This window comes from Pongo pygmaeus, chromosome 2, assembly GCF_028885625.2.
Source record: "Pongo pygmaeus isolate AG05252 chromosome 2, NHGRI_mPonPyg2-v2.0_pri, whole genome shotgun sequence".
Taxonomy (NCBI): Eukaryota; Metazoa; Chordata; class Mammalia; order Primates; family Hominidae; genus Pongo; species Pongo pygmaeus.
Window position 1 is genome coordinate 81634486 of NC_085930.1, and position 144179 is coordinate 81778664.

The 144179-nt window shown below is 41.9% G+C and overlaps 3 protein-coding genes across 4 annotated transcripts; 2 read left to right on the top strand and 1 right to left on the bottom strand.

The window, feature by feature from the left end:
* The first annotated feature begins 1160 nt into the window (after positions 1-1160).
* PROK2 (prokineticin 2) lies at positions 1161-16088 on the top strand. Of its 2 annotated transcripts, XM_054479487.2 has the most exons (4): positions 1161-1775; positions 5140-5265; positions 12180-12242; positions 13859-16088. In XM_054479487.2, the coding sequence occupies exons 1-4, from the start codon at positions 1680-1682 to the stop codon at positions 13961-13963; spliced, it is 390 nt and encodes a 129-aa protein (XP_054335462.1). In that variant the 5' UTR covers positions 1161-1679; the 3' UTR covers positions 13964-16088. The 2 variants fall into 2 exon arrangements, with proteins under 2 accessions (XP_054335462.1, XP_054335464.1); XM_054479489.2 differs by lacking the exon at positions 12180-12242.
* Positions 16089-30188: 14100 nt separating this feature from the next.
* Positions 30189-33018, bottom strand: GPR27 (G protein-coupled receptor 27). The gene has a single exon (XM_054479490.2). The coding sequence runs from the start codon at positions 32650-32652 to the stop codon at positions 31525-31527; it is 1128 nt and encodes a 375-aa protein (XP_054335465.1). The 5' UTR covers positions 32653-33018; the 3' UTR covers positions 30189-31524.
* Positions 33019-59437: 26419 nt separating this feature from the next.
* EIF4E3 (eukaryotic translation initiation factor 4E family member 3) lies at positions 59438-105562 on the top strand. Its single transcript, XM_054479491.2, has 7 exons — positions 59438-59658; positions 74274-74346; positions 85069-85163; positions 88271-88331; positions 90844-90910; positions 94699-94854; positions 100116-105562. Exons 1-7 carry the CDS (start codon positions 59483-59485, stop codon positions 100160-100162), a joined length of 675 nt encoding a protein of 224 aa, XP_054335466.1. The 5' UTR covers positions 59438-59482; the 3' UTR covers positions 100163-105562.
* Positions 105563-144179: the final 38617 nt, after the last annotated feature.

Sequence of the window (144179 nt, forward strand, 5' to 3'; positions counted from 1 at the left end):
ACTCCACTGTGAATCCAATTTTAACATTTTTTGTAAGTTGAAAAAAGGGTTTGACTCCTTTTGTGTTTTCTGTTCAAGGCGTTTTTTAAACATGAGAACACGTGTGAAAAAGGTTTTTAAAAATCAGCCAAAGATTGAGGTTTCCAAATATTCAGCTGTTTAACATTCAGATAATTGCCTGCCTTCCCCCCGCTATCCCCCACATTTCGTCTGAATGCTTTGGCATGGGGGAGCCCCACAGTTTGAAAGTAACTCTGTCCCAACTCTCCTTACTGCACTTATTAAAGAGGCTGAAAGACGCATCTGCTTTTCAATAGTTTGTGGTTCTTAAGAGACCAGGAAAGCCAGAGGTTCTGACTATTCAGGAAGAAAGTTGGGTTTCCCAAAACGGGCAAGCAAGTTTGGTGTGGTCACATCTAGGTATTCTTGACGTCATTTTTGTTGAGGGAAACAGGCTGCAATTTTTGGAGCCAGGCTAGGATGAGAGATGGAGGGCAAATCTGTCTCTTATTCTTTCCTGGTGTGCCTGGAACCCACTAGACACTCAATTCATGTTTACATGAATGAACGAATCACAATAACGCCCTATCGCATCTGTAAAACCGAAGGGTGATTTTCCTGGGCTGGAAAGTTTAAGAAAGAAGAGAGAGCTGCGTACCTAGGGCTTAAGGGGCCTCAGGCTGGCACTCGAAACCAGGCGTTCTCATTTCCCTTTGGCATCACCCTGAACGGCTGTGCCTGGAGCTGGCGCGGGGCTGAAGAGGGGAGGAAATACATGTGAGGAAAATCAGAGGAGAGGAAATACATGTGAGGAAAATCAGAGGAGAGGGTCGGGAACAGATGTGGGCATAAAGGGAAGGCATCTGACTTGAAAGAAACAAATAGGAGTCCCGCAGCTGGAAGAACAAATCCTTCCACGTCGCCGGGGATGTGGGATTGGGGCGATTTTGCTCTCCCTTTGTTCTTTCCCCTGCCTTCCACGTTTCCAGGGTATTTGATTGATGTCTGTCTTCTCTGTTAAGTTATTCCACCGTGAGGAGAGAGCCGGTGGCAGTACCTGGCACGCAGCGGGCGCCCAGTATAGACCTGCTGAGCAAACGAATGGATTCAGGGGCTGCTGTGTCTCCCTCACCCACCCCCCACCCCCTATGTGTCCACAGCGCCCCGCACGAAGTAGGCGCCCCCTAAACATCTGTACAGCAAATGATTTGCAAGTTTTCGCCGCTGAGCACGTGGAGCTTTGGAAACCAGGACAGCAAATGAGTGTCTCGGAGACCACAAAAGCGGTTCCGGCGCGTGCGAAAGGCGGTGGCTGGGCGACGGCGGAGGGAACGGCGCAGAGCGGGGCGCCCCGCCGGGAGCGCTGCCTGCGTGGCGCCCGAGGCGGGGGCGCGGGGGGCCGCGGGGAGCCGCGCGCAGCACGTGCTCGTGTGGGAGCCGGCCGGGCCGGGGCGGGCGCGCGTGTGCGCGTGGGGCGTGGGGTGTGTGCCCGCGCCGTGGCCCCCGCGTGTGCTGCCGGGCGGGCGCCGGCGTGAGTCACGGCGGGGCTAGCCTTTATAACGGCCGGGAGGCTCGCGGGAGCCGCCGCGCCCGCCCGCCCGCCGTTCCGCGCTCCACCCAGCGCGCCACGGCCCCGCGCCCCCAACCGCCTCCGGCGGCCGCCCAGTCCGGAGGGCGCCATGAGGAGCCTGTGCTGCGCCCCACTCCTGCTCCTCCTGCTGCTGCCGCCGCTGCTGCTCACGCCCCGCGCTGGGGACGCCGCCGTGATCACCGGGGTAAGCGGCCCGGGCGCACCTGTCCGCCCCTGATGCGCGCCTGGCATGTGCCCAAGGGGCTTGGGACGGGGACCCTGAAGGGCAGGCTAGAGGCAAAGGGAGGGTCGCCCTGGGCGGGGACACCTGCCCCTGTCGCCCCTTGGCGCACTTGGGAAAATGCCCAGATGCAAAAGCAGCAGACGGCTGGGGACACTGGGAGCGTCCTGGAAGAAAAAGTGACAAGGATGTCGCCCACGACCTTTATTACCACCTTCTTCCGCTTACTTCTCCCTCATCACCCACAGCCTCACTCCTCGCATTTTTCTTCTGTTAGGCTGAAAGAAGTTTCTCTCTGAGTCTTCTCAAGTACTTTTGGAGGCTCTCCAACCTCGAACCTTAAAATTTGACGGCCCCTTCCTGAAATGCAAAGGACCAAGACGAATTCCCCAAGTGCCCAGAGTCTTAATCCTACAGTCAAAGAGTTTGCTCCCCGATGCGTCCTCCGCAGAAACCCTTTGAAATCGCTTGGTCCAGGGCTATGTGAGCGCTTTGAAAAGCAATTGTGGGAGCTTCCTTCTGGGTTCCGGGGCTTTTCCCCCAGCTCAGGGTCTTGAGGTCTCCCCATAAAAGTTTTAAATTTCTAATTCTTGGCAAAGCACCTCCAGTGCTCCGGCATAATGATGGAGTAGGTTGCTGTGTAGATGTTTAAACTTAGAGACGATGTCTTCACCTTTTTTGTAAGTAGGAACTAGTTCAGTTCTCTCCCACTCTCAACAATTTTGTGTGGATCTGAAGAATTGGGTTTGCAGTACAATACTAAATAGTCTAGTTTACATTAACAAGGCAAAACTGCTATCATTTCCTGGTTGTTCAACTTCTTTACTGTTTTTTAAGTGAGGAATTATTTCACACCTTCATTAAATTACTTCAAATATTTAAGTGCACATAATGGGATTTAAATAAAACTTCTGTGTTTGAAATGTTGATACATAGATAATAAAATATCACTTGACTTTAAAGGAAGTATCATTGTCTTGAGAAAATCAAGCTCTATTTTCTCTATATTAGTTATTAGGTTTATAGAATTTTGAAAGTCCTTTTGCTATGACAGCATTTGTATATATCCAACAGATATTTAACTATAAGCTCTGTGATATTTATTAGAAAAGAGATTTTTTCAAAAAATTACTTGCATAGCTTTGCCAGTCCATGTGGTTGAAAAAAAGTTTTTGCAGGTCTTTCTAATACATGAGAATTGAAACATGATTGGATTTTTTTCTCCCTCTTCTCCTGCTGGTTCATTTAAAGTTTCTCCTAATCCTCTGAGCCCAAGATCCCTTTGCAATATAAGTATCTTTTTGTTCCATTCACAGGACAACACTATCTGAATAGATTTGCAATGGGTTAAGGATGAAGGGCATTAGGAAACAGCTGTCTAATTAAAAATATATAAACCTATGCAACTCTTTGTAAATTTTCCAAGAACTGAAGCTTTTGTTACAAATTTTATCACATTGGCTGTCTATCTGTTAGAGAGGCTTAGACTGGGCTTATTATATAGTTAAGTGTGCTGTTTTTGTTGTTGTTATTTTAACTCAGTGTTACAAAAAGAGAATTTTAAAAATGTCTCTAAAGCAACAGGGCAATAAAATGTAGTTATGTCTCCATGACAGGAACCATCTGGATTCAAATGAAAAACTCAGTAACTTATCAAGATATATTGTGTATAGCATGTTAAACATCCAGGTGATTGAATTTTAAAAGATTTTGGCTGGATTTTTGATTGTCTCATAAAAAAAAGCTTATGGGGCCTCAAAATTCGAGGTATTGAGCGTCTGTTGAAATAAAATGCTGACTAAAACTTCCACCTTACATCTACAGTTTTTTGGGTAGCGTATGTAGGTATTTTGAAGTTGATTTATGTGCCCACATAGATTTGTTAAAACTATATTGTAAAAGATCATTGACTAGACATCTTATTTATGGGATGTAATGGCTACATATACATGATTTCTGGCATGCAGATAAAAATTGGAAAATTGAAACATTTATATATTGTCCTATAAAATCCAAACACCTCAAGGTGAAATTTTTAACTTTTATCCAGATACTTGTATTAAATAGACTGAGAAATAAATTCTAATGAGGGAAGTAAATGAACTTCAAAGTAAAATAGTTGGTTACTTTTAATGAGAAATAATGTTAAGAATGTGCCCATATTTTTATGTCTTGAGAAGTTATGACTGTCCTCAAAACTAAGAATTCTGAAGGACTGTTTAGTTGTTTCCACTAATTGTACATTTAAATTTGTGCCTAAATGATAGAGGTTTTAGCTTCTTACATATATAGTACAGGATGTTTTTATCTTATCACTACGAAAACAGATTACTGCCCACGGTTCAAACAAAGCATTCTATTTTTCGTTGGTTCTAGGAAAGAATAATAGTTCTTCAGATCCATTTTCATGCAAATAAATTTAGATTTCATTATTTATTTCTATTTGGTAGAGTATGGAAATTCCTCCATAGTTGATTATTTCATTGTATGTATTTACAACTTTTATATTGAAAGCAGGTGCCTTGAGTAATTACTATGGACAGTTGCACCTGTTGCTTGCATTTCTTAATTTGATGGCTCTTACAGGATTGTTAGCTGATTTTGTAAAGTAGATATATGTTTATGCTAAGCCAGTAATTTGCTCTTTGCAGCTTATTCACCTGAAGGAAGAGTAACATAAGGCAAGCATCTTGGTCTGTCCATTTTCAACCTATGAGACTTCTTTAAAGAGAAAATGGTGAAAAAGCAAGTCAGTGGTGTGAGAAACGTCGTGTCTCATGAAGCAAAATGCAAATATTTGAAAGGGAAAATGAGCACTTCTAAAATTTACATCAGTGACTTTATGGGTCTAGAGTGTTTCATGCCAGATTTAGAGACTATTTAAATCTCTTTTTTTAAATTGGCCCCAATGTATTCTGCAGTTAATAGTCATAAAATCTTGTGATTCTATTTATGTAGTTCCTAATGGCCATGTGTAGTGTAAGACTAATGTAGTCTTGTTCTTCAAGTTCAAAGCCAATTCAGCCATAAAGCGCTGGAAAAAGAGAGCTGATTTCATTTTTTAAGAAAATCTTATGTTTACTTAAGATTTTCTTAATCCAGGGGCTAGAATTTAGCCCAATTTCGAAAAATGAGAAATAGCTATTCTGATCAGATTTTATTGTAGATATATACAAGTAAATGAAGGTTATCATTTAAAAATATATACCTGATTATTAAAATCGAAGTGTTTAGATATTTAAAGGGCATTTTCGCTGCTAATTTTAGATTTCCTTAGCCTGAATCTTTCCCGTTATCTATATTTATCTGTTTGTTTATTACATTTCAGGCTTGTGACAAGGACTCCCAATGTGGTGGAGGCATGTGCTGTGCTGTCAGTATCTGGGTTAAGAGCATAAGGATTTGCACACCTATGGGCAAACTGGGAGACAGCTGCCATCCACTGACTCGTAAAGTTAGTATATATATATATTTGTATTCATGGTGGTTCTACTGTGGTAACTCTGAGCAAGGTCTGTATGACATGAAGGACCGGGTAATGTGCTCGACAAACAAAATGAATACTAGACATTAGCAAGGATAACAGTGTAAAACTACCCCTTCTCCTCTCCCCTTTCATTTCAAAGAATTGTATCCTCTGTCTTTCTTATTCCAGTGATAGTTTTCATGTTACTGCTCTCATGGTGTTAGAAGCATTTTACCAATATAATTTCCAACACATGAATTTGCTTAAAAGTTATTTAGAACAAAAATATATATTATACTCTAGTATGCATCTTTGCAGAAATCTGAGTATAGAAGTTCTTAAAAAGACTGCTTTTAGTATTAGATCTACTGATAAGGCAGAAGTAAATAAGGTCTGTGTTTTGGGTTTTTTTTTTTAGAAAATCAATTATACAATTACTCTTGTATGTTAGTTTAAACATTCTATATTTTGACTCTACCTACAAGACATATTTTTCACAATTTTAGAGATCGATGATATTTAATTTTCCAATTTCCTTTATTATCTGTCAGCTCAATATCACAATGACCTAAACACTTTTGAAAAGTTATTAACAGTAGTGGCATGATCATAGGGTGGCAGGATTGGACAGGGCTTGAGAAGTTGTATCTCCAAGGGTTACAGACCCACCTGTCTACAGGGATCAGGAAGGTTTACATTATATGAGGAAGCTGGTGGGTGGGAGACAGAAGGCATGTGGAGCTGGAGATTCTTGGCCTTCTGATTGAAAACCTTGAAATACAGTGTGGTCTCAACAGAGCACCCCAGGAATGCCAGGTTGCATTGCCTTCCTCTGGTCCCACCTCCGCATTTTTCCCATTAGTAAAGTGCCTCCATTGGCATTGCAACAAGTCCTAGGGCAGGTGGTTTGCGAGAGGCAGAGCTCAGTCTCTTTAAAGTGTTCTTTCTACACATTGTATACTTTCTTTTAAATACAAGTAGAATGTTTTCAAAGCAAACCAAATTCCATTTTCTGTCTAATTTTTTCACATGTGATTTAGGGTTTAAAAATGTAATACAGCCAAACATCATTCCTGTACTCCACAGTTCCAGAGAACAGTTAATATTTTGACCTCCTCGGAGTGAACAGAATGAAATAAATTGTGGCCCCTTGGCTCAGGTTTAACTCTGCAAGCTATAATGTGAATTCCAGTTGTTTTGGGCCTATCTAAAGACTGAATTTGCTTTTGGATTTCCTGTGGTTGCCTTGTGAAATGCTTCCTGTTACATTTAAACCATCCCTCCTGTGGTTTTACCATGCAAGACTGCACTGTCATTTAAAAACATGACATGCATTGTTTTTTCTTGGACAGAAGAGGTTTAAACTGTTACTTGTGTGTCTCAATGCCAAACTTCCCTAGAAGAGGGGCCACTGGCCCAGCTGCCTTTAGCATTGCTCTCGTTATTTTCAACACCCTTATTGAATTATGAGTTATCTTTTGTACACTTAAGTCGTTGTCTCTGAAACATTTACTCTTAACTTTCTCCTTTAAGAATTACGTTGTTTTTGGCTGGGCATAGTGGCTCACACTGTAATCCCAGCAATTTGGGAGTCTGAGGCAGGCAGTTTGCTTGAGCCCAAGAATTTGAGACCAGCCTGGGCAACATAGTGAGACCCCGTCTCTATAGAAAAAATTTTTAAAATTAGCTGGGCATGGTGGCACACATTACCAGGAAGGCTGAGGTGGGGGAGGGGATCAGTTGAGTCCAGGAGTTTCAGGCTGCAGTGAGCGTGATCTTGCCACTACACTCCAGCCTGGGTGACAGAGCAAGACTCTGTCTGGAAAAAGAAAAATTGTGTTGTTTTCATACAGTATTAGTACAGCTTCACATACCCTAGATGCTAGAATCACATAGCCTGTTTACTATAACAAGGGAAAAGTGACATATCCCGTGGAACTATGTTTGTGTTAATAACAATCGTAATTGCACCTTGTTAAATACTGTGATGTACCAGATCCTCTATATTAAATGTTGTATATGTACTTCTTGTTTAATACAACAAGCCTGTATACAACATTAAGCCCCAGAGGGGTTCAGCAACACAGGCTGTGAGTAAACAAGAGACACTCAACTTCATTCTTTGTGACACTGTTGTTTATGTGGTCTTAATCATTACATGCTTCTACCTCTGCGAAAGCAGTCGTTGGGTTTAATTTGCACATTTTTTAGTCCAATTAACCAAAACTGGTTTGTTTGGATAATAGAGACAAAATGATCACTGGAATGAGTGATAACAGTTCAGACTGGGAATTTGTGCCGTCCGATAGTTTTGATGAGTGTTCCAATCCTCTGCAATATTTAAAAGAGAACCGAATTCTATTTCCCCAGTTCCTAGATAACTTCAATTTCAGGTTTAGTCCAAGATTAATTTTGAAAGTAAACAAATGCAGTCTTCTTGCATAAGCCTGGCTACATCTCTTTGGTTCTGTTTTTATCATGGATCCAATAATGAAATCTTTAAATAATAGAGTATGGTTTTCAGATGCTCACTTGAGATGTATTTCTGGAATTTTATTTTCTAACTTTTCATATTGGTTGCTTTTTTATCTTCAAATACATTTTCAAAGGTTATTTTGATGACCTATTTTAAGAGAAGATCCCAGAGTTGTACTTGTTCCAGATGAAATTTACCTATTGTAGAAAAAGATCTAGTTTCTTCCAGAATATCTCTCAGCTGTATAGGCTGTTCAAAACAACTCAAGAAAAAAGTCTTTCCTCAATACATTCTGATGAACATTATGTACAGTATTCAATTATGCTCTGAAGTTTAATGACTCATTAGTAGATAGTAAAAATGTAGACCCTATATAGAATTTTTTTTCATTTTGTTTCAGCTTAGTCATTAGCCACCGAAAATCTGTTTATTTGGGTCAAGTGAACAGTATTTGATGAATGAAACTGAGAACCGTAGGTAGGAGTTGATAGCTACCGAGTTCAGTTTACTGTTTTATTTAACATGTACCAATTAACTTGTAGAGTTTACAGTCCCTGACAGGCTATTGTTTTATGATTGTATAGTTTTGAACTTTATATTTGATAATTTTAAGATAGAATAAAATATATGAGATATATGAGTTCACCTAGTATGCATATTTTCTAAATACATTTTAAAGCAAATAATGGTTTTAACAGGTATTCATTTTTCTCAAATTTTTTATTTTATTTATTTTATTTATTTATTTTTTTGAGACAGAGTCTCGCTTTGTCACCCAGGCTGGAGTGCAGTGGCGTGATCTCGGCTCACTGCAAGCTCCGCCTCCCGGGTTCATGCCATTCTCCTGCCTCAGCCTCCCGAGTAGCTGGGACTACAGGTGCCACCACCACGCCTGGGTAATGTTTTTGGTATTTTTCGTAGAGATGGGGTTTCACCTTGTTAGCCAGGATGGTCTTGATCTCCTGACCTCGTGATCCGCCTGCCTCGGCCTCCCAAAGTGTTGGGATTACAGGCGCATTTTTCACAATTTTTTAACACTTAAGAATGACTTAACTGAATCATGCCTTTAGAAGAAACTTTCTGTTTAAAAAAAAAAAAAAAAGTTTCTATTAATGCCTGTACTTTCCAAAGTTTACATAGAAGATTAGCCATTTCCTTCCCATTTTGACTAATGTTTAGCTTTGAAAGCTTTGAACACTTGTTACTGTTGAATAATTATGTGATTAATACTTTAATTTTTATTGCTTATTCTGAATTTTTTCAGTTTAAACAACTATGTTTCTTTCAAACAATCTTGTTTTTAAATTTTCCTGCGCTTTTTATGTGAACATTTTTAGCACCAGTTTTTTTTAAATCTTCACTTTCCTTCCTTTTCTGAAGGAAAAAAATTCAAATAAAAACCTGGTACTTGGGTTTTTTTTTAACTTAATATTTAAAAAATTATTAGTGGTTTCTATTTTAGAACCAACCTATGAGGAAACATTGTAAACATAATTTCAGAGTATGAAGTCATTAAAATTTTAACATATTTTTTAGAGTAAAAAATTTTAAAATACTAAAATATAACTAATGCAACTAGAAATTTAGCAAAAGATGGGGAAGAAAGCATAATATGCTGATTTTCTCATCTTTCCTATCACAATGTCAAGAGCTACTGTCTATGATTATTTCTTGGGATAGCATCGTAGCAGTGTTTATAGGTTCAATTCAGCAAAAAGACTTACAAGACAGAAATAGGCTTTTGTCTAATACAGGTTTTCTCAACTTTGGTACTATATACCGTTTGCCCAGTTTCTCCCAATGGTGACATCTTGCAAAACTATAGTACAATATTACAAGCAGGATATTGACGTTGATACAGTTAAGGCACAAAACATTTCCATCACTATAAGGATCTCTCATGTTGCCCTTTTATAAGTGCTAATTTCTCTTTAAAAGTGCTGCAAAAGAGTAGAAGTCATGCTTTCTCAAAGTGCTGGATGTTCTGCCTCAGTAACTTCTAGAATTTGCCGTTTGGAATTCTAGGCTATTGGAAACTTTGCATTGAGTGTTGGTTGATTCTAAAGTAAACCATGAAGTTTGGACTAAGTGGTTCCAGTGTGCATCTTCTGTAAGCACTTTCTCTTGCATTTGTGATTATGAGATGCCTGTTAGCTTTGTCACACAGTGTCTGTAGATCTGGAAGTGAGTGGGCCAGTCAAGAAACTGACAAGCATCTACTGAATGTATAATATCAGAAATCATGGTTTTTGGCTGGGCACAGTGGCTCACACCTGTAATCCCAGTACTTTTGGGAGGCCGAGATGGGCAGATCACTCAAGGCCAGGAGTTCAGGACCAGCCTGGGCAACATGGCAAAACCCTATCTCGACTAAAAATACAAAAATTAGCTGGGCATGGTGGCATGTGCCTGTAGTCCCAGCTGCGTGGAAGGCTGAGGTGGGAGAATCACTTGAACCTGGGAGGTGGAGGCTACAGTGAGCTGGGATCACGCCATTGCACTCCAGTCTGGGCACAACAACAGAGCAAGACTCTGTCTCAAAAAAAAAAAAAAAAAAAAAAAAAAAAGAAAAAAGAAAAAAAGAAAAGAAGAGAAGAGAAAAGAAAAGAGAAAAGGAATCATGGTTTTTGTCATTAGGAGCTCACAGATCTGAGTGAACTGGGTTTGAATGAGAAAAAAGCACCTAAGTATTAAGGACCCTGCAGTTCAGTGTAATCATTATGTTAGGGTCAGTCAAGGCAGATCCAGATTGATGTTCATACAGTCTTGGTGTCCTTGATTTAAAGAAATAATACAAAGATTTTTTTTAAGTTTCACAAAAACAGATGACCTTGTGAACACATTACCAGGGTCCCTCCTAGGTCCTGGACTAGAGGCCTATACATGAGAGGGGCTTTGGCCTCTTGGGCTTCATGGTGAGTCCATCTCTGAGTTTGGTGGTATGAGTTACGTTTTGCCTGCTTGGAGCTGGGCAGGGCAGTGACGGGAGCCTTGGGATCTGAGATGGTCATCTTACTTCTGCCCTTCGGGGAGTTCCTAGACTCTGTGGGGCATTGCAGGGCATTTGATTGGCACATAGCAAAAATTTCCTGAGTGTTTTCTGTGTACCAGGCTAAGAGCTATATGCTCATGAGTAAAATGGATATGGTCCCCTCTTTAGAGAATCTGGAGTCTGGGCTTGGTGGTGTTTGAGAAGCGAGCAAAATCTGGAAGAAAGCAGGACCGTGTTTGACTATGAGCACTTTCCCCTCCTAGCTGAGTAACCTCAGTCCAGGACCTTCGCTTCACCTCAAAAGGAAGCCGCTTACCTCTATCTCAGACAAAGCCAAAATCTGGTGCTGAGGTTTGGGATGACATTCATACATGATGCCTTCTGAGACCTGACCCATGGCGCACAATCCATGTGATTTTTCTTTTCTACTGGGCCCAAGGTACTGCCCACCCCATGTGACAGGCCAGAGAGTGATCACAGTGTCATGATACAGAAAGCACAAGGCTGTGAGCACCAGCAGCTGAAACAATTTTACTGGTGTTCTGTCTTGTGTCATCAAGAGGGAAGCTCCACGATGCACAGCCTCGCCTGTTTTGCTCATCATTGTATGCTCGGCACTTAAGATAGGGCCTGGTATGTAGGTGGCTCTCAGTATCTGTTGAATGAGTGAATGAAAGAAACATATTTGGTGATCTCCGTTTATAACAGTTTAACATGCTCATTATAGGTGTGTTTCACTGACACACTTCAGGCTCCTTTTACTTGGATATTGCTATCTGTGTTCGTTTTTCTCAACCTCAGCACTATTGACATCTTGGGCCAGATAATTCTTTGTCGTAGGGGTTGTCCTGTGCATTGTAAAATGTTTAGCAGCATCCCTGGGCTCTACCCACTAGATGCCTAGAGCATCCCCTTCCCAGCCCTTAGTTGTGACAAATGAAAACATTTGCAGACATTGCCAAATGTCCCCTGGGGACACAATCATCCCTAGTTGAGAATCACTGGCCCATGCAGCAGTTTTAGGCTTGGCAGAAAGGAAACTTATGGTCTCAGGGTCAGAATGGGCTATAAAGGTCATTGATGATCACTTTTCATGCTATCCACTTATAATTATCTAAGCCAGTCCAGCTGTACTCACCTCCTCTGATGTGTTCTTGGTGGCAGCAAAAGAGCCAGCCCTCAGTGTTCCCTTTGACACACAGTGACAGAACCATTCTGAGCACAAGTCTGTATTAATCCAGTGGTGAACATGACTGCAAGTAGATGCTGTCATTAGAACCTGGGAAGTCATGACATAGCAAAAGGACAGAGGAACTGGGATGGCTTGGCTGTATCTTGCTCCGCCAGTTCACTACATGCATACCCTGCCCTCCCATTGCCTCTTTTTCTTCCCTTTGTATTTATTGATCTCAATCATCTCCCTGGCCCTTCCAGAACAATTTTGGAAATGGAAGGCAGGAAAGAAGAAAGAGGAAGAGAAGCAAAAGGAAAAAGGAGGTAAGAAGAATGCGAATGTGGTACCACCGAAAGACATGCCCAGAAGAATTAGCCTTTACATTGTTGGACTACCATAGAGTTGGGTCTGTCCTATCAGTTCAGCCCCAACGTAAGACTAGAATGGTTCTGCCACTGTCTGTAGACAGCTTTGATAATCTGTATCGATATCTATATGATATATACAAAGAAATTTATCTGGAAGGCATCTAAAAGATGCATTTCAGATTTTCTCATAAGGACAGATCATGGATGTGGGGTGGCCTCTTTTGGTGGAACAGAATAAGAAATACACTAGAATGATGTTGAATTTGAGTTTGGAAGGAGGAAGAACACATCCTCTGCCATGCTTAAACTCTGGAAACATCTCTGAGACATGAGTCTGTAGCCACTTATCTCTCTCACTTTAGCCTGAGTCAGACTCACTTGCCATCTGATTTCACAGACGCTCCAGGCCTGGGATTAAACTTTCTCCATGTAACTTGTAAGACAGGAAGATTCTCAGGAAGGTGCTGTTGCTTAGGGGAGGGAAAATAACATTTGCTGTCTTTATTCTAGAAAGCATACATATTTGGAGTGTACACCATTTGCCACTGGCACAGACAACCACCATGCTCGCTGTCGGTTGACCCTCCTCAACCCAGCTTGGCTGGTGAAATGGGCTGGGCTCTTAGAGTGACTCTCGAATGAAGCAGACCTTTCACTGCTACTCAATTTCCATTTATGCAAATTGAGCTTGCCTTCTTCTCTGATTTTCCTCTGTTCCTTTTAAAGTTTTTTCCCAGCATTTTGACTCCTGGCATCTGTGTGCAAATGTATGAATTAATATATTGCTCATTGATGGTGAGTTTATATTTGCTCATTGCATAGACATGGTCATGCCCATGATACCAGGTTCAAGCTTAAGGAGCTTCAATGATAGGATACCATGAAAAGAAATAAATGAGAAAAAGTAAAAGGCAGTACAGCTTGAGGACTAAAAGCTTGGTCTCTCGGGCCCACTCACTGCTAGCCAAGCTTCAAGTTTTAGATAAGTGACCTTGGCCAATATACCAGTCTCTCTTTGCCTCATTCTCTCATCTGTAAAATGGGTACAATTAAAGTGCTTGCCGTCTTTACAAGGTGATTGTGAGAATGGGAAAGGATAACATATAAAAAGTACTGAGCAGGCCGGGTATGGTAACTCACATATGTAATCCCAGCAGTTTGAGAGGCTGAGGCAGGCAGATCGCTTGAGGTTGGTAGTTCAAGACCCGCCTGGCCAACAAGGTAAAACCCTGTTTTTACTAAAACTACAAAAGTTAGTTGGGTGTGGTGGCATGCACCTGTAGTCCCAGCTACTCGGGAGCCTGAGGCAGAAGAATCGCTTGAACACCGGAGGTGGAGGTTGCAGTGAGCCAAAACTGTGCCACTGCACTCCAGCCTGGGCGACAGAGCAAGACTCTGTCTCAAAAACAGTAAATAATAAATAAATAAAAAGTACTGAGCACATTGCCTAATGGGTAGTTAACGCTCAGGAAACACTAGTTATTGTTATTTAAAGAGCTATCTCAAGAATGGTTTGGTTTGTTTGTTTTTGAAAGCTTTCCAGCTCTGACTCCGTTTTCTTTTTTATTTAGGTTCCATTTTTTGGGCGGAGGATGCATCACACTTGCCCATGTCTGCCAGGCTTGGCCTGTTTACGGACTTCATTTAACCGATTTATTTGTTTAGCCCAAAAGTAATCGCTCTGGAGTAGAAACCAAATGTGAATAGCCACATCTTATCTGTAAAGTCTTACTTGTGATTGTGCCAAACAAAAAATGTACCAGAAAGAAATGCTCTTGCTTCCTCAACTTCCCAAGTAACACTTTTATCTTTGATTTTAAATGATTTTTTTTTTTTTTTTTTTTATTGAAAGGGAGTTTTCCTTTTGGATAGAAATATAAAGTGTAAGGCATTATGGAACTGGTTCTCATTTCCCTGTTTGCGTTTTGGTTTGATTTGGCTTTTTTCTTAAATGTCAAAAACGTACCCATTTTCACAAAAATGAGGAAAATAAGAATTTGATATTTTGTTAGAGAAACTTTTTGTTTTTTTCTCACCACCCCAAGCCCCATTTGTGCCCTGCCACACAAATACACCTACAACTTTTGGTCTCTTGCCTCTTCCACCTCAAAGAATTTCAAGGCCCTTACCTTACTTTATTTTTCTCCATTTCTCTTCCCTCCTCTTGCATTTTAAAGTGGAGGGTTTGTCTCTTTGAGTTTGATGGCAGAATCACTGATGGGAATCCAGCTTTTTGCCGGTATTTAAATAGCGAAAAGAGTGCATATGTGAACTTGACACTCCAAACTCCTCTCATGGCGCGGACGCTAGGAGTGCTGCCGGACCCTTCCTAAACCTGTCACTCGAGAGGACTTCATCTCTGCTGTTGGGCTGGTGTGTGGACAGAAGGAATGGAAAGCCAAATTAATTTAGTCCAGATTTCTAGATTTGGGTTTTTCTAAAAATAAAAGATTACATTTACTTCTTTTACTTTTTATAAAGTTTTTTTTCCTTAGTCTCCTACTTACAGATATTCTAGAAAATGTCACTTGAAGAGGAAGTATTTATTTTAATCTGGCACAACACTAATTAGCATTTTTAAATCGGTATTAAGTTGTAATTTAAACCTTGTTTGTAACTGAAAGGTCGATTGTAATGGATTGCCGTTTGTACCTGTATCAATATTGCTGTGTAAAAATTCTGCATCAGAATAATGACAGTACTGTATATCATTTGATTTATTTTAATATTATATCCTTATTTTTGTCACGGTTGTTGTCAGTTTTTATTATAAGCAAATTTCTAAATAGGCTACGTCCCAACATGGATAAAGACCCAAGGTTGGTAAAATAGCCCCAAAGATATGTGTATTTTCATTTTACATACAGCAGAGTTCTGTTTGCATAGATTTTAAGGTAGTTCAAAAAATAAACGATGCATAAATCAGTGAGGTTTTGGAGCGTGAAGGAAAATGATGCTGTGCAAAACTGATTGTAATCAGGAATGGACTGATGGGACTTAAGTGTATTGACTTGGCAAAGAGTGATGGGAGCGTGTGGCGCGAGTGGTTAGGCAGGGTGCTGCTAGGTGCTACCACACAGTGATGCCAATGTAGGCTGGCCTCAAAAACCCACCAAGTATTGTAAATGGTTTCAACGGCGCAAATAAACAACTTGTGAAATGTGTTCAATTGACTAAACTTGCCCATGCCAACCCACCAACCATTTCCAAACACAGAAACTGCCTGTCCATTTTGTAGTTATTGACTCAGCCAGGGCTTATGATAGCACATTGTATGTAATTTTACCCCTTGAGCTAATGTGTCCCATAAATGTATGGGATTTTGCTGTGCTAATTACCAAACTTGGTCAGAAAAGTATTATTTTTGGTTGTTTAGTTTGTGTTCAAGAAACATTCCTCTGTGAGTTTGCTGAAGAAAATTCAACTTCAGCAAGGGGAATTGTGAGTAAAGAAATAGGCACTTTGGCAATTTTGTTGTTTGTTTTCATATAATGTTCAAGACTTTTGAGGCTATGTTGGCCAGGTGCGGTGGCTCACACCTGTAATCCCAGCACTTTGGGAGGCCAAGGCGAGAGGATTGTTTGAGCTCAGGAGTTTGAGACCAGCTTGGGCAACATGGAGAAACCCCATCTCTACCAAAAAAAAAAAAAAAAAAAGAAAAAGAAAAATTAGCTGGGCACAGTGGCATGCACCGTTAGTCCCAGCTACCCTGGAGGCTGAGGTGGGAGGATCACCTGAGCCTGGGAGATCAAGGCTGCAGTGAGCCGTGACATTGTGTTACTGCACTCCAGCCTGGGTGACAGAGCAAGACTATGTATATATAAACACACACACACACATATATATATATATATATGTGTATATATGTGTATATATATGTGTATATATATGTGTATATATATATGTGTATATATATATATAAAAGGCTATGATGTTGTTTCTTTCAATTCCTAGGATCATCTCACGCACATGTTGGGACTTCGTAGATCAGAATTTCCACAAAGTAAGGCAAGATGAAAATGTAAATGAGAAAAACTAAATCCACAGTCTACTTTGAAAATATCATGAATGAATTCCCTTCATTCCAAGGTAGAAAATCTTATGCTAGAAGATGATGCCCAAACCCTACTGGACCTTCAGATTTCTTTGCAAACATTGACTTTCATGAAAACTATCATTTCTGACTTTGTTTTGCCTTTTATCAGAAGCAACATTTTTTTTAACCATAGAAAAGTTTATGCCAAAACTATTCCCTATAAACCCTCCTATCTCACTGAGAACCTTTATTCTTCTCAGTATTTCAATGTAATTCTTTTGTTAAAGCCTTTTATAAAGTCAGTTCAGTGATAGATCAAACACATAGCCCGATTTTCCTCTTCATTGGTTTCAATATTAGAAATCTCATCCCACCCTTTTCTAGCTTCATTTTTAGAAGGTTAAAGCTGGGAGCCATTTCAACTTTAAAAACCGGACACTTTTGGTATTCAGTAAGGGTCCCTGTGCAATTCACTAGCAACCATTTATGGTGTTTCCATCTCCATGTTGCTATGTTTTTCTGATAATATCCTCGGAATTAATCTCTGATATCTTCCCCAAAGTTGTTAATTCTCAGTACTCCCTTTTGTGTTAAAGAGAACTCAGTTTCTTCCAGCATTTTCACAAATTTTAATTGACAAAGATTGTATTATGGTATACAACATGATGTTTTGAAATATGGATACATTATGGAATGCTAAATTGAGCTAATTAATGTACGGACTACCTCACACATCATTATTTTGCAATGAGAACAGTTAATATCTCTTAGTGATTTTCAAGTATACAATATTAACTGTAGTCACTGTGTTGTATGATGGATCTTCGTTCCAGGATTTTTTAGTGTATTTCAAAGATGACAGTCTTTAACAACATGATCTTTAAATAAACTTTATTATCCCCTATATATATATATATATATATATATATATATATATGCATATGTGTATATATTTTTAGGGTACTTTCAGAGTACACATTTCCCAAAATTAGAGATGCAATTATGATGCTGTTCTTGAAGTATGGTTCCCATTTTTTCCATCACCCACCACTCTGAAAAATTTTGATTTGATTTTTATAGGATGAGGCCTAAGTGTTAGGATTTTTTTTAAAGCTCCCTGATTAATTGCAAGGTGCATCCATAGTTGAGAGCCACTGAGAACCAATACAGGACTGTGTTCCTATAGAAAGGTTACTGGTACCCAGTGACACTATTTGATGAGACACCTTTCTAGTTGAATTAGAAATGAGGATAGTAGCTGAGTGTCTTTGATTTTCTTACCACCCTCAAAAGTTCCTGTGGTCCTCAGCATCAGTTCCCTTTCATTCTATAGGGAAGCACACAGAGGGGTCCCACTGGAGAATTCCCAGCAGCAATTAGCCCATTTGAAGAATTCATGTGAAGTTCCCTAGAATTAGATTAGGAAGCAGGCCCCAGTCCAACCTGGCTAGCCTCACAGTTCCCTGCGTTTCATGAGTTCTCACATCCTCTAGTGCACCCTCCTGGGTGACCCAGCTTCAAAACTCCCTAGCAGGCACTCCCCTCTGCCAGCCCCTTCCACATACATCTCAGGATTTCATTCTATTTTACTGGGTCCATAAATCATCTAAGTGCTTTAGAAAGCCCAATATTGCACCGCACTGTAACTGAATAAATCAGAATGGTAGGCATTTCAATAAAATAGATATTTGTCACAGAAGATTAAAAGCAAAAAAGTAGGAAATTGTGGTATAGGCAACACGATGGCTGGCAACAAAATGCAGAGGCTAACGCATATTACGTGCATACCGGGTAAGCATTCTTGTGCTCCTGTGGAGATTCCCTCATCATAAAGCCTGGAACACTGACTCATGCAGTTGTGCCAGCTGGGCAAAACGATGGCCTTCTCCGTAGAGTGACAACCATGGCGAATAGTTACAGGCATTCTCACATTACTCCAGAGTTTCTCCATCTCAACGCTAGTGACTTTCTGGGCCACTTTTTTTTTTTTTTTTTGAGACAGAGTTTTGCTCTGTCACCCAGGCTGGAATGCAGTGGCATGATCTCTGCTCACTGCGACCTCTGCCTCCTGAGTTCAAGTTGTTCTCCTGCCTCAGCCTCCCGAGTAGCTGGGACTACAGGTGTGCACCACCATGCATGGCTAATTTTTGTGTTTTTAGTAGAGACAGTGTTTCGCCATATTGGCCATGGCTGGTCTTGAACTCCTGGCCTCAAAGGATCTGCCCACCTCAGTCTCCCAAAGTGCTGGGATTACAGGCATGAGCCACTGCTCCTGGCCCTGGGCCACATAATTTATTGTTGTGGAGGACTTTCCTGTACATTGTAGGATGTTTAGCAGCATCCCTGGCTACTAGTTCCAGTAACACTCCCGAAGTTTCGACAACCAAAAATGTCTCTAGACATTGCCAAGTGTCCTCTGCAGGTTGCAGGTGGGGATAAATTGTCCCCCTTTGGAAACTACTGCTTTAGTCTAAAGCTGTTTTGTGTCTGCTTGACTTCACTTGATAATAATGTGTTTTTATTTCAGTATAAAAAGTTGAAAAGACAGTATTTAAAAAGTTAAACCTCCAAATGTGACACTGCAAAATAAGTATCCTAAAAAACAAGCAAAATATTTTGTATCCAAAATAGTGGATGGGGCTGGGCATGCCAGTGGCTCACACCTGTAATCCCAGCACTTTGGGAGGCTGATCACTTGAGAGCAGGAGTTCAAGACCAGCCTGGCCAACATGGCAAAACAGGTAGCTGGGATTACAGGTGTGCTGGTGCATGCCTATAATCCCAGCTACTGAGGAGGCTGAGGCACAAGAATTGCTTGAACCCAGGAGGTGGAGGTTGCCTCGAGCCAAGATCAAGCCACTGCACTCCAGCTTGGGTGACAGAGCAAGACTGTGTCTCAAAAAAAAAAAAAAAAACAGTGGAATGGTAAAACATTTGATATAATTTACATATTCAATAAAAAAATCAGTTATCAGCTCTATAGTACTGTGTTTCAAGGAAGAAATTTTTATAGTCACTCTTTAAAGTTTAAGATGAAGGGCTCTTTGGGAGGCCGAGGCGGGTGGATCACAAGGTCAGGAGTTCAAGACCAGCCTGGCCAAGACAGTGAAACCCCATCTCTACTAAAAATACAAAAATTAGCCAGGCTTGGTGCTACGCGGGAGGCTGAGGCAGAATTGCTTGAACCCAGGAGGCAGAAGTTGCAGTGAGCAAAGATCGCACCACTGCACTCCAGCCTGGGCGACAGGGTGAGACTCCGTCTCAAAAAAAAAAAAAAAAAGAAAAAAGATGCTATATAATTCATCTAATATTCATCTAATTTATCTATGATTGAATTAATCTGAGCCCTTCATTTTTTTTTTTTTTTTTTTTTTTGAGGAAATATGTCTCCCAGGCTTGTCTGGAACTCCTGGGCTCAAGTGATCCTCCCACCTTAGACTCCCAAAGTGCTGGGATTACAGGTGTGAGCCACTACACCCGGCCAACTTCACATCTTTAGAGTACACTTTTAACACATTTCCACATTGTTTAAATCTAAATTTTAATCATCTTGATTAAAATGTGATATAACTAGTGGAAAATTTTTTTGCAGAAATGTAAAGGCTTTACAAGCAAAATTGGGGGAAATTGTGCTTTATTAAGTTAAACAGTTGAATAATTGCTGAGAAGTTCACATATAGAGTTTCCATACAAACAAGACTGAGGCTGGCAGGAATGCATTTGGTTCATTCTTAAAAACAAACAAGCAAATCAACAAAAACTTTGTATTATTGAAATTTTTAAACATAACAGTAAAGGAAATGTAAAGAAGTCTCATCTATCCATCATTCAGTGTCTCATCAGCATTTATCATCCTGATGCCAAGGGTCTTCTACCTCTACCGCCCCACCTACCTCCACCCCTTCTGTATTGTGTTGAAGTGAATCAATTTTGTCCTTTCTTGACAAGGTCCACTGGTCACTATTTCATATGGAAAAGACAGCCAGCCACATTCTGTGTGTTATCAATACATCTTCAGCCTGTACTCTTAAATGTTTGCTCTTGAAATATATTTTTGAAATCCAAAACAGGCGTTTGAAATGGAGGAGCAAAATATTTCAGGCCCAGAATGTGTATGTGAATGAACGTTTGCTCCTGCATAGAAATTTAAAGGAAAATATTTTGCGACTCAAAACATAGGAGACTTAGAGAAGTATATGTCTAACTGTGGTGCTGTGATTGGTTTATAGGAGCTGAATGGTGTCTGAAATTATTAGCCCTTTAAACAGCAAATGTGAATATTCTGTATTAATTTTTTTGAATGTGGTTAGAAGAGGAAAAATTTCTACATGGAAGATATTTAATAAAACTGGTAGACTCTTAATTGTCTTCCACAGTTCTTTTATTCTCACATTTATTCATTACTTCTCATATTCTCTCTCTCTCTCTCTCTCTCTCTCTCTCTCTCTCTCTCTCTTTCTCTCTCTGTTTTAGCAGGGTACATGACCACCCATCTAGACATCTAGAGACTGGAGACTGCATTTACCAGCTGCCCAGGTGTGGCCATGTGACGTAAATTCTTAGCGATGAAACGTGAACAGAAGTGATCTGCCACATTTACTTAAAAGAAAACCCCACTTCCTCTCCAATAAGGAGATGCAATAATGAATCTGTCTGCTTTGCAGAGAGTGAAGGCAATTGGGGAAGATAGTAGAGCTGACCCACCAATGTGGGTCCCTGGATAACCTCCAAAAGCAGTCACCTCATATTAGAGAGAGACAATCATGCCACGGTTGTAACTTTGTTAAAGCACTCCCACCTCTACTAACCAATAAGTGGAATCATTCTCTTCAAAAGTGCATCATGTTGTTATACTTTATACTTCATTTTGTTATTTTATTTATTTATTTATTTATTTTTGAGACAGAGTCTTGCTCTGTTGCCAGGCTAGAGTGCAGTGGCGCAATCTCGGCTCACTGCAACCTCTGCCACCCGGGTTCCAGCGATTCTCCTGCCTCAGCCTCCCGAGTAGCTGGGACTACAGGCACGCACTGCGGTGCCCAGCCAATTTTTGTATTTTTAGTAGAGACGTTGTTTCACCATGTTGGCTAGGATGGTCTCAATCTGTTGACCTCGTGATCTGCCCTCCTCGGCCTTCCAAAGTGCTGAGATTACAGGCATGACCCACCACGCCCAGCCGATTTTGTTATTTATTTATTTATTTTTTTCGAGACAGAGTGTCGCTCTGTCGCCCAGGCTGGTGTGCAGTGGCACGATCTCGGCTCACTGCAAGCTCCGCCTCCCGGGTTCACGCCATTCTCCTGTCTCAGCCTCCTGAGTAGCTGGGACTACAGGCTCCCGCCAACACGCCTGGCTAATTTTTTGTATTTTTAGTAGAGACGGGGTTTCACCGTGTTAGCCACGATGGTTTCGATCTCCTGACCTCGTGATCTGCCCTCCTCGGCCTCCCAAAGTTCTGAGATTACAGGCGGGACCCACCACGCTCAGCCCATTTTGTTATGGGGTTTTTTTTGTTGTTGTTTTTGTGTGTGTGTGTGACGGAGTCTCGCTCTGTTGCCCAGGCTGGAGTGCAGGGCGTGATCTCGGCTCACTGCAAGCTCCACCTCCTGGGTTCACGCCATTCTCCTGCCTCAGCCCCCCGAGTAGCTGGAACTACAGGCGCCCGCCACCACACCCAGCTAATTTTTTGTGTTTTTAGTAGAGACGAGGTTTCACCGTGTTGGCCAGGATGGTCTCGATCTCTTGACCTCGTGATCCGCCCGCCTCGGCCTCCCAAAGTGCTGGGATTACAGGCATGAGCCACCTCGCCCGGCCTTTATGTTTTAAACATCGTTTTTGTGTTCTTGTTCAGTGGTTGCCATGCAGAGAGTGGGATCAGTCGGCAGACTCACCCATCCAAAACCGGTTTGGATGTTGGGACTGTTGGAGGGTGTGACAACACTTATTACTCACATAATGGAATGTTCTGGTGCGAACAGGGCAAGCACACGTTGGCCCAGGTGGCAAAGGCAAGGCACTGAGGTTGATTTTAAGTTGTATTGTGACCAGGAAGCAGAGCTGGGCTGAGGGTTCTTACCAGGGTGGGCTAGCTCAGGTGTAGGGCAAAGATACAAGGAGAGAGAGAGAAAGAGAGAGAGAATGGTGGGGTTTGAGAGCTATCAGTGTTCCAATGTCAAAATGAAGTTTTCCTCTTAACTATGGTCCCGATACCTTAATGAGAACCTGCTAACTAAATAAAGAATCTTCAAATGAGAAATGATTAAATTACTTAAAAATTTTGGTCGTGAGAGCTTCTAATTCCAAACCCTAAGAAAATGTGTAAATCTATCTTCTTGCAGCCAATGTTTTAATCTCTGAAAGCTGTCACCTGCCCATGGATTAAGACATTTTAGAGACAGGGAAAGTCACTGAGGCCCATTACAACTGTGAATTTTCTTATGATGCTGAAATGAATTTTAATCTGGCCAAAAGATACCAGAAAAAAAAAAAAAGACCAAACTGTAAATGACAAATTTAGAGTGAATAAAGCTGCTATTCAAACTAGCGAAAGCAAATTAATATACAGTTAACAGAAAACTAATTATGTCTTTATATAATTGTGTTTCTTTCAATAGAGGCAGGTCATTAAATGTGTATCCAAAAGTATTAAATTCTAATATATTTATAAAACTTATGAGGTAACTTACAAATTGAGAAAAAAAGCCTTTGTTAGACCACGTGTCACTATACTCATAAAGGATTAGAGCAATTATGCAAATTAAGTTCTAGAAATAGCTCTGGGTATCCCATAATTCCTCCAGACAGATATGCAAATTAAACTCATCGTGACTGTGGGTTAAAAGAATTACACACTGTACATTTACGCTCCTTCTGTCACTTCGCAGAATGAGTTCCTGTGACAGGTTTTTTCCTGTCTCTTCTCTTTCTCTTCTGTGTAGGACATTGCCATACACGTTGGTCAATATTCAGGAAATATATGGAGAATTTATAAGGAATAAAAGGGAGAAATAAATCTGTTAAATTAAAAGACAAGAAAAAGTTTCATCTCATGCACTTTAAGCTTACTGATTCCTACAGAATTTTTTAATAAGACATGTATTAGGTGGCATTGAAATGTAAATACTATTTCAAAGCCCTTCAAAATTACAGTACTTCTGTATCTTCAAGAAAACGAAACCCTTTACAGTTCCCTCCAGGTTCAAATCAAAAAACAATGTATGCTTCTCAGATATCATTTTCTGGCAGAAAATAAGATTTCCATCCCACAAAGCTGGGCAGATTGGGCAGGCAGATTGGCATAGTTCAGATAATATGCATTTATCAGGGAAATGTTTAAATATACACTTTTCCAACAGTTTACATGCTTTCCACCTAGAGTGGGCTGGCCACTTAAAACTTAATTTATAAATGACTAAGTTATTTCTCCTAGAAGCCAAGTAGTGATAGCTTTAATTTATCTGTCTCTTAAATGTAACTGAGAAATACAAATATTGCATTTATGCCTTGACATTGCAACTTAAAATGTTTTTGCATGATTTCTCTGTGTAATTTGAAATGACTTCAAAACTTCAGGCTTTCACATATAAAATTTGAGCTGTTTATTTATCTTATATTCTCCGACTAGGATACAGAGTTGGTTGGGTACCTACTGAGCCTTTTCCCTGCCCTCTTTTCTCCTAAACGAAAGCACAAAATACCCTTTTCTGTAGTGTAAACCTGCCATTTCCCCCATCCCTCCTTTGGGAGGGGATTGGAGTGGCACTTTTTGGGGCTACCTGTTTGATTTCTATTCAGTTTTGACATTTCTGGTCAACGGCGTCTTTGCTGGCTCTCCTCACAGAATGATTTTATGTAACAAACTTCCTCCAATAAAATGGCCACATTCCTTACTGGCACTTGAACATTTGGATAGAATTGGAAGAAAAACCTTTGAAGAGGGAATTATGTGGTTTTATTTCGCTCGGAGAAATGTATTTTGGAAAATGGATTCCAGAGTGTGGAGAGTGCAGAGGGAGTCAGAAAGAAATGTAAGAACCCAGGAGGAGGGAGAAATGGAAACTGGACAATTTCTGTTTCAGTCTTCGGGTGTTTCTTTTTCCCTCCATTGAGTAACCAGAGATAGAACGCCTAGGGCTCTTTCTGGACAATCAACGATGATGTCTGATCTCTTCAGTATTCCCGAGCTCTTTATCTAGATCCCTCTTTTGGCATCTACCATGTTCTGCCTTGCTTTATGGTTTTGGGTACATTTGCCAAGTTTTCCCAATGAGCCTGCTAACTCTTTTTTTTTTTTTTTTTTTTTTTTTTTCCGAGATAGAGTCTCACTCTGTTACCCAGGCTAGAGTACAGTGGTGTGATCGCAGCTCACTACAGCCTCCACCTCCTGGGCTTAATTGATCCTTCCACGTCAGCCTCCCGAGTAGCTGGGACTATAGGCATGCACCACCATGCCCAACTAATTTTTGTATTTCTAGTAGAGATGGGGTTTCGCCATGTTGGCCAGGTTGTCTCAAACTCCTGGCCTCAAGTGATCTGCCTGCCTCGGCCTCCCAAAGTGCTGGGATTATAGGCGTGAGCTGCTACAACTGCTATGTCTTTAGCAAGAGTGCTGCCCCTTCCTTGTCCCTGTGTCCTTCTCCACTGCCCAACACAGAAACTGGCTTCTTATTAGCTTTCAATATCTACTGGTTAGATGGATTTATTCAGGTGGTTTTCCAGATTCCTGTAATTAGATTTATGATGTCAAAAAAGTTTGGGCCAGGTGTGATGACTCACACTTGTAATCCTAGCACTTTGGGAGATCAAAGCAGGAGGATCACTTGAGGCCAGAAGTTAGCCCAGTCTGGGAAACATATATACCATCTCTACAAAAATTTTTTTTTAATTATCCAGGAGTGGTAGCACATGCTTGTGGGCCCAGCTACTCAGGAGGCTGAAGCAGGAGGATCACTTGAGTCCAGGAATTGGAGGCTGCATTGAGCTATGATGGTGCCACTGCACTCCAGCCTCAGAGACAGAGTGAGACCTGGTCTCAAACAAACAAACAAACAAACAAACATGAGTGGATCAAAAAGGTATCATAGACCAGGTATGGTGGCTCGTGCCTGTAATTCCAGCACTTTGGGAAGCTGAGGCAGGCAGATCATTTGAGGCCAGAAATTTAAGACAAGTCTGTCTCTACTAAAAATACAAAAATTAGCCGGGAGTGGTGGCACACACCTGTAGTCCCAGCAACTTTGGAGGCTGAGGTAGGAGGATCAATTAAGCCCAGTGGGTGGAGGTTGCAGTGAGCCAAGATCATGCCGCTGTACTCTAGCCTGGGCGACAGAGCAAGACTCTGTCCTAGAAAAAAAAAAAAAAAGGCCTGGTGCAGTGGCTCACACCTGTAATCCCAGCACTTTGGGAGGCTGAGGAGGGATCACCTGAGGTCAGGAGTTGGAGACCAGCCTGGCCAACATGGTGAAACCGCGTCTCTACTAAAAATACAAAAATTAGCTGGGCATAATGATGGGTGCCTGTGATCCCAGCTACTCGGGAGGCTGAGGCAGGAGAATCGCTTGAACCTGGGAGGCGAAGGTTGTAGTGAGCCAAAATTGCACCATTGCATTCCAGCCTGAGCAACAAGAGTGAGACTCCATCTCAAAAAAAAAAAAATATCATAAAGTGCAATTAAACAGAACTGACCTAATAATAGGCATCTTTTTAATCTTCTGGACTTGTTTCAGTTTAAGAAATCATGCCAAATATATCTCATTTTTCTAGAACCAGGTTAATTTAACAGCAGCAGGCAGAACAATCAGCTGCTGTGATTGTTGAAAATTGTGGATACAGCTCTAGAATATCAGGCATACCTAGCAAAGGGGTCAAGGGGATGCAGTAGTTTCAAGTATTGTTGCAGTTTCTTGTCACTCCAAATAACAAGCTTCCTGACTACTAATGGCTGAAACAAAAGTAGTTTTAATTTCAAAACCAGAAGTCTAGAGATAGGAGGTTGCTAATCTAATTAAGCAACTCAAGAATGTTAAACTGGGTGCCTGCACTTTTTATCTTTCTGTTCTGCTGTCTTCACTGTCTTGACAGTGTCTCCCCTCATGGTTGAAGGATGGCTGTTGTGGCTCCAAGCATTACATCCTATCACCCCAAAAGGAATAAACAGGGAAGGGAAAAGAATTCCCTTTATGGGCTGAGTTAGGCCTCAAAAGTCTTGTCCAAGCTGGGGGAAAAGCATAAAGAACCCCTTGGCATCGGATTAAGTTTGCTTTTACTTATATTTACTCTTGAAGCAGCTTAATAGGACTCGGATGTGTGTCGGTGGAGGTGGTTTCCCATCGCCTCCCTTGCCCCTCAGGGAGAGAGGGTCCTGAAGTTCAGTGGTCTTGACAGCCCACACACGGTGCACATCTGAAGAACAGTATCTTGGGTCAGCTGCATTTTATAACCCCAGCCACCTCGGTGCACACAGAAAACCTAAAATACCAGTAAGACAATAAGTCTGCCACTTAGCCAGCTGTGTGCTCGGATCTAATAACTTAGTTTGGAGCCTTGAAAATCTTGTAGGGCCTGCCCGAAGACCATCACCCTCATTCTGTAGAGGCTAGAAATTCACTCTTTGTGTCTAGTTATCTCTTTATGTCTGAATGTTTAAGAGGCAGTTGAGGAGGGACAAGGAGCGAGGGCTTTGGCCATGAGGAACACCGTATGCAAAAGCATGGTGGTGTGATGCGGTGTGGTCTGTTCAGGCACTGCTGGCAACTAGGAGTGACTGAAGCATGTCACAGGGCCTGAGGAGAGAGCGGGAGGAAGTGAGACTGGAGAGGGAGCAGCAGCTGATGGGGTGCACCAGACGCAGGAGTGCAGACTTCAGGGAGGTAAACCATGCACTCTGGGAGCCCAGAGGAGGCATGACTGAGCCAAGAAGGGTTTCCAAAAGCCTTGGACCTGGATCCAAGATCTGATGTTCAGCCAGGACTTGGAGGTACAGTGGTACAGATTAGTTATGCCTGTGCCATTCCAGTTGTTAAATATTGTGAATTTACACCCCTGCTCTAGAGGAGTTGGTGAGGAATTGTCAGGCAGAAAGGTGGGAATGGGCTTTCCGGGAAGAGTGGAGAGCTGGTATAAGAGTAATCCAAGAAGGGAGCGATGAGAATACAAGGGAAGGATGAGGCCAGGGTGGTAGAGGGCCTGACTGTGAAAGGTCTGTGGCAGACAAAGAGGTTTCTCCTCCATCCTGTAGGCCTTGGGAAAACAGGGTGGACTCTATCCCATCAACCTGCAAAACAATAACCCTGAGTCAGCCCTAGGACCTGGAACCCTGTCACCTGTTAGGGAGCAGGGCATTTGAGAATGTAGAGGGCTGATGGTGAGAACAAAGACTCCGGAGAAATAATTTTGCCGTTTTATTTGTTTTTAAAAAAGAAAGAGAAAAAAGGGAGGGAGGGAAGGAAGGAAGAAGGAAGGAAGGAAGGGAAAAGAGAAAAGGAAGAGTAGAAACCAATATGGCATTTGGTAAGGCTGAATAGTGGACCCAGAGATTATCGTTGTTACTGATTTGTTACATGCTTCCCCACTTTGCTTAAAATATTTCATTTAAAAAACGAACAGGTCACACCTGTAATCTCAGCACTTTGGGAGGCCAAGGCTGGTAAACCACTTGAGGCCAAGAGTTAGAGACCAGCCTGGCCAACATAGCGAAACCCTGTCTCTGCTAAAAATACAAAAATTAGTTGGGCCTGGTGGCAGGCGCCTATAATCCCAGCTACTTGGGAGGCTGAGCTGTAATCCCAGCTACTTGAACCCAAAGGTGGAGGTTGCAGTGAGCTGAGATCACGCCACTGCAATCCAAGCTGGGCGACAGAGCGAGACTCTGTCTCAAAAGAAAAAAAAAGAATATGTCAGGTGTACATTTAAACAGATATATAGACATATGGTCCTTCTACAAAACTATTTGACAAGATATCAAAAGTCCTAAAAATGCTTCTTTTGACCCAGTAATTCCATGCTAGAACATACAGACAAAGATGTATGTACGGGAAGCCTATATTGCTTCAAGTATAGTGACAACTGCGTGGGAGGGTGGGGAAGTTGTGCTAAATTAACTTCCCAAATAAATGAGCAATTTTAATGAAATCTTCCCTAAATACATGGTGCCTGTGCTGGTACAATAAGTAGAGTACTCTGGACACAACTAACCTTTTTTTTTTTTGATAATTTTTGATTAATGTAATTAACAATCAAAGTACATGTTAATAGATTCACCAATCCTAAAAGCTGTTGGGGTGGCCCTTTGCACCTCCCCACTTGCTGCTACATAGCTTGTTTCTCTGGCTCTTTTGGTTCTCGTTTCCTTTAGTTGGCTGTTATTTCTTGCTACTCTCACCTGCACACTCACTAGAAATCTTGCCTTCCCCCATCTAATCAGAACTTTAAAACATAAAAATAAAAAACCCAGGTAGCCAAGTTTGAACGCATCATGTCTGAAGTAAATCATGTCTGAACGAAGTCCTGGAGGTCTGTCTCCAACCACCTGAGGAACTTGTTGAAATGCTTTTCCCCAGGACCCAACTCAACATGTCCTCATAAGACTCTGGATCACACAAACACTTAAGGTAATTTGTATGAATGTTAGAATTTGAGAACCTCTGGCTTATGCATTCTCATATGACAAAATATCCCTTGAATTCAAGGCTATGTCAGGCCAATGCGTCACCTCTGGTGCAGCTGAGCTGCTGCCCAAAGCTGGAGTGGCTCAGGAGTCAGCCATGATGGGCTGGTTCTTGTGCCATGCCAGGTGTGAAAATCACAGAGACTTGGTGATCTCTGTTTTGGGGGCTTTTTTGAGACAGGGTCTCGAGAGCTCTGTCATCCAGGCTAGAGTGCCGTGGCACAGTCATGGCTCACTGCAGCCTTGACCTCATGGGCTTAAGCCATCCTCTCACCTCAGCCTCCTCAGTAGCTGTGACCACAGGTGCACATTACCACACCCAGCTAATTTATTTTTTGTAGAGACATGATCTCGCTATGTTGCTTAGGCTGGCCTCAAACTCCTGGTCTCAAGTAATTCTCCTGCCTCGGCCTCCCAAAGTTCTGGGGTTACAGGCATGAGCCATCGTGGTCTGGTCCGAGCTCTATTTTTGGAACTGAGACCACTTGGGCAGGTGGAGGGTTAGATGAGGAGAAAGGTACTTCTGGGCTCCTCTATCTTGGGGTTGGCTGAGGTTTCTGATCAGTGGCCCTTGGATGATTGAGGCCAACCTGGACTCATGATGTCGGGAGAAATAGGGTAACTGTCTCATATTTTCCAAGTGTGAGACTGTCTTCACAGACTGATTAACTTCCACAACAAAATAAAATCATGCAGCCTATTTACCAGAGATTAATTAAATTGGCCACACTCTCTTTTTGTAACTTATTCCCACTGGACTGAACATTTAATAGTTTATATTATACTCAGCTAAATTTCAATATATCTACCACCCCCACTTTTACCTAGTACTTTTATCAAAATGATTGTTTGTACTTGAATTTGATATGTTTATTTAAAAGCTTTTTAATGTCATTTAACGAATAGTCATTAAAATGTTCTGTCATCCAAATAAAAAAACAGTTTTAAAGCAGTATATATGTCTACTGCTTCTTCCCTTTAAAGAAAAGATTCACAGATTTTATCTTGCATTTTAAATTAAGCCTCCACATGTCTTGGATATGCTGATGGTCAAACTATGAAACCTGTAACTAAAGAACACGTGCTAAAAGGATCATAGAGCATGTTATCCTTACATAACACACTTAGAGGCATGTAACATACTTTGACGCATGTATCATTACAGCCTCAAACACCACCACCACCACAACAAAACAACCACTCCAGAATGAAAATACTGGTATATTTGTATAATGCAAAGAGAAATACAGATATAAATCCTCAAAACGGAAGGTACATTAATAAAAATGTAGCATTATAAGCCAAAAATATTATATAGTACTTGCAGAATTTAGTCTTTCAGTTTAACATTATAATGTCTAACAAAGAAATATTATTATTTAAATTATAGTTCTCATTATTAATTTAAAACAACCATCAGTAGAACAGCACAGCTTAACCTAGCAAACATTTTAAGGAAATGCTTTGTTTCCTAGAAGGAGGATATCATTATAGTCCATTCATTTATACCATGAACAACAGAAGAACAATTTTCAAAGTGGAAATTATTTTCATAAGACAGAATAAAACTGGGCTTCTCAAAGCACAAGCCATTTCCATAAAATTAATTTTTTATTGGCAAAAAATACTTAAAACAACTTTGATGTAGTACTCTGCTTCTCAGAGCCCTCCCAATCCTCGAACCACAATCTGTACACACGAACACATGCAATACTGTATTTTTCTCCACATCATTACTAACCAAAACACTTTACTCTTTCAAAACTTACAACTTGACAGAAATGTTTCCATTCAAGATTGCTATAATACAGAGAGCAGTTGTCACTGACGTGGTTTTTAGCAGCAGAAAGTAAACCGGGAACCAAATCTTACTTGTTACTTACTGCTTTAAAAAAATGACTGCCTTGCTACTGATCTCCATCTCTGCTCTTTAAGTTCAATATCAACACTGACACTTTGAAGAACCGGCGCAGCACAAGGACCCTGCAGCCGGCAATTCAGAGGGCATTTCAGACAACTTCCCCCCCGCCCGCCGCCCACTTTCTCCTGCTTCCAACAGAAGATCCTCAAGAAATCTAACTTGTGAAGAAGTCCCCCTAGGTTCCTCTACTTCACTGCAAAATGTAATGCCACTTGAGGTTGTCAAAAATAGCTTCTGTAGAAAACTGGCCATGGTCTTTAGGAAACGTTGCATGAAGAAAATTAGTACAGCCTTTATAGAAAAAGAAAAAAAGGAACCACACATGGAATAAAAGACGTCAGTACTGGTACAAAAAGACTGCAGGGCCTATTGTCAGGAAGAAAGTCGAGTTAGGAGGACGAATGTGCGGAGCTGGAGTGGGCTGAGCATCCTACTCCTCACCCACCCCACCCCACCCCACCCCCAACGGAGTCAGTACAATCCAAGTGTCTGTCCACTTCGAGTCATTTTGAAGGCAGCTTAGAAAATTAAACAGGGGCCAGAAGGAAAAGATACAACGTCACCGTCCAAGCCAAAGGGAAAGGCTGGGTTGGGGGTCTATGTGGCGGGGCCTCCCTCATAAACCAATGCCTTTCAGGTCGCAGGGATGGGTCGCCTGGGTGGTCCGGGGGCTCTGGCAGCAAGGGAACTGGGCCCTGAAGCAGTCCCTCAGCTCCCTGTTGAAGAGGAAGCACACGACGGGGTTGATGCCGGCCTGCGCGAAGGTCAGCCACACGGAGGCCGTCAGGTAAGCCTGGGGGACGGCGCCGGGCCGCACCAGGACCCGCAGGTAGCTGGCCACGACGTAGGGCCCCCAGAGGAGCAGGAAGAGCAGCGTGACGGCGTAGAACATCTTGCACAGCCTCTTCTCCGTCTTGAATTCTTCCAGCACGAGGAGGCGGCGCGCGCCGCGGCCCGGCCCCGCGGGCCGGATGCCCACAAGCGCGGGCGGCGTGGGCCCGCGGCCGAAGCCCGCCGTCCAGTTGGCGGCCGCCTGGCCGGTGGCGCCCGGGCCGTGGAAGGTCCAGTCGTGGCTGACGGCGGGCACCAGGCGCGCAGGCCGCATCTTGCGGCGGTCGTGGATGAAGAAGAGCAGGCGGAGGTAGACGAGGTGCGTGGCGCCCACCACCACGGCCAGCAGCAGCAGGAAGCCCAGCGCGCCGGGGGCGCCGTCGGGCCGCTGCTCCAGGGCGCACGGCGCGTCCTCGTCGTCGCCGCCGCCGTCCAGCACGGGCGGGAAGGCCGCGGCCAGCGCCAGCGCCCAGGCGGCGCACACCAGCATGGCGGCGCACGGCCAGCCGGCCAGGCGCTCTGCATAGAAGCGGTGGTGAGCGATGGCCAGGTAGCGGGTGACGCCCACGCCCAGCAGCAGGAAGGCGGCGTGGAAGCAGAAGAGCGCGGCCAGGAAGGCGAGCAGCTTGCAGCCCAGCGCGCCCGGCGGCGCCCCCGTCGCGGCCGCCGCACGCCGCGCCGCCAGCATGACGGCCGGGAGGCAGGCGAGCGCGCGCAGCCCGTCGGCCAGGCACAGGTCGAGCAGCAGGTAGTACGGGGCGCGGTGCAGGCTGCGCTCCCGCACGATCAGCAGCGCGAACAGCACGTTGCCCGCTAGGCTCACGCACAGCAGCAGGCTGAGCGTGGCCAGCTTAAGGCCCAGGGCGGCCGCCTCGCCGCCGCCGCTGCCACCCGGCTCGCTCGCGTTCGCCATCGCGGCCTCACCAGGCCGTGCGCTCCGCCCCGGGGCCGTCCCCTGCCTCGCCGCTCCCGCAGGCCGCCCGGCCCGAGCTCCGCCGCCCTGCCGGCCCTGGGCGAGCTCCCCGTCCTGCGGGGCTCAGCCCGCTCCCGGCCGGCCCCTCCTGGGCTCCCCGAGCCGCCGCTGCGCCGCCGCCGCCGCCATCTCAGGAATGGTGCGCGCAGGAGGAGGCGGCCACTCCCTGCGCCCTAGGCGCCGCGGGCTTCACTGCGGACAGGGCCTCGCCACCGCCCGCAGCCCCCCGCATCCTCCTCCGTCTCCTCCTACTCCTCCGCTGCTGCCGCCGCGCCTCTTGGCTCTGCCCCCCGCCGGGCCCGCCGCCGCTGCCGCCGCCGCTGCTGCCGCCGCCGCCGCCGCCGCCGCCGCGGAGCCCCCTCCCCTCCGCCGGAGCGCGCAGCGCGGCCGCCGCCGCCAGCCCCGCCGAGGCATCCCGCACCGCCTGGGCCCGGCTGGGCTGGGGGCACCTCCGCAGCAGCCGCGGGGTCGGGAGGCGGCCGGGAGGGAGGCAGGGCCCAGGACGCAAGGTGGCGACAAGTCGCGTTTGGCCCCAGGTAACGGGGGTCCGGCGGCGGCGCCCGCGCTGGGGTCACGGTGGCCGTGCGCGGGGGAGGTTGCCTGGGCTGGCAGGGTCGGGAGGCCTCAGAGGGGACAGGAATATCTGGAATGAGCCTTCTGCCCGAAAGCTAGGAGTAATTTACGATAGTAATAGTCATCGTAATCCTAAAACCGCTGATACTCAGGTGCGCACTGATGTGGGTGGCAGTGTGCTGGGAGCTTGGCAAGCATTATCTCCCTCAACAGTAATCACGAAGTTGTTTCCATCCTTAATCCCACTTTATACCTCAGGAAGCAGAGGCTTGGAGGTCAAGGGAGTTGAGAGCCAGGAAGTAGCGGAGCTGGGATTCAAATTTCGCTTGGTCTGATTTCCAGTGCTGGACTCACAGCGACTCTGCAGCATCCCCTGCTCGCTAACTCATCAGTGATCCCGGTGAAGGACCTATATCAGGGAAAAGAAATGCAGCATTTCATCTTTAAGTGACTTGGAAGGTGAACCCTATGCCACCTTCCTCCCATGATATCTATTTTCTGGGTAAGCCTGAAAGGGCAGCCCCTGTTGTGATTCTCAGACACACCGCATTTGTCTCGCAGGACCTTGCACGTGCTGGTACCTCTGCCTGGACCAGCTCCACAACAGGCTCCCTCTCCGTAGGGCCTCCTTCTGACCCGTCTGTCTTACTCTGTATCCCTGCCCTCTAGTGATTTCCTTCTTAGCACTTATAATTTATCATTATATACTTTCATTTCTTTTTTAAAAATCATGCTCTTCTAACTAGTCTCTAAGCTCTTTGAAGGCAAGGGATCATGCCTGGTTTTTGGTACCACTGTATCCCCAGTGCTTAGCATGGTAAAGCCAGAATTAAGCAACGCATTGTTTCTCACCCAGACTCATATTTTTTTTCTTCTGTGCAGAAAATTATTTATTGCCTACTGATTACATGCAAGGCAGGCACCTTGATGGGCATTTTCAGGATATTGCAAGATCATAGAGGGCCTTAATGATCAGGCTAAGAAGTCGAAACTTTAGTCTGCAGGCAGTCAGGAGCCCTTGAAAGCTTTTGAGAAGGGGAGCGACATGACTAGGTGTGCTCCAGGAACATTATTCTGGCAGCAGTATTGAGGAGGGATGACAGAGCAGAACGGTAAACCTAGTCCAGAGCCTCAAACTTTACTATGTGCAGAAATCACTGGGGACCCTGTTAAAATGAAGATTCTGATTTAGTAGTTCTGGAATGGGGCCAGAGGTTCTGCATTTCCAACAAGCTCCTGGGTGAGACTAATGCTGTTGGTCTGCTGACCTTCCTTTGAATAGTAAGGCCCTTGGGGACAGTTTGGATATATTTTTTTTAAATCTAAGTGATTTTTCAAGAAAATCAACTATTGAGCACCTGACTTGGGACTCCTAAGTGGCCAGCAGCAAGTGGCTGACCAGGCACATCTGTAAATGTATGTTGATAGAAAATAGATTTTGGAGGGTGTATGGGTTAGGAATTGCAGTTTGATACTAGTAGCAAAAAACGTGTACATGAGTTTATTTTCCTCATGAAAGAAGAAGTCTGGAGGTCAGTAGTTGCTGACATTGATTTATTGGCTCAAGGACTGAATCTCTGGAAGTCTTTTAGCCCTTCCCTCATGATCACAGTAGGCTGCCGACACCCTGACCATCATTTCTTCATTCTAGGCAGAAAGAAGAAAAGGGAAAGAGCAGAAATATTCCAGCCATCTAAGTAGGAAGAGCTTTCTAGAAGCCCTACATTATAAACAAACACTTAAACATATCATTGGCTATCATTTGAGAGTGAGCACTTGAGCAAGGGAGGGTAGGAAATGGTTTCCTATTTCTTTGTTTAAAGTTAGACCCATGGCTGTAGAGAATTCGATCCTGCCTTGCTGTGGCCCTTAGCGCTTGGGCTGCCTCTGCCCAGAGGAGGGAATGCCTTCTTAATAACCCACACAAATTTACCAACTCTGGTTGCTTTATGGTAATACTAATGGCAGCCACCTTTTACTGAGCACTTGCTGTATGCCAAGCATTGTGCTAAATTCTTGACATGTGTTATTTAATGTAATCATTGTAATGGCCAGATGTAGTATGTGCTGTTACTGTCTTCATTTTGCAGAGGAGGCAGAGGGGTTAATTTGTTCACTCTTTCACCACTTACACTTATTTTACACTTACTTTCAAGTAAGTGTAAGAGCTGGAAGTCTGACTTTATTTATTTTGAGACAGGGTCTCACTCTGTCACCTAGGCTGGAGTCAGTGGCATCATCATGGCTCACTGCAGCCTCAACCTCCCAGGCTCAGGCAGTCCTCCTACCTCAGCCTCCTGAGTAGCTGGGACCACAGGCTTATACCACCACACCCCGCTAATTTTTTTAAAATTATTTGTAGAGGCCAGGTGCGGTGGCTCACGCCTGTAATCCCAGCACTTTGGGAGGCCGAGGTGGGTGGATCATGAGGTCAGGAGATCGAGACTATCCTGGCTAACACGGTGAAACCCCATCTCTATTAAAATACAAAAAATTAGCTGGGCATGGTGGCAGGCGCCTGTAGTCCCAGCTACTCAGGAGGCTGAGGCAGGAGAATGGCATGAACCTGGGAGGCGGAGCTTGCAGTGAGCCGAAATCGTGCCACTGCACTTCAGCCTGGGCAACAGAGCGAGACTCCGTCTCAAAAAAAAAAAAAAAAAAAAAACAATTATTTGTAGAGATGGGGTCTCCCTATGTTTCCCAGGCTGGTCTAGAACTCCTGGGCTCAAGTGATCCTCCCACCTCAGCCTTCCAAAGTGCTGGGATTACAGGTGTGAGCCACCACACCCAGCTGAGGAACTCTGTGTTTAGAGTCCATCCTCATAATCTCCACAAACACTGCCTCTTCGTTATAACTGTGAAGAAAGCTTTTGAGTTTATAAAAGCAGTAAACTAACATACACAAACTACTGATGCTCCCGTGCACAGAATTATAACCCCTTTCGAGAGGGAAGGATTTTTCAAAACCATCTAATTCTAACACTTGAATTTTACAAACAGAGAAGCTCATGAATAGCTGAGTGGGAGGGAGAACCCAGATCCTCCCACTCCTAGGTCACTACCTTCCACTTTAAATCTTCGTATTTTTTGTTCTAATGAGCACATGATGTTCGACAAGTCACTTAACCTCTTGGAATCTCAAATGTATCCATTTATGAAATGGGACATTGGACCAAATGATTTCTGAGGGTCCTGGGCTCTGAAGTTGAGTTTAGGTATAAGGAAATGGAAGTTAAGTGATTATGTCTCCCAAATGGGGAGAGATTTATTTTTCAGAAAAGGACACAAAAGAAGAGACATTATTAGTTCCTTATAATTTAAAATTTTCTGTTTTCTGTTTCTATCTACGGCGCAAAATGCTGCTCTTGAGATTTGGTTTAGTCATTTTCCCAGGCTCAAATAGCAGAAGCAGCAGTAGAAAATATATAAATCATGGTTCTCTCACAGCATTTATATGCCTACTTCTTTCATTATCAACATTTGTTCAGTAGATTAATACTTAAGGAAAAACTGTTAACATTTCACTGGCGAGGATCAGCGTATTTTGCTTTTTCTGTTTCTAGGAAGCTGCAGGCAAGAATTTTAAATACTTTCTTAGGCACCAAATTGCATGCCTTCATCTCAAACAGCTCTGACATTTTTTTCCTATAAGAAAAGTTCCATTATTCTTGTATAATCAAATTATTCATTTTGGACATAGAAACAAAAATATTTCCCACCCCCACTCCCCAAATCGTTTATGTCACTTCATTGATGTACGTGTAGATGGTGTGAATGGTACTAGAAATCCTGACTGTTCAGAGGAACTGGTTGGCACCCTTTGGCAGATACAGTCAAGGTCATGGGTTCCCTAATCATGAGGTCCAGTCTGGCCAGTGTATCCTGTTTAACCTCAGGCTTCTGGCCGGTCACCTGCCAGTAGGTACATTAAACACCAAGTTAGAGAAGGTTGGTTTGACTTAACTCCATCCCAACTCTTAGAAAAAGTGAGCCAAAGTCTAGGCCCAGTGGATGTTGGATTATCAAAGGGCAGCACTCAAGTTGACCTCCCCATGGGACGAAGTCATAACTTAGACAATGAAAATGGGCCTTGCGGTGAGGACCACTCTGGTTCATGTCCAGTTTCTGCCACTGACTAGCTGTGCATTAGTGGTAGTTGTACACGAACCAGATTGTACCTACCTGTAAAGAGCCCAGACTTCGGCTCATTGGGCAAGTCTCTTGCCTGCTCTGAACGTCTGAATATCAAAAGCTCATTGTGGGAAGATTCAATTAAATGAGATTCATTTACAAACAGTGTAGCACAAGGTGTGCACACAAGTCGTGTGCAATAAATAGTTAACTACACTTGTGCATATTTGCTCTTACCTGACTATATAAATGTCTTGGCTAACCATGATTTAATTGACTTTTATATTTCCCACCTCAGCTTAATCTAGCAGGATGCCCTGTACACAGTAGGTTCTCACTATGTATGTGGCAAGTATGAGTGTCAGTCTATATAATCAAGAGTGCAAGAAGTGCAGCTGCTTCCTAGAAACCTAATTTCTCACTCTGTGTTGCCATTTTGTCTTGCTGGTGGGGAAAAAAAGGTAGCCTTAGTGAATCTTGGGTTTCATCATGGGTCCTTGCTTTCTCGGAATATACTGTAATTCAGGCAAGTGCCTAAATTGCCTAGTATATGGTCATTCAGGATAGTGCGTGCATGTGTCTGTGGGGTGTCCCTTCTCATGTTTCATCAGTTGTTGGCATATTGTTCCTGTTCTTCCAAGCCATCGTGGTTTGGTGACTCTTGGCTGCCTTGTGCCCGACTTGTGGTGTGAGAATCTGGGCTGAGGATGCATTTGATACTAGATGCATCCACAGGCATTCTTCTTAGCAGTATGTCTGAGAAACTGGGTGCAGCTCCCCTCTCTCAGTACCCTTTTCTTCTCTTCTCCTCCTACCTTCATCTCCAGGGACTCCCTATATACTCTGGAAGAGGGTGAAAACCCAGTTCTTCCTTGTTCTTCTGGACAATGTAATTACAGTCATCCCTCAGTATAAACAGGGAATTCGTTCCAGGGCCTCCGCGTGCACCCGAATCCATGCATACTGAAGTCCCATAGCCAGTCCTGCGGAGCCCATATATATGAGAAGTCAGCTCTTCATATATGCAGGTTTCACATCTCTCAAATACTGTATTTACCATCCTGTTTTGACTGAAAAAAAATTCACGTATAAACCAACCCATGCAGTTCAAACCCATGTTGTTCAACAGTCAACTGGAATCAATTTCCCTGGGAAGCTGTGTTCCCCAAATTCAGGTGTTTGGAAAAAATAAAAGCCAGGAAGCCACCTTGCCATAAACCTCTCCTAGTCAAGGAAGCCCAGAGCCTGCTATCCACTTGAATGTTGGGAAGGAAAGGGAAAAATAGAGGAAGAAAAATTATCACTGCATATCCCAAAATATTGTGCTTGCTGTCTGTATTTGTTGAATGAATAACTGAATATCTTTGTGTGTATATGTATAGCATATTGTCACACTTCATTTAAGCAAAATATCTTTAGTGAAAACTCTTTAACAGTTGGTTTTCTTTCTCCACATGCAAGAGAATGAAGTTGCGCCCCAACCCCACCCCATATATTTAAAAAAATTCGTAATTGATGATAGACCTAAAAGTCAGGGCTAAAACTATAACAACTCTTAGAAGAAAATATAGGAGTAAATTTTCATGACTTTAGATTAGGAAGTGGTTTCTTGGATATGTTCCCAAAAGGACAGGTGACAAAAGAAAAAAACACATAAATTGGATTTCATTAAAATTTTTAGAGTTTGTGCTTCAATAGACATCATCAAGAAAATGAAAGGCCCACCTACAGAATGGGAGAAAATGTCTTCAGATAATGTGTCTGATGGGGGACTTGTATCCAGAATATATAAAGAACTCATAACTCAAAAAAGACAACCCAATTTTAAAAATGGATAAAGGCTTTAAATAGGCATTTCTCTAAAAAGATATGTAAATGGCCAATAAGCACATGGAAAGATACTTTGCATCATTAGTCAATAGGACAATGCAATTCAAACCATCTGAGATACCACTTCATATCTACTATGGTGGCTGTTATCAAAAATGTAGATGATAACAGGTGTTGGTGATGATATGGAGGAATTGGAACCCTCAGATGATGCTGGTGGGGATGGAAAATGATACAGCTGGTTTGGAAAATCATTTGGCAACTCCTCAAAAAGTTAAACATAGAGTTACCTTATGACCTAGCCATTTCACGCCTAGGCATTTACCCAAGAGAAATGAAAACATGTCCACATGAAAACCCACATGTAAATGTTCATAACATCATCATTCCTAATAACCAAAAGGAGAAAGCAACACAAAGGTCAATGAATGAATGGATGGATAAATAAAATGTCATATATCCCTATGGTGGAATACTATTCACTCATAAAAACGAGTACTGGTATGTGATGCTCCAGCGTGGATGAACCTTGAAAATACTGTGCTCAATGAAAGAAGTCAAACACAAAAGACCACGTATTGTACAAATCCACTTATATGAAATGCCCAGAACAGGTAAATCCATAGTGATAGAAAGTTGGTTAGTAGTTGCTGGGAGCTGGGGGGAAGGATTGGAGAGTGACCACTAATGGGTCCAGAGTTTTTTGGGGGGTGATGAAAATGTTCTAAAATTAGGTAATAGTGATAGTTCCACAACTCTGCGGATATCGTAAGAAAACAGAATTATCAAAAAAATTCTTATGAAAGTGAGATCACCTCTGTGGCCTTTGGAGGTGTCTTTATTAAAAGGTGGATAGGAACCTGGCAAATAACATGAACTCCCAGTTATGGCTTTCTGAGTGAGTTCAGATTCTTAAGGTGTGATTTCTTGTACTCTTACCTGAGGCTGGCCACAGAAATAAGTCATGCCTTGCCATATGATCATGTGCACAAGGATTGCCCCGTTTGGTGGGCCTTAGCATTTACGTGCTTTGGGGCTTTGATGTTTAGGTAAACCTGGGAAGAGAGATTAAGAAAGTTTTATTTAATCAATAGCTTTATATTGCAGCACAGCCACTAGAAAAGCTATCATTTTTTAAATCCAAAAATGCACTAAACTGTTTTGCATATATGATTACTAATTTACTCCTACAAAATCTCCTACGCAATTTTACAGATGAGGAGCCTTGAGTTTTAAAGCAATTAACCATAGTCTGTGGTCACACAGCACAAAGTAGAAGAGCAAGGTAAAATTCCAGTCTGTCTGGACTGAAAGCCTGAATTCTTAACAAATATGTACAGAGAGCTTTGTCGACTAATATATAATTGAAAGAAAACCTATCGGGATGATAGAAGTATTAAACTGAGATTGTATCCGCTAGTACAGAATTGCGAAAAACCATTATGCTAACAGCATAGGTGGCAGTATTTTAACCACCTGAAAATAAACACTTTCAATATCAAAAAGAAACAAACAAGGAGTCTACACTAACATGTTATCACTATTTAAAATGCCATTATTGATATTTCTATAATGGTTTTCTAAGCAAGTTACAGCAACGGCTCCAAGTGAGAAAAAAAGGCCTTCTTAAAAAATGTGGCCCTTTTCTTTTGCATTATATTTACTAGCTGTTTAAACTCCCTCTAGTGGTTAAGTCATGTTGTGATCCTAAATTTTGCACTGACAGACTCAATGCAGCCACCAGTACTTAGAGTGCTACTGGGAGTGCCGAAGATTACAAGATCAAACCTATTCCTTAAGCATTCTCTTCATGTGCATGGAATAATGGTATAAATATTGTATATCAAAGCTGCTACTGCTATAATCCTTGCCTTCATCGCCTTTCTCTCTTATTTGATCGAAAATCAAATAGTGCATCGAGTATTGATACTTCCTACTCTAGAGAATTACAGTGAATATACTTTATATGGTGGCGATTTGGGGGGTACATCCATATAAAATGTTCTGAATTATGGAACAGGGGCCTGTAAGACACATCTTTAAGGATGTACCTACTGTTTCTTGAATTGCTAGTTTACCTATTATGCAATGACTTCCTTGTAATAAAATATGAAAGTTTGGCTCTTTTAAATGCCCACCCTCTATATACATACACCTCCCACCTCCCACACACATATACATTCTTCCTATGCCACCAGCACCAAGCTTTGCATTGGGTTTTTATTTAGATGGGGTAGAGACTCTTTCATTTGCAGAATTGTAACAGTTGTTGAGGAGAGCATCTGTAAAAATAAATCTTAGAGATAAGGCAGACAGATTTTTACGATAAATCACATAAAAAGTATGACTCGGGTTCGATTCTCCTTAGACTCCCATGTGAACTTGCAGAGGTCTGATTTCCATATGTCAGACATTTTGGATAAACAGCTGCATTTCTCAGAGAACCCCCTGCTACCACCCTTCCTTCATTCTCTTACTTCATCTGGTCTGGACAGCTCCCTGCACAGCTGTGGCCCTGGCACTGCCTTCCAAAGCATGCTACTCTCTTCTCTCCCTGCGAGACTTCCTATTTCCTGGAATGAACCCACATCTTTCTCTTTCTTGTTTTATTCTTTTGTTTCATTTTCAAGTGGTATACATATATCAATAGCTTCCTGAGAAAGCTGCTTTGGATGTAAATATATATATATTTTTTGAGATGGAGTCTCGCTCTGTCACCCAGGCTGGAGTGCAGTGGTGTAGTCTCGGCTCACTGCAACCTCTGCCTCTCGGGTTCAAGCGATTCTTCTGCCTCAGCCACCTGAGTAGCTGGGACTACAGGCACGTGCCACCATGCCCAGCTAATTTTTGTACTTTTAGTAGAGACGGGGTTTCACCATGTTGATCAGGCTGGTCTCAAACTCCTGACCTTGTGATCCACCCACCTTAGCCTCCCAAAGTGCTGGGATTACAGGCATGAGCCACCGTGCCCAGCCGGAGGTGAATATTTTAAGTTTTTTTACGTATCTGAAAATGCTCTTACTTTACCTTCTTCATACTTGATAGTTTGGCTGGGAATAAAAGTCTACTGGGTTGGCAATTATGACCAATGATATTGAACATTTTTTTCATGTGCTTCTTTGCCATCTACCTATCTTCTTTGCTGATGAACCTGCCATATTTTTTCAATAAATCATTTATTTTTCTTTTTATTGACTTTTAGGAGTTCTTCATGCATCCTGGAAAAAAGTTCTTTTTTGGATATAAGATTTGGAAATCCTATTTTCCCCTGGTTTGTGGCTTGTCTTTTTATTTTTTTAATAGTGTCTTTTGAAGAGCAGAGATTTTAATTTTGATGAAGTTCAGTTTATCAGTTTGAATTATTATATGAATTATGCTTTTAAGTCATATCTAAGAAATTCTTGCCTAAACCATAGTCATGAAAATTTTCTCCTATGTTTTCTTCTAGAAGTTTTATGATTTTAGGTTTTTTACAGTCAGTTTTATGTTCCATGTTAATATTATAAATGGTGTGAGGTGGATTGAATTTCAATGGATTGAAATTCATTTTTTTAATATATGGATATTCAACTGTTCCAGCACCCCTTGTTGAGAAACTTATTGCACCTTTGTCAAAAACAAATTGTCCATATATTTGTGGGTCTTTTCCTGGACTCTTTATTCTGTTGAATTTGTGTGTTTGTCTATCTTGATGTCACACTGTATTCATTATTGTGGCTTTATAATAAGCCTTAAAATCAGGGAGCATTATTCCTCCAAATTGTTCTTCTTTTTCTAGTTGTTTTGGCTGTTGTCAGTCATTAGCATTTACATATGTGTTTTAGAATCAAGTTATCTAATTCTATGATAAAGCCCACTGGGATATTAATTGGGGTTGTGTCTAGATCAGTTTGGGGAGAATTGACATCTTAACAATACTGCATCTTCCTATACACAAAAAAGGTGTATCTCTTCATTTCTTTAGCTCTTCTTTTATTTCTCTCAGCAGTCTTTTGTACTTCCCAGTGTATAGTCTTGTATATCTGGTGTCAGAATTATCTATCAACATTTTGTATTTTTGATACTTATATGAATGGTATTTTTAAAATTTTTAATTGTTCATTGCCACCACAAAAAGAATCTAATTGATTTTTGTATATTGACCTCATATTTTGAAATTTTGCTAAACTCACTTATTTCAGTTTTTTGAGGGTAAATTCTATCAGGTTTTCCACATGGATGTGCGTCTTGTCTGGAATAGACAATGTTACCTTTTTTTAAGTCTGGATGCTTTTTTATTTTTCTTGCATTGTTGCACTGGCTAGAACCTTTAATACAGTGTTAAATAGAAGTGACAAGAGCTAACCTTATTGGTCTCTTCTCTTATATTAAAAGGAAAGCATTCGGTTTTTCACCGTTAAACCTGATGTTAGCTGTGGATTTTTATAGGTGCCTATAGATGAGGAAGTTCCCTTCCATTCCTACTTTGCTGAGAGGTTTTTGTTTGTTTGCTTGTTTTAAAATCAGCAGTGAATGTTGGATTTTGACAAATGCTTTCCATGCATCTATTGAGATAACCACACTGATTTACATTTTTAGTTTGTTAAATAGTGAATTATACTGATTGACTTTCCCATATTAAGCCAACCTTGCATTCCTTAGATAAATATGACTTGGTCATGAACTACTATCCTTTTTGTATATTCTTGTATTATACTTGCTAAAATTTTGTTTTGAATTTTTACATCTGTATTCATGAGGGTTATTGATCTCCAGCTGTTTTTCTTTTTTTCTTGTACTGGCTTTGGTTCAGGATGAAGGTGATCTAATAGAATGACTTGGAATGTATTCTCTCCTTTTCAATTTTTTTTTTAAAGTTTATGTAGAATTTTTTTCTTTAATGTTTGGTAGAATTTACTAGTAAAAGTATTTGAGCATGGAGTTTTCTTTGGGGGAAGGTTTTTAACTATGTATTTCATTTCTTTTATAGATATATGGCTGTTCAAGTTATATATTTTACCAAGTACATTTTGGTGGTTTATGTCTTTAAAGGAATTTGTCCATCTCATCTGTGTTACCAATTCATTGGCATAAGTTGTTAATAACATTCCATTGTTATCTTCTACATAGCTATAATATAAAATCAGTATTGATATCTTCTGTGTCATTTCTGTTATTGGTACATTTTTCCCTGAATAGTCCTGCCAGAAGTTTATCATTTTTTTCAGTCTCAAATAACCAGATTTTTACTTTCATTGATGTTCTCTACTGTTTTTCTGTTTTCTATTTCATTGGTTTCTGCTCCGATATTTATTATCTCCTTTGATCTATTTAATTTGCATTCTATTTGCTTTTATTTTCTAGTTTCTTAACACAGAAGCTGAGTCCATCTATTTGAGATCTTTATTTGGGCATTTGTGTTATAAATTTTCCCCTAAGAACTGTTTTGGTATAATTCCATGAATTTGATAGGTGTTTTTTTATATTCATTCATTTCAGAATACTTCCTAATGTTCCTTTTGATTTCTTTTTTGATCCATGAGTTATAGAGAAGTGTGTTATTTAGTTTATAAGTATTTGGGGGATTCTCAGAGATCTTGCTATTATTAATTTCTAATTAAATTCAACTGTATCAGAGAACATACTTGTATGACTTGAATTCTGTTAAGTTTATCAAGACTTTATGACCCAGAATATGGTCTATCTTGGTAAACATTCTGTGTACCATTGAAAAGAATGTATTTTGCATGGTTGTTGGGTGAAATGTTTTATAAATGTCAGTTGGGTCAAGATGGTTGATAGTGTTGTTGAAATCTCTTATATTCTTACTAAATTTCTGTCTACTTGTTCTAGCAATTATTGAGAGATGAGTGTTGAAATCTCTGGCTATAATTCTGGATTTGTATTTCTCCTTGCACTTCTAACAGTTTTTGTTTCATGTATCTTGGGGCTCTGTTATCATGAGTAAAAAATATTTAGAATTATTATATCCTCATGATGAACTGACTCATTTATATTACTAATCAACCCTCTCCATTCCAAATAATATTCTTTGCTCTGGAATTTACTTAGTGTAATATTAATATAGCCTCTCCAGCTTTCTTTTGATTAGAATTAGCACAATGTACCTTCTTTTTTTACTTTAAAAATTATTTCATTGTAGGATATGCTCATAACATCAAGTTAAGGATCAATGTAACTTCTAATTTTGCTTACAATCTATGCCTGGGATTCCAGGATGTGTGTGTGTGTTTGTGCATGTGCATGTACATGGATATGTTTTTTTGTTTTTATTTTATTTTATTTGAGATGGAGTCTCACTCTGTCACCCAGGCTGGAGTGCAGTGGCACAATCACGTTCACTGCAACTTCCGCCTCCCAGTTTCAAGCCATTCTCCTGGCTCAGCCTCCCAAGTAGCTGGGACTATAGGTGAATGCCACCACACCCAGCTAATTTTTTGTATTTTTAGTAGAGATGGGGTTTCACCATGTTAGCCAGGATGGTCTTGATCTCCTGACCTCGTGATCCGCCCACCTCAGCCTCCCATAGTGCTGGGATTACAGGCGTGAGCCACTGTGGCCGGCCGGGTTGTGTGGTTTTTAATGAATTCTCACAATTCTTTTGTTCCTTTAACAGGTTTTCTCCTATATTCCTGGACAATAGTAGGTGCTCAGTAAATATTTGGTGGTTTTGTTTTGTTGTTTTTTGAGACAGGGTCTTGCTCTATCGTCCAGGCTGGAGTGCAGTGGCGCGATCTCAGCTCATTGTAACCTCTGCCTCCTGGGTTCAGGTGATCCTCCCACCTTAGCCTCCCAAGTAGCTGGGACTACAGGTGCGTACCACCATGCCCGGCTAATTGTTGTATTTTTTGTGGAGACGGTGTTTTGCCATGTTGCCCAGGCTGGTCGCAAACTCCTGGACTCAAACGATCCACCTGCCTTGGCCTCCCAAAGTGCTGGGATTGCAGGCAGGAGCCACCACGACTGGCCAATATCTGTTAAATGGAATGTTTGTGTCTACTACATGCAGAAAGAAAAATGCACACTCTGTCCTTTACTTTTAATCTATTGTTGCCTTTATATTTAAAGTGCATTTCTTGTAGGCAGCATTATTGTTGGTTCTTGCTTTTATATTCAACCAAATAATGGCTGAAATTCAATTGGGAATATTTAAACTGTGCATTTAATATGAATATTGATATGGTAAGATTTAAATCTGTCATCTTGCTCTTTGTTTTCTATTTGTCTTAACTACTCTGCTTCCTTTTTCCTATTTTTATGCTTTCTTTTAGATTAAATATTACTTATGATTTCTTTTTATCTCTTTTGTTGGATTATTAGCTATAATTCTTTGCTTTGTTATTTTAGTGCTTTATTTAGGATTCACAGTGTACATTTTTAACTTAGCACAGTCTACCTTCAAGTGATATTATACCTCTTCACATACACTATAACAATTTACAGTGGCATATTCTCATTTCTCCTTCCCAACTTATGTGCTATTATTGTCATAGATTTTTCTTTTATTCATGTTATAAAGCCCATAGTACATTGTTATTATTTTTATTTAAACAGTCATTATTTTTTAAAGAGAGTTTAAAAATACCAAAATTATCTTATATTTTACCCATGTGGTTATCATTTCCAGTGCCCTTTCTTTCTTTCTGTACATCTACATTCCCTTCTGGCATCATGTTCCTTCTTCTTGAAGGAATTCCCATGACATTTCATTTTTTTTCAGACGGGGTCTCACTCTGTCACCCAGGCTAGAGTGTAGTGGTGCCATCATGGCTCACCGCAGCCTCAACCTCCCAGGCTTAGGTGATCCTTCCACCTCAGCCTCTTGAGTAGCTGGGACTACAGCCATGCGCCACCACACCTGGTTAATTTTTTAATTTTTTGGTAGAGACAGGGTTTCACCATGTTGCCCAGACTGGTTTGGGGCACATAGCCTCAGGCGATCCTCTGGCCTTGGCCTCCCAAAGTACCAGGATTACAGGCATGAGCAACTACTCCCAGCCTGTGACATTTCTTATAGTGTTGATTTACTGGTAGTGGATACTTTCAGCTCTTGCATATCTGAAAACATCTCTATTTCTCTCTTTTTTTTTTTGTTTCATTGATTTTCTCTATTATTTTTCTGTTTTGATTTTATTAATTTCTGCTTTTTATTTTTCTCTTCCTGATGCTTGCTTTGGGTTTACTTTGCTCTTCTTTTCCTAGTTTCTTAATGTAGGAATTTAGGCTGTTGATTTGAAACCTTTCCTCTTTTCTAATGTAAGCATTTAGTGCTGTAAGTTTCCCTCTCAGTAGTGCTTTAGCTGCATCTGACATGCTTTAATATGTTGTATTTTCATTTTCATTCAGGTCTATGTATCTTTGAATTTTCTTTGAGACTTCCTTTTTAACCCATATATATATTGTTCAATTTTCAGGCATTTGGAAATTTTCTGGTTCTTTTTCTGGTATTGATTTATTTTCCATTTGTTAAATTTTGTTTTATGGTTCAGAATGTAATCTATCTTGTCTTGGTGAATATTCCATGAACTCTTGAAAAAAAAATTGTGCTTCACTAAAGTGCTATGTATGACAAATAGATCCTGCTGTCTGATTTTGTTGTTCATTTCTTGTATGTCCTTGCTGATGTTCTGTCTAGCAGTTCTATCCATTTCTGAGAGTGGGCTGTTGAAGTTCCCAGCTATAATTTTCTATTGCCTATCTCCTTTCAGGTCTATCAAGTTTTGCTTCTTGTATTTTGAGGCGCTCTTGTTTGGTGCACATATATGTAGGATCATTATGTCTTCCTGGAGGGTTGATTCTTTTATAATTATGTAATGTCCTTCTCTGTCTCTGTTAACTTTACTCTAAAATCTGCTCTATTTGATATTAATATAGCTACTCTTAACTTTGTTGGGTTATTGTTACATGATATCTCTTTTTTCATTTTTTTCCCTTTCATCCTACCCACATTGTTGTATTTGAAGTGAGTTTTTTATAAATAGCATTTTATTGCATCACTTTTTTTGCTGTTGTGTATTTGCTTGTTATTTAATCCACTCTACCTGGTGGGGGTAAAAGTCTAAGCTTCTCACTTGGCCTTGCTGGCTTAGGTAGGGGAAGGATCACAGTTTTTTCTGTTGCATTTGGCTGGCATAGTTAGTTTTCTGTCTTGCAAGGCTGCTCCTTTGGCTAGAGAAACTAGACTTTTCTTGTCTGTGCTCGTTAGCATTTTCAGGTTGCCAGCTTCTCCATCTCTGAGTCTAAGAGATATGAGACAAAAAGAAAACCCAGGGAAGTTATTGCTGTGTTGTTCCTTAACTACTGAGGTCCCTAACTGGTATTCCACCTTTTGGCCTCTTTCAGAGTCTTCTTATGTTTATTTTATATAATGTTCAGGGTTTTTCACTATACTTTGTGGGAGGAATTGAGAAAGCATGTCTTATTCCATCTTTCTCGCAGAGAATCTTCTCCATCATTTTTGAATAGATATTTCACTGAGTATAGAATTCTAGGTTGACAGGTTTTCTTCTTTCAGTACTTTAAAGAGATTGTTCTGTTATCATCTTAGTTGTATGATTTCCTATGAAAAAAATCTCTGTTGTTGTTGTTTTTTGTTTGTTTTTGTTTTTGTTTTTTGGTAGAGATGAGAGTTCTCGCTATGCTACCCAGGCCGGTCTTGAACTCCTGGCCTCAAGCAATCCCCCTGCCTTAGCCTCCCCAAGTGCTGGGTTTACAGATGTGAGCCACCACACCCAGCCTAATTCTTATTTTGTTTCTCTGTATAAAATGTGTCTTTTTTCCTGCACTATAGCAGTTTGATTATGCCCTGCCTTGGTGTGATTTTCTTCATGTTTTTTGTGACCGGAGTTCATTGAGATTCTTGAATCCAAGGGTTTATTCCTCTTAAGCAGTCACTCTCCAAAAGCAGGTGGCTCAACCAAACTTACAGTAAAAATTAGACTGCTATTAATTTGTAGTTGAACTCTGATATTTTCCACGTTCTAAATTGTTTATTTAATAGGTGGTCATATGTTTTGTACACCAGATATTCAAGCACCTTCTGCCACAGTGCTCTGTTTTGAACATTTAGGGCATAACTTGAATATTTTCATAAGTCAAAGATTTATCTCATTTTCCAGATGACAGAGATGACTTCGGAGAAGTGAAACTTCTCCTAAAGTTTCCTGAAGTTGCAACTGTTAGGAGCACAGGCAGACTTAGGGTTTGGACTCCATACCTCTTGCTGGGTGATGATGGGAATGTTATTTAACCATTTTGAGCCTCCAGTGTGTAAAGTGGGAGATGATAATCATACTTGTTAATACCTCATCAGGTTGATATGTGAATTAGATGAGAATAGTTAAGGATTCACAAAATGGTAGCTATTGTTGCTGTTGATATTTTTCTTTAATAGACTTTCTTTTTTAGAGCAGTTTCAGGTTCACAGCAAAATTGAGTGGAGGGTACAAGGAGTTTTCCATTTATCCTATCCTTACTTATGCATAGTCTTCTCCGTTATCAACATCCCACACCAGATGGGTGCATTTTTTATAATCAAGGAGCCTACATTGACACATCATTATCAACCAAAGTCCATAGTTTACATTAGGGCTCACTCTTGGATTTGTATATTCTATGGGTTTTGATGAGTGTCCAATGACATGTATCCACCATTATAGTATCATTCAGAATAGTTTTATTTTCATAAAAATCTTTGCTCTGCCTATTCATTCCTTCCTCTCCTACACCTGAACCCCTGACAACCCCTGATCCTTTAACTGTCTCCATAGTTTTGCCTTTTCTGCAATGTTATATTAGTTGGAATCATACAGTATGTGGCTTTTCAGATTGGCTTCTTTCACTTAGTAATATGCATTAAAGTTTCCCCGATGTCTTTTCGTGGCATAATAGCTCATTGCTTTTTAGCAGTGAATGATATTATTCCATTGTCTGGATGTACCATAGTTTACTGATCTACTGACTGCTAAAGGACATCTTGTCTCCTTTCAAGTTATGGCATTTATGAATGTAGCTGCCATAACCATCTCTGTGTGGGTTTTTGTGTGGACGTAAATTTTCAGCTCAATTGGGTAAATACCAAGGAGTATAATTGCTGGATCATATGGTAAGAGTATGTTTAGTTTTGTAATAAACTGCCAAACTGTCTTTCAAAGTGGCTGTACCATTTTGCATTCTTACTAGCATTGAGCGAGAGTTCCTGTTGCTCCACATCCTCACCAGCATTTGGTGTTGCCAACGTTTTGGGATTTAGACATTCTAATAGGTGTATAGTGGTATCTCATTGTTTTAATTTGCAGTCTTCAGTGACATATGACATTAAGCATCTTTTCATGGTGCTTATTTGCTATCTGTATATCATCAGCGAGATGTTTGCTCAGGTCTTTTGTCCAATTTTAAAATCACGGTGTTCATTTTCTTATTGTTGAATTAAAAAATTTCTTTGTAGATTTTGGAGCTATTGGTATTTTTATTTGAATTATTATTATCTTAAGTGCTTGGACAAGAGTTTCATTAAGACCTCAGCATTTTAACCAGTAAAACATGAAAATGTTTTCTTCTCATTTTTTGGAGGGAGGTGGATAAATGATCTTCACTTGAAAAAAAAAAATGAAAAGATGTTCTAGGTTACTTTGATCCAGAAAGAACTTCAGGCTGCCTCTTAAGTAGAGCTGTGACTTCATGGGCCCTCCATGCTGTAATACCCTCCCCACAAAATTAGTTTGTGCCATGTGGTTTTCAACAATTGCCTTATTAAGGAGTGGGAAGTACCTGCTTAGCACAGTATTTCCTTTCTTTGTTAGGAATCTGTGGATTCACAAGGTGCTCTGCTGTTATCAGGGTGGTGACATTACACCTATTAGCAAGTCTCCTCAACTTGCAGGGAACTGCTCTGGCCTGGATCATTCTGTAGAAAAACTAGTTACTAATGCTATTGAAGAAAAATATGTCCCATGATAGATGGAGGTATTATATTATCTGATTTCCATTCTCCCACCCTTCACTATGCGTCAATAGATTTATATCATAGGATTCATTTTCATTTTATGTCTTTTTATTTACGCACCAGTTCTTTTGCAAGTAATTTTAATTCTTCGTTTTATGAGAGTGAGGCTCTGTGCCTGTGTACTCCTATATAAAATAAAGGAAATTATTGTTTTTAATGCAGATTTGAAAAAAATATAATGGATTTCAGCTACACCAATTTCTCCCCATTTAGATGAGATGAACACCTAGTTAGATGAGGAACGTCATTCCTCATATAATTTGAATACATCCTGTTTCCATGACAACTTGTACTTACCAGCTTGCCTGGTAAAAGAAGTGCTTGAATTCTTCTTTTGATAAAAGATTTGACCAAACACTGGGGCCCCAGTTTCTTAATTCCAATAATTTCATTCCAGCCTGAGGCCAGTTTTCTTTTTAACATGGGATGATGTTGAGGATAAGAAACCAAAAAACCATTTTAGAGGTGAATTCACCTTCAAAATAAAAGGAGAGGACTCATAGGCCAAATACTAATGAGCACGAGAAATGAAGATACTTGTGCAGGTCATAGTCATTTTCTGATATCTTCCAGTTAAATTGAATCAACAGAGATGATGCAACAACTTATTAAGATGCTATTTGATTTGACAAAGAATGATTCAGTTATTCATTTCCATCTGGATGTTATAATCAGTTGGCTTGTTTTTTTCACTGCTAATTTATATCTTGCCTTTATGGATGGCTTGTGCCCTCTTACTGCTGAATTTCAATTCTAATAAGGAGTACGGTTTTATTAATGATTTTCCCTCAGAATGAAAAATAGGAAATTATTTGCATCATTAACTGTGCTTTTGCAAACTATGAAAAACATGATACTGCATTTAATTGACAAATTTATGTTTCATGTGTTATAAAATATTTTAGTCCAATAAGGCAAGCAGACATGACCCTTAGGCATTTTAGGAATGATAGGGACTTATCCCAAATTTAGGATAATTCACAGTGTATTTCTGAGTGACCTGGTAGGTTTTGAAAGGACAAAAGTGACTCAGCTATCTCCAAGATCATTGTCAACCACAGTATATATTTGTGACATCAAATACTTGTATAAAGTCATCTGAGGGATACCATGTTCATTATAGCCTCCATGAGAGCTCCTCTTTTGTAATGATGACCTAGTATGATCAATATGTGCATATTTTTAGCCTCTGGGAATAAGATACTATCTTACCACAAACACTAAGAAAATTTAAAGCAAAACCGTAAGGTGCAACCTGCCATTATGTAGATAATATGTAACTAATAAGAATGAACAGGAAAGAGTGAAAAATTAACAGGATCTTTCTGTATTGTGAGTATGCAATTCCTGCTGATGGTAAAACAAAAGAGATTCAGTAACTGAAGGGGTCTCATTGGCCTAAACACTGCAGGTGTCCTTCTGTTTCCAAATGGAGCATTTTGCACAGTAGTTACAGTTCTAAAAATGTCATGCAATTATGATTTTTTTTAGAAAACAAATAATGCGGCTTCATTTCAAGAATTGCTTTATTTTCTTTTACTAATTGTTCATCAATTGATAATGGCTTCTCAAACTTTAGTGTACTTAGCTCTTAAGAAGTAAATGACTTATAATATATTTCAATCTACACTTTAATGAATGTTTTTAAATCACAGAAGGATTCATTATTCAGATATTTATTGACTTCCCAGTACATGAGCAGTACTTTATAATAGTCTCTGAGGACCTCAAAGGTGAGCTCCCCACCCCTCAGGAAGCTTAGGTTAAATATGGTACAGGGAAAGATGGTACAGGTGGTCTTTTTGCAGCCTGACTCATAACTTCCTAATATTTTGCCAAATCAGCTTATATTTTCTGTATCAGGATTTCTTACGTCATAAATATGATTATTTCAGCTTAAAATAAAGCTTTGGAAAGCACAATACACTTCCTCAGAGAACTGGCTTACAAAATGTTCCCCTAAATGATCTATGAACCATAAATGAAATCCCCAAAACAAAATCTTATCCTTAAAGCAGCTTCTTAGATGTAAACAAATGACTTGCTTGCTGTTGATTTATCCCACTAGGCGAGCAACTATCAGCTCACAGTGGGGATTAGAGGCCTCCAAGATGGTTGCTGAAATCCTATGGAACAGGCAGTGCTCCAGGACCTGCTCCTTGTGTATCTACCATTTGGGTTTTCCCAGGACCAAAGGGTTTTCTGGGACTCAGAACTTTCAGTGCTCAAATTGGAACAGTCCTAGGCAAATTGGGACAGTTGCTCACTCTACCTGTCTCTAGATCCCCAACGAGCATACAAAGGAGGACACTCGTATTCAAAAAGCAGAGAAGGTGTAGGGTTATCCCCTCCAGGAACTGTGATAAGGAAACAAGAATCAACACTTGTGTGACTTTTTTTGGACTTACGTAGAGCCTCACCAAATGTTCCTGATTTGATCCTTCAGGCAGCACTGCAAAGCAGGTGTTATTGGCACACTCATTTTTTAATTGAGAAAAAAGACTCAAAGAGGTTCACCAATTTGTCCCAAAGCACATGGCTGTTAGACATGGGCTCAAGCACATGTTTTTGGACTTTCCTCCGATCACATTGCCTCCCTACTGCCCATTGTTCCCTTTCTTTTAAGAATTGCTGAAGACCAATTTGAGGCCTGCCGGCTCTCCCCTTCAGTCCAGTTTCTGATGTAAGCCATCTCTGTATCTCTGATTGATTGACTGGCCAGGAATATTCAGAACTACTCTTTGATAAGAAGCCAGTGATTGGCAGAGTGTTTATTACAGGGTTGCACATGATAGCCACAATCACTGGTAATAATCTGTGTGCCTAACAGAAGGAGTTGGTTATATGAATCATTACTCCTCCAATCAGTGGAATTCTGTGTGGCCACAACAAAGGTCTTTAATCAGAGCTCTTAGAACTCAATGTCTGATAGGTGGATCGATGTGGAGAGTGGGACAACCAAACCTCAAGGCCACATTTTCCAGGCTCAGTGACCACATGGACCTCAGTGTCCTCACTGCAGATGCTTAACACATGCCATTTCCTTTGCCCCTTTCTCTTCCATTAGCAGCTCTGAACAAGAGAGGCCTGGCCTGGCCCCTAAAAGATCTTCAGAGGTCTTTTGGAATCTAGATAAATAACACTAGTTGAGCTTTTTCTATGTGCAACTTGCAAGGTGCTTTATAGACAATGTTTTCTTATAAATGGCTCAGAGCAGTCCCTTGAGGGCGCTCTTGTTATCTCTGTACCCTAGATGAGGAATCTGGAGCTCAGCAAGGTTAATAACTTCCCAGAGTCACAGGGTTTACCTATGGCAAGATCTTGGTTAGAGCAGGGATCAGTCTCACTCTGAAGCAATCACTCTTGAACCACACCGCAGCCTCCCCTGACCCGTGAGTATCCCAGAATAGTTTCAAGTCTCCTCTACCTCTCCAAGCCATTGCTCTAGGACTGGCCAGCTGCAACACACCTTTACTGGAAGCTTCAGTCAGGGCCTGTGCCCCAGGCCAGTCCCTGTGCCCTGTACCTACCGGCACTGAAGACTGCCATCTAGTGGCCATTGCTTTCCTTTTTCTTTTGCTGTTAAAAGAAAGGAAAACAGAGTTCCCACATAAAAGACAGGCCTGCATATTTATAGTATCACACCCTGTAAACAGGAAACTTCTCAGTCTTAGAGAAGGAGCCCAGCAACATAAACAGCATATTGCCAATGAGTTCCCCCACCCATTCAACAAACACTTAAATACACACACACACACACACACACACACATTCTATTGGAATGTAGGCTCCCTGAGACAGGAATTTCTTTTGTCTGTATTGCTAATGAACCTGGAGAGCTTAGAACAGTGGCATTTGCATAGCAGACATGCAACAAATATTTATTGAGTGTGGAATGAATGAATGCCTGACATTTACTGTATCTTTACTATATACCAGGCACTTGACATGTACATTTTCTCATTTAATCCTAACGATAACTCAAGAGATAGAGACCGTTAGCATGTCCAGTCCTCATATGTGGAGACTGAGGCACAGAGAGGATAAGAAGCTTGCCAGGTTTAGGGAGAACTAGCTTTGACCCAGGTTTTCTGACATTAGAGACCGTGTGTTCCCTCCTTTCGAGGGAGCCACTGGCCAATTCCCTCCCATGTTCTGCCTTTATTGAGTGGAAGGCTCCCTTCCCAAAGTGTTGAGACAGAGGCCATCAATGGAGGGAATGTCACTAGCTAACTCTGTGGCTGTGTGACTTCGTGTCCCTGAACCTCAGGTTCCTCATTGGGTAAAGGAGGAGACTGAGTTAGGACCCCTGACTTCCCTTCCAGCGTCATCATTCTGCTGTTCCTGTGACTCCCAGGGAGCGGATGTGAGTAGAAGAGAGAGGACCACTTGTTGCTAGGCAACCAGCACCCACCTCACCCATGTTGCCATGGTGATGATGAAAGTTGGGCTGATGGGATTACCAGCTCCTGCTAATTGCATATGAGCGCTCAGGTTTCTGTCTCTTTCTTGCCTGCATGCTCACTCTTTCTCCTTCTTCTAGGAACTGTAGAGCGATTTCCCCCTCTCCTCCATCTGCAGCCTCCCTGAGGCAGCCCTAGTGCAATGGAAAGCAACTGGGAATGGAGGCTGGCTGTGTGTCTGAATAGCTGTGTGACCTTGGGCAGGTTACCCAGCTTCTCTGGGCCTTTCTTTTCTCATTTGGAAAATGAAGGTGTTGTAACAGTGATCCCTGTCTAAGGTTCTTCCCGGCTCTCAAATCCTTTGATGCCTAAGGAGCATGTCAGGGGAGCAGACCACACTGTTACTAGGCAACCAGCAGGCACCCTGCCCAAGTTGCCTTGGTGACTGGATGCTGGAGGGGAGTGGAGTAGCTGCTGCAGCTAATTGCTTAATTATTTATGAGTGCCTCAAGTCCTTGTTGTTTTCGTTGCTAGGGGCTGTGGGGTCACCTTCTCTTCCTCTCTTCTGCCACCCCAAGTCGTCTGTGTTGCGTGTCATGCAGTGGGAGAGCACGTTGGTCCGGACCTCAAGCTACCCACGTTCTAGTCCCGCCTCTGTCATTTCCTAGAGCTGTGGCCTCGGGTAAGTCACCTCACCTCTCTGGGCCTCAGTTTCCTCATTTGTAAAGTGATGGGTTTGCTTAGATGATCGCTGAATCCCCTTTCTACCTTGAAATTCTAGTTCCTGCCATCCAGTTCCCAGATGGGGAAATTTCCCCAATTTATTATCTTCTAAGAATGATTCTGAAGAGCAATAAAAATAATTAAGTCTCTTACATATTTCAAACAGGAAGGGAATGAAAGTTGTGCCCATTGTTCCCTCCTTAGCCATTTTGTATAATCTCTTTTATTAATCTTAAGGTCATTTAAATTTTATCTATTCATATATACCACCTACTTCCAAAATAAATTTGAGGGGTTCAGTGTAAGGTGCATATATGCTATTAGGTCTTTAAAATAGAAATAGGAATAAATATAAAAATAGTGATGCTTCTTCATTGGCTAATATTGGTGCTGTGATTGAGCACCAAATGTAATTATGAGCAGCCTGGAAGCCAAAGCAAAAAGAGAGAAAGGTATGTAATTGCTATTCAGTAAAGAAAAACTGCCAGACTGTTCCTAGTTCCAAATTCTGGAGGGAATTTTTTTCATGTGGTACACATTCCTTTTACAGAAACTGCAGATAAAAATTCTTGACTAGCCCTTTTTTGCTGAGGATATTGTTAAAGGACATAAGGAAGGAGCTAAACTTGACAGTTTGACTAGTTTTAATCATTAGAAAGCAAAACTTCCTCTCTACCCATGCCTTGGAATTTTATACAGATATGTGTCACTTCGTAAATATAAATTTTCAGAATCAACCATTATTTATAAATCAGCTATATATAAATTCATGTAACCACTTTGCAAAGCAATTTGGCAATATGTATCAAATTTTTAAATGCAGCCAACAATTCTTCTCCAAACTTATTCTGAGATTAGCTTGTGCAGATGAAGAAAGACATAAATATAAAAATACTTATGGTAGCATTATTTATATAAGAAAATGTCTAGAAACCACATAAATGTTGGAGGCTAGTGAATTAAATTATATTACTTCTTCACAATGAATTACTTTGCAGCCCTTAAGATAAAGTAGATCTATATGTTTTGATATGGAAAAATCTTCAAGGATATAATGTTAAGTGAAATAAGGTGCAGCATTGGTATTAAATGCTTCCATTTTGGTTATAAAAAAGATATAGATTTATAATTTATGAATCTAGATATATGCTTGCATGTGCATACTTGCATTTTTCTGGAAGGAAACTGTTGCCAGTGGTTTCCTCTGGGAATGAAGATTGATAGTCTTGGGAGGGAGGGAGACCTACTATTCACAGCTTGTTTTTACTTTGTGGACTTGTTAGTGTTCTGTGTAGAGAGGCAGGAGAGTCTGGCAGTTGAAAGTCTAGACTCTGGAGTCTGAATACCTATGTTCGAATCCCAGCTATCCCACTTACTAGCTCTGTGACCTTGGGGTTATCTTAATCTTATCTCTGTTCCTCATCTGTAAAATGGGTTAATAGTATATTCCTCATTGGCTTATTGTAAGGATTAAATGAGTTATTAAGGGTAAAGTGCTCAGAGCAGTTTAAACAATGCCATATATGACGCTTCTTGGAAAAATGAAAGGAGATATTAAGCAACAAGATAAATGCATCTAACCAAAAGCACCCTCCCCCGTTTTAGTGTTGGAGAGATTTTATAAAATCTGTCATTGCTTCCAGCATTGTATGTTGTATAGAAGTTTAAAGCAGGGGTCACAAAGCAGCGGTCTTGTTTTTATTATTGTCACTTTATGTGACCTTGATTACCTTTTAGGGAGGGCATCTACTCTGGGATTCATGACAGTCTGTTATGATGCTGTTGATGCCCCTGAACTCATCTTGTTTTGTAGCTCTTCCATCCCAGCGAATGCTCAAGGCATGAACAGAACACATGCTAGGCCAGGTAGAAGGTCAATGAGGAGATGGAATCCCACACCCTTCACTGTTCAAGGCCAGAGAGGAACTATCTAGAAATTCAGGTGTAAAGAGGATATCCATGCTGGTTGTGACATGTGTGTTCACATGCCTCATGCCTTTGCTTTTCTTTTGAAAAAGAAAGTGACAGAGACCTGGGGAGAGGCTGTGTTAGGAGGGCCCCTCCTACTTTGGGCTCAGGAATCTCACCGCCTAAGGGACTTCCTGGGTGCTCAGAGGTACAGGAAGCAGAGCGCTCTGTGTTCACAGCTGCCCGCTTTCCTCCTCCCCACTCGCCGGTGCTTCAGGGCAAATCTGGATACTTTGGCTGATTTTGGGAAATGTTCTCTGAAGTTAGCCACATGTTAAGCCAGGCTTGAGGCCCTCACTGTGGTCACATGGTAGCTCCAGAGGTTGGGATGGGGGCTCTGACCCCTTCAAATCAGCGGAGTTAGGAAGTATGCTCTCACGAAGAGGAATGCAAAGCCCACCTGCTCCAACCTCATGCCCCAGTCGGTGGTTCTCTTATTCGTTCTTCTGTCTCGCCCTTTGTTCTGTACTCGCGGGCACTGGAGTCTCTTTATCCATTTGGCCATCGGTTCCCCTCTCCATTTATCTGTCACACCCAACTGTGCTTCCATCTGCCCTCCATCCCTCCTTCCCTCCTCCAGCCATCTGCCAGCCTTCCCTCCGTCCTTCTGACTGCTGGTATGTCTGTCCATCTCGCCTTCCCTCGCACCACGTGGGTCTGGGGCTCCATCCCCTGTCCCATCCATCCCTCCATCTGCCCCTAGCCTGCCGCTCTATCCCGCTGCCCTTTTGCATGGCTGCAGAGCCAGCCCGCAGACCGTTCCCCGGTCCCTCTCACCCCCGTGGGCCCTCTAGCCCGTCCCCGGCCGCCACTCCAGGCCGGGCCGTCAGTCCCCCACGCTGGGCTGAGCGGGATCGGCCCCCCATTCCTCCGTGGGTCTGTCTTTGTTCGGCGGCCCCGGCCCAGCCGTGCCTCCCACGGCCCCTCCGCGCGGCTCCCAGGCCCTGAAGGCGGCGGGCGGCGGGCGGCGGGCGGCGGGCGGCGGGCGGCGGGCGGCGGGCGGCGGGCGGCCGGCGGCGAGCCTGGGGCGGGGCGGGGCGCGCGGGGCGGGGCGGGGCGGGGCGGGGGCCGGGGGTGACTCAGCCACGCTCGCCCCGCGGTCCGCGCGTCCGCCGGCCTTGCAGGCGGGGCGGAGAATATGGCGCTGCCCCCGGCCGCCGCGCCCCCCGCCGGGGCCCGGGAGCCGCCGGGGTCCCGCACCGCAGCCGCCGCCGCCACCCCCGAGCCGCCGCTCGGCCTGCAGCAGCTGTCGGCGCTGCAGCCTGAGCCGGGCGGGGTCCCGCTGCACTCGCCCTGGACCTTCTGGCTCGACAGGTGAGGGGGCGCGGGGCCCGCCGCGCACGGCCCCGACCCGGGTCCTGCCGCCACCGCCGCTTTGTCTTGGCGCGGCCCCTCGCCCTGGCCCCGCTCCGCTGTGGCACAGACCCCGGCCCCGCCGCGCGTCCGCCTGCGCGCCCCGGGACTCGCCCCACCGGGTCGGAAGCCAGCTTCGGGCCGCGCCGGGCGGCTGTTCGGCGTCCTCGCCTCCGGGCCGGGGGAGGACAGCGCAGCCCGAAAAGTTTCGGCAACACTTTCTACCCCTTGTTCCCTTCCGAGCTGAACGCGGCGTGCTGGCAGGGCCGTGGGAGAGGGTATGCGAGCTGGGGGTGGCCGCGTCCCTGCTGCAGGGAGAGGGCTGTCCTGCTTACCCCGCGGGGCGCCTGGGAGCTCAGGACACGACCTCAGCTGTGACAGCGCTCGGAAAAGTTGCCCATCCCTTGGGAGGTGTGCGGTGGTGCAATGATTACTGCACGGCGGGCGCTCCCACCCCGTGTCCGGCCGCTGCTGCAGTGGACTCCTCTTCCAATTCTTCCTCATCCACTGGGCAGGTATTTCCTGAACACCTACAGTGGAGCCACACACCTGCTATGCGCTGGAGATTCAATAATGAGCAGCAGCTGACCTTGTCAGGAAGGGGGTGAATTATGGCTTTCTCGGGGGACAACCCAGGTGCCATCTTTTCAAAAAGGCCCCCTGACTACCGTATCTAAAATAGAAACCTTGCTCCATCGTTTTGTATTCTCCTGCCCTGCCTTCTTTTTTTTCCTAATGCTTAATGCAGCTGGATTCTATTATATATGAATTTGTTTATTTTCAGTCTGTCTCCCCAGCTCCTCAACACCTCCCCTCAGTTAAGGATAAAAGAGCAGTGGCTTTTTGTTTTTGGACATTTTGGACCTAGAACTGTGCCTGGTCCCTAGTAAGAACACCAGAAATTGTTATGAATGAATAGACGGATGAATGCAAAGCCCCTTCTTAGTGTCTGCCCTGCAGTGGGTGCCCAATGATGACACCTCTAGGTTGTCCCAAGAGCATTTGGAAATTTTGATGAAACCGTGTCTACTCTGGCTAAGTGTTAGGAAGAAATGTGTGACAGTGTTCTGAGAAGTTTGCTTGGTACATACAAATCTGGTTTTAAAAGGCTTTGCATAAAATGACTGCAAGATTTTTTTTTTAAAAAAGTGATATTCATTTTTTTTTTTTTTTTTGGTTAAGACAAGCTCATTTCTTTTATCCTTTTGGGTTCTTATAGCACCCGTCTATAAGAATTGTCACTTGCTGCCATTTTCTTTGCCGGAGACCCAAAAAAGTTGGGGGTGGGGGAGATGGAGTGAGTTTCGTTCTTTCAAAACATTTTCACTTTCATTATGGGATGCTAAGAGAGCATTATACTGTCATAACAAGCTGCTTTTGGCAGACCTTAGCAGAATGAAATCGTGTCTGTTTTCATAGGTGTGCTGCAACTGTGCTATTGTTACCTGGTATCTGTTTTCAAGGTGTTAAACCTGGACCTGTGGTCTAAACTGTGGATACTGCTGACTGGTGGAAACAGTATCAAGAGAGTTTCTTTTTAAACAGGTCTAAAATTAGTTTACATTTAGGAACAACACTTTTAAGGACTGGTCTAAAATGTCAATACTACAGATAACACAATCTTTTAAGACTAGTAGCTTAAGATTATAGTAACTTTAATGAAGACAAAAACTATATCTTACTATTGATTTTTGTTCTCTAAAGGTCGATCATCAAATGAAATACATTATTGCCACAGTGTCCAGATCTTTAATAGAAATGGCTGTATTAATTTAGAAATTATAATGAGTTCCAATATTGTACATATGAATTCATTTTGCCTGACCAATCATCTCATAATTTTTATTGAACTTTTTCTACTTCTCTGGGAATTCATTACCTTTATATAGGGTGCCCCTCTCCCCCTTGAGGTTATGAACACATTATGATCTAGAAGTTCATTAGTAACTTTTCTCCCCAGGTAAACAACATTCTAGAGACTGCTGAGGTTCTCAGGAGAGCCCTCCAAGTCAGCCTTCCCTGCAGCATAGCCAATGTCTGCCTGGCAAGATGACATCGGTTTTTGAGTTCCATAGCATGCAAAGGCCTCTTGCTACTTAAAACTCCCTTTTGGCATCCTACCTCCTGGCCTGTCCTACCTCCTGGCCTGTCCTACCTTCCAGCCTACTGTGTGCTGATGAGCAAGCCACCTAGCTGCCCCAAGCCTCACTTTCATTGTAAAATGGGATAGTCATAGGCTATATCTCACAGGGCGGTTCTGAGGATTAAATGAGAGACATGATGTACAACACCTAACAGGTGCCAGCTGGTAGAAGGAGCTTCCTAAGCATAAACTACTAACACTGTCATTACCATGCTCCCCAGCTACCAACCCCTCCCCATACCCACACCCCAACGAACAGTCTCTGGAGCAGCTTGTCTGAATTCCATGTTGGGAAGCCAGAAACCTAAATTCATTCCCCTCACTGGATGAGTTGGAGAACTCCTCGGTAAAGTTATTAGTATTTTTAATAGTCAACTCCAATAAGTCCTTATTTGGTTAAAAAATTAGACTGTATGGCTAGGGATTTCGGCATTTGAGGAAGGTAATTTTAGATTGGGGGCACAGGCTGAAGAGTTTTTCTCCCCTTTTCTGGACGTTTAAAACTATCCTGTCTTGATTCTTGGAAGCCACTCTGGGTTATGTGTCTCTAACTGCTTCCTTTTGATCTTATGGTGACCCCCTCCCCTCTGAGTTTTTTCCCACAAGACTCAGGCCTCAGCCTCTTCTTTGCGCCATTTACACCAGGGATCTCATCGAGTCACAGTGCTTTCAGGTCCACCTGAATTCTGGTGACTCCCAAAAACCTTACACTCTTAGATCCAGTGCTCCTTACCCTTTGTCTCCATGGATGTCCAATGTAATACACAACCAGACTCAACATGTACTGAACTACCTCCTCAACTGCCTTCCCAAACTTGCTTCCTTCTATCTGTATTTCAGATAAGAGCAGTTAAGAGCAAGTCTATCCTTCCAGTTGCCCAGCCCAAAAATCTTAGAGTCATCTGTAACCACCTCCCACCCCCGCCCCCAGAGCAAAAGCCAAAGGGCTTACAGTAACCCATAAAGCTTTGCAGCTCTTCCTGCCCCACCCAGGACCCTTTTCTCCCTTGTCACTCTCCCTCCTGCCATGCCCTTCTTTCTGCTCATCGGTCCCCTTGCTCTTTCGCCATCATCCCAAGCAGGGACCTCAGCCACTGACACCCCCTACTGCTTGGAGTGCTCTCACCTCCATCACTGCTTGCCCTGCTCTTTCCTGTCCTTCAAGCCTCCGCTCACATGTCACCTTCTCAGACCTTCCATATTAGTCTGTTCTCACACTGCTACAAAGAATTACCCAAGACGGGGTAACTTATAAAGGAAAGAGGTTTGACTCACAGTTCCACATTGCTGTGGAGGCCTCAGGAAACTTACAATCATGGTAGAAGCCAAAGGAGAAGCAGGCATCTTCTTCACAGGGCAGCAGGACCAAGTGAGTGCAAGCAGGGTAAATGCTGGATGCTTATAAAATCATCAGATCTCGTGAGACTCACTCACTATTACGAAAACAGCATGGGGGGAGCCACCCCCATGATCTGGTTACCTTCACCTGGTCCTGCCCTTGACATATATGGGGATTATGGAGATCACAATTCAAGATGAGATTTTGGGTGGAGACACAGCCAAACCATCTTATGTTGCCTGACCACTGTTATGAAATGGCACAAGCATCCTGACACACACCCCGAGCCCCTGACCCTGTTTTATTTTCTCCATAGCATTACCACCATTGGCTTGTCTTCTCCCACTAGGATGTAAACCTCATGAGGGCAGAGTTCTTGTCCCGGATGCCTTGTCCTTAGCTCCTGGGTTGGAGCCTGGCACAAGTCAGCCCGCACTGAATACCCTGAACGGGGTGTTGTTGAATTCTACCCGCAGTGACTTCACCTTCTCCTGTGGTGGCTCCATTACTCTGCTAATCATTTGCAAGTCTCCATCTCCAGCCTTCAGCTCTCTTCGGAGTTCTGGACACATGTCTGAAAGCTAAGGAAATCCACAGGCATGTCAAATGCAGTACTGATTCTTCAGTGACTGAGCTGATTTCTCTCCATTCTCTTTCTTTTCTGCTGACCACGTGTTGGTTAACCATCCTGCCATACTTCCAGTTTTTCAGAATTGGAATTTCCATTTGATCCTTGAATCTTCTTTCTCTCAAGCACCCTGCTCCATCCAGTTCTGTATTTCATACTGTTAATTCCCCTGGGAAAACTTGCTCCAAGTCTAAGCCATTTTCCTCTTTCCATGCCCTCTCTCTGCAGGTTCTGGTTATGTCTAGTTCCAGTTACCTCCTAGCCAGCTCTTAGCTTCCTGCCTGCTCCCAAGCTCTGCCCCTCTCTAGGCATCCCCTACCTGGGCTGGCATGGTTAGCCTTCTAAACATACGGCTTATCTTATCATTCCAAAACTCCTTTGCCCCGTTCCTCTGCCATAGCAGCGGATTTTTACTTTATGTCTTTTACCACCTAAGAGGACTTCTTTTATGAAGTTGTATGATCCAGACAGTAGGGATTCTGGATCTCCACCACTACTTCTACCAGAGCAGCTTTGAGAGGTGGTGGTGTGGTGGTTTGTTTGTTTTTAGAAATGGGCCCCCTTAGGCTGGATGTGGTGGTTCATCCGTGCAATCGCAGCACTTTAGGAGGCTGAGGAGGGAGGATCTCTTGAGGCCAGGAGTTTGAGACCAGGCTAGGCAACATAGCAATACCTTGTCTCTATTTAAAAAAAAAAAAAAATTAGCCGGGCATGGTGGCAAGAGCTTGTAGTCCCAGCTACTTGGGAGGCTGAGGCTGGAGGATCCGTCGAGCCTAGGTGTTTGCTTGAGCCTGAATTCAAGGATGCAGTGAACTATGATCACACCAATACACTCCAGCCTAGTTGACAGAATGAGACCCGCCTCTACAAATACATATATATGTACATACATACATATATAAAAAGACCCGTTTAGTTTCAATAAAAGGTTCCGTACCTTTTTTTTTTTTAAGGAAAACTATGGACTTACAGATTATGGTATACATTCATATATTGCTTTTTTAAGTGGAACCCACCTCTTAAAATATAAGATATGAATATATATATATAGAGAGAGAGACAGGCTCTCTCTGTTACCCAGGCTGGAGTGCAGTGGCGCAGTTATGACTCACTGTAGCTTCTACATCCTGGGCTCAAGCAGTCCCTCCACCTTAGCCTCCCAAGTAGCTGGGACAACAGGCATGTGCTACTACACCCAGCTAATTTTTTTTATTTTTTGTAGAGATAGGGTCTGACTATGTTGCCCAGGCTGGTCTCAAACTCCTGGGCTCAAGCAATTCTCCCACCTCAGCCTCCCAAAGTGCTGGGATTAGAGGCGCCCTGTCCAAACCCACCTCTTCTTTAACCTTATCACCTACCACTCTTCAACTCCACAATACCACTCAGTCTGTCCACTCTTCCTGGTCACGTCAGACTACTGGCCCTTTCCTTGGATAGATTTAACTTCCTCATGTCTGTGACTCCAGGGAGTGCACATTACAGTGCCTGGTACACAGTAGGTGCTGAGTGAGTATTTGCAGACTTTTTTTTTTTTCATCAGAAAGGTGAGCCATCATATACAACTGTCACCAACCCCACCCAATCATGGTTTAGCTCCACCAAGCCTGTGTTTCTCAAAGTGTATTCCCTCATCCACCCATCAGAATCACCTGGCTGTGCTTGTTACAATACAGGCTCTCCACTCTGCCCCAGACCTACTCATTCAGACCTCTGTGGTGAAAGGTAGATTTGTAACAAATGCCATAGATATCCAAACTTGAGAGTTACTGCTCTATGTGTTGATCATATCAATTGAGTATATTATTTACCAGTCACCATTCCAGGTTATAAGATTGCAAACATGACTACACCTTGGGCCGTGTCCTCGCAGGAAGGATATCTCACATGCTGAATGTTTCAGTAGTATCAGTGAAGAATTCTGAGAAGTGTTGAGTTCTAGGCGGACCCACCCTAAAGGGTGCAATACTTCAAAATACATTCCAATGGTGTGTTCCATAATAACAAATCTGATATGGGAAGGTAGGGCCGAGCTTGACAAAAGGGACCCTAAAGTCATCCTTGTTCATTGAGTTGCCTACTGGGACTAGGTTGGGGAGGAGACTGGATGGAAGGGCCATGGTTGGCAGGGAGAGAGTGACTGGCATCTGAACTTTTCTTGTCTTTTTCCCACACTTGCCCTCCTGAACCTGTAGACTCTAAATGGCCCAAGATTTTATTTTTTGTGAGGGGTAAAGGTCCTCTGAGAACGTCTGGCAGGGCAAGGCCCTGACATAGAGTACTTCCAGCCTTTCTACCTCAGGTCAGTGGTTGCTTCTTGCAGAAAAGTATGAGGGCATTTCACATCCTCACTCAGAAAAGTTTCTGGTCCTTACCTGGCACTAGCTGCTCAAAAACATTTCTGCTTTTAATATTACAGAGACCGTTTACTTACTTCCAAACCCAGGGCACATGGCAACAATTTAGTGATCTGTCATGGGAATGGTTCACAACTTGGTCTTTCTTAATTTTGGTGTAAACTCTAACACTGCTGTACTTCTCTACCCATCCTCCATGTACTGAAGGATTAATATATCTCAAGATGAAAGGAGCCCCAGTTGCTACTGTCAAAGAGCTGTAAGATAGACTAGGAATGACCATAGGAAAGCAGGGAGAAATCAAAATTAAATAAACATGCAGAAATAAAACCTTTAAATGATGTAGATATTTTCAGCAGATGCATTATTAACTGTCAGTAATAGGGCTTGGGCCATTTTTGTATGAGACTCTTGATCAGACAGGAAGCTGGTGTAGCCACAAGCCACAGATCTATCTAAAAGTGATTAAAATGAAATCATCTTTAATGGAGTGAATGGCATACGAGGGACATACTTAATCATGTAACTGGGCTGTACAAATTTTCCCTCTGACAGCTGAGCCCGATGTTGTAAATCCAACAGGAAGACTGGCATTTAGAAGATATAACTCTGCCTTTAAAGTCTTCCCCTTTAAGGTGGGTTCTCTTGGCTGGAACAAAATTATCTCTCACATAAGATGGAATATTGTCATCATTGGTTTTTTCAGCAAACATTTATTGTGTGCCTGTGTATTGGGCATGTGTATCAAGTAATTGGATATACTACCACATACTGTTTCAGACATCTTTTCCCACTTTAACTTGTTAATATGAACTACAATTTACTCATTTGTGTTAAGCACTGGACTGGATACTGTACATAATTATCCATAAAACTCTCACATTATTGAAGTAGGATATATCAGCAACATTTTACAGATGAGAAAATTGAGGCCCAGAGAAGTAACTTGCCTAAGGTCACACAGCAATATAGAACAGAAACAGGATTTGAATTAGGACTGTGTGACTCCAAGCCCTGGTGTCCCTAACCCCACTGCACACTTTCCTGTGAGCGTGAATACAGATAGGACACAATTCTCTCATATCTCATATCCTAAAATATCGGAGCTGGACAGGACTTAAGAGGTTATCTGGCTGTACCTCTTAATTTTACAAATAAGGAAACCAAGAGCCAGTTTCATGGGAGATGATTAAGCCAAGGACTCCCTGCCTCAGAATATGCTGAGAAAAGAAGAGAGCCCTTGCCTGAAAACCCATATTTAAGTGCTTTTACAGAACTGTCCTTCACATATAAGGATAACAACTTCTTGATGTCTTTGGGTGATGACAAATGCGTTTGTGACAATAGTGATTTTTACATTTGTCTTGTGATGCTGTAGTTCATTAGATTTTACTTTCCAAGTTAGCATTTCTTATGGTAACTTTAGATGACATAGGTCAGCATGTCTCAAACTCTAATGTACATACAAATCACCCAGGATTTAGCAGGTCTCATGGGGACCTGGAGACTGCCGCTCTAACAAGCTCCTGGGTGATGCTACCCATTGCCTGGTTGCACTTTGAGTGGCAAAGATGCGGCAGGGTTCGAAGAAACCTTTTCAGCTTGTTTGCTTTGTAAGAAGCATCTCTAGGCATACATATGGATTGTAAGTGGTGCTGTGGTCTGATAAAAGATAGCCAGGTAATGATTAAGATAATTTCCTTAGGTATTTACAGAGGCATCTGTCTCCATGAACTTTCTTAATGAGCTTAGGCTGCAGCAATTATATCTTTAAAAGTGGGGTTTAATGGGGAAGGCATATTTGGGAAGTCTGAATGGAGGATTGTAAGCTGCAGGACAGCTGGAGCCATGCTTGGTGCAGTGTTTTTATGAGGGTGCCAGGCTGAGTATTGGTCATGCAGGAGCTATTTAGTTTAGGCTAATGACTAAGGGCATGGTTGTCAGGTAACTTTTGGTTCAAGTCCCAGATCGGCCACTAAACAATGGTGTATGTTTGGGCAAGTTACCTTACCATCTTCAGATTTAGTTTGCTTATCTTTAAAGTGGGGTTGCAACTATTATTTACCTAAGGTGTTTTAATGAGGATAAAAGGAGATCATGTATGCATGTACAACATGATGTGTGGTCTTTTCAATTATTGGGGGCCCAGCATTTGTGGAATAAGAAAAAGGATAAAATGGGCCAGGCACAGTGGCTCATGCCTGTAATCCCAGCACTTTGGGAGGCTGAGGCAGGTGGATCATGAGGTCAGGAGATTGAGACCATCCTGGCTAACATGGTGAAACCCTGTCTCTACTAAAAATACAAAAAAAATTAGCTGGGCATGGTGGCCGGTGCCTGTAGTCCCAGCTACTTGGGAGGCTGAGGCAGGAGAATGGCATGAACCCGGGAGGCGGAGCTTGCAGGGAGGCGGAGCTTGCAGTGAGCCGAGATTTCGCCACTGCCACTGCACTCCAGCCTGGGCAACAGAGCGATACTCCATCTGCAAAAAAAAAAAAAAAAAAAAGAATAAAATGCTTTCAAGCACTTCACTTCTTCCTGAATCATGTTATTTATATTACATTTGGGGGTATTTTTTGCCAGGGATTCTAGTGGCATCTAGCTCTTTCCTGCACCTCCGCCTCTGTGCTTTGCCAGCAGTGTGGCTAGATGTATGGTGGGGAGGCAAGATTGACTTAGGTGGGCCTAAGGAGGGATATGACACAAGATGTGCCATGGGACACCTATGCTGACAATGACTGCTCAGTTATTCCTGGGAGTCAGCCTAGTTTAAGGGGAAGGTCATGGGCCTCAGAGCCAGATAGACCAGGAGAAGAACCCAGACCTGCTGCTTAAAAACAAGTTCACTGAGCCTCAGTTTCCTAATCTGTGAAGTGGGGATAATGAAACCAACCTGACAGGATTGCTGTAAGAATTAGAGATAATCTCTGCAAAACCCTTTCATGTAATACATGCTTAGTAAAAGGGAGCCATTATTACATTAATATTATTAAATAAAGAGGAAACTCCTGGTGGAACTATTGAAATTCTTTAACCTGATCCATCGAGGGGCATTTATTGTTCCATTGCTGTGTTCTCAGCTCTAGCTGTATACCATGGGAGGGCAGCGTATGATTCAGAAAATTCCGAACCAGGGTCCTGATTCCTGGGTTCTGTGATTTTCCACAGCTCTGCCTGTATCTTCTACTGGGAATGGTCATTATCAGCATGTATGTTCCTCTCTCAGCTTTCTTTCCCACCTCCTCCCTCCTGGGAGAATTAAAAAAATGATATGAACATTGTTTCTTTGCCTTTGGGAGCCTGGGGAATTCCGAGAGAGGAGGGATGTTGGTTCTAAAACATAAACTGTATGGGAAAAGGCCTTTTTCTAAAATGATCACCATTGTATCCCCAGCGGCCACAAAAGATGTGCAAAACATTTTTGTTGATTAAATAAATTTTAAAGCTCCTGAGACTATTTGTTACACATTGCCAGGAGGGTTTCTTTGCATGGGCACCGTGGACATTCTGGCCAGGGTGATTCTCTGTTGTGAGGGCTGTCCCGTGCACTGTAGGATGTTCAGCTGCACCGTTGGCTTCTACCCACCACATGCCAGTAGCACGGCCTCAGTTATGACAACCAAAAATGTCTTCAGATATTGCCAAGTCTCTTCTGGGGTGCAACATTACTCTCAGATGAGCACCCCTGGTCTGTGGAGACAGGGTTTGGACTAGGGTTCTCCTGGGAAGGGAAGGTTTATAACATGAATGAAAGAAAAAGATTTTTAAAGCTAAGAGAATATACTGTATATGTGATACCTGTAAAAATGTTTCCTTCCTTGACATCCATTACAAACATTTACCTTCAGTTGCTACAAATGTCTACTCAGGTGACAGGGAAGAGAGGTGTGGCTGCCGGCTGCCAAGGCTTGCATGAACAGCTTGCACTGCTACTTTAAGAAACAGTAACCGTAGATGATACAGCTGCAGTTCAATTTTGAATCAGCAAGTCCAGTACAGACTGACCTGTTTACAGGGCAGATCATTTAAAAATCTTGGGTTATTTGCTCTTTTGAAATTGATTCTGTGGATATGGCCCAATTTTGCTTGTGTGTTCAGGCATGAGGTTTAGGCACATTGGTGTTTTTCAGTGACTGTTGGAATCAGATTTGGCTCACAGAAGGACGCCGTGCCTTCTGCTGGCCAGCCAAGTATTTACTACCATCAGTACTTCCGACATCACTGTTTTGTTACTTCGAAGCCTGAATATTCAGAAAGGTGCCCATCAGCTGGAAAGAATCTTTAAGATCACAGAATCACCCTCCTCCATGAAGAAATTAGGAAACTGAGTTTCTATGAAGCCTGACACATCTCCTTTCTTTTTTTTTTCTTTTTTTTTCTTTTTTTTTTTTTTTTTGAGATGGAGTTTTTCTCTTGTTGCCCAGGCTGGAGTGCAGTGGCTCAATCTCAGCTCACTGCATCCTCCACCTCCCAGGTTCAAACGATTCTCCTGCCTCAGACTCCTGAGTAGCTGGGATTACAGGCATACACCACGACGTCCAGCTATTTTTTTGTACTTTTAGTAGAGCCTGGAGTTCATCATGTTGGCCAGGCTGGTCTCGAACACCTGACCTCAGGTGATCCAAGTGCCTCGGCCGCCCAGAGTGCAGGGATTACAGGCGTGAACCACTGCGCCCAGCCCATATCTCCTTTCAAATCCCAATACATCAGTATCATCAGGTGTTAGTCTGTTAAAATAGAGCTCTTGTTGAGTGTAATCCTTTTGGTTTTTGTGAAGATCTTCCCTACTCTGCTCCATTGGAAAGACTATTTTAATATTGTTTCTTCTCAGAATATTATATGAATACAATCTTGTATTAAACGTGGTGTTCAGGCCTCAAGGTGATGTCTCACTCCTGTAATCCCAGTACTTTGGGAAGCTAAAGCAGTGGGATCACTTAAGGCCAAGAGTTTGAGACCAGCCTGGGCAACATAGTGAGACCCTCCCTCTACAAAAAATACAAAAATTAGCTGGCTGTGGTGACATGCACCTGTAGTCCCAGCTACTTGGAAGGCTGAGGCAGAAGGATTGCTTGAGCCCAGGAGGTCGAGAATACAGTGAGCTATGATTGTGCCACTGCACTCCAGCCTGGGCAGCAGAGTGAGACCTTGTCCCAAAAACAAACAAACAAAAAAAATTGGGATTCAGCAAAAATGGTGGCCTTGATGAAAACATACCAAAAGAGTCAACTGTAAAACTCCACTTAAAAAGGCAAGTGTATATATGGCTTGAATGGGCAGCTCAGCAGTGAGGGATGGAGAGCAGGAAATCACAAATGGGTCACCTGTATTCAAATCACGTATTTGTGGCCATGGGCAAGTTCCCAAACCTCTCTAAGCACCAGCCTGCTCACCTGTAATGGTGATAAATAATATTGACAGCTGCATAAATAGGATTGCAGGGATTCAGTACTTCAACAGAGGTCAGAGGCTCAGCACACTAGCAAGAATTCGGCACTTACATGTTAGTCACTGACACTGTTGTGTTACACTAATAAGTACTTCCTAGTTGTTATTTTATTCTAGAGTCCTTTTAAGGCCTCTGGAAACGTGATTTCTTAAAAAAACCTGGATAATGAAACTGAGGGGACCTGCGTAACTTGGTACAGTTATCTCCTTCATTGGAATACAATTAAAGACCAGACTGTGGAGACAGAGGCATTTAAAAAGAACCATATATAGCAAATTTTCATCAGTGCTTTTTTTTTTTGTCTAGGTTAAATGGTATTATCCTCACATTGTATTTGCTTAAAATTGACATAATACTGTATGAAGCAAACATTTAAATTATACTCATTATAAACCGTTTCAAATTGAAGTGAACTTTAAAAATTAGTTTAAAAAATTTTTTTGAAATACAGTTTTTTGAATGAAAAAAGAACGCAAAGTATGTTTCCTCTCTTTGGGCCTTAGAATCCCACCCCCTCCAACCCACATACACACATAGGGAAGAAGCCCTGTGTATACTCTCCTATGTGCTTTGGGGGATCCAGGAATGTATTTACTGGGCATATGTAGTAGAGCAGTCAGTTAAAGGAAGAGAAGTCGTATTTTAATGTTAAAGTGATAGATTTTTCATGCTAACAGTCTGTTCAGAAAAAGTTTAAGAGTTTTAAAGTTTTTTTCCCCTCATTTAAAAAAATAAAGCTGGAAAAGACATAAAACCTACATTAAATAGCCAACTTAGTATCTATCCAAGTTGATACTTTAGTAACTACAGCCCGGTCAATCCACGTGGACTGATGTATTTCATCAGGGGCCCAGGTATGAACTGTCATTAGCAAGGGTATTGATTGAGTACTTCATTCTTTGCCACACTCTTTGACATAGTTATTTTAGGCTTAAAGTCTGACAACAACAAAATGCAGTCATGGTGTTTAATGTGGGTTTGCTTTTCTAAAACAATGTCCAGCAAATCGAGTTGTAAATTCAGTGCTTTACAGTAGATTTCTTTATTGGACTGCACCTGCACAGTGGAAGTCCCTTGTTTTCCCCCAAACTAGCCTGTGATTGTGCTTCTTTGGTGACCTTCTGATAAGGAAGCGATATTCAGAATTGCATTTTTCGTTTTTCTCAGACAGAGCCTCGCTCTGTCGCCCAGGCTGGAGTGCAGTGGCCCGACCTCGGCGCACTGCAACCTCCACCTCCTGTGTTCAAGCGATTCTCATGTCTCAGCCTCCCGAGTAGCTGGGACTGCAGGTGAGCGCCACCACTCCCGGCTTATTTTTGTATTAATAATTTTAGTACAGGTGGGCTTTCACCATGTTGGCCATGCTGGTCTCAAACTCCTGTCCTCAAGTTATTTACCTGCCTCAGCCTCCCAGAGTACTTGGATTATAGTCATGAGCCACTGCGGCTGGCCACAAATGCATTTTTGATATTCAGGTTCGACTCTTAGGGAGCATTCACTGGTTCATAGTTTGAGGACTGTAGTCCTTGCTGTGCTTACCCCAACCTGGGCATGGGCCTTTGGCATTGCCACCACCTCTGAGTTCATGTGAGTTTTGTCTCTAGTGTGCAGCGTTTTAGCAACTGTCCAGGAAGTACAACATACTGAGGGTCCTTGGGGGCAACGTCTCTGGGATCAGTGTCTGGTAAAGAGCATTGCTTTTATAGATTCCAGATTCTAGTGGGTCAGCTGTGATTGAGGTACTTTCTCCTCTCAGCAAGCTTCTTATTTCTCACCAACAGCCAGATGTGGGCTTTCATGCATTATTTGTGTGATGGAACATAATCTTAGGCTGATATAATTGTACCCCAACATTTTTGAGCATGAACTGCTAATTCAATATAGAGAGAAAGAAAAGGTGGCAGGAATTGAGAGTCTTGAACTCCTAAGGTTTGATGGTACAGGTCATTTTACCATCCCAGGCAATGGTCCTTGGTAAAACCAGTTAAATTGCAGTGTTTCTGGTGACTAAACCTGTAGTATGTTGCCATCTAGTGGAACATATAGCAAACTAAAGATTAATGCAGTGTGACCATAAAGTTCAGCAGAGCTAATTAAATCAGCCAGAGAAAAGAACTGAAAGTATTTTCTAAAGGCAAGTGTTTTGGTAACAGCAAATTCATATGAAACCAGAGTTGACTTTTCTTAAAGTAGGCAAATGGTCACTCTGTTTCTCAAGAGTGCTTGAATGTTTACCACCCAGTTACTAACAAGTTTTCAAACATATCACCAGGCCAGGACACTGCATTTTCATTGTCATCTGTACAATAGGCAGTTTCTCATCTAAAGTCCTGGAGAAAATGCTTGATTATCAGTAGGTTATTTTGGTATGTTTTAAAATGTGATTTTAAGGTGTCCATTCCCTTTCTTATTAATACATATTTATCTTTTTTTTTTCTATTAAGTTTCCAAGAATAAATCTGCTGATTTTTAGGAGAAGCAAACACATGACTTCACAAAGTAGGGATTTCACATTTTAAATTCCAACTAGCATCCCCAAAATGTCCAGTCCTGTGGTTTGAGACCTGATTTTTAGGAAGACCTAAAAGATTCTACTGTGGGCTGTTTTGTGAGCACTGACTGCTTGTTTTGTTTGTGTCTTTGTCCTGCTCCTGCTTGCCTAGATCCCTCCCTGGTGCCACAGCAGCTGAGTGCGCATCAAATCTGAAGAAAATCTACACAGTACAGACAGTACAGGTAAGATCAAGTGAGGGACTAACTGGATTAACACGGCATACGTCAGACACCTAATCACCCACCTTGAAATCTGTTGCTGTGCTGGCAGCCCCTGTCCAGGGTTCTGCTCTGGAGTTGGCTCTCGGGTCCAGGTTGGCACAGCTGCCCTTGACCAAGTCCACCCCAGGGCCAGCTGAGCACACAGTCAGGTGGCCTGCTCTTCTCTTGGCCACCTGCTGAACCTTTATCTACTACCTAAACCTTTCATAGACCCGCACAAAAGGCAGACTGCAGTGTGGTTAAGAGCAAAGGTTTTTCAAGATCTTTATCTGTGTTCCTGTTCAAACTCCAGCTCTGCCACTGCCTCTCTGTGCCTGTGTTCCCCATCAGTGAGAGGCAGTGGCGACTTCCCTGCAGGATTATTAAAGGTTTAGAGGCCACATGGGGAGAGCAGGATAGTGTGGAGCATGAAGGTGGAGAGTCTCTGCTTGGTTTCCTACTTCACTTCACAATTCCATCATCCTAAGTTAGGCATGGATCAACCCCTTTCATCTCTGTAAAACTGGTCTAATGGTAGCACCTACCTCTGTGGGTTACTGTGAAGATTGAATAAGATTATGTTTATGCCATGCTTAGTGGAGTACCTAATACATAGCAGATTCTCAATGAATGCAGGCTCTTAGTTCTATTAGTTCTTTCTCTATCTAACTCTGATGGTGGAGTTGGAAAAACAGAACTGAAAAAACACAACTGGCCAGGCATAGTGGCTCACGCCTGAAATCCCAGGAGTTTGGGAGGCTGAGGTGGGAGGATTGCTTGAGCCTAGGAGTTCCAGAGCAGCCTGGGCAACATAGACCCCCATCTCTACAAACAGTTTCCTTAAAAATTAACTGGGCGTGGTGGCACACATCTGTGGTCCCAGCTACTTGGGAGGCTGAGGTACAATGATCACTTGAGCCCAGGATTTCAACACTGCAGTGAGCTGTGTTCACACTACTGCACTCTAGCCTGGGCAACAGAGCAAGACCTTTTCTCAAAAAAGAAAAAACCTGATTGATTTAATTGATCCCATTTCTATTTTCTTCAATAGCAGATGCTATCCAGTTTCTCCTGTCTTCTAGTTTAACGGGCTGATGCAGGTAGAGAATAAGGCTTTTGTGGCTGCTTCATAGTTGCATTGACCATATGTCCATGAATTTTCTAGAAGGGAGAGATTTTAAATAGCTTTCATGTTGTATCCCTTAATCTTTTAATGTCTTAGAAATTCCAATAGATCCGCATCTAGATTGTGTCTCTTAGGCAGCCTCTTACATGCAGAAGTAGCACAGAGATCCATTTTTATTTTAGGCTGTAGTCCCAGTATCTGGTTCAAAAAATTTGGCATGCATAATTACGAAGTCCCAGGAATCTGATTGTAAGGTGCTGCGTGTGGCTACCAAGGGCAGTGAGCTGGGTGTGAAGACACAGTCCTGACTGTGGGCCATTTCTGGTGTCGTTGGGGAAATGACATAAGCGTGTGGGAAGCAGAGCAGCAGTGCTGCTGTGCAGTGCCAAGTACAGACAGCACCGCAAATCAGCACGAGGGCCACTGTCCAGAGAAATCAATGTGCTCAGAGTCTGGGAGGCCTCCCTGCACGTCTCCTCTTCTGTGGATTTAGGGACTTCTGTTACCTTTTCCCAGCAGTCATTTTATAATCCTCAGAGCGCTTGATTTGAAGGCCTGTCCTCATGTAAAGGCTCTCGGAGTCTCATTAGACTTTTCCCAACCCACCTGACATTAGATCATCAGGGCTATGCAAGGGGTTCTGGGGCTGACACTAGTCAGATGAGGGAATTGGCTTGGTTTTCCTGACCCCGCGAGATAACCCAGGGTATTTGGTAGAACCCCTGAATCTACAGCATTTTAGGGTCTTCGGGGAGCAATTTGAAGCACCCAGGCAGGCACATACTAGGAAGTACTTTCTTTAAAACTACTTTATTGGGATATAATTTATATACAGTAAATGTAGATTTCTTAAGTATAACTTTTAACAAGGGTACACACATACAACCATCACGCAGATCAAGAAGAAAAAACTTTCCCTTATACCAGAAAGTCTCTTCGTGTCCCTGCCAGCCTCCATCCCCCAAAGCAACCACTATTCTCGTTTCTACCACATTACATTCATTCTGTTATTGAACTTTATATTGATGGAATCATACAGTACTATATTATTGTGTCTGGTCCTTTGCACTCAATGAATATTGAAGGATTGAATGAATGAATGAGGCCGAGCATGGTGGCTCTTGCCTGTAATCCCCACATTTTGGGAGGCCGAGGTGGGCGGATCACTTGAGGTCAGGAGTTCAAGACCAGCCTGAGCAACAAGGTGAAACTCTGTCTCTACTAAAAATACAAAAATTAGCCTGGAGTGGTGGCGGGCACCTGTAGTCCCAGCTACTGGGGAGGCTGAGGCAGGAGAATTGCTTTAACCTGGGAAGTGGAGGTTGCAGTGAGCCGAGATTGCACTGCCCTCCAGCCTGGGTGACAGAGTGAGACTCTTGTCTCTCTCACACACACACTCTCAAAAAAAAAAAAAGAATGAATTAGAAGTTAGTAAATGAACCACTTTCCTGAGTCACAACAGAATGCTCCCGTAAGGATTCTGTAGGCTGCACATTCTCAGTGGGGGCCAAAGTTGATTCTTACAGGGGAAGTAGATCAGTGAACAAATCTCGTTCTTTTTATGTACAAGGCATAGATATCCATGCAGTCCATAAACATACGGTGTCTCTGTGGTATTAAAATTTCATCATAGGTGATTAGGAAAAAGGGTTCTTTTAGGGCCTAAGGGGGCAACAGTGAAAAAAATGGCTGATAAACACTGCCCTAAGGATCAGGAAATTCCTTTCTGTCTCAGCTGTCTCTGCTCCCTCAGTTTCTCATCTGTAAAACTGAGGTAGTGATAGTGCCTACTCGCTAAGGTAGAGTGAAAGTTAGATGAGATGGTATATAGTTCTTAGTAATGCTTGGCACTTCGCCCTCAGATGTGGCCAGCTTTTACTTAAGTGTTACTGGATTCTACCCCTCAGCTCCATCAGTTACCTGGCTAGGGTGTGGGCTAGGGTAGTCACAATGCCTTGATTGATGTCCCATATGTGACACTTACTAGCTTGGACAAGTTATATAACCTGTCTGAATCTCAGTTTACTAATCTGTAAGATGGAAATAATTGTGACAGTAATTTTATCTTGCTGTTGTGAGACTTAAATGATACAATGAGGTAAAAAGCCATAGTAAGTACCCAATCATCTGCCATAATTTGTCTACTTCTACTGAGATATCTTTTCATGCTTTCTTCAGTCATATTTTATATCAGGAAACTATATACCACTGCTTCTAGATTATTTATTTCAAGTGATTATACTCTGGATTGCACCACCACTAACACAGAGGTGTATGTAAAGATATTTAACTTATCAATAACTTTCGAGATTTCAGCCTGCGAGTGTCCTTAACAGCTGATAAATTGTCCTTAGTATTTAATGAATGGCCAGGATAATATCTTGTAAGTAATTTGAGGATATGCTTTTGTCCCACTGTCTTTTTATTTTATTCTAGGATTGTATATTAATTTTTTTTTTCTTCAGAAACGGGGTCTCACTTTGTCACCCAGGCAGGAGTGCAGTGGTGCAATTATAGCTCACTGCAGCCTCAAACTCCTGGTCTCAAGAGATCCTCCCACCCCAGCCTCCTCCCAAGTATCTAGGACTACAGCCGTGTGCTGCCACACCCAGCTCAATTATTTTATTTTTTTTGTAGAGATGGGGTCTTGCTATGTTGCTCAGGCTAGTCTCGAATTTCTGACCTCACGCTGTGTTCCCTCCTTGACCTCCCAAAGTGCTGAGATTACAGGCATGAACCACTTTGGCCTGTACATTGATTGTTTTGCTCTCACTCCATTAGCACTAAAAAAAACTGCTTCTCCAATTATGTCTGTGTTTTCCTCCCATATGTGTTTAGATGAAAGGTAGAAATCATGTGATATTAATGATTGCCTTATTAAAGACATGTGTGTCTTTTTACACTTTGAGGCCCTTTAGCAAATCAAAGTAGATGGGTTTGGGAGAGGAATTGTTACCCCATCTATTAGTTGAGGAGACTGAGGCTGGAGGTAATTGGCCCAAACATTCAGTGGAAAGAGCCAATCATGCCATGCCTGTAGGACTGGAATTCCCTCCACTTCCAGTCCAGTTCTCTTTCTTTTACTCCCCGTGATTGAGGAGTGGAGGAGACTCAGCCTTCAAAGGACCTGGGAACCCCTGCTGAGGACACTTTCATCACACCTAACAATAATTCTCTCTGCCTGGAGTTAAATTCATTTCTACTTTCCTACCTTTCTTGGAAAATTCCATTTTACATCTAAGTGTATTTTCCAGATGCTTATTGATTCTCTTACTCTTTTGTGAACCTGTCCAAATTTTCCACATTTCTCTTGTGGTTTTGCATCCTCAGTGGTTGCAGTGCAGAATAGAAAATGGCTTTTAGCCGGGTGCGTTGGCTCATGCCTGTGATCTGAGCTACTCAGGAAGCTGAGGTGGGAGGATTGCGTGAGCCCAGGAGTTCGAGTTCAGCCTGGGCAACATGGCAAGACCCACATCTCTGGGGGGAAAAAAAAAATAGAACACGGCTTTTGAACAAGCCCTGTTTTACCTGTTGGAGAATGAAGAGCTACCTGCCATTTGTGATTTGCAAGAGAAGTCTCCCTTGTCCGGTTTCTTTCAGCCTTATCTGCTACAAGACTAAAAATTCCACCCCTGAAACCTCATTCCTGTACAGCACTCTGTCTCGAACGTCAGTTACTTGATGTATCACCTTAAAGATTTTGCCACACTTATCTCACCTGTAGTACTTTCTACCCAGTATTTCTTATAACTTCTTATTTAAATTTGCATGAAACAGAAACTGTATTTCCTCTATAAGTGGCAATTCAACATCGTTTATCATAAGCAGAAAGTCTTCCTAAAGAGTATATATAACCTATTGAAATTAAGAAAATGTTTCCCGTGCATATGCCAAACCTATCCTGTGTGCTGTCGATAATATCAAGACTTCATATCAGCAGGTCAAGCCGCCTGACTGGAGTTGTGCAGTTAAGTTAGGGCAGCAGATTGCTTTCCAAACCCTTGGGAAATGAGGGCTCTTCCTTCAGAAGAAGAGGTTTTCTAGGTCAGTATGGATCATGGAGGATGGTGGAAAGATTGATTCCAAGTACTTGCTGCCCTGGACACAGCAAGACAGCCCATGGTGTGTGGTGTCCTGCAATAGAATGACCTGGAGTGAACCACTTGTGAAGGGAGGGGCCTGAGGGGAGAGAGGAAGAAAGCCAACACTGAAAAGAGAGAAAGAGAAGGACCTGCAGCCAGGTCCACTTCATAGTTCTGTCTAGCACAGACTTCGCATCAAGTATAACAAGATTCTTTATCCATCATTTAGTTTATTCATTATATGCATAATAGGATCAACATCTATAGCTACAATCCAGTTATGAAGAAATATAACTGAAGTTAAATTGCTTGTATTCCTCCACATTCTCAGTGGAGGCCATTGTGTCTGTGTATTGGGGTGGGATGAGATTTGACCTTGTTAATTAAAAGTAATTTAGTCACTTCAACTGTGAAACTGGGTCTCTTCTAATTTAAATCTCTTTTGGGGAAAATGACCACCCTCTTCTCCTTCTCCATATGAACAGGCATATGCAGAAATACCCCTGACCCCTCCTGACCTTGGGCCATGCCCACCACCTTTGGCCCTGCTGTAACCTCATGTCATGAAGACCCCTGCTATGTACACACACATCCAGACCCCAGGCCCTGTTGTCCTTAGGCTTTCTAGCAATTTCAAGCTCCAGATTGGAGATTTAGGAAATGTCGGCTGCCTTCCCCCTACCCCACCAGAATGAGGGGAACTCTATAAGGTTGTGGCAGGCCCTCCCGGCAAGAATAACCCCTCCTGCCTTCACAGCTGTTCTCAGACCTGACCGCCATATTTCTCAGCGCTGTAGGAATGAGGGCCTTTTCTGGGAGTCTTGGAGCCTCTTGGGCTGTACCAGGAAGCAGGTTCCACACTCCTCTGCTCTAGGCATCCCCAAACTTTGGGTGGGGCTCTCTCCCATCCTTTCAGGGTTTTAACCCCACTGTCCTCTCACTCCAAGCTTTTAACTCCCCAACTCAGAGTTGGTTTTTACTAACTGACTTTCTATGTGGTGGGAAATTACCCTTACATCCTGTCACATCTCATTTACTCTATGATCGCACCTCCACACTTGGGCTCTCTCTTTAACCCAAGCCCTTTTTGGAATTCAAAGGAAAACCCATTTCTCTCTCAAGTACCTAGCTCTTGTAAATCAGAAGCACTTTGCTTTCGGCCTTTGTGTCTGCTGTGAGTTAAAAACATCCACTAAACTCTTCAGTTGCCTATTCAGTTCAGATGCCTATTGGCCCTGCCCATAAATACCACTGATTCAGTTGGTGGGAAGCCCCAGGCAACTAGTAATACCTAATGAGCAAAAAATTTGTTTTGTTTTTTTGGAAATACTCTCCTGCTACACATGCCACAACCTTGGAATAAATCCTGAAAATTTTTTTTTTTTTTTTTTTTTTTGTTTGAGGTGTGTTTGCTGGGTGGTTTTGTTTCTGGTTTGTTTTACAAAACAGACATATCACTTTGTTATCTGTCAACACATGATGTCTTTTCTTCTGAAGAATTTCCAAGTGCATTCTTTTTCTTCAGAACATTCCAGTAGGAAATTGAGGAGGAAATTTGCCAGTTTTCTTGGTAATGAATGATTATCTATTTGGCAGAAGGCTGTCAGGTGGGGGCACAGTTGCTCCAATCAGTACTAACAGATTGGGGATTTATCAAGTGGTCAGCATATTAACGGGTCTAACCATACTTTGTTTCCTTCCTTAGGCCTAGCAAGTGCTTTCACTTTGCATTTCATCATTACATTTTCCAATGAAATAGCTGTATCCTTATACAGAGGAAGCAACTTGGGTTTCAAGGGCTACATGACCTGTGAAGGTTATCCTGAGAACTTAGGTCTTAAATCCAGGTATTAGACTCCATTGGACAGGTGTCTTCCTTGCCTCAGTTTCTCAAGGAGAGGTGCCAGATTGGTGTTCCAGAACATACTTCCCAAGGAGTGGATTGCTGTGGTCAAAAGCTGACCCTGCTGCATTCAGCTAAGTTCCCCAAGGACTCGTCACAGTGCTCTGTTCACAACTGATGGTCACAGATGTTGACTGAATGAATGATGTTCAACTTTTATATCTCTCCTAGTCCTAGGGTGATTATCAGGGCTTTTGGGAAAAAAAAGCATTTAACCATTAATAAACATTGTGCTTAGTTTTACTTTTACTGCAATCTTCGATTTGCAAGTCTAACAGAATTAATTATAAGCCCAAAGGCTTTTGAAATCTATTTGCAAGATTTTATATATAGTAAAATTTAAGTGTTTCCATTTTCAAGATGTGTTACAGAGAGTATAATCTTGAATTACCAGGCTTCCGCTGTAGCAGACCTTTCACTTCTGCAAGGGCGGAAGAGGTTTTCAGGAGCTGAGTAATGCTAGATTCCTTCCTGTAGGTGTTTCACCAGCAGACATACTTCACAAATATTCTACGCATTGGATGAGGTTTGCAACAGGGAAACAGACCAGTTTAATGACATATGCTTTTCAAATAGGGCTTTCTTTTTTTTAATGGTGTGACCGGATATTTTGCTCCTATTTTATGCTCAGCAAAAATGTACAGATATGTGCTTTAATGAATATGTTAAGTCTATCACTGATCTTCTTGGGCTGTAATCTCTTCCTGTCAAATTTGCCAAGCCAAGCAGAATCAGTTGTCTGTTTTTGTTTTCAAGAGAAGCTTCTAAAGCTCCAATCCTTAGCATGATCTTTAGTGTTTTTCTGATCTTTGAAATGGAAGAAGTGTTTTGTTGTATTTTTTCAATGTGCTTCAAGTACTAGGTTAAAAAGTCAAGATTTGACAACTTTGACAGGGGTATGACGGCAGGAACTTTGGTTTGTGATGCCTTTGAGGAGACTTGAAGTTTGCCAGCACCAAAATCCTCTTGGTTTTACCTTAGGCAGGGGTTTTCATCTTAATGTTATTTTGTGCATAAATTCTACAGAGGTCATTGCCATGTTGTAACCGGGTTCTTAGGCTGGAGTTGACAACCACCAGCCTCTTGTGAATTATGGGCATCTTACTGGTGGGAAAACATCTTCAACATGTGTCCCTCTTTCTGTGGCTTCATGACCTGATTCTTGGCTGCTAAGATTGGAGAAAGATGTGTCAAAAACATATAGTAATATCTTCGAAGAAAATAGCTGAATGGTTAGGAACAGAGGTTTGGAAATCAAATTGCCTGGATTCAGATTCCAGCCCTGCCTACCCACCCTTACACCACAGAAACTGAAATACTGGAATACTCTTATTTGTACAAAATAGCAAAGCATTTACAGGATAGGTACCTCCGTAGAGACAGATGTGTGTTTGAGGAGCTGCTGTTATTACAGTAGCTTTTAACTCCTCGCTACACTAGCACCATTTTAGTAGAAGGGAGCCAAAGTGGATTCTCAATTAATACATCTATCATCCTGTAGTTTTTTGCCTTCAATTTGATCTTATAGTTCATCATTGCCACCTTTGCAGTTAATTCAGCTTTATTATTTTTTTTAACACAAAACAGCCTTGAACAACCCAGCAGGATTATCATTCAACATAGATAAAATTCCATTCCACCCATGTGACTCAGTTCATGAGCCCTAGGATTGATTTTTCTAATTGCTCTTTTACTCATGCTGCTTTCCTCAGACCTACTGGGAGACCCAGATGATCACCCTCTGCTTACCTCACCACACAGAACAATATTTCTTATTTGCACAGTAATTCTGTGCATAGCATTCATAGCATAGTAATTCTATGACCTACTCCAAACAAATGGGGGAGTGTTTTCTTCTTCATAGCCTCAATCCTCATCCTAATCCTAATGGTCATACCAAACTGACTCTTGGGCAGGTTCATCTCTGCCTGGTGTCCTTATCTTTAAAAAAAGGATAATAATCATACCTCCTCCTAAGACTGTCATTAGGATAAATTGCATAAGCATGTAAATGTTCATAGAACAAAGCCTGGCTCAGAGAACAGCTCCAGATCACTTGTCTTTGCCAAGACTTCCTGTTTTACTCTTACTTTATTATTTTTGTATAATCTATTTCTGTTTACCAGTTGCCCTGTGTCTTAGTTCAGGCTACTATAACCAAATACCATAGACTGGGCAGTTTATGCAACAAACCCTTGTTTCTCACAGTTTTGGAGCCTGGAAGTCTGAGATTAGGGTGTGAGCATGGGCACATCCAGGTGAGGGCCCTCTTCCTGGTTTGTACATGGCCATCCTTTCCTTGTATCTTCACATGCCAGAGGGAGGGCTGGCTCTCTTCATCTTCTCATAAGGACACCAAGCCTGTCATGCTGGCTATACCCTCATGACCTGATTACCTCCCAGAGGCCCCACCTGCTAACACCATCCTATTGGTAGTTAGGGTTTCAGCATATGAATCTGGGGAAGACACAGACGTGCAGTCCATAACACTGTGTATCTTGCGCAGCTTGTTGCTTCAGCACCTGAGCTGTTCCCTGTTCTTTTAGCAGGGGAGAGATAAGGGGCAAACAGAGTGTCTAAGGTAGTTTCTCTTTGCCATCTCCTTTATCCTTCAGCCCCCAAGCCATAGCATCACAGACTTCCAGGCTTGTAGAGAAGACAGGGTTTTTTTTTTTTTTTTTTTTAAACAGAGTCTCCCCCTGTTGCCCAGGCTGGAGTGCAATGGTGTGATCTCGGCTTACTGCAACCTCCGCCTCCCGGGTTCAAGTGATTCTCCTGCCTCAGCCTCCCGAGTAGCTGGGATTATAGGCGTCTGGCACCACGCCTGGCTAATTTTTTGTATTTTTAGTAGAGAAGAGGTTTCACCATGTTGAAGACAGGGTCTATTGTAACAAAATAGTTATAAATATGTTCAGTACATATATTCAGTACTAAAGGCTTTAGTGGATACTACCTAGCTGCCAGAAAAATCATTAGCAAAGTCCTTTCCAGTTTTATGTGTAGACATGTTGCATAGGAATATTTGCTTAATAACCATAGCTTCCTGAAACATAGAACTTGGCACAGCATCAGCAATGAACATCTTTTCTTCTTGTTGTTGTGTTTTTGTTTTTGTTTTTGTTTTTTTGAGGCAGGGTCTCACTCCTGTTGCCCAAGTTGGAATACAGTGGTGCGATCTTGGCTCACCTGCAGCCTCGACTTCCCAAGCTCAAGCTATCCTCCCACCTCAACCTCCTAGGTAGTTGGGACTACAGGCATGTGGCACCATGCCCAGCTAATTTTTTGTATTTTTTGTAGAGATGGGATCTTGCCACATTGCCCAGGTTGGTCTCGAACTCCTAGGCTCAAGTAATCCGCTTGCCTCGGCCTCCCAAAGTGCTGGGATGACAGACATGAGCCACCAAGCGCAGCTTTCTTTAATGTTATATTACATTTTCTAACAGAGAATTAGAAGGGATACTGAGAAAAATCTATTTTGAATGGATAAAACAATGAGAATCAAAATTTTTCTTTAATGCATTAATTTGATAATCTAGCAGCATAATAAATCAATACTGGGTATATTAAACAAAGTGTTTGTTTTTCTTTTAAAGATATTTTGGAGTGTATACAATAATATCCCTCCTGTGACTAGCCTGCCTTTGAGATGTAGTTATCATTTAATGAGAGGAGAGAGGCGACCACTTTGGTAAGTGTCTAACGTGTAATTTAAGGTCAAGATGGGAGGAAAATGTTTGTGAACCTCATAAAAGATCACATCACCTGCGATGTGTGTCTCACATGGACAACATAGAAAGTCTATGATACCAGTCATGGCCCAGGGTCTGGGGGTAAGTGTCCTCCTTCTTTAATAGCTCGATGTAGTGATGAAGATGGACAGTAAGTTAGTTTGCCCAGGCTGGAGTCCCAATTAGTAATAAATCCTTATGTCATTCAGTCTTTCTGCATTATTTACTCATTAATAAAATGGAAATGTACCTCATCTTGATTAGTAGCAAATGACAGAAACCTAATTTGTTTTCGTGGGGTTTTTTTTTGTTGTTGTTGTTGTTTGGTTGGTTTCTTTGTTTTGAGACCGGGTCTCACTCTATCACCAAGGCTGGAATGCAGTGGCACCATCACGGCTCACCACAGCCTTCACCTCCCAGGCTCAGGTGAACCTCCCGCCTCAGCCTCCCAAGTAGCTGAGACCACAGGTGTGTGCCACCACCCCCAACTAATTTTTTATTTTTTATTTTTGGTAGAGATGGGATTTCACCTTGTTGCCCAGGCTGGTCTTGAACTCCTGGGCTCAAGCAATCTGCCCGCCTCAGCCTTCTAAAGTGCTGGGATTACAGGCATGAGCCACCAGGCCCAGCCACCAGAAACGTAATTTGAGCAAAAAAATTGAGTATGTTTTTAACCTGTGACTGGGAAGTTCACTGGTAGGGGTAGTTTCTGGCAGATCCAGCTCGTGTTATCAGGAATCTGATGGTCCCCACCAGAATTATTCTGCTTCATTTTACATTGGTTTAATTTTCTCCCATCTGAGGTGGCAAAGTGGCCTTCCTATGCTCTGGTCTTACACTCTGCAAGTTTACCATTGTCAGTACTCATGAGCCCAGATAAAATCCCAGGGCTGGCTCTCATTCTCCCACTTTGGGTCCCCTTTCAATTTCTGGCCAATCACAAAGACTAGGAAGAGGCAGTACTCTCATAGGCTAGCCTGGGTCAGAAGCCCACCTTTGAAGCTAGGACGTGGAGTCAACCCTGCCTGAGTGGATCTCACAGAAGAGTAGGGGGCAGGTGGCTCTTTAGAGGGAAACTGGGATGCTCTTACCAGAAAGGGAGCAGATATTAAACAGTGACACACAGCAGATGTCCCCCACAGGGACACCTATGAGGCCTTGATACATGGTTGATAGGAGAATCACATGAGATAGTGTCATGACCATGACATTGAAGTGTAAGGGCCTTCCCTTGTGGCAGCTCTATTTGTTGTCCATCCCCAGAGTCAAGCGAGCCTCTCTGCACCAGCCCTTTGAGGATGAGGATCTCAAGTTCTATCACCCTCCCTGCCCATGTAGCCACTGAATGCCACTTTCTTCCCTCTCCATCCCTAGTTCCTTCCTTTTTCATTAATCTGCTTCTGTTTCCAACAAAAGGACTGGGGAAGAGTTTATTGAAAAATGCCCAATCTTACCCCCGTTAAAATGGCTTTTATCCAAAATATTTTATCCAGGTAATAATGAATGCTGGTGAGGGTGTGGAGAAAGGGGAGCCCTCATACACTGTTGGTGGGAATGTAGATTAGCACAGCCAACTGTGGAGAACAGTACGGAGGTTCCTCAAAAGACTAAACATAGAACTGTCCATGATTCAGCAGTCCCACTGCCAGATATGTACCCCAAAGAAAGGAAATCAGTATATCGAAGAGATCTCTACACTTCCATGTTTATTGTAGTACCATTCGCAAGAGCCAAGATATGGAATCAACCTAAGTGTCCATCAACAGATGAATGACTAAAGAAAATATGGTATATGTACACCATGGAATAGTATTCAGCCATCAAAAAAATGAAATTCTGCCATTTGCAACAACATGGATGGAATTGGAGAACATTATATTAAGTGAGATAAACCAGGCATGGAAAGACAGATATCTCATGCTGTCATTCATATGCAGGAGCTAAAAAAGAAAAAAAAACCCTGAAGGAGAAAGAGAGTAGAATGATGGTTACCAGAGGTGGGAAGTTGTGGGGCTGATAAACAGGGGATGGTTAATGGGTACAAAAATACAGTTAGAATGAATGAGGTCTTGGAGCACAATAGGGTAACTATAGTTAACAATAATTTATTACGTATTTCGAAAAAACTAAAAGAGTGGAATTGGAATGTTCCTAACACAAGGAAATGATAAAGACTTGAGGTGATGGATAGATAGCCTAAATACCCTGATTCAGTCATTACACCTTGTATGCATGTATCAAAATATCACATGTAGGCCAGATGTGGTGGCTCATGCCCGTAATCCCAGCACTTTGGGAGGTCAAGGTGGGAGGACTGCTTGAGGCCAGGAGTTCAAGACGAGCCTGAGCAGCAAAGTGAGAGAGACCGTGTCTCTTAAAAAAATTTTAAAAATTAGCCAGGTGTGATGGCACATGCCTGTAATCCCAGCTACTTGGGAGGCTGAGAGCGGATGATTGCTTGAGCCCAGGAGTTCAAGGCTACAGTGAGCTATGATCATGCCACTGCACTCCAGCCTGGGTGACAGAGTGAGACCTAGTCTTTAAAAAAAAATTCAGGGGCTGGGTGTGGTGGCTCACGCCTGTAATCCCAGCACTTTGGGAGGCCGAGACTGGCAGATCACGAGGTGGGGAGATCGAGACCATCCTGGCTAACACAGTGAAATTCCGTCTCTACTAAAAATACAAAAAAAGTTTAGCTGGACGTGGTGGCGGGCACCTGTAGTCCTAGCTACTTGGGAGACTGAGGCAGGAGAATGGCATGAACCTGGGAGGCGGAGCTTGCAGTGAGCCGAGATGACGCCACTGCACTCCAGCCCGGGCGACAGAGCGAGACTCTGTCTCAAAAAAAAATAAAAAATAAAAAAATAATTCAGATATACCCCATAAATATGTGCAACTATTATGTATCCATAATAAAAAATAAAAAACAAAAATAAGAAAAATGCCCAACTATTTTGTTTTTAAGGTCATCTGTTGTTAAACTAAATGTATGTAGAGATATTTAATCTAAATGTATGTAGAATCACTTAGTCCTGAGTGTAACTTTAAACGTTGGTCTTTGGCCCAGGGAAGAGGAGAGCAATGCAAAGGGTGGCGTATGGAAGATGAAAGTCCCCAAGGACAGCACGGTAGGTTCCTTCTGATCCTCTTCTAGAACCGGCGAGGCTTGGGGTTGTTGACTGCCTGTCATCAGCATTTTGTGCTTTGCAGACAGCCTATTTACCTGGCAGTCCCCAAACAGGCTGGGGGTGAGAAATTCTGTTCTGACCTTGATGATTTTCTGCCTTACACTGTCACCTTGAAAGTGTATAATTGTGCTTCTCTATAGACGTGGTGTAATATGTGACTGTATCATGCAGTCTGCAGGAGGAAATGCCTGTGAACTTCACAGAAAAGCTGGGTGAATCTCTTTATGGTAGTCATTCCCTTGACAGCCATGACTAACATGTGGCATATGGTTTTATGAAGTCGGAAGCAGGATCTTTCCTTCCAAAGGCTCATCCCTCCTCTACGGGGGGGAACAAAAAGCAGTTCTGAGAATGACCATGTCACAGAGAATAGGGAGGCTTGGCATTTCACCATCCTTTAGGGTTTCATGAGAGACTATGCTCCATCTCCTTCTGGGGCCGATGAGAACCTGGATGGTATGATGACCTGGTGGGATGCTGGTTTGCAGTGATCAAGTCTCAGAAACCCAGATTTCCCAGAGTGAGCTCTAATTCATCTTATTGACTGGAAATGAACGTGAACATTAAAATCGGTTATCTTAAGCCGTGGGAAACTAAAAAGCTTCTTTGAAAATGGACAAAGGGGAAGTGCTACGCAGTTTCACCTTTTCGTGGTTTCTTTCATGTGGATAAGCTCAAAGAACTGAAATGTCTCCAGGGACCTATATGCTTGAACTGGAGTCATTTTCCTATCAGCACATACCTAAAGACATGACCAGATTTATTTGTCAAAGGTGCAAACTATTAGTCAAGATTTGAAGCTCCAACGTTTTACTGTTATTTGGCATACATAATGAAAAATATCAGGGGAGCAGAGAATATAAGAGAATGAGGGAATATAAGGTGTTCTTAAAATTTCACTATGAACACTTTTTGCCTTTCCATGTTCTTTATTTACGCACACTAGACTTTGAACTCTAGTAGAAGTAATCATGATGTCAACATTCCTTGAAAAGCGGCTGAAAGGCAGTTTTGTCCTCTCCTTGTTAGCTCACTTGGCTGCATTGGGTCACAAATAATAACGCTTTCATGTCGGTGCAAATGCCCTCATCCCAGGCAGTTTAGCCTACTTTTCATCATCAACCAGTGGGAGTCTTGTGGGCCAATCTTGTCTGAATTCAAAGCAGAAGGGTGAAGTCTCCCTTCCCCTAACAGCCTCTCCCAGCTCTCAACTTCATCACTAACAGCTTGAAGGAGTGTAGCTGGACAGATAGAAAATGGAAGCAATGATTCCTAGGTGAGAGACTCATAGACCAGAAGGGACAGGCTAGGAAAGAGAAAAGAAAAGAATGAAAGGTCACTTTTCAGTTCCCTGGCTAACTGCCATGGCCTTGGTTAAAGATTCAGCGAGACTGCTTTAAGCTTGTGAGGACATAATAATAAACACTATTATTATAGTTAATATGTATTGAGCACTTGGAATATAGCAAACACACAGCTGTTTATGGCATGGATCTTAAATGTTAAGCCCTTTTATTGCAGTCATTGTACTAAGCCCTTTGAGCACACTTGTTGACTAATTTCATACCCACAACAGCCCTGGAAGGTTGGACCTATTATTATTTCCTTGTTCACCTAAAGAAACTGATGATCAGAGAGGTAGTTAACCCATCTGGTTTGCAGATAGCAAGCAGCCTCTCAGGATTCAAACCTAGTTTGGGGGCAAATTGGAGCCTGTGAATCACAGGAAGGAGGATAAATGGGACCAAGAACTTTTCAAAGGAAGTAATGTGTGTGGAAATAATGTGGCTGTCTATTGGATGCCACTATTAGATCATGAGGAGAAAGAAACTCCAGTGTTTCTCATTGGTAGGAGGCAGACCAGAGCGTGCACTGAATCTTCCAGGGAAATTACATACATTCTTACATAAAGTTCTATCGCCTGCCATAAACAGTCTGCCTCAAATGAATGGAATTTCCCAAGACTCTAGTATTAAATAAACAAGAAATGTCCTTAAGTGTTCTTTACTTGTGTAACCTTTGAAGTACCTTATAAGTAGTAAGAAAAACAGAGAAAGGATTTTGAAGAGAAAGATTTTACTAATAACATCCACATATAATCAGCTTCTATGTTTTGAATCAGTGAGAGGTAAAGAAATTTGAAATTTTTAAGTCATTTGAATGCCTTTTCCCTAGAAATTCTTCTGAATTGCACCAGGGGTTTCACTAGAGATTAGCTTTTACCAGACTTTGGCTCACTTGTATCTGTGTAAAGTTACTTGTAAACCAGTGAAAAATATGCCACGGTGAAAATGTTTGCACCTAGGATTTGGAGGTGTCTGTGGACTCCAAATATGGGCACAGAAAGTGTATGTGAAGTTGAAGAAAACATAATTTGTTTAGCTCCTGAGGATAATTGTCTAAAACTATGTGTATTTTATTTGTTTTGTTTTTTATTCTTTTGCCATATCAGTCCACAGTTTGGAAAGAGTTGCTGTTAGCAACCATCGGGGAACAGTTCACAGACTGTGCCGCAGCAGGTAAAGCAGCCTATGGCTCTGGCCGGCCCTGCCTCGTGTGCTCCTGGCTTGTGCTTGTTTCTTGCAGCAGTTTGTTATCACGTGTTTGACTTTTTACATGTTTTGGAGTTGTTTATTTTGGAACTACAAAGTTACTCAATTTTTTTTCATGTGATTTTGGTGTTTAGTGTTAGATATGTGTGTCTGTGTCCATATGCATATTTACATATGTGCATATATATATATGTATGTATATTTATATATGTATGTATATATTTATATATAAATATGTGCATATTTATATATGTGTATATATATATTTATTCATGTAGATTTTTCCCTCTTAGCTTAACTTAATAGTATCTATAACCGTCTGTCCAAAATAAATAGGCAGAAAAGAAAAATCTGACATTAACTGGGCCCTTAACACAATTGGTAGTAGGTTCCCTTTATCTGTTCCAGTTCTTCCAGAAGGGGAAAGTGTCTTCAGTGTCTAGTGAAGTTTGTAGGTGGGCAGGCACAATCCTCTCTGTCCCTCTCAACCCCTAACCTCTTCCTCTTGTTCTCTCTGTCCCCTGCTCAAAGAGGACTAGAGTGGTAGGTGGGGACATGCTCACCATTATATCCCGTGATCTCACGGTGGAGGATAAGACAGAAGTTCTTCAGGGCTTTTCTTTGGAGGCCATTTTCAAATACCCAGGGTATTTCTGAGCACAAAACAAAAAGCTTTTGTTTTGCTTTGTGTTTATCATGAACCCACTCAAAGAGCAGAATTTAATTGCTTGTTTAAAGTTTTGTTTTCTTTTGGGGTAGTTCCTTTTGAATGCTCCTGAAGTAACATTTAGAATACTATTTTTCTTCCCCAGCTTTCTGTTAAGTTTTTCTTTTTAGCTAATGACAATGATCAGTTGTCCCTCAGATGTCTTAGATGGAGCGGTGTTTGAGAGCCCTGTAGGCCTTACCAGTCCCAGGGCACGTTTCAGATTCATCTCATGAGCAGTTCCAATCATTCCACTTTTGTTTTGCTTACTTCTTACACCACTTTTTATTCACTTAAGATAAAACCTGCGCTGGGCATGGTGGCCCATGACTGTAGTCCCAGCACTTTGGGAGGCCAAGATGGGAGGATCACTTGAGGCCAGGAGTTCAAAACCACCCTACGTAACATAGAGAGACCCTTGTCTCTACAAAAAATGCAAAAAATTAGCTGGGTGTAGTGACATACACCCATAGCCCCAGCAACTTTGGAGGCTGCAGTGGGAGGATCACTTGAGCCCAGGAGATAGAGGCTGCAATGAGCTATGATCACTACTGTACTGCAGCCTGGGTGACAGAGTGAGACCCTGTTTCAAAAAAAAAAAAAAAAAAAAAGACCTGGGTTAAGATAAATTTGTCTATAAGTACAGATTCCTTCTGTTTTAATAGGGAGTATTTAGCAACTTGATAATATACAGCCAAAAATGTATCCTGTGTATAATTATAAACACATAAATCCCTGGGAGAGGAAGTTTTCTGCATGAATTATTCCTGTTTCCAGAACCAGGGAAAAATAGTCTTAAGTGGTAATAAATAGCCAGTATTGGGTAAAGAAGACCAATTGTTTTGTGGTTGACTTGGGACATGAGAGCACGATTAGCTATTAACCATTAGCTCTTCCATTAACTAGCTATGCCACTTTAAGCAAGTCAGCTAATCTCTCTGGGCCTCACTCGCCTCATCTTTAAGCAGTGGCTCCTCCCAGCTCTAATGTCTTATGCTGCCAGTACCCTAAAATAATCAAGGTTTTGCTGGTTGATTCTACTTATGAATATTACATGTTTGCTAATGGATCTGCCTTTGGATAAGAGTTGCAGCCTTTTTTTACCAAGCCATTTGTGAAAGTGCTGTGCTAGTAACTGTGCCTGGTTACCAAGAGCCAAACCAAACGGAAATATTGACAGTTCGGCATCCATCAGTTACATCACGCTTTGACCAATAGGGTAGAAATGGGCAACACCAAAAGACTGGAGACATGAACATTTCCCCAAAAGGGTGATGTGACTTCATGGCCACTCTTGAAAGTGGTAAACTGCAAAGCTTCTCTTTTTATTTGATGATTTTTATTTTCACATAAAATATAACATTGATCTCTGGCAAGATTATTTTTAAAGCGTAAATTTAAAAGTAAAGAATCTGTATCTAAAAATATTTTCTTGATGGGATAATAAGTTTCTGTGAATGACCATGGTAAGGTACTATGTTTTTTGACTCTTTTGTTTAAATGTGGCATATATACAGAAGATTGCACACGTCGTATGTGTACAGTTTGATAAATATTCACAAAGTAAGCATACAACTGTAACTAGCATCCAGATGTATAAGCAGGACATTACCAGCCTGCCAGGATCCCCCCGCTGTCTTTCCTTCCTTCAAAGGTAACCTCCAGTCTAACTTTTAACATTATAGGCTAATTTTCCCTGGTTTTGAGTATTTATATAAGTGGACTCGTTTTTAGTGTCAAGTCATACACATTTAGCCAGGATCAAATTCATTTTAAAAAAGAAAAGAGGGAAGAGGGGGAGAAAGAGAAGGGAACAATGGAGAAAAGAAAGGAATTACTTTACTGCCGATTATTTCTTTTAGTAAATTGGATATGTTTTTATTTAAATTCTATCCTAATACTAAAACGTTTTAACTCCCAGAAGACAATTGGAAAAACTGATGGCATGAATATTTAGTTTACAGAGGTCAGCAAATTAGGCAGAGCATACTAACTAAAGCAAAATTTTTTCATATTGATAATGCTTATCTCTCACGTATTACATATTGATACTGTTTATGAAAGTGCAGAGAGCTGACCGTATTGCATTACCGTGTCATGAACAAGGAAAACAAAGAATCAAAAGTTTGTGTTCCTTTCATTTTGCTATTTTGCTGCAAATGTATGTAAACAAAGTGGCTGCAAGGGAGGATAAAACAGTATAACACCTTACTTTCCATCCGCCGTTCTCAACTATGTACAAGACAGCCCTAATCTGGAATTTTGTTTTTTAAAAAAAGTCCACCTTAATCAATGTAGATAAATGCCTTAACGTTCATTCATTGAAGGATGCTCCTATAATAGCAGAGCTGTACTCAGAAGATTTTACTCTCACTCTATACACAGTGCTAACAGATGGTCATTGGCTTTCTAGCCCACAGTATATAATGCCCAAAACCAGAAAAGGGATTTCTAGAGGGAGGCATCAGGAAGCAGGAAGAATTCGTAGGAAAGGAGCAGACAAGCAAACCGCTGAAAGCAGATGAGCAGTCGAGAATGCACAGTCTGGCTCCAGTTAGTGTTGGGGCAGATAGCGCTGACCACTCCAAGGTCCCTGAAAGCTTGGCAGGAAGTCAGGAGAAATTCTTGCTCTCCTTAACAAAGACAGCAAGGCATCAAGGAAAAGTTCATTTCAGTTCACTTGGCTTTCAGAGGGCAGGGAATTATGCAACCCGTTTTAGAAAAAGTCTCATCAAAACAGTAAGAAATAGTAACAAAGCTTTGGTAATGTTAAAAAGGGTAAATTACTTATCTGGGAAATGCATTTGGCTGGAACACTTTATCTGAGTCCCTGGATAAATGTGATGTGACTGCTACAGCTTTTGTGCACTGACTTGCTTTCCTCCAATGGTTCCCCATAGAAACAATTATTTCTTACAAGTTATCTTGTGCCACCTTCTTTTTTCCATCTTATCCTTAATTTTCAGATAAAAAGACTAAGTTTCTTAGAAACAGTCAGACTGACTTGAAAGTATCACTCATTTTTTTTGTTTTCCTTTTTTCCCCTCAGATGATGAAGTAATAGGAGTTAGCGTCAGTGTTCGGGACCGAGAAGACGTCATCCAAGTCTGGAATGTAAATGCCTCTTTAGTGGGTGAAGCGACTGTTTTAGAAAAGATCTATGAACTTCTGCCCCACATAACTTTTAAAGCAGTATTTTATAAACGTAAGTGCTTCATTTCCAGTTATTACTTTCTAGTTTACTCTATCATACTTTTAAAGATAGAAACTGTTTTGCAAATGCAGTGAAGGCAGACTTGAAATTTGATAATTCAGAAAAGAATTCAACAAAATACATTTAAGTGTTTTTTTTTTTAAAAAAAAAAGCTTAGTCTCAGAAATTAAAATGAGATTTTATTCTTGCCTAACCGTGTGGATCAGAAAAGGAAATAACAAATATTGTGTTTGTTATTTCAAAAATTTGTACCTGAACTCAAATTTGTAATTCTCAGAAAAAAAATTACATTCTGTTGGAAACAACAATAACAAAAATGTCATTATATGAACTGGCAGGTAGATATTCAATCATCCCTTCATAAACAGGAATTTATAATGTATAACATCTGTATTTGTGGAAGAAATGCATTCTGAGCACAGGCATGATTGAATGTTCTACTGAAATGCTAATACTTCCTCATTATGAATGACTGTGACACAGAACCAAGAGAGAATTCACGCCTAGTGGTGAAATGTTAACAGTATGAATAGGTGTGTGGACCCATTGTTTTCCATCATGATTCATGTTCATTGCTTTTGTGTGCTCTTTTGAAAAAGTCTTCTTTTTCATAATGAAAACATCTTAGTGCTATTAAACCAATGTTTGGTAGATCAAACTGCAGGTCACATATTTAACAGAGTTAGAGAAAAGGACGACAGCCCTACACATGTATGATAAATTTCCTATATCCAAAACTGTTCCTAGAGTCAGTAACCCATTTTTTAACTACTGTATTTCATTGAATCTAAGATGCTCTTGAAGATAAAATGCTCCATTATTTTAGTATTACTAAAAAAGAAAAATAAAAGGCTCCTAATTAAACTGTAACACATTATTGGTACCAGAGGTCTTCAAATATATATGTGGTAGTTGTGAGGAGTGTGTCTTAGAATTGCTGAAATACATTTCATTATTGCTTCACTTTTTCCAACTCTTTGCCAAAAAAGGATAAAAAAATCAAATTTTGTTTTGTGAGTATCCCAGTATGTCAGGGGATATTAACACTAAGGCCTCCCTGTAAGGAATCATATAATTACAGGCCAAATGACCTGGATGTTAAGCAGTGGGACTGATCTGGCACTACAGATATTCTGAATTTTAAATGGAAGTTTAAAAGAGACAGAAAAATGGCACTGCAGAAGTTGCTTATTGGTTGTGCAGTGTAGAAGTTGCCAATTTGCCGATGCCATTTTTATTCTTTAGGGATACTTTAATTGTATTTTCACCCCAGATATTAATTGAAAGGTCATCAAGGGTTTTTTCTTTTTTTTTTTTATTTCACAAGACTAGCAGAAACTCTATAGACGGAAGTGTATTTCATTGGCATTTACGTATGGGGCTAAAACATATTTTCCCACCTTTGAAGCAGCTCCACACTTGACTCTAAAGAGGAGAACACCAATTTGGGGTCGTTAAGTCAGGCACTTTAGATTTTTGTCCCACTTCACCACTGTGACCTTGAGCAAGTCACAACTTCTCATCCTTTTACTTTCTCATCTGAGTATCGAGGAGGTTGGTCTTAGATGATCTCCAAGGTTCCTTCTACTGCAAAATTCTATGATTAAGTTTCCAGGTAGCACATTGGTTAGCAGCAGGCTCAACACAGATAATAAGATATCTGTTTTATCAGATAATAAGGCCACAGAGTGGTTAGGCTAGTTTTTAGGGCCATGGCAATAATCAGGTAAGATTGACAAAGGGCAGGATGATTCACTGCTTAGCTGTTGTGATGGCTCTGGGAAAGAAAAAAGCCAAACAAGGGGAAAGAAAACTGCAACTTGGCCAGTTAAATCAAATAGATACCTAAAGGTAGGGGCCATTGCAAAGTATGTAATACAGAACTGAGGAAGAGTCTCAGCAGAAATTCGTATTTTAAGGGCATAAATTAGCATTTAAAAACTCAAATATTATTCAAATAAAAATCTGAATTTGAAAAAACAAGCAGTTTTCTTTATTGTAAACAAAGCAGGCAGTCCTTTACTCAGCAGGGTATACACCACTTGCTGCAGAAGTGATTTGGAAAAATTAGGTTTGGGCTGAAATCTTTTTCACAGCAGGATGAACTAAATTAGAAATGGCCAATTTATGCTTTTACTCTGGTTTGGTTAATAGGATCCTAGTGTAAGTATTCCCAAGTTTACAGAAGCCAGGTGACTGTAGATTTCCCATGTAGAAAGAACCCAAGCGTATTCAGTCATGGCCTCTAGCGGGTAGATGGGCATTGGGCCATTGATAACTTACATTTGATATGGATACACATTATTTGACTGAGAAGCTCACAAGGCACAGACTCCACTCACTGACCAGCCCCACCCTGGCCAATTCTGCTAAGTTCTTCAGAACAGCTGAGTGACAAAGGTCTTGTTTGGCATGAGAATTGTTTAGAACAGGAAGCTGGAGCCCAAATCTGCCCTCTGTGTTCCCCTCTCTGCTCTCCTGTTTCTGTATAGGTGTAGCTGAGAATGCTTTTTACATTTTTGAGTGGTTGGAAAAAATCAAAAGAAAAAGTATATTTTGTGACACATGAAAATTATATGAATATCAAATTTTAGTGTCCATAAATAAAGTTTTATCAGCATAGAGCAATACCCATTTGTTTCTGTATTACCTATAGCTGCTTTAGTGCTACAATGGCAGAGTTAATAATTGATACAGAGGTCAGGTATGGTGGCTCACGCCTGTAATCCCAGCACTTTGGGAGGCTGAGGCAGACGGATTATCTGAGGTCAGGAGTTCAAGACCAGTCTGGCCAACATGGCAAAAACCCATCTCTACTAAAACTATAAAAAGTTAGCTGGGCATGATGGCAGGTGGCTATAATCCCAGCTACTTGGGAGGCTGAGGCAGGAGAATTGTTTGAACCCAGGAGGTGAAGGTTGCAATGAGCCAAGATCACACCATTGCACTCTAGCCTGGGCGACAAGAGAAAAAGTCTGTCTCAAAAACAACAACAACAAATAATAATAATTGGGACAGAGACCGTATGGCCATAAAGACAAACATTTATTCTCTTCCTTTTCCTGAAAATGTTTGCCAACTCCAGGCTTAGAGCAATTCTATAATCCCTTTCTACCCAAAGTAACCTAAGGCTGACAGATCCTATTCACTAGGCACTCCCAATTCTGAATGTTCTGTTGTACTGTCTCCTTAACCCATCAACATTGTAGTTTGCAACTATGACCACCCCAGACTGCCCCTCACACCTAGAAGTAACACAGATCTTTGGATAGCCTGTATATCTGGATTTATTGTTTGGAAACCAGGTCACTGCAGTTCTATGGTACCTCTACTTGACCCTGAAGCATAGTATAATTTCCTTGCAGATCAAACCATGTTTTCTTTGGTATCTTCCCTAAATATCTTTCTTAAAAAGAAAACACACACACACACACACAATGTGAAATATTTGTAAAGTTAAAGCTGTGAGAAATGTTCTATTAAATTAGTTCAGATTTCAGGCCGCCCTTAGGAGTATGGCCAACCTGAAGTGACCTGGGAGGTATAAAGTGCGTCTCTCCCAGTGTTTTATCCAAGTGCGGAGTAGGTTGGGGTGAACGTCCAAGATGATGTTGAAGGGAAAATAGGCCTGTTCCACCCACCCCCTCAGCAATAGTCTGAAGAATTTAGTCCTTATGAAAAACACAGAGGCCAAGTACAGTGGTTCATACCTGTAATCCCAGCACTTTGGGAGGCTGAGGCGGGTGGATCACTTGAGCTCAGGAGTTCGAGACCAGCCTGGGCAAGATGGCAAAACCCTGTCTCTATCAAAAAGACAAAAGTTAACCGGGCGTGGTGGCACATACCTGTAATCCCAGCTACTCAGGAGGCTGAAGTGAGAGAATTGCTTGAGCCCGGGAAGTCGAGGCTGCAGTGAGCCGAGTAGCGTGATGCTACTGCACTCCAGCCGGGGTGATAGAGCAGCAAGACCCAGTCTTAAAAAAAAAAAAGAAAAAGAAAAAGAAAAACAGAATTGGAAGGGGCTTAAAAGGTGAAATGGGCCAGCCCATCTGCCTCCCTAGAACCCCATTCACTGCTAAGTGTGGCTAGCGTGTTGGGAATCAAAGCACCCAGAGTCCTGAATCACCCCACCTTTTTCAGACGTTGCTTCCTGGTAATGGTTAGCCAGATCCGGGAGGTAGATTGTCACACTCAGTCTTTTGCCTTAGAGAGAGTGTTATGTATTTCATAGGTCTCCCTGTGGCATCTTCTACTTTAAACAACGTTAAGTGTTTGAAAATATTTTTGGTAGCATAATTTTTTTAAATTCCTGAGTTCCGGCTGTGCCTGGTGGCTCACGCCTATAATCCCAGTACTTTGGGAGGCCGAGGCAGGTGGTTCACTTGAGGTCAGGAGTTCGAGACCAGCCTGTCCAACATGGTGAAACCCCGTCTCTACCAAAAATACAAAAATTAGCTGGACATGGTGGCATGCGCCTGTATCCCAGCTACTCCGGAGGCTGAGGCGGGAGAATTGCTTGAACCCGGGAGGCAGAGGAGGTTGCAGTGAGCCGAGATTGCGCCACTGCACTCCAGCCTAGGCTACGGAGCAAAACTACGTCTCAAAAAATATATATATATATTCTAGAGTTCCTAATTAAAATTAGTAATTTTGCAAGCCAGATGATAGGGCTGAATATCTATTGGCAGGGGGAAACTTGATTTGGAAAAATAAAACTTAGCAATTTTATGAAACTTCATTTCCCATGGAGAGTGTTGAGAGGTAGGGAGCAGGGGCACCTAGATATAATTGCTGTCACCCTGGTGTGGTTCTTTGTTTTGTTTTATTATTAGTTTATTTTTAAAGATAGGCTTGTGAGTGGCTCTGTCTTGGGTTGTGTCAGGCACCCCTTCTCCCCACCCCCCGCAACGCATTTTGTGGGGCACATTTTCCCCTGCGGCATTTGCTTGCAGCCCAACATACTCTCTTCATCGGCTTGCTGAGATGACTCATCCTCCCAGGCACAGCAAGAAGAAACAGGCAGCATGCCCATTGCTTGTTTATTCCTTGTTTTAATTTTCATTATTATGTTTCTCAGGAAATGCACGCCTTAGCTAACAGTTACTGGCAAAAAAATAATAATAATAATAAGGTGTTTGAGTTCTTGCCAACATTTGGGGAAGCTGAATGAGATGCCTAGAGGAGGGTTGGCCCATCCTTTGCTTAAAGTTTTCTTTCCTTTTTTTCTTTTTTGTTTTTTTTCTGTCCTTTAGCCCATGAAGAGCATCATGCTTTTGAAGGTGGACGTGGAAAACACTAATTGCACTCTGTAAAGAATTCTTTGTCCTTTGCTGATTGGTTTTGGAAACGGTCTTAACAGGAGGGAGAGTGAAGAGAAGACTTGCCGAAGCCGATGCTGGTCAATTTAGAGTGGGTTTCTGTCCTTGCAGATGGGCAATTAGGACTCAAAGTGGCAGGTGGGGTGGGGGGAGATTGTGTGGGTTTCTACCGTCACATTACTTGCTTTTTAAAAAAACAAACAAACAAAAAAAAACAACTTTTTTTTTGGCTTTCTAAATTCTCTGTTCTTTTCACTCTGATTTTTTTTTTTTTTTTGCCGTTTAAAATTCCTTATTCAGCCTAATTATTGTTTTCTACACTCCCCTTTCATTGAGGCACAAGAAATCGGTTTCCCTTTAAGTAGCTCTGCTGTACCTAGTTAATGAGAATATGCATAATCGTGACAATACTGCTTTTGAATACCACACTGTACAAGGAGGAACACTAGCTTGGAGAAACCTGTCTTCTGATTATTTGTTGTGACACATTCCTATGTACTGTGAGCTGGGCATTGTTTTTTTCTGTCCCAGGGAAAAGAAAAACCATACTTAATCTGATTTTGCACTGACAGCACACAAATCTTTAATTTTCCTTTTTAAAACTTTTTTTTTTTTAGTGATAAAAGGAAAATAATAGTTGGATTACCTAACATGAAAACTATAATCACAATTCAGTATCAGGATATAAATCAAGCTCTAAGTCTTTGGACCCTCTGTGGAAACATTTCTAACCCGAATTTTAATTTGGCCTTTTCAACCAAAGGCTTAGAGTGGTAGCAAGGGATTTTTCCCCATAGGAAACCTGGTGTTCCTGATTTAAAGAGAAGGTGATATTTTAATTGTTTGAATTAAGCTCCTTGGAAAGTTCGGGTGTGTTTACCCACTTAGGGCTTTCCCAGTCAACGCTAACACATTTTGTTAAATGATCCCTTTCCCTGCTCACATTGTGTGTCATTTCTCATCATCAGTAGTCCTCCAGCCTGGGCAGCTGTCCCCACCCTTTTTCATGTAGGTACAGGAAGTTAAATCTCATTTCCAGGATGCATGTGAACATTTACAAAGTTGAACTTTGAGTGCATTCTGCTCATATTAATTATTGGGATTGTTGATATATATTGTATTATGCTACCAAAGAAATATTGGTTTTATTAGAAGGAGATGGTCATCCTCTGGACCATGGAGACTTGCTCAGAATATGCCGATTTCCCTCTCCTGACTTTGCCAAGCCTTTGGCTGCTTTTGCCTGATAAAGGGCAGGGCCATTTGAAGACACTTCCCCCAGTCGGCTTTGGAGTCACGGGAGCTAGTGCCTGCTCACACATTTTTCAAAAGGGCAGTGCACTCAGAACTTCACTGTATCTGGGATTTTTAATTCCTCTTGCAGTGTTCACCAGCAGAGAGACCCGAGGCTACTTTAAGCCCCCACTATGTGTTTGTAGATAAAATTCTCCATTCAAACATCTTAAAGGACTTTGAACATTATCTGCTTATGGAAGTTGTGCCCTTCACTTGGTTAGTAACCACCTCAGCCATAATACTTACCATCATAGGGTTTTTAAAATGATTTTTTTTTCCTAAACTTGAGTTTCCTTAGTGATTTCAAAATGAAGTAAAAGAATATCAGATCCAATTAGCAAAAGCCTGGGACTTGTTTCTCCAAACATTGTACTAACATTCAACTTGTTTTAAAATTATGACTCAAGAATTTTAAAAAATTATTCGGGACATGAATTAAAACTCTTTTTTATAATATAAGTATTTTTCTGATTAGAAAAAGGATATAATTGACTTCACTATAATTGTCATATATATTTCCATAAGTAAATGGATTTTGAAGCATTTTTATTTTTTGAACTTTATTTAAAACATTTGTGATGACATGTTCAACTTTTGCATGTATGTAGCCTTTGAAGTAAAAATAAAATAAATAGGAATGTTAGGCTCACGTTAACATTTCTAGTTTCTGTTTATGATCATGGAACATGACTAGCACACAAAGTAGATTTTTGCCCCAGTGAACTTCTGCAACTGTTTCTGACCCTTTAGAAAATACCAACTGTGAGAAGGATTTAATTTGCCTAATGTTAAAAACCTATCATCTAAATTACTTTCAGAGAGGATTTTGTCAGATTTTGGTTTGGAAATTGTTTTAATTGAATATTTAATCATAATAGACTTTGTATGAACTAAGCTGATTTAATCAGTTTAAAAACCTCTCATTACCTTCTTAGATTAAAGAAGCTAATACTCTTTTGAGATAGAAGGAAATATTTTGTGGGACATGTGACTTTTGTGTTAAGGCAGTTTACCCATCTTGGCTGATGTGGGGAAAGTGCAAACTTCCAGTAGAATCCCGGTCTTTTCATCCAAGTGCTTGCAGGTGCAGCCTTGTACTCTGCAAAGAACCATACAGAAACCAAAGAGCTCGCTTTTTTGTCTTTGTAATTCCTTAGGGTCTGTGATATATGCCAGGAAATCTGATTGAAACTAATATGCTTTTTATTCTCCCAGTATTCCCTAAATTGTTATATCACAGGCACTTGCCTACATTGGGAGAATAAGGACAAATAATACCCATTTAAAGTAACTTGCCTATATTTTGACTGTCTTTCATAAGCACTTGCTGAACTGCTGACTTAACTCAGTTTTAAGATTTCCTCTTTCCCCCCAACTTTTCCACATTTCTTAATTGAGGGTATAATTTACTGCAAACATGTACATTTAATATAATATTGCTGTTAGATTCATGGTACACTTTATGAAGCAAAAACATGAAGGAAAACACAACTCTAATAAACTTTAAATTAAAGATTAAGGTGACTCTTTCTCACCCTTCTTCTTGAGTTTAGCCCACGTCAACACCATGCACACAGTCACAAGACTTTATAGCTTAGAAACTTTAGATATAAGTGGGTCCTATAGACATAATATACAATCCACCAACTGAGCCTTGGCCGAACTTGTCCCTTGTTAAAGACGTAGGGCTAGCCAGCCACAGAGCTGGGCATTGAAGTCGGCAAGTTGTATCCCGGTGCAGGTGTCCTTAAATGGAGAGTACTCAGAATCTGCCGGCCTCAACCTGCCCACTAGCCACCCTAATCAAGCATTAAATATCTGATCCAATCTGGCCACTGATGTAACTCTGTAATCAGACATCCTGCTTATAAACAGCTCCTCCTTCTCTCCCTCTCCCTCTCAGAGACAGAAGTGGTGCTGGGGTTTGGAGTTTGAAAAATAACCTTCCTATGACAGGAAGGTTTGCTATTAGCTGCTCAACTCTTAGAGGATCCCAACTTGTGTCTTTAGACAAAACTGACAGCCTTTGGAACGATCACATGGTGGCGCTGCCTTCCAGCCAACAGTTCTGGCTCAGCAGCAAAATTTATCCAGCTATGTTTGTGGAATTCTTTTAAGATCCTACTGCATTTTGCTCTTATGCTTTTATAAAAATTTGACGAGAAAATGTAAAAATGATACTTGGCAATAAGACATTTAGCTTTCATGCACCTAATAAAAATGTGTCAAAGCCAGATCGCTCCAGATGTGCTTAAAATATCTCAAATCCTAGGCTCTCATTGGCCTTATAAGTGGTTGGGAAGAAAAAGAATAAAATAAACTCACATATAGGAGATAATGGAAAATATTTCATCAAATATTATGCCCAAAGAGAGAAAATTAGGAGTTGATTTTTTTTAGCTCTCTGAATATGGAACTTCCTTTTAAAAATGTAATTCTATCCTTCACCTTTCCTACATTGTATGTTTCTGTGAGATTTTACTCATTACAAGTGAAAGTAGAGGACTGCCTGTGAATTGTTTACTTCTGAAAAGAATATGTTGAGATCAGTTAAAATTACTCAAGAGTTTGGTGACTCAGGATTGTAAAAAGCCTGGATCCCAACAGCTGGGAGGAGTCAGAGGGTGATGTGGAAAAAAATAGGGACTGAAAGGCAATGAAAAGTCCCTTTGAACCTGTAGTCATTTATAGCAATTACAGTGGGTTGCCCCTCTACCTCTCCCAAGAAGGAATCCCAAATAGATTCCTTTCATGTCAGATTATACTGTTCTGATTTTATTTTCTATTATTTTTACATATACATCCAAATCTAAGAATACTTATTCAGATTGGCCCACTGAGGCCAAAAGTCACTGTCTTGTGTTCTAGAAATTCTTTCATGTTGCTGACATGAATCCATTTTTAAAAGAAAATTCAGGGACTCTTAGGATTTTAGAGTGGAAGGGACCTTTGAGATCATCCACCAGTGCTTCTCACCCCTTAGCATGCAGCAAAATCACTCAGATACTTACTTACTTATGCACATTTCTTGACCCCAGCACTAGAAATCTGGGAGGATATCTGCATTTTTAACAAGTGCCCTAGTGATTCTAATGCTGATGGTGCTCAGATCGCTCTTGGAGAACCCCTGATTTTACCCAACTCCCACATACGACAAATGAGGAAAGCCTCCCAACCCTAAGCTCTGTCAGGTGACCTGATTCCAATGTATGATACCAACAATCTTATGAAGGCTGGAGAAAACCATTAATACTGAGACTTGAGTAGATGATGCTCGTAAATAAGAACTTTATGGCTGGGACCACAGCAGTCATGGGAGCCCATCCCTGGAAGTCCATAATATAAAGCCTTTAATACAGAGTGGTGGTTTTTCTCTTTTCTAAATACCATTTCAGCCTGTTAAGAGAAAAGAAATTAATGTTCAGAAAAGTAGTTACTCCATATGTGCAATAACTACTTTTCTATAATGTCTTATGGCATTTGGGGTTCAGCATCATTGAACAAGATTAAATGAACGTTATAGAGCTATAAAATTGCATGTAAAATAACATAAAACTGTTCAAATGACTATCAAAGTAGCCTGGGAATGAATTTCCACTAAAATTAATTGTCACTTTCAAAACGTAGCTTAGCAAAGCTGTTACTAAACTGGAGAGATCCTTTAATACATAGAAATGTCAAAAAAATCAAATAAGTATTCCCTAAACGGTGTGAGTGATAAGCAAAAGTCATTGCGAAGTCAATATTTTTTTGTTCATCATTGCTACTGAAGTTTAGAGTTCCATTGTATATGTGTGTCTTGAGTGTACCTTATTAGAATATCCAAATAGAATAGCTTTTGGATATTCTATGCTTTTGTGTCCTTTAGAAATCATGAGATTGAAGGAATCTGTGTTAAATGTTTTTGTTTTGGTTGCTGCCTGAAAAAAGTTACCAACTCATTTAGTGAAATGCAAGATTTCTTTATGAAAATTTCCATTTCTAATGTCAAAGTCAGATAATTTTTCTTGAACTTTTATTTTGGAACAGATGTTTATTTTGGATTTATTAAAGTGTCAACTTTGCATTATGGAACTGAACATGAAGTAAATTGAGTGTTTCTGAGTTTTCTATAGAAAATTTATGCTACCTCTCATCTTTTCACATACAAAGAAGCAACTTTTAATGAAGGCTTAAGGTGAAAATTTTAATTTTAGCACTTTACATTACATGATGAATGGAGAATATTAAAGGACTTTAAACATTTTAATAAACTTACAGTGTTTCTGTTTTCAAATAGAGGTATTAATGTTGTAGATATACATTAAATTCTCCCCAAAGTTCTCAGACTTTAATCAGATAATGTGGCTTACAACCATTGTTTTTTTTAAGTTTTAACACTGTCTTTTCAGTATTCATTTAAAACAAGTCACCATGACTTTGAATATATTCTCGTGGAGAATTTGTTTCAATGATTATATAAAAGAATTTCAAAATTTAAACTAGTGAGCATACTTTAGCTTGAGACAGCTAATATTATTTGTCCCAAATTTAAAATCTTATCAGTTGCATTGAAAGTTATTAATTCTTTAGAATAGTCTTACCTGTGTAAGTTGAACCAGGTTTGTTTGATTATGTTTTGGATCTGCTTGTACCCCCACCCCCCTATTTTATACCATCTGTGCCCTGTGCAGTTGGGGACCCTTTCACATCTGGCTACAAGCTGGTGTAATGCCCTTCCTTTTGATCTGGCTTCATCTAGTGATTTGCTCAGTATTTTTAAGGTCAGACTGAAAACTTTTCTGTTCTAGTTATTTTTGATTTTATATTGTGTGTTGTGTTTGATGTTCAGATACATGTGAAAGTTGCTTCTATAAGTCAGTATTTTTTATTCCAGCCTTTTGCAGCAATAAGGTAAGACTAGACTATACTTTTCTTACTTGAAAGGGTAGTGATTTATGTGTTTAGTGCAAATGTTTAGACTGTTCTTGCAATTTTCTAATTTGGGACTATATTGCTATGAATTTGTGCTTCTTCATTTTTCAAGGTAGTAGTTCACAGGGTTTAAGTGTTAGTTTGTAGAACTTTATTTTGAGATCTTTTGTAATCTGTTGCTACTAATTCTCATTCTGTGTTGAGGTTCTTATAGTATACAAATGTCATTTTCATCCTCCAGTTTAAAAATTTCATGCAGTTTAATCAACCACATCACTTAATCATAATTAGATTTCCAGTGTGTGTGTGGTGATTAGCATAACCTTGTTTATTCCAACACATATTGAAAGTTTCTGTCCAGCAGCTCTAATATGTGTGACACTGCTAGCATGGAGTCTGACGCTTAGTAGCTTATCTGGTATTCTGATGGGGAGTAACTGTTTTTATTTTTACACTTCCCTGTTGAACACATTTGATAGTAGGGCTCATCTGGGTCTCTTAGAAAACACATCTTGCTTATTTTAATTCTTTTTCTTTACCCTCTACTAAGAATGGTTTCGTTTTAGAATAAGTCAGTTACTCTTGTTGCTCTTTTGTGCTGCAATTTGCCCGTGAGATTCAGTTGTCCCCTGTTTCGGCAAGTAAAGTGAATTTACTTCTCCTTTCTGGCTGTCTAATATATTCCTTTAAAAACAAACAAAACGTACCAACAAACTCTTCTTCCATTCATCTGCAGACTTTCCTATCTCTCCCTGTGGAAACAAGCAATTCAGGATCTTGTGTGTGATGCCTAATTAATTTTAACACAGCGAATTTAATGAAATCATTGAAGAGCAGGGCATAACACTAGGAAGGCTTTAAAATTTCATAATATTTCCCTCTCATATTTGCATCTGATTACTGCCACCATGCATTTTGTGTGTACTTTATCATCTAGTCATTATTGATGCACTTCTTGGAATGTGTTCTCGGTTCTTCTATTAGCGTAGGTTCCTCTGCCTTGTCACCTAACGTACAGTTTTCTTGGAAGCCAAGACCATGCATGCCTTTTCTTCCTCAGTGATCCTTTTACTTCAGTAACTACTATTAAAGAACTTTTAACTGCTTTTCGTTAATGAATGCATAAAAAAATCTCTGGAATCCTACAGGATGATGGTTCTTTTGTTATATGAAGAAAAGAAAAAACAGTAGCATTTACAAGGGCCAGCAAGTTAAAATATATGTCATTAAAATATGTTTCTATTTCCCATCATCTGGCTAGGCTGTGGTGCTGACTAGCTTATTTCTTGCCAGAGAAAATAAGTTTAAATCATAAGCATATTTAACTAGCAAGCATAAATCATAAATTCTTTATAATCGTAAGCATGTTGAACTCTGGTACCATTTGTACAGATGGCAGGGCTAAATGTGTGTGCTCCTCTAAGCATTAAAGATGTGGACAAGCTCTTATTCCCCAATTTCCTCTTTAACTCAGGAAACTTAAATCATTTGTTTTTTGCACATACAGGATTCTATAAAGTATGGACCTAGAGAAAGGTTTCAGATCTTAGGAAACATTTGAGTTTTGTGATTCACGCTTACTGGAAAAGAATGATGGAAGTGAAGGTTAAACACTAAAGCCGTGTCCCCTTTTTAAGGCGAAAATAATTAGTGTTTCATGAAGATAGTCAAGTTATAAAGGACAAGAATGTTTTTCAGAATTTTTTTTTTTTTTAAAAAACAAACATCTTGGAATCCACATTTTAACAGAGGTCCATCAGCTTTCAAAGAGTGTTCCCTAGAAGGGTGGTTCTACAGAAACACTTTCAGATATGGCAAACAAAGTTTTCATTGCAAAATACATTTTAAGAAGTATTTTTAAAAGTGTAATAAAGCAATAACACACAGTGACATGCATCACATGGCAAAATTTTAACATTTTGGAAGCCAGTAAGTATAACTTATGTACTCATTGATTTTGTTTTATGAAACAAAGGTTTTATAAAACCTTTTTATTGTAAAATAAAGGTACAGAAAACCACACAAAACAAATGTGAAACTTACTGAATTGTTACAAGGAGAACACTCTATAACAGCAGGCCAAGAAATAGAACTTTGCCAGTCACCCCAGGAGCCCTTTCATGTGTCCCCACCCTCCCCACTAAAATAACCATTATCCTGACCTACAGGAGGCACTTGCATTTCTCTCCGGTTTTATCACAGGTGATAAACATCATTTTACATATAGAATCTTCTCTAACTATGAACATTGGTTCAGAAAACTTATTTGTAAGTCTTTTAAATGATAAGTGCAAAATGACACACTGTAAGCAATTGATACCCCCATAAGTTAGTGACTGGGCAGAATTTGATGTGCTTTTGCTGTAGTGTGTGGCTCTGTCCATAGCTATAATATCCGCAATAACAATAGCATGTATGGAGTTCCATGCCATCTAAGCATAAAGATTAGTTCTCCCCAACACCCTACGAGGTAGATGCTGTCATTGTTGTCCCCAGTTTGTGTATGTGGAAAAATATGCATGAGGTTCAGAGAGGTGAAATAACTTGATGAAGGTCACACCAGTAGTCAGTTGCAGAACCAAGATACATATAAGGTACTGTGGCTCCAGCCTGTTCTACAGTGAGGCTGCCTTGATAGAAGTTGAAGATATGATGTGCAAGAATTTTGAGATTCCTTATGAGAGTTCATTTACAAAGAAAAGGTTTTACAGCTTTAAGAAAAAGATGGAAAAATCACTGGCCTAGTTCAAACTTTTCATTTTACAGATGAAGAAATGACCCAGAAAGTATAAAGAATTCGTTCAAGGTCATACAAGCAGTTGGTGGCAAAGTTGCAGCTATATCCCAAATCTCCTGGCTGTTAAAATCAATGATCTTTTCTTCATTCCATACATTATGTGGAAAAAATGCATGTTTTCTAACCTGCTTCTTTGCATCAACTCCATGTAAGCAGATTTGTCTTAAAACCAGTTTATAGCTAGGACACACCATCTACTTGCTTATTTTCTCAAGGTTTTAACTGAGAATTAAAAAATTTATATCTGAAGCTTGCTTTTCTGTCTCACTTATTGAGTGCCCAATCTGCAGACACACATGCCTAACACTCTTCTCCAAAGAATGTACAAGAATAACACATTTGCTGGTGTGGATGGCAGGTGAAAAAGAATTACTGATGTAGCGTGTAGGCCCTTCAACATATTCACGGCCAATTCCGGATTATCCCAGCACAGATGGATCATGCAAAATCCCTCTTCTACTTCTTACTGGTGACCTTTAACTATTTGTGTTTGCAAATGCTTCTACCAGGGATTGGAAAGGAGAAGAGCAGAGAAGATGGAATTTGGTTTATTGACCAGAATGTTAGGTGTTCTGGTAAAAGGTTTGGTGGTTTTGCCACTTAAGAGTACAGGGAGACCGTAGGATTCTCTCTGGATTTGAACTTGTCCGGGATGCCCAATTTAGCCTTGAATATGAACAATCAGAAAGAAAGCAAACTGACGCAATGCAAAGAGCTTAGTTTGGAATTTGCTTTATTGGGTTGAAATTCTATTCGCTTGTGCCTTGAGCAAGTCCCTCAACATATCTGAGCCCCAGTTTCCTCCTTTTTAGAAGGGCAAAGTAGAGCTTCTTCAAAGCCAGTAACATATGAAGCACCCAGCTCAGCCCTTTGGTTGTGGTAAAGAGTTAGTAAATGGTACTTCCATTGGTTGGCTGTATCAATTCATCCATACAGTGAAGAGAATGAACTGCTTCAAGGAAACTTTCCCACTTTCCTCTTCAGGTATTGGCTCAGCTTAACTTGTTTGAGGTCCTACAAGTCTCTGGTGGCAACACTGTGGCCAAACCCATTAGTCTCCTAACTGCTTGTTTATGATCTTTCTACCTCATTGTACCATATTGGGAAAAAACAAATCATCCACATTTACTTGAGTTCTGTGCACTTCACTTCTGCGTTAACTTGCCACAAACCAACTTAAAACCTAAATGAACTTTCCAATTATTTTCTAAGAGCATTATTGCCATCATAACATAAGAAGGAAGTTCAAGGTCGGGCGCAGTGGCTTACTCCTGTAATCTCAGCACTTTGGGAGGCTGAGGTGGGTGGATCACCTGAGACCGGGAGTTCAAGACCAGCCCAGCCAACATGGTGAAACCCCATCAATACTAAAAATACAAAAATTAGTTGGGCATAGTGGTGCACGACTGTAATTCCAGCTACTCAGGAGGCCGAGGCATAAGAATCACTTGAACCTAGGAGGCAGAGGTTGCAGTCAGCTGGGATTATGCCAATGCACTCCAGCCTGGGCGACACAGCGAGGCCCTGTCTGAAAAAAAAAAAAAAAAAAAAGTACAGTTGATGAAAATGTTTTAGAGGCTGAACAAATTCTCACTGAAGTATAAGTCTCCTATTGTCCATCTTGGATTGCAGACACTCAAAACTTGTCACTGAGGGGACAATTGTGAGAAGCTCCCAAGAGTTCCCTGTATGATGTGCATATTATGTTATGTGTATATATATATATATAAAATATATATTATTATATTATTATTTTAATCCTGGCTACCTTAAACGAAAGTTAATAGGCCTTAGTATTGCTGAGATATAGACCATATACAATATTGACTCATTCATTCAGCAAATATTTCTTGAACAACTATGATGTGTTAGGCACTGGAGATACAAAAACAAGACATGACATCATTCCTATTTCATGGAGCTGACAGTTTAGTGGATTGGTAAATATTAAAACTGAACTACTAGACTATGAGAAATGCAGGAAGTGTATCTTAGACATTTTTGAGTTGCACATACCTGGCATATAAGTATGAATGCAATGCATGTTTGAATGAAGGAATGTTTGAATGTTGTCATAAGCAGTGTTTTTTTTTTAAGTCAAAAACCCCTTAGATTTCTAAAGCTGAGTGTTTTTTACTAATCTCATTATTGTTTTCAAATTCTCTAATAATAATAATAGCTGAGACACTGAATTCAGTAACCACAGAGGCTGTTTATAATTTGTTGGTGCTTTTTAAACATCTTTGAAAGCCAAACAAGCCCTTGACTCCTGGCCAATAATTCACTGTGTCTTTATGTATATACCTGAGGGGTAGCAGTCATCAAAAGGCCTGTGCACCAGCATGTGAAATATGGGGATCCTTATACTGTGGAATGTATAAAGATTGCTTACTCTGTAATTTTTAAAAGCCCCGTAACTCTTTATAAAGCATATATAGCATCTGAACAAGAAATATGACACTAAGTCTAGGATTAAATAATATCTTGGGGCCACTATCTTATGCATTTTCAGCAGTTTGGGAACTCCACTAAGTGCAGGTCAACAAGCCCAGAGCATCATAAATGAGCATCTGTCCCATGACCCAGCTGGAGACCCTTTCCGATTATTCATTCCAGAAGCACGTGCTGACACCGGGTTCAGCCCTCGTGGCTCTCTCACTCACAGTGGTCTTTTAAGATTGTAGAGAGGTCAAATCTTCCCACCCCCATGCCTTGCAGAGTGGCTAAATGTTTTCTGGGTCTTACTTGCTTTGTAGCCCTGATAACTCTTTTTTAAATTAAAGTAAACAAAAGAGGGCCCCAGCCAGGGAGCAGTCCAACCCGGAAGACGTGTGTGGAAAAGGTTTAAACAACAACAACAAAAAAATGTTTTAAATGAGAACAGGCATCTCTGCGGAGAAGAACTTGTTCGATTCAGCACCACTGCTGTTTCGCCCGCTGACCTGGACTTTGCAGCCCAAGTTCATCCTTCCACTTCAAAGGCCGGGCTCTGAGCAGATCACACGTTTTACTTGATGACAAATTAATCAAACTTGATTTCTTGGATGAGATGGATACAAAAGAACTACAACTCCCCAAGGCCTGAAAGTCAATACAGCCCTTCTGGCTCTGATTAGAGTAACAAAAGGATATCTGAGAGCCATCTTCCTCCCTGCTCAGGCTGTGGGATGGAACTAAAAGCAAGCCGGGCTTGTAAAGGAGAAAGGCCTTATTAAAACACATTTCAGCTGCAACCAAGTGCATGGCGAGCCCTCCTGACAAGAGAAAATTACTTTTTAGTAGATGCTCACCTTTTCTCAAGAGCAAAGTTTCCACTTAGAAGAACCTAGAGGAAGTAGTATATTATGAATCTGAAATGTTTATAGATCTTGCCTTTTATGTTTCTGCTGTGAAGATGAGGTTAAAAAAAATCGCCCGGTGATATCTGGCAAATGTTAGAGAGAGCCCACGTTTGGTTAAGTAAATTTACTTCTGCTGGATTAAAAATGAAACTCCCCAAGTCCAGGGAATTTATGTACCTGTTAAGGCAGGACTAGGACAAGGTAAAGTAATGGCTTCAAAATGCAACTCCTGTGGGGCCACTCCGGCAGCCCACTCATGTGAGAGGGCGAAATAAGCCTTCTGCTAAATCGGGGAGCGCAGGATTTCAATGCAAAACCCTCTTAGCAGCTTTGTCATCCTCCTGTTCTGTGGAGCATCCAAGGACATCGCTTGCATCCTTCTTGTGATTGCTCTATGGTCTATATTTAGAAGAATTGCTGTTGCACAAAATATGGTCCCCTGACTGTTCTGGGGGTGCTTCATGTCCTTCCCAAAAAGGCTTCCAAAAAAAAATGGAGGGTTTATACCTTTATAGCACAATTTTTAAAAGAAGGCCCTGATGAGTGTTTCCTTTAATATGTGGGCAGAATGCACAAATCTATATACCGTGGGATCTTATTTTGTAAGTTTGTGGGATCTGCTTCCACGCAGCCGCCCCGCCGCCCGGAGAGTAGGGAATGAGGCGAGGGATGGTTAAGTATGCGGAGTGAAGTTGGGTCACACGGGCCCATCTCTCATTTCTGACACTCAGTTTGAAGATCCTTCCTTCAAGTGTCTTTCTGATCCTGACAGGCAGTTTTTAAAATGTTTGTGGCATTCCAAGACGCTTAATAATTTAAAGCTGTATTTTAGATTCCAGCAATGAGCACAATACCCCGAGAGTTAGCCCTCCCCCCGCGAGCGGCTCCAGATGCTGCCATGCTGTCTCCCACTCTTCTCCGACATGTGTGCGCCAAGCTGCGGCCAGTCAAGCCCCTTGTCTCTCTGCAGCCCTCTGCTGGGCCCCCTCCTGCTCACCCCGTAGGGATGCTCTGAGGGTGAGCCAAGGCCCCCTCCTCCCCAAAGCCTGTTCTCAGCTCTCCAGCAGAGAAGAGCTTCCTTTCCTGCAACATAGAGGGCACTTGAGTTTTCTTTTAGCCTCCTCTATGGCCTTCGACTCATTCCACATATAGTGTGTATGGCCATTGTAAGTGTGGCACTAGGTTGAGGGTTCCCAGGCCTTCTCCCACCTTTACATCACACACAGCTCTGCACACAGAGGTTCAGCTGTTGGATGAGTTGAAGGGGCAACAATCCCACCAGCTCTTCCAAGATCCCATCTTAGGAAACCCATTCTCCACGCTTGGGGGATTGCTGTTTTGATTTGCTAAGTGAGAAGACTGGCTTCCTCAGCCTTACACCCCAACTTGCTAGTCTTGTGACTTTAAATGAGCCACCTGACTTCTGAGTCTCAGTTTCTTCATCTGAGTCACAGGAATAATGAATTCTCCCATCACAGAGTGTGAAGATTAAATGAGAAAATGCGCGTGAAGGCTCTTTCCATGCTATCCAGTGTTTCTCATGGATAGATCTTGTTAGTAATGCTTCATAGTACCACAGTGGTCTGACCAAGGTGGGCCTGTTTTTCAGATACGTGGCCAGTTGTTTTCAAATTACATTCTACAGTAGAATCCAGGAACCTCTCAATTTCCACAAAGACCCCCATTGTTAAGGACAAAAGTAATATCTGCTTATTTTAACAAAAACAATACCAGTAGCTAGCTTCCTCTCGCCACCAAAAACTTTTTTTTATTCCTAAGTTATACTTGTAGGAAATACAGTGCTTATAGATATCTAAAGACATGGAAGAAAGTTGGGCTGCTTGGGGCTGAGACCAGGGCCGTGGCTGGGGCCGCGGGGGTTGGGGGGGTGCAATGGAGGAGATTTAGGAAGGAAGGTTACTAAATGGGAAAAAGGAGGGGCAAAAGAAATGCAGCGAGCTTTGTGAAGAGGCACCTGCCTTATCTCAAGTGGTACCACAGATATTTACTTGCAAAAGCTGTCTCCTCCCCATGTTTAGGAAATTTTCTAAAGAAAATGTAGCCACCATGTTTCATTTGTGTGAGTATCTCCAACACCTGGAAGACTTTTGTACCAGGAGGTGAGGTTTGAGGACAGGTAAAATCTACAAGAGCCCCCTGACGTTCGACAGTTTAGAAACCCACCTATAGGTAAAAGTAAGTCACTAGTCACGCTGATAGACAAATATTCCTTATCTTCACACAATAAGGCAGAAATGGTTGGGCCTGTAGAAACTTCACTGAAGGTTTGTGGTTTTAAATCCAGTTGTTCTTGTCAGTGTTGTGTCTTGTCCTCAAGGACGGTTTATGCCTCTTGTGTTTATATAGCACAATTATAGTCTCCAGAACAGGAGCTGTGCAGTATGAATAGTTTCTACTGGACGTTTTGCTAGAAAGTATGTGTCAGATTCTAAGAGTTCAAAAATGAGGGTTGATTACTTTGATCTTCCCCTTTTTTTGTTCTGCTAAATAATCTATGTCTCTTTGCCCATGTGGAGACTCCAGACAGAGCAGCCCTAGAATGTCACTCAAAATAAAACAGCAAAGGTTGAAGTCATGTTTAGGCCTTCACCGGGACGTTGAGTAGTTGAGAGTGTTCCCTTGTGTTACCAGAGGCTGGGAAGATTTCTGCCCATAAAAATGCATCAGTGACTTCTGATTATAACATACCCCCACTTCTAACAAATCTCAATAGCCATTTAACGTATCCATTTGTATATTTCATTCTAAACACAATTTTAAAATCTTATATGTTGCAGACAGAAACACTTAGTTCAAAAATTCAATTGTTGGGGGACAAAATGTATTTATCCATGACAATACAGGTTTTAAAAGCAGCTCCTGTTTTTATTATTATTAATATTATACTTTAAGTTCTGGGATACATGTGCAGAACGTGCAGATTTGTTACATAGATATACATGTGCCATGGTGGTTTGCTACACCCATCAACCCATCATCTACATTAGGTATTTCTCCTAATGCTGTCCCTCCCCTTGCCCCCCACCCCCCAACAGGCCCCGGTGTGTGACAGTCCCCTCCCTGTGCCCATATGTTCTCATTGTTCAACTCCCACTTATAAGTGAGAACATGTGTTGTTTGGTTTTCTGTTCCTGTGTTAGTTTGCTGAGAATGATGGTTTCCAGCTTCATCCATGTCCCTGCAAAGAGCATGAACTCATGGTTTTTTTTTGGCTGCATAGTATTCCATGGTGCATATGTACCACATTTTCTTTATCCAGTCTGTCACTGATGAGCATTTGGGTTGGTACCAAGTTTTTGCTATTGTGAACAGTGCTGCAATAAACATATGTGTGCATGTGTCTTTATAGTAGAATGATTTATAATCCTTTGGGTATATACCTAGTAATGGGATTGCAGGGTCAAATGGTATTATTTCTAGTTCTAGATCCTTGAGGAATTGCCACACTGTATTCCACAATGGTTGAACTAATTTACACTTCCACCAGCAGTGTAAAAGCGTTCCTATTTCTCCACATCCTCTCCATCATCTGTTGTTCCCTGACCTTTTAATGATTGCCATTCTAACTGGCGTGAGATGGTATCTCATTGTGGTTTTGATTTGCATTTCTCTAATGACCAGTGATGATGAGCTTTTTTTCATATGTTTGTTGGCCACATAAAGGTGTTCTTTTGAGAAGTGCCTGTTCATATCCTTTGCCCGCTTTTTGATGGGGTTGTTTTTTTTTTTCTCGTAAATTTATTGAAGTTCCTTGTAGATTCTGGATATTAGCCCTTTGTCAGATGGACAGATTTTAAAATGTTCTCCCATTCTGTAGGTTGCCTGTTCTCTCTGATGATAGTTTCTTTTGCTGTGCAGAAGCTCTTTAGTTTGATTAAATCCCATTTTGGCTTTTATTGCAATTGCTTTTGGTGTTTTAGTCATGAAGTCTTTGCCCATGCCTATGTCCTTAATGGTATTGCCTAGGTTTTCTTCTAGGTTTTTATTTACATCTTTAATCCATCTTGAGTTAATTTTTGTATAAGGTGTAAGGAAGGGGTCCAGTTTCAGTTTTCTGCATATGGCTAACTAGTTTTTGCAACACCATTTATTAAATAGAGAATCATTTCCCCATTGCTTGTTTTTGTCAGGTTTGTCAAAGATCAGATAGCTATAGATGTGTGGTGTTATTTCTGAGGCCTCTGTTCTGTTCCATTGGTCTATATATCTGTTTTGGTACTAGTACCATGCTGTTTTGGTTACTGTAGACTTGTAGTATAGTTTGAAATCAGGTAGCATGATGCCTCCAGCTTTGTTCTTTTTGTTTAGGATTGTCTTGACCATACAGGCTCTTTTTTGGTTCCATATGAAATTTGAAGTAGTTTTTTCTAATTCTGTGAAGAAAGTCAGTGGTAGCTTGATGGGAATAGCATTGAATCTATAAATTACTTTGGGCAGTATGGCCATTTTCACTATATTGATTCTTCCTATTCATGAGCAGGGAATATTTTTCCATTTGTTTGTGTGCTCTCTTATTTCCTTGAGCAGTGGTTTGTAGTTCTCCTTGAAGAGGTCCTTCACATCCCTTGTAAGTTGGATTCCTAGGTATTTTATTCTCTTTGTAGCAATTGTGAATGGGAGTTCACTCATGATTTGGCTCTCTATTTGTCTATTATTGGTGTATAGGAATGCTTGTGATTTTTGCACATTGATTTTGTATCCTGGGAGTTTGCTGAAGTTGCTTATCAGCTTACAGAGTTTTGGGGCTGAGACAATGAGGGGGTTTTCTAACTGTACAATCATGTCATCTGCAAACAGAGGTAATTTGACTTCTTCTCTTCCTATTTAAATACTTTTATTTCTTCCTCTTGCCTAATTGCCCTGGCCAGAGCTTCCAATACTATGTTGAATAGGAGTGGTAAGAGAGGGCATCCTTGTATTGTGCCGGTTTTCAATGGGAATACTTCCAGCTTTTGTCGATTCAGTATGATATTGGCTATGGGTCTGTCATAAATAGCTCTTGTTATTTTGAGATATATTCCATCAATACCTAGTTTATTGACTGTTTTTAGCAGGAAGGGGTTGCATTTTATCAAAGTCCTTTTCTGCATCTATTGAGATAATCGTGTGGTTTTTGTCATTGGTTCTGTTTATGTGATGGATTACATTTATTGATTTGTGTATGTTGAACCAGCCTTGCATCCCAGGGATGAAGCTGACTTGATTGTGGTGGATAAGCTTTTTAATGTGCTGCTACATTCAGTTTGCCAGTATTTTATTGAGGATTTTCGCATTGATGTTCATCAGGGATATTGGCCTGAAATTTTCTTTTTTCTTTTGTTTTTGAGACCAAGTCTCACTCTGTTGCGCAGGCTGGAGTGCAGTGGCGCAACCTTGGCTCACTGCAACCTCTACCTCCCGAGTTGAAGCTGTTCTCCTGCCTCAGCCTTCTGAGTAGCTGGGACTACAGGTGTGCACCACCATGCCCAGCTAATTCTTTTGTATTTTTAGTAGAGTGGTGGTTTCACCATGTTAGCCAGGCTGGTGTTGAACTCCTGACCTCAGGCAATCCGCCCACCTCAGCCTCCCAAAGTGCTGGGATTACAGGCATGAGCCACCGTGCCGGGCTGAAATTTTCTTTTTTTGTTGTGTCTCTGCCAAGTTTTGGTATCAGGATGATGCTGGCCTCATAAAATGAGTTAGGGAGGAGTTCCTTTTTTTCTATTGTTTGGAATAGATTCAGAAGGAATGGTACCAGCTCCTCTTTGTAACTCTGGTAGAATTCAGCTGTGAATCCATCTGGTCCTGGGCTTTTTTTGGGAGGTAGGCTATTAATTACTGCCTCAATATCAGAACTTGTTATTGGTCTATTCAGGTATTCGACTTCTTCCTGATTTAGTCTTGGGAGGGTGTATGTATCCAGGAATTTATCCATTTCTTCTAGACTTTCTAGTTTATTTGCATAGAGGTGTTTATAGTATTCTCTGATGGTAGTTTGTATTTCTGTGGGATCAGTGGTGATATCCCCTTTACCATTTTTTATTATGTCTATTTGATTCTTCTCTCTTTTCTTCTTTATTAGTCTGGCTAGTGGTCTATCTATTTTGTTAATCTTTTCAAAAAACCAGCTCCTGGATTCATTGAATTTTTGAAGAGTTTTTCATGTCTCTGTCTCCTTCAGTTCAGGTCTGATATTAGTTATTTCTTGTCTTCTGCTAGCTTTTGAATTTGTTTGCTCTTGCTTCTCTAGTTCTTTTGTAATGTCAGGGTGTCAATTTTAGGTCTTTCCCACTTTCTCCTGTGGGCATTTAGTGCTATAAATTTCCCTCTAAACACTGCTTTAGCTGAGTCCCAGAGATTCTGGTACATTGTGTCTTTGTTCTCATTGGTTTCAAAGAACTTACTTATTTCTGCCTTCATTTCGTTATTTGCCCAGTAGTCATTCAGGAGCAGGTTGTTCAGCTTCCATGTAGTTGTGCGGTTTTCAGTGAGTTTCTTAATCCTAAGATCTAATTTGATTGCACTGTGGTCAGAGAGACTGTTATGATTTCCGTTCCTTTACATTTGCTGAGGAGTGTTTTACTTCCAATTATGTGGTCAATTTTAGAATAAGTGCTGTGTGGTGCTGAGAAGAATGTATATTCTATTGATTTGGGGTGGAGAGTTCTGTAGATGTCTACTAGGTCTGCTTGGTCCAGAAGGCAGCTCCTGTTAAAAGTATGTTACAGTGACAGACTTTCATGTCTCTGATTCTTAAGGTGTTTTCATTGCAAGACATTCAAAATAGGGGAAAAGTATCTCTTTTTAATAGTTGGTTGTAGAAATTCTCTGGCTAATTTTTAGCAGAATAGTTAAATAAAGCACTCAGCCCATTAGATTCTTTTAAAGTCACTAGCCATGTGCAACCTGTCAGTGTTAACATTTATAAACTAACCAGCGTGGCTTTCATGGGATCACTGTGGGCTGCCATCCAGCTCACTGGCTGGAGTCATCAAGAGAAAACAAAGACCAGCTGATCCTTGGAAACTCATACTAAAGGTTTGCTATAGAGCGGTTCTGTGGTGGTTAAGAGTGCACCCGGGGGGCTGGGCACAGTGGCTCATGCCAATAATCCCAGCACTTTGGGAGGCCTAGGTGGGTGGATCATTTGAGGTCAAGAGTTTGAGACCAGCCTGACCAACATGGTGAAACCCCATCTCTGCTAAAAATACAAAAATTAGCCAGGCGTGGTGGTACATGCCTGTAATCCCAGTTACTTGGGAGGCTGAGGCAGGAGAATTGCTTTAACCCAGGAGGCGGAGGTTGCAGTGAGCTGAGATTGTGCCACTGCACTCCAGCCTGGGCGACAGAGCAAGACTCCATCTCAAAAAAACAAAAGGCCGGGCGCGGTGACTCACGCCTGTAATCCCAGCACTTTGGGAGGCTGAGGCAGGTGGATCATGAGGTCAGGAGATCGAGACCATCCTGGTTAACACGGTGAAACCCCGTCTCTACTAAAAATACAAAAACAAAATTAGCCGGGCGTGGTGGCAGGTGCCTGTAGTCCCAGCTACTCGCGAGGCTGAGGCAGGAGAATGGTGTGAACCTGGGAGGCGTAGCTGGCAGTAAGCTGAGATTGCACCACTGCACTCCAGCCTGGGTGACAGAGCGAGACTCTGTCTCAAAAAAAAAAAAGAGTACACCCAGGGAATGTCCTCTCTCTCTGTTGACTTGGTGGTGAAGTGTTAGCTTGAGCACAGTAGGGCTCAGGCCAGGCTGGAGACCCAATGGTCCCTCTCTGCCACCCACTCACAGGGCTGCCATTGAGATTTCAAGACCCAGTACAAGTTGGGTCCTCTGGAGTTTGTCAGTTACATAATTCCACTTCACTGAGCACAAGCCCAGTGATGAGACTTTCTCAGCAGCACCTGCCACATACAATTAGGTGTGGACTTTCTTAGAAGGAAGATAAACCCCCATTTATGTTTGAATATGAAAGGACTTTCTAAATCTGTATTAGCCAAATTTGGGGTTTTATTTGTTTGTTTTTAGAGAGAGTCTTGCTCTGTTGCCCAGGCTGGAGTACAGTGGCTTAATCATAGGTCACTGCAGCCTTGGACTCATGGGGCCAAGCAATCCTCCTGCCTCAGCCTCCCAAGTAACTGGTTACTCCTTGCCCAGCTGTATTAGCCAACTTTTAATTCTAAAGCAGCCTAGAAAAAGGTTGTGGACCCTGAGTCAGGGTCCCATCTAGCGACACTCCCTTATTTTACAGTTGAGGGTGCTGCAGCTTAGAGAAGAAAGGCCCCTTGCACAAGGTCACAGAGCAGGTGAGCCCCAGAGCAAGAGCTGCACTCCAGTCCCCTCACTCTACATCCACTTCCCTTCTTCCTACACAGCTAAAATTTTATCAGTGTTTAAATCACACTTTCTTGTATTTTGTACTCTGCTTTTATTTTCAGAGCCCAATTTATTCCATGTTTGAATTTTCACTGGGATAAGTTTTTTAAATAAGAATATAGCAAAACACCAAATCAATTTGAGTAGCCTATAACGTGATAGGTAAAGTGGAAGAGTGTCACCACGAGCACCATTGCATCAGGGCCACCATGCATCAGGGCTGCCTCATTGCAAGTGAGAGAAACCAGCTAAGATTCTTATAAGGAAAAATGAAATTATGTCTGATGTAATTTAAAAGTTGTAGAGTAGTGGCTTCAGGCACAGCTTGATCCAGGAGACAACCTCTTAGTTCTTTTTTGTGTCATCTTCATGCTCCAGCTGTAGACATACGTCTTCCACTTTTTTTGTTTTGTTTTGTTTTGTTTTTGAAATAGAGTGTTGCTCTGTCGCCTAGGCTGGACTGCAGTGGTGTGATCTCAGCTCACTGCAACCTCTGCTTCCCAGGCTCAAGCAATTCTCGTGCCTCAGCCTCCCGAGTAGCTGGGATTATAGGCGCACACCACCACACCCAGCTACTTTTTTGTATTTTTAATAGAGATGGGATTTCATCATGTTGGCCAGACCGGTCTCAGACTGCTGACCTCAAGTGATCTGCCTCGGCCTCCCAAAGTGCTGGGATTACAGGCATGAGCCCCCAGTTTTAAGTCCAAAAGAGACAGAGTGGGCCTCTCTCTCTCTCTCAACAGTCCCAGTAAGCCCCAAGGTTGTGTACCATTGGTTCTACCTGACTCTTTTCCTGAGCTAGTCACTGTAGCCAAAGGATGGAAATGCTGTGCCAGGCCAGGCTTAAGTCACCCATCCCTACAGCTGGGGTGAAATCATGAAGATGATTCTCCCCCCACCACCATCAAAAAAAAAGGAGGCATTGATTCTAGGTGACAAAACCCAAAAAGATCCACTATAGCATCAAGTTCCAATAGCTGGGTGACCTTAGGCATGCTGCCTAAATCCAAAGCCTTCATTTTTTTAAATGGAGTATGAAGATGATGATTCTGCCCTGGTTTTGGGTGGTATCCTAAGTTTTGTATGTCGTCAGGCTCTATCAAGTTGAGTAATTAACATAAAACAAGAAGCCAGTGGACTGGGACTTGGTGATGCAGTGGCTCCCCGTTGCCCTGTGGATAAAGTCCTGATCCTCCATTAGCCCACAAGGAGCTGAGTCTGCAGCCTTTTCTGGATCCACTCCCATTACCCCTCCTGCCGCTCCTCCCTGCATGGGAGGGACTTTCCCAGGCTGCCCTGTCTGCTGTAGCACTCTCCTTCTCCCTCCCTCTCCCTGCCCACTTACCTGCCTGATCTTCCTCAGGAAAGCCCTTCCTTACCTCAGGGGGTACCCCTCCTTTGTTGCTTGCAGCCCTGCACCCCTTCAAGTATAGCAGGTGGCACGCTGTTTGCCTGTCCCTCACACTAGACTAGGTGATGGCGGAGACCATGATGTTCACTCAGGTGGCCTCCATGGCTGGCTCATAGTAAGTGTTCAAAGGACCTTTGTTGCATAAAACAGTGAGGCATGAGTGGCGAACCACAGTCAGGCAGGCGGGACGTCTTCCGGTAAAGGACTGGTTGGCCCTGAGAGTTTGGTGATCCAGTGGATGAAGAAGCTTCACTCTGTCCTGCAGATGGGGGTCCTCACCCCAATATCTAGGCCACTACCTTGTAAAGCATCCTGCTGATGCCTGGGGAGAGCGTGCTGGGCACCATCTTCACCCTTGGAAAAAACCCAAGGGCCCTGCCTTAGAGCCTGGGAGCAATCATTTTGCCGACTGCATGGACTGTTACCAGTCTTTGTCTGTAGGTTTGTAGACAGTGTTGTAGTTTTGTAATAAATTCTTATTTTGAAAGGATAAGCTGATTCTTGATTCAAAGAAGCAGATTTTAATCCACAAACTTTCCTGAAAGCAAATATTTACTTTCTGTGTTACAGCTTTAGAGATGCCCAAGGTAAAACATTTCCCCGATTACATGTTTAGGGAAATTTGCTTTGGGAGGAGAATCAAAAATGTAAAAGAAACACAAATTTGAAAATAACACAACAGGCAAGGAGACCCATCCTTTGCCCAGTGTCCCAATCCCCTCCCGCACCTCCAAGCAGGAGCAGGAGGCCGCCTGTTCTTCTCTTCTGATGGGGATGGCGGCTTGCAAGAAGGGGCTTGGCAATAGTGAAGTATTTAATATAATGCTTTCTATTCAAGTTCAGTTTTGAGTATTCATGGGCTAGAACCCAAGAAACGCTTCCTTGCTGTAAACACTGGAGGTAAGCTGAAGAATTAGCCCCAGATGCAAATGTGTGCTAAGCATGTGAGAAATGAAGATCAGGCTACTGCACTCATCATGCTCGGCTTGCAAACCATCTTCCCTCGGTTTCTGCCCCCAAATCTTCTTTCATGGAGCTGGCTTCTCTCTTATTGGAGTATTTCCCACGTGTTTGCTAAAGGGAAATCACCACCAAGACATCTGCAAAGTCTCCAGGCTTTGAAGTATTCACAGGAAACTCAGCAAAGAGAAATCCAGTTACTTTGAGTTACTTTGGGTGGGTGGATATATTGTTTGTTTTGTTTGGTTTTACAGCAGCTGGTGGTGAAGCCCAAGCCCCATGTGCTGGCACCACCGGAAATTAAAATGCCTTCTTTCTTCTTCTACCTGAGACAAGAGATTTTTAACATTGCATTTTGTAATTCAAGGGAACGAAACATAGAAGCACACATGTTGAGTTTTCCCCATGTTCTAATGAAATTTCAGAGCTTTGTATGCTTTTTGAGTATAAGTGTATCTTTCTGAATTTATAGCACTTTCAATATATGAGGCATTTAAGAGTTTACAAAGTGTGTTTGTGTGCATTAGCTCATGTAATCTTTCTAACAAATCAAGGCAGTGAGCTGGTTACCACTGGTTCGCAGATGAGTTGGCCGAGAGAAAGGTGCAGGGACTTGCCCAGCAGCACTTAGCTGGTCGGTGAGTGGCAGACCACAGCCCTGTGTGATTCCAGAGGGAATACTTCCAGCTAAGAGGCGCTTCTTTTAATTTATTGGTGGAAAGTGGTTCTATACTGAGACACTCTCCCCTCCACCTTGCCCTTACACTATGAAGTAATCTCCTTCCTTAGAGGTGGAGGCCAGTGTTTGTGGTTTCTTAAGACAAAATGGAAACAAGAAATTAAGCAATAATTATAATATGATTAATGATAACATTTATCAAGCATGGACCCTGTGCCAGACTCTTTTACAAATTACATGTATTCACTTTCTTAATCCTCTAGGAACTTTTCTTATCTAGCGAGGCAAAGTGACTTGTCCAAGGTGACTTAGCTGGAAAGTGGTGAGCCAGGATTCAAATACGGACACTTTGACCCCAGGCTCCTCCTCTTAACCACTTTCTGTATACTTACTGAGCACCTACTCAATGCCAGACTCATGTTAAGCATTATCTCACCATCCGCCATTTGACAGGTGAGGAAACAGAGGCTCAGAGTGGTTAAGTGACCTGTTGAAAGTGATAGGACTTAAGTGCTGGAGTTAAGATCTGAATCAGGCTGTCTGACTATCATGCCTGTCCTTGGACTCTCTTGCTCCATGTCATGCCAAAGTGTGCCATTTCCACTGCAAAGCCTAAAACAGCCTCATGCATAAAACTGCAAGGAGCCCATTGGGGTTGGATTCCAGAGGGTTTGCTACCCTGAAGGAGAGGACTTGGATCTTTTCTATGCCACATTCCGTTAAGATATCCTCTTTTTTTGACGGATGGGAAACAGAGGCCCAAGGAGGCTAAATGACTTGCACAAAGTCATGACTTTCTGAGAGGTGACAGCAAGATCTGAATACTAGTGCTTTTCACTTAGGGTACTGGCCTAAGCAGTTGCACAATTTGGATGATAATAAACTTGGAAATTGAGGACCCTTTGGGAGCACGGGGCTTCCCAGTTTCCATTTCAGGGTCATCTTTATTTCACTCTGTCCCTTTAACCTCGCTGTTCCTTCCCGCTCCTCCAGAAACGTAAAGAAACTGCCGCCCCTGCCCCGCAACCCTCTTCTTCACAGGAATGTTGCAAAGATTAATTGGATAACTTCAGAATCATTCTTTTGAGTTGCTTGAAGGAAAAATGCCATCTAGAAGAACAAAGTAAAATAACAATAATAATTATTATATTTAAAAGTATTTATGAGAATCTCTGTGGGGGCAATTAAGAGGAGACCAGCTTGTACTTGTGGAAAATTCACAAGTTGATGAAACACTCGTATCCCTGCCAGTGCCCCATGATTCTGCTGGGCTGCTGGTGGAAGGATGGTGTTGGGGTACTGGAACTGAAGTGCAAGCATGAGGGGGTGGAAGCTTCAGAGCCCCGGCCCTCATCCTTCATAAAAATAACCAGCCTTCCCCGTGTCAGGCCGGCAGGAGATAGCACCTGTGATGGCCCCAGACTGGTTACCACGAAGTGCTCACACAGCTCTTTCCAAAAACGACATCTCCTTGTCATCCACAAAACAGAACTTATTTTGTTGGGCTTCAGTGTCTCTCCTATAATTAATTACTGCCCATTTACCACAGAGATTGAAAATTCCTACTGCCTCAGCTGGGTGCCTGGAAGGACTTCTTTCACATCTGCTAATAGAACCTGTGTTTGTATTTAGCGGTGGGCCTGGCTGATAATGAGGTTTTGATGCCACAGAGCTATTTAGGTGAGTTTATTCTAGGCTCTAAAGGATCCCTCGGCTGCTAACATCTGGTCTATTCAGATGTCGCTTTCTCTCCATTCAGAGGGCCCGGGTTTGGTGGGCAAGATGTTCTCTTTTACAATCGACTTGCTTTTGATCTTCAAGACTGGCTTTCCCGCTTAAACACCTGGCCACGCTTAGCCTCTGTAGCAATTCTGCACTCCTGCACAGTGTTTCTTTTCTTGGCTTTCTTTTTTTTTTCAGCTTCACTTTTTATACACAGATGGTCATCACGCTGTGTGCAACTGCAGCCTCAGCCTGCTCATCATCGGAGAACAGATTTTTTTTTTCCCTCCAGCCAATTCAGACAGGATAACCTCTTAGGCAAACACTTGGGTACCTTCCCATCTCTTACAGCTTCATTTTCTGCTCACACCACCCCCACCAACTCCTACCCACTGAGTGTGAGCAGAGGCTGGGCCCCCTAGAGCAGAGCTTCTCCAGCAGCAATGAGCATACATACTGCCCGGGCATTTGATTAAAATACAGACTCTGATCCTTAGGCCAGGAGTGGGCATCAGATTCTGACATCTGTCAGGCTCCCAGGCAACACCCATGCTGTTGGTCTGTGAACCACAGGCTGAATAGCAAAGTCCTAGATTACTTCTAGAATAATCTACACTTTGGCCTCCTCCCAGTAATGTACCTGCCTCTTCCCCCCCTTTCTTAACAAAACTTAACTGCCTTATGTTCTGTTCTCATGAAAGCACCCTCCTGCCCCCAGGTGACTATTTCATACTTAAATCTTAATACCTGATGGAGAAGCAGGATGTGAAATCAGAAGACTGTGGGTATAGGAACTGTGTTGTGACCGCAGTGTAAGAATTGCATTTCTAATTGGTGAACCTTTGTTGTTTTAAATATATCCTGGCAGTATTCTACCCTGATAAAAGTTTTAAAATAATAATGTTATTCTCAATATGGAATTAGATCTTGACACACTTTCTCCTTCCACCCCTATCCTCAGAGTTCACGCAGAACCACAGAGGCTCAACTCATGGCCCATTCAGAGTGCCCAAACATAAGAATCACATCCTGTCAAGATGATCTGTGCCCCTGTCACAGTTGATGCCATGGCTGAGACCAGTATGTTCTATTCAGATTTGAGAAAAGCAGTTTCCATGTAATATGTCTGATGCCATAATTAAAACATTTAGCAACTGGGTCCATGCCCGCCTTTTACACGAATCCTCAAGAGCGACATTTAGATGAGCATGGACATCTGAAATCCACTTGATGCAATGGCTCTTTCTAGGAGGGAAGCTCTTTTATGCTGTCATTAAATGGGCACTTAGGATTCTCCAATCACACATCAGGGTTGAGAGGCGCAAGCTTGCGAGTCCAACTTGCCTTGATTCATATCTTGCTTCCATACGTGGCTTTAGCCCTGTTGTTTAACCTCGTTTAGCCTAGCTTTCCCTGTCTATGTAATGGGCATAACTATTATTATCATGTATTTCAGGCCTGTCACATGATAGTCTTTGTAGACTCCACCTCTGTGGCTATGACAGCCCTGTAAAGCTGGCTAGCGACTGGTATGACATGGATACCAGTCAATGACAGCAAACCAGCCCTTGCCTCTAGACAGGCCTTCAAGGCTCTTTTGGGCTTGAGTCTCCCTTACTCTCCTGCATCACTGGGGGGTTTCCAGGAACGGGCTGGTTCCACCAGGGCAGTGGGAGTGTGTGTGCTCTCAGGACTCAGGGCAACTGCTCCTGCCCTTGTGATGTGAAAGGATTTCAGTATTTTAACTGGTCCATCTCCATTTGGCTGATCATATATTGAGAATTAGAGAGATTAAGCAAATTGCCTAAGACGGCCCAATCAGTGAGTGGTGGGTCTCAGGTGTGTCTCACTCTAGACACCTGTAGCCTTAACCGCTGGGCAGCCCTGCTCCATTTGACACGAGTGAATGTGCGTGAAGGTGCCCAGCACAGTATCCGGCATATGGATGGTAGGTCCTCAGGAAATCCTAGACTCCTTTGCCCTTCCCCTACACTTGATTCCTGTATGTTTCTCTGCTGAGTTGAGTGCCATCCTCATTCTGGGGGCTGGGGTGGGGCGGATGAAGCTTCAACGCCTGACCTCCTCGTTACCCAGCAGGGCCTCGTGGGTGCTGTGACTCACAGTTTCCAGTTCTCCCAGTTGCTTGGTTGTACACGGGAGTTTTCTAGCTACAGGTTGGTGAAGTATTCCAGGGCAGGATGTTTACATCCCCTAGAGGAACGGGCACGGAATCAAGCCAGCCCTTGCTTGGCAACCCCTGGCTGTTCTTTCCAGCCTCAGGCGCCCTGCCAAACCGACTCAGGAGAGGAAAACATAACAAGTGCTGATGTGCTTCCATTTCACATAGAACATAATACAAGTTTTCAGGATGATTTATTTTCCTAAACAAGAAAATACAATGGACCCCATCCATTATTCAACATGCTAATGATAACCTTTACTCTCTTGTCAAGGATGATCTAAGGTGGTGTTCAATTGAAGTACAAAGAATAAGCAGAGAACACACAAACACACTCACAATCCCACGATACTCCATGGCATGACAGTGGGGAAAACATGGGGGCACAAGAGGATGTGAAACTAAGAGGAAAGATATGTTTCCACCTTGGCAGCTTTCTGAGCATCATAAAGCGGGGACTTTAAAAATTTTAGGTGATTAACTTGAAAATGACCCCATAGAAAGTGAATATTGATAACTCAATGCATGCTTTATTGTAATTTTTAGAAAATTGATTTCTTTCAACTGACATTCAAACCACATGGAGCAGAGAGCCTGGAGTTGTATCAGTTTTCAAGATCTTTATGCCTGGCCCAGTTAACACCTCTGTGTGTGTGTATGTGGTGGGGGGGGTACCCTGTAATACCAGGGTTTTCTTTTAGCTGGGAAAGTCTGAATTTCCTGAGAATTAAAGGTAATCAGGAGAATGCAAAAGTTTGTTTTGATTCCAACCAAGTTCAATAGAGTGGCAAAATGAATGAAGATTTTTTCCAAGTAGAGAATACATGGTAATTAAAGTTATTAACTTCCTGTATGTTTAGGGATATTATGTATATTTAAATGAATATCAGTGAAAAGTAAATCAGTATAAATAGCTTATTTTAGAATTAGCATTATAACTCAGGTATGGATGTCACCAAATATTAAGTTCATTTCTAAATTTTCCTTTTAAGCATTTTAGGTAGCCTATAGACCAAATGAGTCCGTTAAAGGATTGCCTGTGGAGAGCAGCTTGGAACTAAGCATCTGACCCTTGGCCACGCTTTCCAGGAGACTGAAGAGAGTTATTTAAGAAATTTAAGGCTGGGTGCAGTTGCTCATGCCTGTAATCCCAGCACTTTGGGAGGCCGAGGTGGGAGGATGGCTTGAGCCCGGGAGTTCAAGAACAGCTTAGGCAACATGGTGAGACTTTGTCTCTATAAAAAATATAAAAATTAGCCAAGTGTGATGGTGTGCGCCTGTAGCTGAGTAGTCCCAGCTACCCACGAGGCTGAGGTGGGAGGATCACCTGAGCCCAGGAGGTCGAGGCTACAGTGAGCTGAGATTGCACCACTGCACTCCAGCCTGGGTGACAGAGCAAGACTCTGTCTCAAAAAAGAAAAAGAAAAAAGAAAAGAAATTTTTAAAAATGTGAAGGCAAAGCTTTTTTTCTGATTCCTTTAAATGGTATTTTGGCTACGAAAATGTAACCATCCCTGAAAAATGCTCATGGCCTCAGCCATTCTCAAAACATTCCCTCCATCTCGGTATTGAGATAAATGAGTAACAAGGAAGGCAGCATTTCTTAATTGGAATCACAGTGGACCCAGCAGCATCTAAGGGGCAGCTGGGGCTTGGGCTCTAGTTGGCTGGGTGACCCTGGACAAGCTGGTAACCTTTCTCAACCAATAATAACCAGGTGATTGGCCGGGTGCAGTGGCTCACGCCTGTAATCCCAGCACTTTGGGAGGCCGAGGTGGGTGGATCACGAGGTCAGGAGATGGAGACCATCCTGGCTAACACAGTGAAACCCCGTCTCTACAAAAATACAAGAAAAAAGTTAGCCGGTCATGGTGGCGGGCGCCTGTAGTCCCAGCTACTAAGGAGGCTGAGGCAGGAGAATGGCTTGAACCCGGGAGGCGGAGCTTGCAGTGAATGGAGATCACGCCACTACGCTCCAGCCTGGGCGACGGAGCAAGACTCTGTCTCAAAAAAAAAAATAATAATAATAATAATAATAGCCAGGTGATTATTCCACAGTAAAATGTAAAAGATTTTTGGTTGTTGTGAGGTTGAAATGAAGCAACATAAGTTAAAATATTTAGGCCGGGTACGGTGGCTCACACCTATAATCTCAGCACTTTGGGAGGCCAAGGAGTTTGAGACCAGCCTGGGCAATATGGTGAAACCCCGTCTCTACTAAAAATACGAAAATTAGTCGGGCTTGCTGGCGCGTGCCTGTAATCCCAGGTGCTTGGGGGGCTGAGCTGGGAGGATCGCTTGAGCCTGGAAGGTTGAGGCTGCAGCTGCAGTGTGAGCTGTGATCATGCTACTGCACTCCATCCTGGGCAACAGATCTAGACACTGTCTCAAAAAGAAAAAAAAAAGTAGTATGGTAGCTAGCACAAAGGAATTATTTAAGAAATGTTGCCTCCCCACTTCCACTGCTCCGGAAAAAAAAAAAAAAAAATATATATATATATATGTAAAAGTTAAAAAAATAAAATACAGAGCTTAAGGAAACTTTATCATACAATACGTAGTCATATACTTTGCACGATAAAAGGTCTGTTTTTATTTTCATTCTTTCAATAAATGTTGATTGTCTATCGTATGCAAGGCACTAAGAACAATTTTCTTCTTCTCCAAAGCTGGTCACACTTAGCTATGCAAAGCAGTCATGTCAAACTTTAAAGGTTTTTCAGCAGGAAAAAAATGTCTAGGACCAATGCTACTAAAACCAACAGGCTATAAAATTGAACCACGTGGTCTGATTCTAGAGATCTCCAAAAGATTGTTTTAAAACTCTACCCTTCTTTTTGAAGGGGCTTTTCACATTCTTTAGACTTCACTCCACCATTCCCTACTTGCAATACCATGTTCAGGATTATTCTAAATGATTCCGAGACTTTCCACAACTATGTCTATTTCAAGTCTGTTCTCGGAAGATGGAACTCCACAGAAGGCGGTTCACATGATTTTTAGTCCGAATCTATAAATAATTGGTGGATCCATTTTAGCCCCCAAAACTCCCATCTGGTTCTCTGTTCACACAAGACACTAGGCCCAAAGCTTGGAAGGATAGTAATCCTGCGAGGCATGAAGATTGTGGGATAATTGTGATTATAGTAGATGCTCCTTGCTTCTGGTTTTTTGAGGACTGTAACTTGGGCTTTCCCAAGGTGATGTGCACCAGATCCGCAGGCTGGATGGAGAGGGTGGGGCAATCGCCTCTAAGTGGACATTTATTTTATCTTCCCTGTTCAATTACCCTGTGTGTTTCCAGGCATTAAAACGCTTGTGGTTCAGGACCAAGGTCTGACCTCCTTCCTGCTCCTATTGCAGACTTTTTATAATTCCTGCCTGTGAGAGAAACAGAAGAACACAGCTTGTTTGGGGGATCCCAGATGGAGTTTGCAGGATGGATATTAGAAAAAAATCATCTCTTTTGAGTGGTAGACTGAGAAATTTAAATTGGAACAGCGATGAAAAACCATACACGGCGGGAGATGGAGTAGGGGTGAGGCAACCCATGAAGTCAGTTTTGCATCTGTAAAGAGTCATTTTGGAGAGTCGATCTGCACTTTAAGAATTCCTAATGGGTACAGTCAGTTCAGACCCAGCTGAATGTGTTGGAGTCTCTGATAATGTTCTTCTAATTAAAGGGGGGCGGGGGGGGAAACAATAACAGACACACAAAAACACACACTCAACCAAAGATGGGGGAAATGTGAGCACCAGACATGCTCCTGCTGATTTGGGGATGACAGTTGAAGAGACAAGAACATTTTAAGTGCAGGGAAGGAAGCAAGAACAGCCCCCCAAAACAGGAGAGAAGGGTCAGCAAAGGTAAGTTTATAAGCAGAACAAAGGGGCGGGGGCAGGGGGAAGTACAGGAGAAAATAAAAGAAGCAAAACCAAGTAAACAAAACCCACCGCGACTTATTAGGAATGTTTAATTTGAAATTGTGATCCCCACAATTATTGAAAATGGAGCAGTTAGAAAGGAAGGCATGTTGATTGTGACAGGGCAGGAAGAACCTGAGAAATCTCTGACATTCGAATGCCTTTTTTTAAACTGCCTTTGTTCCAAAGTTCCTATTTTGCATCTGGTTAAATGCATATTAATTTCTCTTCCTTCCTAATGAATCACTGTGTGTTCTGTGTCTTCTTTATGAAGAGGAAAGGGGTGTCTTCCCTGCTTGCTCCCTCAGCTCAAACTTTTCATCTTGATCCTATAGGAGTGATGAGACATTAAATGGGGTAATCTGGAAAAGGGGATGGAATGTGAACTGAAGACTTTTGAGTGTAGGAGTTAGAAGTCAATCACTCTGCTAGCTATTAGGCTGTTTCATCGTTGAAGAGGAGGCTAGAGCATTTACTTTAGTTAAAAAAAAAAAAAAAAAAAACACCCTCGCTGACACCCCAGGTCTTCCCAGATCCCTATCTCATAAACTCATTTTATTTACCCAGAACCCCCCAAACAAACCTGGACTTGAAATCATCTTTTTCCTTGCGCGTTCCTGAGAGTGACTGGCAGTGCAGCCACAGAACTGGCAAGTTCTGTTGGAGGAATTATATTCAGGCCCATTCACGATGCACGTTAACTTTGTGGGTGGAAAGAAACCTGGAGGAGAGAGAGGAAACAAGCCTTAAAGCCTCCAAAAATTGGCAGGCAGACTTCCGGAACGAGGCTTCTCCAAGGAATCTTCTCCTAGAATTAAACCTAGGACTGAAATACATTTGCAAATGATTGGGCTTAAAAGTGGGGTTGGGTTTCCTTGTGTCATGCCGGTATGGGCCCAGAGAGTTTTGTGGGTTTTTTTGGAAATGAAGAGGGAGAAATGATGCACAATGAGAATGCAGAGCCGAAAATTCTGGACCACACATCATTTACTTAGAACAGACTTTCTCTCTGATATTCTTCCCAAATATGTCATGGCATTCACAAAGAACACTGCTTCTGAAATGTCGGATTATGCAGTAATAGTCACTGAACGAGAACATAAATGTCTTTAAAAAATTAATCAGTTGTCTTTAAGGTGTGTGGGGCTGCTCAAAATCCTCTCTGTAGTATCTCATCTTTAGCAGACCCCAAGTGGAAACAGCTTTCTTATTTACAGACCACCATACTGACACATTATCTGCTGTGATTAATTAAAGACGATTTTTAAACCCATATATTTCTTTAAAAGGCAGAAGAGACAGCCCAGCTTTTTAAAAATGGTGGTCATAAACTTCCATAAGATGGCACTGTAACATAAATTATGGAAAGAGTCAGCTATCCAGTATAAGGACTGAACAGATTCAGTACGTTGCCAGTAGGTTGCCAGGCTTGCAGGCTGAGCACACACGAATGATTCCCAGAGAGATACATTCACTAGGAAACATGTTATGAGCATGTTACATTTGCATTGAACTTTCATCGGTGAGAGGTGATCCAGGAGTTCAATGTGGACAGGCCCTTTTGCATTTTCAGAGAAAACAAACTCAAATCTAACCTGAAAGAAAAGATTTAAAAACATATGAAGAGAAAGAGAGATCAGACCAAAACCGCAAGTGCAAAACATGGAAAGGTGTTTTCCACTCTTGATTCTGTTTCAGGTGTAGAATAACTACAGACAAAATGAAAACCTTGTAGAACCATTCTCCTCTCCTTCCCTGCTTTCCCGTTATTACAGGAGGGGGTTGTAGATATTCTCAGTAAAGTGGCCAACCCCACCGGGCCTGGCTGTGGAGTCTGAATTTCGGTGCCAGCACATTTATCCCCTGGTTTGTCACAAAGTGAGCATTGCCTTTTACAGATGGGCATTGGGGAATAAAACATATTCTAGGATATTGAGGCAGCACGGCATTTTTTTTTCTACACTGTCTTTGAGAAAGGCTCAGTTGGTGCTGCCTCTGCCAGTGTGGCCTTGGTTTAGTAGCAATTCCTTAGAGATTAAAGAGGAAAGAAGGGAGGAAAACTTCATCCAAATTCCTTTGTAGGGGCTCCATAGCTTCAGGTGCAGTTGAAAACAGCTAACTCGCCAGCATATTCTCTGACTTTATAGAAAAGCTTTTTAAAATATCACAATTTCTTGGAGATCTTAGGCTATTGTCATACCAAGTGGGTCCTCTCTTGGGCTTGGCATAGAACCAGGTACATGCTTTTCTCTGCTTAGCAAGCAGGTATCCAGGCCCTGTTCAGTAGCATACACTCAGGGGAGAGGTACAGGATGCTGCTGGCACATCCATGAGATGGTTTTCTGAAATGCTTAGCATCCCTGCGAACAGAATGACTACCATTGGCTAAGAGGAGGACGTTGGGGAGCCTGCCTTTCTGCGGTAACATCAGCCTCCTTTTTGGGATGATGTTTCTCCCTGCCACCCTAGTGAAGAAAATAGAACATCAGGCAACTGAGAATACTGGTCGAAGTTTAATCAGAAATGGGCCTGGAGGTGTGGTAGTCTGGAATGCCCATGCAAGGGTAATGTGGTCTTGGAAGCCTGCAGACCCTGACTTCTAGTTGACACAAAAAAAGGCAGGTTATCTCTGGAGTGGGTTAAGCCTCAATTTGCGGGCTTGGCTAGTGTTTTGGGCAAGCCACAAGCCAGAGTCTCTAATGACCAGTCTTACTGTAGCAAGTAGACTTGAGGATGGTTGCAGCTTCTCACCTCCCCTTGTGAGATCACTGTGGTGTAGAGATGTCTGTTTCTTGGTATGTAAGGAACATTAAGAGGAGGTTTGTCTGGGGATGGGGAAAAGAGAAGTGACTTGCTTCCTAATAAACTTGTGTTCTCTGCTTTCTGTTGGCAAAAAAATAAATTAAAAAAAATTGTGAAATCGCATGCATGCTTTGTTCCTCCAGCTACTGGTTTGAGAATACTGAATTACTCCCCCCACCAAATATTGCTTATTGTCTTCATAGATGTTCTTCTGAAAATACTGTTTTAGACCTCTCCTTGTTTCCCAACAGGGTACTTTTTTCCCCCCTCAAATGGCGAAAGTGATATCTTCGTTTATAAGTATGTGAAAGTTGCTGTTTAAGAGTCCCAGACTCTTACCTGAAACCTTTGGGGCCAGAATTTAGAATTTTATAAAGGTACTGTGGTGCATAGACTGTATATCATGTACACTATAGCCTATGCATTAATATTTCTGCAGCAAAATGTGTGGATATTCACACTAAGTGGGCTAACTAAACTCTATAAAGAGCCCCACATCAGCTCAGGTCTTGCCAACGTTGAGTTAGTTTTTAAAAATAAAACTTTGTGCCTTAGAACCTGTGAATTTCGAAATTGTGAATAAGGGACTGTGAATCTGTATTTATATTGTATACATAGGTTTATATTTTAGAAGAAATGCAATACAGAAGTTACATTCAAAATCTATGGATTACTGAAAATAGCCTTTGAGCTTTGGCTCTAAACTTGAGTCTAATTGTAACCCCGTCCATGGCTCATTAGCATTTGACTTTTTTCTTCTCACTGCCTAGAACTTCCAGGCCACGGGTTGCAAACTCATGTGTTAAAAGGGGCCGAGGAGATAAAGTGAATGGAGTGGGCTGGGGTAGACAATAGGGACTGGTGAGGACCAGGGCACAGGAGAGCACCTGCACCATCCAAGGCAGGTGCCACCACCTGCAGCTCCTGACGACGGCTGCCAAGCAGGAAAGTACCCAGGTTATTTCATTTATCAAGATAAGTCAGAAAAAAAATGTCTTTTACAGGAAGTGTTCTCAATTTTTAAATGTTAGCAACTAGGCCAGGTGCCATGGCTCACGCCTGTAATCCCAGCACCTTGGGAGGCTGAGGCAGGCAGATTGCCTGAGCTCAGTAGTTCAAGACCAGCTTGGGCAACATGGTGAAACCCTGTCTCTACCAAAAATACAGAAAACTTAGCTGGGCATGGTGGTGTCTGCCTGTGGTCCCAGCTACTCTGGAGAGGATTGCTTGAGAGGCAGAGGTTGCAGCGAGCTGAGATCATGCCACTGTTCTCCAGCCTGGGCAACAGAGTGAGACCCCATCTCAAATAAGTAAATATAAATGTTAGCAACTAATTCAATGTTTTAAAAATTCCATGTGAAACATATAATTTGTGACCTTTTCACTAGTCACTCAAAACTGTGTGTGTGTGTGTGTGTGTGTGTGTATAAAAGAAAAATGTATAATGAAAATAGCCCATATGTAGTATATATACCTTATCTTCCTCACCAGCCTCTAAGCGGTTTGTCCCTGGTTCTGTCATTTCCACTGTGGCTTTGATGTCCCTGCCCCCACACGATCCTGATACCTATGGCCAGGTGTTTGAACTGTGCACTGGATACAGTGAAAGCACCCTGCCCCAGCTAGACTTTGTGCTAGTCTTGTTATTCCGCTTCTTAGCTGTTGAAGTCTCCAGTCCCAGGAAGCCTTCATGCTGTCCCCCTGTCTTCTCCTTTCGTTCACCTACCCATCTTTCTGAAGAGCCACAACGGATCATGCCTCCGGATATTGAGCCCTCTCCTTATTCACTTTTAATTTGACTCAACAGAATAAACCAATCCCCTAACTAACAAATGCTATGTGCCCTTTCCGGGTTCTTCTTCATGAACTAACCTACATCATTTGGAGCTTTTGAAATGCTCTCCTTCCTGGTGTCCATGCCCCTGCATGTGCTGGGGTCCCTCCATGTTTCCCCTCCCCACTCTATTTGCCTCCTGCTGGATTCTGGCCTCAGCTTTCTTTTTCTCTACACTCAACTTCTTAATTCTCTCCCAGAGCCTAAGTAGCACCCTTCAGGGGTGTCTTTTCTCCTAGGACACAAGACCTGAGCCTCCAGGCAGATATTCCACAGGCCCCTCAAACTAAAACTCTTCAAAATACAACCCCCTACACCCCTCTCTAATCAATGCCAGCTCCTTTTCCGGGTCTCCTTTTTCAGATCAGTGAATTGAAACCAGTTGTTGGTGACTCAGCACATGAGGGTCCATCTCCTTTATGGTTCCTTTTCACCCCTGCTGACAGCACCTCCCCCACTCTTACCACTACTGTTCCCTACAATCTATCCAACAAGAACATATAGTTTCTGGGTTTTTTATTTTTATTTTTATTTTTTTGAGACGGAGTCTCGCTCTGTGGCCCAGCCTGGAGTGCAGTGGCGTGATCTCGGCTCACTGCAAGCTCCACCTCCCAGGTTCACACCATTCTCCTGCCTCAGCCTCCCCAGTAGCTGAAACTACAGGCATCCGCCACCACACCCGGCTAATTTTTTGTGTTTTTAGTAGAGATGGGGTTTCACCGTGTTGGCCAGGATGGTCTCGATCTCCTGACCTCATGATCTGCCCGCCTTGGCCTCCCAAAGTGCTGGGATTACAGGCACAAGCCACCGAGCCCAGCCACAAGAACGTGTAGTTTCTAAAACCCAGCAACAACCATGCTGGTGACCAGATTGTCTCATGACTTCTCACTGCCTTCCATATTCTCCTTAGCTTTAAGGCTATCAAGAACCTTAACCTACCATATTTTCAATCTTAGCCACCATGATTCTTATTCGTGTACACTATAGGTTTACTAAACCTGGACTATGTGTTGAGACCACTTAATATCTTCTGGCAGGAAATAGATTATTCCTTCTTATCTGAATTGAAGGCTTGCTTGAATACTCAGAGGCTAAGATGCAGTTGCTGTAGTTTGACCAATTTATGGATCGTGTCATGCCATGTAGATTTTTTAAATCTCCACTTGGACTCTCTAGAATATGTTGCGTCTTATAATGCATTCCCAATGATAAAATGGAAGAAGAGGAGTTGATGGCCTTTAAATAGATATAAAGCCTTTTTATTGCATTAATTATTTCCTGAGCAAATGCTGAAAAGCTGTGCATTTGGCTAAATAAGCTTGTGTGGTGAGAGTCACCACCTGATAATGGATTATGACATACACCACACCAAGGTAGCGGGAAAGTCGAGGTTAAATTTTCAGCTAATAGTGGTCATCAGCATTGTCTAATAGGGCTATGATAACTTAAAAATAGTTTAAAGAATGGGACACATCACTGAACTATGGTTTTACATCAAATATATGGTTCATTCAAAAACCCTAGGGCAATTGAAATTATTCTGTGTGTTGGAAAAGATTTCTGGCTTTCAGTTCTGCAGTGGAGTTTGTTAAAAATGATGTTGGTGCGTCACTAAGGACATGTTAGTTTCCTTCATTGACTAGTTTGTGTTTTGCCAACATTCAGAAGCAGGAATTTTTGCATTTATTTTGGTCCATAAGTCTTTTCATGATACAATAGCAATTAAAATAATTTTTTCCTATCATCATTGAAGATAGGTGGAGGCCCTCATACCCCAAGGAAATTCACATCTGGATGTGGGTGGTGAGTCAGCATAGTACCAGGTTAAGAAAGTATTTTGTGGAATCCATTCTGAATATATTTTTCCACTGTAAACAAAAACAAACAAACAAAAAAGAATATGGGGAAATACTGGTTCCTTCCTCCTCTGACTTAATGAGAAATGAACAAACTCAATGATGACAGTTAGGGAAGGAGGGAAATTAAATGGTTCCCTCGCAATTTGATTTGGATTACCAGCCTTTTAAGCTGATAGGTTATCTTTTTTCAAAGTAGGCAAATATATCCTAGTTTTCAAAGTTCAAATTACAACTCAAGTAATTGAAGATTCTCATATGCCTTCCAGAAACTGTTTGGTTTCTTGAAGTATTATTAATGCCAAATTCAGATACTTTTGCATCCACCAATACAGCCAGTGTGAATTGAGAAGGTATGAGGACTGAGAGAAAACATTTAATGATTTTAGTGTGAACAGGTTTCACTTTTCAATGAAACACTGAAGCTGGAGTATATGAAGACTTGCCCATCTTGTACCTCTCAACTTTGAATTTCACAGCCTCTACTTATGGCAAAGAGGCTGTTTCCATTCAACTTCAAGTCTGTAGCCATGGCACTAGTGGATTAATAACCTATGGTTAATTATAGAGGTGATGGGAGACAGATGCCAAGGGAATGTAATACACAGCTGAGGCTTTTGAAATCTTCCCATACCAAGTACATATCCCTGTATTTCTATACTTGTGGCTGCATGGCTGGAGAAGCTGATTCCAATGTTATCACCCAAAGATAAATTCCAATATCTCCCACACCCCAGTTATGCATTACACACATAGACATGCCAAAGGGCTGCTGCCCACTTAGGCTCAGCAGTTCCTAAATACTTGCATGTAACTGAAATGATCAAGAACTGGCACTTGAAGATTATTCTGTGTAGAAAACATTTGTTGGCTGAAGATAAATTGCTGTCTGAATCTCATCTTGGTAGCCATAATTTTACCTCTTTGCATGACCACATTTTTCTTTAAATGCCGCCAGGGTAATTTGAATCAAGGTTGGCAATTTTGAAATACACTTTGTATGCCTGGGTTTAGACAGAAGCTCTTGTCCTGTTTCTCAAGCTGATTGGTCCTCATCTTGACACAACACATCTGGTCACGTCACTCCTATTCTGTTTATGTAGCAGAGCATGGTATCAGGTGGTACTGGATTTTGGCGCAACCATCAGCCAGAGAGATCACAAATCAAACATTATTTCTGAAAACTGCAAAAGAAGTGCCAGTGTATTTAAAATTCATTGAGACTTTTTATTTTCAAGAAAGAAAATTATTTATTTTAAAAGCTTGTAGTTTTAAAAATTCTTATTCAATGAATGAATGTTCCTACAAACTATAGGGCAAAAGGTTTCGTTGCTCAGCCTAATAAATATTGATTGAAGCATTACTCTATGCTGGGTCCTGTGTCTTGCACCATGTTCATTTTCTGGGCTGCACTGATATGAGAGAAGCTAAGTCAAACATTCAGTTGAATCAATGGGAATTGTATGCACACTGTTCCATCTGCTGATGATTCCCAAATGGATGTCTCTAGCTCTTGTCTCGCCCTTCAACCCCAGAATCAGTATACCAACTGCCTTTCAACATCTTCACTTGGATGTCCAGCAGGCATCTTATACTTCCACGTGCAATAGAGATGGAGGTGAAACAGAGGTTACCAGGGTCTGCAGGGAGTGGATGAGAGGGAGTTAGAGTTTAAGGATTGCAGAATTTCTGCTTGGGATGAGAAAGAGTTCTAGAGATGGATGATGGTGATGGTGACAACACTGTCAATGTATGTAATGCTACTGAATGGTACACTTTAATGTGGTAAAAATGGTAATTTTTATGTGATGTAAATTTTACCACAATAAAAAAATACATGTCCAAAATGAAATTCTTAAGTCTCACCCCCAAACTGGTTCTTCCTGCCATCCTCCTTATCTTAGGAAATGGCACCTCCATTCACCTTTAGGCATGTGTTAAAAACTTGGAGTCTCACATTTGATTCTTCTCTTTGCTCACATGGAACATCCAATCCATCCCTCAACCCAGGTGGCTCCACATTCAAAATACATTCGCAGCCAGGCACGGTAGCTCATGCTTGTAATCCCAGCACTTTGGGAGGCCAAAGCGGGTAGATCACCTGAGGTCAGGAGTTCAAGACCAGCCTGGCCAACATGGTGAAACCCTGTCTCTACCAAAAATACAAAAATTAGCCAGGCATGATGGTACAAGCCTGTAATCCCAGCTACTCAGGAGGCTGAGGCAGGAGAATTGCTGGAACCCGAAAGGCAGAGGTTGCAATGAGCTGAGATCGCGCCACTGCACTCCCAGCCTGGGTGACAGAGTGAGACTCCATCTCCAAAAAAAAAGAAAAATTCACAATCCAGCTCCTTCTCATCGCCTCCATCGCAACCTCCCAGGCCCAGTCCTCTCTTGCCTGGACCACAGAGACCTCCTAACTGGTCTCTCTGCTTTCACTCTTGCCCTTCTGTGGTTCATTCTCCGCATGATACTAGAGTGATCCTTTTGTCATATAAACACAGGCAGTTCTTCTGCGCCACCCACCAATGATTTCCCATCACAGCAAAATGAAGCCCAAAGTCCTTCCAGGACCAGAAAGCCCCAGATGATCTGGCCCCTGGCTAACTTGCTGAGCTCACTGTTCTCCTCACTTCCTTTGTTCCAGCCATGCTGGCCTCCTCCATGCCACGCACACTCCCGCTCTGGCCTCTAAATTCTCTTTGCCTAGGATGCTCTTCCCCAATCCGCGTCAGTGTCTGCAAAAATGTCACCTTATCTGAGAGCTTCCTGGCCATCTGTCTAAAATCACATCACCTCCTGCACCATTGTCTCTCACTTTGCCCTTCATTGCTTATTTATATGTTTGTTTATCATCAGTTTCTCCTCTACTAGGATATGAGTTCCATGAGAGCAGGAATTATTTTCCTGGCTTTATTCACTGCCTTATTTGCAGCAGCCTGGAGCTTAGTAGGTTTTTAGTAAATATTGCATAATGTGCAAGGCACATGATTATTTTTTTCTAAACATCATTAATTGGGCTTACTACAGAGAATTGAGTTATCTAATGAATTCCTATTTGGAATGAATTGTGTTTTTCCCTTTCTTATGTTGAAACATTTAACTCCCAGGCACATGAAGTTAAGCACATGAAGTAAAAACAAGCAAGATTAGCAAATTAGTGAATCTTGTTTTTTTTCATTTTTTAAAATAATAATAATAATAATAATTATTATTATTAGTTTTAGTCGGAGTCTCGCTCTGTCGCCCAGGCTGAAGTATATAGTGTGATCTTGGCTCCCTGCAACTTGAGGTTCAAGTGATTCTTGTGCCTCAGCCTCCCAAGTAGCTGGGACTAAAGGTGTGCACCACCATGCCTGGCTAATTTTTGTATTTTTTAGTAGAGACGGGGTTTCACCATGTTGTCCCGGCTGGTCTCAAACTCTTGACCTCAAGTGATCTGCCCGCCTCGGCCTCCCAAAGTGCTGGGATTACAGGAGTGAGCTACCATGCCCAACCTATTTTTTTAATTTTTACATTTTTTTTGGGGGGGTACATAGTAGATATATATATCATTTATGCAGTAAATGAGAAGTTTTGATATAGGCATGCAGTGTGAAATAAGCACATCATGGAGAATGGGGTATCTGTCACCTCAAGCATTTATCCTGTGAGTTACAAACAATTCAATAACACTCTTTATTTTTAAATGTGTAGTTATTTTTGACTATAGTCACCGTATTGTGCTGTCAAACAGTAAGTTTTATTCATTGTATTTTTCTGTACCCATTAACCATCCCTATCTTCCCCGCCTTCCCATGCCCCACTATCCTTCCCAGTCTCCGGTAACCATACTTCTATTCTCTATGTCCATGAATTCGATTGTTTTGATTTTTAGATCCCGCAAATAAGTGAGAACATGCGATGTTTGTCTTTCTGTGCCTGACTTATTTCACTTAACATAATGATCTCCAGTTCCATCCATTCAAATTAGTAAATCTTAGGCCACTTGAGTAAGATTTGGGAAAATACAGGAGCAAGTCAGGCTAGGTCAATGCAATTCCAAAACATGTGGTTGAATTTATGGTATTACTATGAGCTGTTTTGAGTATGAGATTCAGAGACCCAACTTAGCTTGCATAAGAATAGAAGGAAACTTCTGGCTTTCTTTGAAACTACCAAGTTCAAGGTATGGACTTTAGGTATGACTGTATTCAGTCACTCAAAGGATGCAATGAGTTTTCATTCTCCTCTCTACTTCTCAGCAACTCTGCCACCTCCTGTGTTGGCTTTGTTCCTGGGCAGCTCTAGGATTGTGTCTTCCTTATAGCTGTTGTAGCTGATAATCTCAGGGAAAGGAGAGTTTCTTTTTATCAGTAGCCCAGCAAAATTTCCAGGACTGAGTCACATAAGACCAGCAGATGAACCAAATGTTGTAGCTCGGGAGATAGAAGTCATTTGTTTGGCAGATCCAAATCACATGCCCATCCTGCACCTAAGGAGAGAGGAGGAATTAAGGTCAGCCCCACTAAGCCCCGTGGAGCAGGTGCCAGGTTTACTCCAAAGGAAATCAAAAGAAGGTGAAATGGGTGCGGCGAGGGCGAAAACATCCACTGTTCACTCTATCAAGGAAAGAAGATTCTATTTGGCTATGTGATGTCATTTATTGCTCTTCAACTTAAATTTTTTCAACTATCCTTAATGAGTTGTAATGAGTTTTAAGTCGATTGTGAGCAGATTCTTACAGAAGAGATTGTATATGCATGTTGGACCATGATGGTAGGAGATTTGGAGTACTTGGAGCATGCAGGTAAGGGAGATTTGGGAGATTCAGCAAATTCCTAGGGCCCTTATTGCCTCCGACAAGATTTCTGCTTAAATGAGACAGTATTCTATTTAAGTGAAAAAGTCACTGAGGCTGGGTATGCTGGCTCACACTTGTAATCCCAACACTTTGGGAGGCCAAGGCCGGCAGATCGCTTGAGCCCAGGAGTTTGAGACCAGCCCGGGCAACATAGCAAAACCCCATCTCTAAAAAATATTTAAAAAATTAGCTGGGCCTGGTGGCATGTGCCTATAATCCTAGCTGCCCAGGAGGCTGAGATGGAAGGAGCACCTGAGCCTGGGGGGTCGAAGCTGCAGTGAGCCATGATTGTGCCACTGCACTCCAGCCTGGGTGACAGAGAGAGACCTTGTCTCAGGAGGGAAGGGAAGGGAAGGAAGGAAGGAAGGGAAGGAGGGAGGGAGGGAAGGGAAGGAAATGTCATTGAATAATTCAGTGTATAATAACTTACTTGGTCTAAGGTCCCCATCCTTCGAACTAGTTTAACCTGCACAGAATTCAGCCTCCATTCACTTTTTCTCTGCCCTTTTGCCCAAGACCTAGCAACTGGATTTCTCAGCCCTGCCAGTGAGCCCAGCTCCCAGTCCCTCAGACTGTGCAGTATCATGGTATGAGCACTTGCTTTGGTCTCAAGAAGACATGATTCTAGTCCTGGCTATTTCACTCGCTATGTTTGTGTTCGAGCCTCAGTTTTCTCACTGAAAAGTGGACATGATGATATCTATGTCATTGTATTGTGATGATTGAAAGGAAAAAGCTAGAGAAGAGGCCTAGTTCAGTTCCAGGCTCATGGAGGCACTCAGTGAATGATGTTTGTTGAATAAATCAGTAAACCATGCCAGTGGCTTTACCTAATTTTACGTCCTGGGCCTTCAGCCCTGCCATGTGCCCCTGTAGTTAGATTTTCTGGGTCTAGCCATGTCATGAATGGTGCAAATATTCCAGCTAGAATGCAGGGCGATTCAGTTGCAAGTAATAGAAACCAACTCTGACTCAGTTAAGCAAAAAGGGAATTTTGTGTGAGCTAAGGGATATTTCAGAGAACAGAAGGAAAAGCCGAACATTGGGCCTAGAAAGCA

What these genes read in the sequence shown, in the direction of transcription:
- PROK2 (XM_054479487.2), top strand. Translation starts at nt 1,680, where the DNA reads ATGAGGAGCCTGTGCTGCGCCCCACTCCTGCTCCTCCTGCTGCTGCCG. An exon ending in GCCATCCACTGACTCGTAAA is followed by an intron (nt 5,266 to 12,179) that starts GTTAGTATATAT and finishes TGGCCCTTCCAG; the next exon opens with AACAATTTTGGAAATGGAAG. An exon ending in GAAGCAAAAGGAAAAAGGAG is followed by an intron (nt 12,243 to 13,858) that starts GTAAGAAGAATG and finishes TTTTTTATTTAG; the next exon opens with GTTCCATTTTTTGGGCGGAG.
- GPR27 (XM_054479490.2), bottom strand. Translation starts at nt 32,652, where the DNA reads ATGGCGAACGCGAGCGAGCCGGGTGGCAGCGGCGGCGGCGAGGCGGCC.
- EIF4E3 (XM_054479491.2), top strand. Translation starts at nt 59,483, where the DNA reads ATGGCGCTGCCCCCGGCCGCCGCGCCCCCCGCCGGGGCCCGGGAGCCG. An exon ending in TGGACCTTCTGGCTCGACAG is followed by an intron (nt 59,659 to 74,273) that starts GTGAGGGGGCGC and finishes CTGCTTGCCTAG; the next exon opens with ATCCCTCCCTGGTGCCACAG. An exon ending in GGAGAGAGGCGACCACTTTG is followed by an intron (nt 85,164 to 88,270) that starts GTAAGTGTCTAA and finishes TCTTTGGCCCAG; the next exon opens with GGAAGAGGAGAGCAATGCAA.